Below are 123429 nucleotides of genomic sequence, written 5' to 3'. Positions count from 1 at the left end.
CTCTGCTAGTCTTGGCTGCACTCATATCCTCGCGAAATTAAAATCTGATAAGAAACTACTGCTTCCATTCAGATCTACCTCAAAGACACAAATTGAGTTTAAAAATAATTTTGATGGATGGATGCTCATGTAGAAGCTTAAGAGAACTGTAAGAGACTGAAGGCAGCAGGATTATAGATGTCCTCATTTGTCCTTTGTGCATCTGAAACCCTCAGGGAACATGACAAGCTGCCTGAAACAGCCCTGCATGCAGAGACAGATTTGTATGACTAGCTGTGCATCCTCCTTTTGCACTGGAATTTCACATGGTGGAAAGCAGGGCAGTGTCATACATTCAGCCTTAAAACTAATGTTTGCCACACGAATTTGCCTTTGAGTGATGGCAGGGCAGAAAAAGCACAGAGCTGGAGTGTGGTTTTGTAATTGGTCTGTAGAGCTATAGGTAAGAGGCATCTCTTGGTCCCTGCAAGAAGAGCTTTGCTGAAGCCTTGGACTTTGGTATTTAGTCTATAAGGTCATATAGTCAGGACATCAAGTTTTAGCCCCCAGAATTTCAGCCTAGTCTGCTACTTGAGAGCAAAGATGTGGATTCTATTAGATAACTGGGCCTAGTCCAAAGGCCATTGAAATAACTTCAGTTTTCTGTATTTTCAATGGAATAAGCCTGTTTTTAAAGTGCAGTTATTTGAATCAATAAAAAAAGAGTTACTTTGTGATGCTTCCTTGATTACCCTTCTCCCTAAAGACTTTGAATAGAGAACATTTTTATGGCACTGTACATCTCATATCTCACTTCATGGTGTCCCCATGGATGGCTGCAGATGCTATTTCTGGTTTACCTTTTTATTTGAACTGGAAACATTTCAGTGACTTTCCAAATGTTCTGAACTCTTCATTGGCAGAAACTGTTTACAGGCAATGATGATCAAATGCACATGTTACGGCTGCGCCTGGCTGGTTTAATGGATATGTTTGTCATTTTCCTTTCACCCTCAGCTTTACATCCAGGCCAGATGCCCCAAGAACCTGACCTTGCCCACTGCCAGAGCAGCATTCCCTTCTCATCCCGAGGCATGAGCGGGCGAGCCGTGTGCCAGCAGTGCCAGCCTGTTGTCATGCTCCAGCAGGATTAAATCCTCCAGTGGAATGGCAGAGCACCTGGAAACGTCATCCTGGGCCCCAGCAACTTCAACAGGTACTGCCCTGTGTTGCTGGAAAACATTCTGTTTTCCAAAGGTCTCGAGCTTTATAATTTTCCCAAAATGTTCATGATAGGTATCAGCAATTTCTGAGAGTGTGGAAGCAAGGTTTTAAAGCTTGACACTAACTGATGCAAAGACATGCTTCTGCTTTCACTCTATTCCAGCTTTTTTGATGTGCAGAGAGGTTTCTCTTTCCAGAAAGTTTTGAAATAGAATCCAAATAAGTCCTGGCCTGCTGTCCCTGAAATCCCTCCAGAAGAGCTCTGGCTCTGGTTCATTTATTTGTACTAGTCACTACTCACATAATTTATCTCCCATACATATAAAGTGCAGAAATGCATCAGAATGTGCACAAAACTTTGCATCTTCTGTAATCCAAACAGCACTGGAATTATTGTGTCATTCTAACTAAGGGTTTAAAATGTTAGGTCTCAGCACAGCAAGATTGCAGGCTGTATTTATTTCCATGTTTTCTTAGCCCTGTATAAAGACAGGGCATATCCATTTCAGATGCTGCTTTTTCCCTTGCAATCTTCTTCATTTTGCTTGATTTCATTATGGTTTTTTGTGCTGTTCTTACTTTAGTGAAATTACTTGTGCTTTTCACTGGTTCCACTGTTAGGAGAGAGTCCTGCAATCCAGTCAGCTCAGCAGGGGTGGGCATTGCCATGGTGCACAGAGGAGATGCTGCAAGGGATGAGAACCACAAGAAAGCTTGGCCATCACCTTAGCTTCTGCACTTTGTCTGAGTCCTCAGTGATTGTTAAAAACACACTGTGGTAAAAAAACAGAGGTTTGCAAGTGAAACCTGACCTGATTACACACAATAGAGGCTCAGGTTGCCAAAGCAGGTTTGAGATAGTTGGCATGAAAGAAGGCAAAGGCACTGGGGACGTGAAGCAGCATGTTCTGCTGGTAAACGTGGAGGGCTCCCAAGTCCCTCCAGTATTACCCAAACCCCACACCCATCCGCTGCTCCTCTGGCAGGGTGCCCCTGCTGTGGCTCTGGGTAGGATAGTTTTGGCCAAAGCTTGAGCTCTCTTGAGTTCCCCTGTACTTTGGAGCTGAAAAAAAATCTAAAGATCTTGTCCTTTGATGCCATTACGAAGGCCCATGGGAATGCACCTGGGAAGGGCAGAGTTTCCTCTTTATACATGCCCTTTCCAGAGTGACACACACCTGGGCCTCTTGATTTAAACATGCAGTAGCTGTAGGGCCATCACTGAGCTGCTGCATGATCAGTGTCGGGACACTCCTGTCACAGGGGAACTATCAGAATGAAATCACTTTTTTCTGTATTAATACATCTTTGTGCACTTTAAGGAAGAGGAAAACCTACTAGTTGCTCATGGACAACCTGAGTTTTCCAATTATTATCTGTCTTAAATGGTGAGCTCTCTCCTTGCTATTGCAGAGCTAAATCTTCTGCCAAGTCACTGGTGGCCAGCTCACACTTGCCAAAGCTTTGGCCCACAATCTTCAAGCATGAATTTAAATTTGAAGGCAGCACCAGGGCTTTGGTAAAGTTGAGCTTTAACTTTAGCTCTTGTTCAAGCATCCATTTAACTACATTTTACTATTGGAAACCACAATGTGGTTGTGGTTCCTTTTGTCTTGTATGAAACCAGTTATCTGAACTGGGCAAAGGTTTGTAGAGTTTTCTGATCCAGAAATTGTTGGCAAGGTAGCTGTTTTGAAGAATCATAAGCAAGAAATAAACTGTAACAAAGGAAAACCACAATTCTACTTCATTTCATTTAGAGCATCTTGCTAAGAAATGATTGGGAATGAATTGTGTGGCTGCTCTGTCTACACCTCAAGTATGCTGGATGCTCACTGGTGTGAGACTTAAGGCTGATGCAATAGTGAAATCTCCAGACTGCATGGAAAAACATGGATAAATGAGATTCCCATGGAAGGATGAAAGAATTAAGGTAGAAAAAGTGGTTTTAGGAGTTTGAAGGAAGATATGTGCCTGCCTAAGCAATTTCAAATATGACCTCTACTAGGCATTGTATTCCAATGATTTCTGGAATGAAAGAAATCTCAGATTGTGGAGTCCAGAGTAATCACAGATAGAAAACCAGACTTTTACCTGTCTCAAGTGGCTTTATGTTTTATCTGTTCTTTTAAAATTCAAAATACTGCATAATCTCAAAAAAAATGTTCTCTTAATATAGTAGCATCTGTGCCAAACATGAGATGCAAATGAAATCACATTTGGATGAACTTTAACAGCAATCTTCTAGGGTTAATAATTTCAGAAAACAGTTAAAGTGTTTGCAGTCCTGTCACTGTAAGCTGATGGATGGCTGTATCCAGGATGCTGCCTTTGCAGGCTGCCCTCACGCTTCCAGAGTGCCCTGCACGAGGCTGGCTAAAGGAAGGTCAGAGGGAAAATAAAGAATTTGACAGGGAGATGTGGACCAGGATTTGGATAGCATTAATGTTGGATACTTGCATGATTAACACTTTCCCTGCCTCTGAGGCATGGTAGAAAGACCCAGTAGATCTTGTGCCAGTCCAGACATCTGTTAGAAGGCTGGAACGCCCAGATTCCTGGGGTGGGCAGGAGCTGGTTGGGATGAATTCACATGACTCAGCTGAAATTGGCAGCGCTATGAGCTGTAAATCTTGTCCAGTGAGCTCAGAGGCACCACTCGGGTGGGTTTGCTCAAGGAGGACACCAGTTACAGCACAGCCAGCAGATCTTTATCTTTCTGATGTGTCCTTCCTTCCTTCCTTCCTTCCTTCCTTCCTTCCTTCCTTCCTTCCTTCCTTCCTTCCTTCCTTCCTTCCTTCCTTCCTTCCTTCCTTCCTTCCTTCCTTCCTTCCTTCCTTCCTTCCTTCCTTCCTTCCTTCCTTCCTTCCTTCCTTCCTTCCTTCCTTCCTTCCTTCCTTCCTTCCTTCCTTCCTTCCTTCCTTCCTTCCTTCCTTCCTTCCTTCCTTCCTTCCTTCCTTCCTTCCTTCCTTCCTTCCTTCCTTCCTTCCTTCCTTCCTTCCTTCCTTCCTTCCTTCCTTCCTTCCTTCCTTCCTTCCTTCCTTCCTTCCTTCCTTCCTTCCTTCCTTCCTTCCTTCCTTCCTTCCTTCCTTCCTTCCTTCCTTCCTTCCTTCCTTCCTTCCTTCCTTCCTTCCTTCCTTCCTTCCTTCCTTCCTTCCTTCCTTCCTTCCTTCCTTCCTTCCCTTCCCTTCCCTTCCCTTCCCTTCCTTCCCTTCCCTTCCCTTCCCTTCCCTTCCCTCCCTTCCCTCCCTTCCCTCCCTTCCCTCCCTTCCCTCCCTTCCCTCCCTTCCCTCCCTTCCCTCCCACCTTTCCTTCCTCCCTTCCCCAGTACTTTTGCCTTCCTCCCACTGATTCAAACCAAGTTTACAGTAATCATTCCATTTCTTTGCTTCCATCAAACTAGAATTCCATGTCTCCACATGCTGCCATGTGCTCCGGCGTCGCTCCCAGGGAGAGATGGACTGGTTTGTGTCTGTCGGGGGATCTGTGTCTCTCACTGACTGATGGGCAAACATGAAGCCGTGGTGGAGAGCTGCAGATTGTGTTTTCAGGCTGCTGGGGAACATTGCAGGCTCAGCAGAAATGCCTGATTAAGCTACAGATAAGAGTTGTCTGTCTCATGCCTGGGAGTTTCCGTGTGAGGATGAGCAGGATGGGTATTGACACTTCTGGAAAGGGGTAGTGCAGGGCAAGTAACTCTGAATGTTTTGGCAGGTGAACAGGAGAGCACAGGCTGGAATTTTAATGCCTAGCAATGAAGTGTGCTCCAGAATCAGTCCAGATCTGGTGAGGGTTTCTTTCAGGGCAGAAAAAGTGTATGCAAAACCTTTATGTACCCTCTGATCCCTTCTTCATGGTTTTTGTCTTTTTACTGGAGTGGTTTCCATGACTTCACCCTCTCCAAGCTGTTTGTATTTTTCCTTTTCTTTTGTTTGTTTGGTTGATTTTTTTTTTTAATTTTTTGGGGGTTGTGTTAGCTGTGAGGTTTTTGAGGTTGTGGTTTTTTTGGGGGGAGGGGGGGTGTTGGTATTTTTTCCTGCTTCACAGAAGTTTGGGAATTGTCTGTAAGATTTATTAAGGGCTTTCCTCAAAACTATTGTCCTGAAGCACAAGGGTTCATAGAGAACATCAGGCTTGTTACAAGATGGAGGAGAGGCTGGTAAGTCTGGAGGAGAGGATGGAAAACATTATTTGGTTGCAAGTAAGTGCCTTCTTTTGGGTGCTGGAGAGCAGTACAAAGATTGGCATTTCATACAGTAATCAAAGTCAGAAATTTAATCCTTCAATTTAATGACCCAGGCATTGTGCCTGTGCAAATTTTCTAAGCAAAGGCAAATACTATTATCAAAGGCACAGGGCTGTTCAGTAAGTCAGCCAGGCTTTGTGCTATCAGCACATCTAAAGATAAGAATTATATCTCCTCAAAGCACATATCTGAAGTATATTGTAATAAGTCATGTTGTTGAAGCAGCCTGAAAGCAGTGGCAGTTAGATGAAGCATTCCTTGCTTTTCATGAGAACAGGGAAATACTTTTACACGTGGTCTGCTAAGGCTCAGAGAGAAGGGTTTTCCTTGTTAGGGCTCTCTGCCGTGGTTTGACAGGGAGAATTCAGGGAAATGTGCCTGCACGTGTACAGTGAGGTGTACAGTGTTCTTTGGTGCCTTGATGAAGCAGTTGGATCCTTATGAGAGTCTCATTAAAAAAAAAAAAGGGAGTGGAGGGCCAAATTTCTTGTCAACAGCAAACAAAAGGGCAGATGCCCATGTGAGTGCTCAGGCGTGTGCTCAGCCTTTCTCCTGCTGTGGCGTTTGTGCAGGGATGGGCACGGGTTCACTGCTCAACTCCTCTCGTTCACGGGCTGAAGACCTGTGCAGAGGCTTGTTATCATGCTCACTAGTGGGCAGTCTTAATTATCTGAAAATTCAAGAGCCCAGAATGAGCTTCTATCTCAACTTTTCTTTAAAAATCCTGGACATTTTAGATCTTGGGTGACACAGAGCCTCCAGGAGGCTGCAACCCATCCAGAGATGGAGATTTCAGTGCAGGGAAACTTACACAGCCCAAGTCTGCACTCAGACTCTGGGGGACTCATTATATTTATATTTGCCAAGGCTGTAGGTAGATCTTTTCCTATGGTTATTATTCAATGCCAGTCTGATTCATACTTTCAGCTACTTGTCATTTTTGCGATTTAATTCCTTAGCGGTGATAAGGTCTGGAGAAAAACAAAGATAACAAGACAAGGCTAGAATGTGCTTGTTGCAGTCTTGCCTAGTTTAGAGATATTTCCTAAATGGTTTCATTTTCAGATTAGCTTTTCCTCTTGCTTCCCAGATTGATAAATGCTCAGGCAGGCATAATTAGTATTTCAAAGTGGAGCTCACAGTTTAAGGCTGTGAATGCTTTCTTGTTCTAGTACGTGCACGAGTTCTGACCCCTCCATCCCCTAGATCTGGATACAATACAAGGAACACCACCACTACTTCCAATAACAACAAAGTAAAGTGCTACTTGGGTTTCATAACCTGCCCCTCCTGATAACATCTGTGATTCAGAGTTAATCATCCACACAACACAGAAGTCAGCAGATCTATTTGAATTCCCTCCTGTCTATTTAAATCCCTTAAACTACCCACAGATCAACCCATGGACGAAAGCCACAAGATTTATATACATTTGTTTTTATAATTGGAAAGAAGCTGGAGCACTTGCCAGAGCACCAGGTTGCAGATTGCACCCTCAGTGCAGCTGGGTGAAGCCTGTGCTGGCACTGCCGTGCCCGAGCCATCCTAAAGCCCTGAAGTTTTCCCTCTTCGCCTGCTCCCTTGCTGGTCTCTGTCCTCTGCAGCTGGGATTAACAAGGTGACTCTGAGGAGACACATCCTTCCTGAGATGATCACATTACAGCAGGAATTAGAGCAATCTGAGCACCAGACAGTCCCAGGTGGCTGTGGCAAACCTGGCTCCTTGTCACTTTGCAGCCTGGCGTATGAAACCTGAGGGGTTTTCTTTTGCCTGCTTTCACCCTTCTCCTGGCCCAGGGAGTGGGGCTTGGGGGTCTTGAGGGAGCATCTCCTGACCTGATGTGCATCTAAGGCACAGAACAGGAAAATACAAAATACACACTAGTCTGTGATAGAGAATTTGGGAAGACATTAAAAAGATAGGAACTGAACTGGCATGTGATTCCTCCGTGAAACATGTAGGGTGGGAAAAGAGATGATAAAATGATGTACTGTGTTTAAATGCAGGAAGTTCTTATTTTTGCTTGAATATGTTTGTCTGCAAGCCAAATGCTCTCTGAGTCAGACCTTGGTTTCATGAGGATCAGCAGATCTGTACTTCAGGGCAGGATCCCTCCTGTAATTTGTTGAGCTTCACAAAACCAAAAATCATTCTTTTTGCCTAAGGAGATGTGGATAAAAAAAAATATAATTTATATTAAGATATGGTCTATGCTTTTGAATTTTTAATGGCATTTCCTAAATAGCAGTATTTAGGAAAGGCATTTAAATCCCAACACACCTGACTCTAGTTAGCTAAACACACACCTGACTTTGTTACAATCCCTGCAAAAAGCAGTTCTCCAGAAGAGGCTATCCTCAGTAGCAAGGCCCTGAGAACATTGGCTGGATGTTCACCCAATAGCCACATTTGTCATTGTGGGGATTGGGTGTGTTTACTGGGCTTGAGCTGAAGGCAGAAAACTTTAAAAAAAGCTAAAATCTAAGAAAAGAGGAGTGAGTGACAGCTGCAGGGAGCTGGTGGGGAATGGGGGTTCAAGGAAAACAGCTTGAGCTGAGAGAAAGGGGCAGAGACGTGGCCAGATCCCTCGCAGCCCTTTCTCTGCTCCTCTCAGCACCAGGGGGATGTGTGGGCATTTTTCACTCCTCTTTCCTCGCCAGTGCTGCTGACTGAAGATGAGGTGACCTGTCCTGAAAGCAGATTTTGTGCCAGAGGAGATGCAGCCAAGTGCTGGGCAAGTTGTTGGGAGAATTTTTTTTGGGAGAAAAACCAGCTGTATCCTGACTGAGAGCAAGAAGCACTGACCTCCTGTGGTTTACTCTTGGGATGGGTTGGAGGCTAAACAGGGGCTGTGCGTTTTTTATGGTCCTTTGAAGTTTAAACTTCAGTCTGTTAGAGACAAACTTACCAAAGCAGCGTGTGGGGATTTCTGCTTGGTTCCCATATTATGAACAAGAACGTTTTAAATTCCCAGTTCTCTCACTCCCTTTGAAAGTTCAGCTCACGTAGATGTTGACCAAAATGTCAGAGGGGTTGTTTTTAAATAGGAGTAAATAACAGTTGGGGGAGACTGACTCACTGGATGGAACTCTCTTGTTATTTCAAGCACAAGGAAAAATATATGTAATTTTCAGTTGTACTCTATGGCATTCCCTCATTAGTTTACCCCAGATTTTCATCAGTGAGGTCAGGATTTGGACTGTGCCCTTCCATGTTCATCTGCTATGTGACACACCATGCCAATAAACATGGTAGGGCTGTTTTCTAGAAAAACATTCATCAGCTTAGAGGTTCCCTTTACTAAAATCCAGCCAGGACTGACATCCAGGATAACCAGAAACCCCAGCACTAGATGATACCCATTTGCCCAGGACTCATACTGCACCTGACATAGCCAATACTGTGTGTTGCTCACAATATTGAACAAGTGTTATTCATCCTCTCCCAGGCAGTCAGAGCCCCAGACATGCACTTTTTGTGTCTTTATTCCAGCCAAATCTCATCTCCAAGTTACGTGACTCGCTTTACATCCCACCACTCAGGGAAGTCTCCCCTCCTTTGCCTGCTTGATCACATTTCTCTGAGTGTCTTTGCTTCTGAGAGTTCAGGGTTGAACTGGAGGAGTGTTCTGAGGTTTGTAAATGAGGTATGGATGTGTGTACGTGCAGATCTCTATCTGCCACATGCTCAAGAACAGGAAACCTCTTGCCTGCTTTTTTGCCTTTCTCTTGTCCTTTTTATGCTTTTGCCTATCCCGGGAAGCCTGCTCATTGCCAAAACTTTTTTAACACTTCGTCTGATGTTTTTGCTTTACCTGAATGAGCCAGAACTGCAAATGCCAGTATCTAGGTGAAAAAACTCCAAAAATTTCTTGGGTTTGTTTCATCCAACCATTTCCAAAAGAAAACAAGCAGGATAAACACAATGGTAAAAATGCATGAAGTGCACTGTGGGGATTGTTGAATGACAGTAACAGAGGGGAAGAAATGTTAGGTTTTATACGATCTGGTGTCAGCAGATCCTCAAAAATTTTCAAAGTAATGTTTGAAACAGCTGGGACCCACTAAACATTCACTTTTTGCGAGTGTATAGTAAGCTTTCCTCCTTCAAAGACCAAATTTTTTGGTAAAAACATGATTAGGAGCATGAATGAAAAAAAGAAAGAATGATCCTTATGCATAAAATGAAATGAACCTTTTCACTAGAAAAGGTTGTGAACACAATTACTTCGTTTTGGGGTGCAAATACCTTAAATAGCTTAAGTTAGTTTTCTACACATATTAGTATGACTTTTATTTGAACTGGAAAGTTAGACTTTCTACCTAAAAATATTTTAATTTGTTTTTCTTGCAAGAAACTCCTAAGAATGAAAGTAAAAGACACAAAAGTGGTCCTGTGTATTGCTCCACTGGCATTTTATTTATCAAGTCTGACTTCTATCCCTTGTGCTGGTTTTTAAGCAAAAGCATCTAAAGCTACATATGTTCCCCCATCCTTCAGGTAGGGCTCTAAAATCACTTTGAATTTATAGTTTGGGATCTCCCATGAATTCAGTGTTTTCATTTCTTGCCAGGGCTGAGGAAGATACACACGCATCCGTTTTACTTTGAACTCCATGCCCCGGACAACCCATGCCTGATTACAGCTCCTCTCCTGAGGCTGCATCTCTCCCTCAGTTTTGGCAGTGGCTGGAGCACAGGGGTCTCACCCAGCTGCAGGGCAGAGCTGCAGGAACCCTCCCACAGCCATGCTGACATCTCTTCCTTTGCTTCTCCTGGAGGAGCTGCAGCCCAGCTCAGCCACACACACAGGTATTTTGCAGGGTTTACAGTGGGTTTTGTACAAGCTGAAGAAACAGAACTAAATAGGAAACTGTTAAATACCACTAATTTAAAGAGAAAATAACCCCCTTATTCTTTCCAATATTTACATAGAGGATAAGTTCTAATACCTTTGCTTCTCACAACTCTTCCCAAGCCCTTTGTTGTGGGAAGGTAGTTATTTCCATCTCTTCCTCCACAACCTCCAAAGTAGGTGCTTTTCATTTGATCTTTTCAATCCTGGTGTAATTGATTTCATTGCTTCAATTCAGCCTGCTCACATGCACCCTAGACTGTAGCACTCCTATTCCCAAATGACCTGGCAACTCAAGATGGTCACAGCTGTGGTTTTTTCTTTTTTATTTTTTTTTTAATTCTTTCACCATCTAGTTTCCTTTTCTAATGCCTTCCTCATTCCTCAGGGAGGTGGCAGTCAGTGTCGTACAGCACCAAAGCTGGTTCCCAGCATCTGGGGGAGTGACAAGCTCTTTTTGTGATGGTGACTTCAGGGGATATGAAATGTGCTAATGCAATGCAAATCACCCTTATGAAACAGCCAAATGTCTTGGGACTCCATCCTAAAAATATTCCATGAATATGGCTCTGGTGCATTTCTTTCATTTCCTCTAGTCAGAGGCCAGATCATCTGAAAATATATCCGTTTTTGAGCTGTGCAGTGTTATGACACAGCTGGAGCTGGTTAAAATCTAGAGGGCAGTATCTGGCTTAAGCTGATGGGTCTTTCTGTGGCTTTGATTTATTATTTTAGAACAGCCTGTCCCCTCTTCCATCCTGCAGATAGCTTTGTTTTGTTTTGATGAAAAAACCAGAAAAAGTCCGAAATAGCTTTCCTTTATTGCTGTCTGTGTGTAAAGCAAAGGTCCAGGCATGCAGACCCCCTGATTTCACCACAATGAACTGGTTTCCCCTCATTTATCGCTCTGCAGGCAGGGATGGGTGGTGGGTCACTTCAGGGAATCCTTTGGAAAAATTTTGACTTCCTGAGCTTTGTAGAATGCAGAGAGGCAAATGATGAAGGTGGCGCTTCCTTTCTCTAAGCCAAATTTATATTTTCCATTTTTACCAGGAATGCAGGTAATTCAAAGAATACACTTAAATCCTGGAAGGTTTTGGTGACACAAGGAAAGCAAACCATGGTTCAGGCATCTTGGTGTTACATGCTGAGCCACTTAAGAGGGGAGAAAGGAGAAAAAAACCCAAAAAGCTAATTATCTTGGTGTTTAGTTTTTATTTTCAAGTGCAAACTTCATGTGGCTTTCTGCATTGCACAGCACAAGTGCCTCTCACAGACAGGAATGGGTGTTGGGGTCTTTTGTGGGAGATCCTTTCTATCAATATAAGAACTGTACTGTATCTGCAGCTTTGGGTCTGAGGCTTGTACCAAAGGTTTCTAATTTGGAGCCCTTTTTTTCTCTGAAAGAGGGTGGCAATGGGAATCACAGGATGAAGGAAAGACATAGGGGCAATTCTTTTGTAAATGTGTTAGCCGAAATTTGGGGAAACAGGAGTTAAAAGATGATTTAACTTTATCCTTAGTTATTCTAAACTGACATTGAAGAAACAGCCAGGGAGAAAATGGAAACCGTAATAATAAACCTTGCTGTAAAGTGGAGGAAGCAGGTCTCTTTAGACTGTGGCTCTGGTTCAAGTTGGAGATTACTTTCTAATTCCTGAATCTGTGCCCCCGGTGAAATGTCTGCTGGATGCTGGTTCCCTCTCCTGCAGCAGCCTCAGGAGACACGAGTGGGTATGTGACTGGTTGTACCTCAGCCTTACGGGGCAAGGAAGAGAAAATCCCTGGTTTTAAGCCATCCTGGCACCTGACTCAAAGTTCTCGGAGGTCAGCCGGGGTCCCTGGATCAGACCTCTGTAATAAGCAGCCGTTGTTTCCAGACAAAGCAAAAAAAAATATCTGATTTTCTTTGGCTTTGAGGATTTGTTGTGTTTTTTTAGAGCAGAAAGAGAACCTCAAAGGACATTTCTTTGTTTTCCCCTGAAGTCTGTACTCTTGGCTGCAGACCATCTCTCTTGTACTCAAGCCCTTGAGTGCATTTTTCCCTTTGCCCCTGCCTGCCCTTTTTGCCAACAGAGGAGACTGGCTGCGTGTCACCGTCTGCTATCCCAGGGAAGCTGTTTTCCAGGTGGTGGCAGGTGTCCTAGCAAGGGACAGGGACAGTGTCCAGCGTCCAGCACATGGAACTGGTGAGCTGTTGGATCTGTTGGATCTTCTACCCAACAGAGCCCTGGGGTGGGCCCTGCTGTGCCCTGGGTGGGCAGCAAGCCCTTGGGGTTTTTTCTTACCCCAGCACCTCCTTTCTCTTTCTCATAGTTAAAATTCAGGTCTGCCTGCCTTGCTCTCTTCCCTGATGTCAGGCCAGAAAGGTTTTCCAGGCTGGGGTAGGTCTGTGTCTGTACCCGAGCTGAGGTTTGCAGTGCTGCTCAGAAAAGGGCTGACTTCTAGGCTGGACTGGGCTCCTTGTGCATCCCTGCTGCTTAGATTGCTGCAGGTGTGGGCACAGTGTAAATATTTGTTTAAACCCATTGTACCCCAAAGGGCCATGAGAAAGACCCCTCTTGTGACCAACACTGAGACAGTTTGTAAAGCTTCAACCTCTTCATATGCCCACAAAAAGAGATGTCTGAAATAATCCCATTCTAAAAATCAGATTTTGTGAAAAAAGGTGAGCACTGAAACACATCTTTATTTTGGAGACATGAAGACTCCTAAAACTTTTGCGCTGTCTTTGTGAGACTTGAGGACACCTTTGGTTAAAAAAACATATTACGAAACTGTGTTTCTCAGTCAGCTAAAATAGTTAGGCAGGAAAAAAGTGTTTTGTGGTTTAACCATGGGTCCCATGATGCTTCACCTGACTAAGTAGCTACTTCAGGAATCAATCCACAAATGCCAGATTTGAAAAGAAGATGGGATATATTTATTCATTCAACCATAACACATGAGCAACTGAATCCCGGAATGCCTTCCCTGCTAACCAGGCTCCTTGATGATGGCCAGGTCTCTCTCATCACAGGAATTGTGAAACACCAATGTGGTAATTAATCCTCCTTTTTTTTTAAAAAAAAAAAAATGGTTGCCCAAAATCTGTAAACATGTTGTTTACTACTAAATAGCAGGAAAAATGGTCACACGTGTGGGTCTGTGGGGGAAGAGCCACAAGCTGCCAGCAGCCATCTGGACCTGGCACATGCAGACTGATGGGTCTAACCTGACTGAATTCTGGCAGTATCAGCATTTTGGTTGTCTCTTTAGTTCAGCAGTTATTTTTTTAGCCTTTCAGAGTCCAGAAGTTATGGGATTGGCTTTTTTCTTTTCCTGTTGTTGTTTTTTAGACTATTTCATAATGAGTGGGATGTTTCCCCTTCTTTTTTTAACCCCACATGCTGGATCCTTGGAAAGGAACCAAGCTTACTCATTCTCTCTTCCAGACAAATAGAAACAAATATTTAGTTTTAAAAGAGATAGAAGGAAGAATCCCTGCAAAGCTCATGTATCTTTTTGATCCTGGAGCTGAACTGAGCTGTTTATATAATTTCCTCAGCCTGAATTGCAGAATGGACAGGATTGAACACATACTTGGAACAGTTAGAAATAAAAATGAACTCCAAAGGCCAGAAGCCCTGGCTGCCTTAGAGCTTCTGTCATGCACGCTTTGGGCTGAGCTCTGCAGAGAAGTGAGCTGATGCTGGTAACTCCAAGCAAAACTGTGTTCCTCTGCACAGCAGCCTAAGCACAGCTGCTGCTCCTTCTCTATGGGATGTCACCAAGCCTGGGGGCAGCAGGGCTGCTGGGGCCAGAGTGGGGTGTGCCCCACGTGCTGCTTGCCCCCACATGGGCTGCAGGTGCTGCAGGTCTCATCACACCAGGAGGAGAGGGGAGCTGCACCTGTAATCTTGCAGGATTTGGCAATGGGTGTGCCATGTGGAACTGTTAGAGCTGGTTTGTGATGCTGGGAAATGCGAGGGGTACTGCAATTTAGTGAGTGCAGCTCCAGCCTGTACCCAGTTTATCCTCTAAGCACATGAGGCCCTGATCCCTCTGCTTGCTCCCGTTTGTAGGCACTTGTTTGTTCACCTGTGAGCCTGTGGAGCTTGGAGAGAACACAGCTCCAGCAAAGGCTGTGAATGGATTTTAATCATGGCACACCCCTGGAGCTGTGGCCCCAGCCCCTTCCCAGAGGGGCCAGCAGCTACCCAGCACCCCGTGTGCATGTCCCAGCACCCATGTCCATGTCCCAGCACCCATGTCCATGTCTCAGCACCCTGTATCCATGTCCCAGCACCCATGTCCATGTCCCAGCACCCTGTGTCCATGTCCCAGCACCCATGTCCATGTCCCAGCACCCTGTGTCCATGTCCCAGCACCCATGTCCATGTCCCAGCACTCTGTGTCCATGTCCCAGCACCCATGTCCATGTCCCAGCACCCTGTATCCATGTCCCAGCACCCATGTCCTCGTTCCAGCACCCTGTGTCCATGTCCCAGCACTCTGTGTCCATGTCCCAGCACTCTGTGTCCATGTTTCAGCACCCATGTCCATGTCCCAGCATCCATGTCCATGTCCCAGCACCCATGTGCATGTCCCAGCACCCTGTGTCCATGTCCCAGCACCCACGTCCATGTCTCAGCACCCACGTCCATGTCCCAGCACCCATGTCCATGTCCCAGCACCCATGTCCATGTCCCAGCATCCATGTCCTCATCCCAGCACCCTGTGCCCCACTGCTGGGCATGTGGGGCTCTGCAGGACTGACCCTGATGGATGCAACAGCCTCTTGTGTCACACAGTGTCCATGCAGTCATGTAAGGAGGAGCTGTAGGGGATTCCCCCACGTGGATCTGCCCAGCATCACGTAACCTGTTAGAGAGAAGGGTTTTGCTCTGATTTTCTGCAGCCTTTTGTGCTGTGCTTCAAATATTGCCTCAAAGATAATGCTCAGCTAGAAGCACGTGGGTGCACATACATGGCACCTCTCCCCCTCATTTCTTTCTTTTAAACCAGAACAAAAGGACTATTGGGAGAGCTTATTTTAGATGAGCTTTGAATTCCAAAGACATTGCTGCTGTGTTTCAAACCAGGAAGTAATTCTGCTTAACAGGAATAACTGAAAAACTAGAGCCAGCTTTTCCGCTCGTTTTCTGTAAATTCACCCCACTCTAAATCCTGCAGAACTGTCTCAGGCTCGTACAGATCTGCACTTGATTTTACAGCCAGGCAAAATATGTGAAATCCATGCTCAACTTAGTACAAGCCAGAGTGTTTATTAGAGGATCCCTCAAGCTGCATTGCAACTATCTTTTTATAAATACAGATAATGAACACTTAAATGTGAATCAGGATCACAATTTGAGTAAAGGATTCTTACTTCTGGGATCATGTATATCTGGGCATTGATAGCCAGTGTCATCTTGCTGATGAAAACCAGTTAGCAAGCCAATTTTTAAGGTTGTCTCTGGTGTAATTGCAGGTTGCTATCACCAGCACACCCTCAGTTGAGTACATAGGGATCCAGATCCGGTCTCTTGGCAGGGCAGACATTCAAAATCACTTTACATCTGCATTCATCAAAGTATTTTGTCTTTTACTGCATTTGAAATAGCAGTTAAATAGGGAAAACTTTATCTCCAAGGAAAGTTACTGCAAAATCTTGCTGAGCCTTGGCAGAAGGAAATGGAAGTTCCCTCGGAAGGGGCAAGTACATTGTTCTCCCTTACAATTAACTCAATTAAAGTCACTGGGAGTTCGTATTCTATTCAGATGAGGATTTGAGCTCTTAGGGGGAAGAAAAGGCCTTTTATCACCTCGGAAGAAGAATTAACACCACTGCTCTAATGTAGAGGAAGGAGAGGAAAGAGCAAACTAGAAGCCATTGTTTACAAAGGATGTGGGGAAAAAAACAAGTTTGTTTTTCTGATTTTCTCTGCTGGCATTGCAATAAAAGATAAAAATAACTATATTTCACTACTAAAGAGTTTTGAAACTGTCAGATTGTCCCTGCACATGCCTTATATATCTGTCTAGACAGAGAAGGGTGACTGAAATAATTCTTGCAAGGACACTGCCAAGGCTTACATGCCTGCGTGCTACTGAATTATAATTAATGCTAACAAATGCCAAGCAAAGCTGGTACAGCATCCTTAAGGAATATGAGCAGCCAAAAATTCTTGCTAGTCAAAAATTTATTCAAAGCCATTAGCAAGCAGGTGTTATGGAGGCATCATCCCCGTGGTGAAGCACAGACACCTGTGTGTGCAGCACTTGTGGGACAGGTGTGGAATCCTCAAAGCTTCTTTGTCTTTTCTAAGGCTTTAATGCAAAGTGTTGTTTTTCTAAGGAAGTTTTAATTTCAACACATGTAGCTGAGGTAAAGGCTGGTATAGGCAAATGGTAAAGGCTAGTGCCTAAAGGGGGATTCTTAGCCTAAATCTTGAAAGGCACAGAAAATTTGGAAATTGAAGAAGCACGTTTTGTTCTTGTTTTGCTGAATGAAATGCAGAAGTCAGAGATGTTTTAAATTTCTGATCCAAGCTTCCCCAAAGGCTGAGTGAGCTGGCTGTGGTGTGCCCTGTCCCACAGGGCTGTGTGCTGGCTCCTCAAGGGCTCTGCAGTGTGCAGATGGGACAGGACAGGACAGGACACATGTCACAGCTGCCCCTTGCAGTGGCTCACATGTAGGTCTGTTTGCTGCGGTGGTTGCTCTCTGCTGTGCTTGCATCCAGACTTTCACACACTTCCCACATTTAGGATGGTCAGACAGCCAGGACAGGCAGAAGATTTTGTCTGTGTTTGCTCTTTCTCACTCCCCTTTGCCTGCCCATGGCCTGGACATTCATGTTTCCCTTACCCTTGACCCCATATTGCATTCAGCATCCTCTGACATCGTGCAGAAGTCACTTTTTAACACTTGGCTCCCACATTTAGTCTGGCTTTATATTCCCTGGAGACATACATGTTTCAGATTGATGGGATGTGAACTTCCTGGTGCCTGCAGGCTTTGGAAAACTGTGTACATTGCAGTCTTGTGTATCCTGGGTTCAGTGCTCTGACAGCCTGACCTTGCTATGCTGTTGCTCTCCTTGGTGGAGGTTCTGTTCTCTTAGCATGGGCTGTCCCCAAGATGTTGGGAGGATACACCAGTGCCAGGCTGCTCAGAGAGCTTTTGGCTTTCTAAAAGTAAACACCATGGCCCATCTTGAGATGTGTAACCTGGGGAAGGAGTTCTTGCTGTAGGAAAGGAGAAGTGCAAGAGCTATTTCTGTTACAACTTCTTTGAGGCACTGGGACAGGCCTTCCAAGAAGGAATAGTTTGGTTTGGATATTTACATTTTCAGGGAAAAACAACAACAACAAAAAAAGCACATGCAATTTCTATTCCCCTGTCTGCTGTCTCAGCACCTCTCCCTTGCTCCATGGGCAAATCTGCTTTGCCCAGTGACAGTAATTTTCCCCACATGAAAGGAAACTGTATTAAGGCTGAACTAAGCATTTTGCTCTCAGGATTCTTGGCTTCCTATATGTGTCTTACTAATCCACAGAAGATGCTGATGACCTCATTGCTCATGGTTTTGTACCCCTTTGAGAAGGGGTTTTGCTTCCTCCTTCCACTGACCAACAATCAATGATGTCATTTCATCTGTACCAATGATGCATTTAAAATTATAGGTATTTTTAAAATGTAGATATTTTCCTTGCTTGTAACTCCCTTATGGAGGAGCAGGATCATAGTCTAAGGCTCCTCAGCCTGCCACCATTAACCTACCTCTGCTTATTTCATTGCAGGTAAATGGCACAGTGCTCCTGTTCACCAGCACTGGGATATTCTTCGTGCTGCAGGATGCATGTTCAGGAGCAGTCGTGGGTAGGCAGCACTTTGACACAGTTACCAGTGAAAACCCTGCCTGTGCAGTAACTGAATATGTTCAAACATCCATAAAAGAGAGGTAAAAAAACTGCTGAGATTCCACTTCGTGTAGCAACCTGTGGCTGATAGACAAAGAAAGGAAAATTATGTCATTTCATAACCAAACCTGGGCTCTGAAGAAATCTGACACAAATTAAAATGTACAAATCCTAAACATCAGCCAGATAAGAGGAACAGAATTTCTCTCCCAGGATTGTATGGATTAGAGCAGACAGAAACAGGTTTTCTAGAATACTGGCAATTTCTTCTAAATAAGCCAGTCATTTTCCAGCATGGAGGAGATAAGGTTCTTGCAATGACACTTGCAATCCTATGCACCCATCCCCATGCCCAGCCATGTCATGGCAGCCAGTGATTCAGTTTTCCATTTTGGAAACAAGTCCATTTCTGTTTATTCTTACTGATTGTTTTTGCCTCTTGTGACAGATGAAAACCATAGGTGTGCCAGATTTTCCAGTGGGACTTTTCTTGGGTGAGCCAATGACTAGTCCTGCCTGCCTGCTGGCTCTCCTGCCTTGCGTGGGTCCTGGCAATGGTCTGGACTATCTCTGTTTGTGTCTGTCCCACATTCCTTGTGGTTTTATGTGTTGCCACATAAACATGGAACAACAGAGATGGATAGATATATTCTTGGCTGCTGGTAGAAGCAGGTCAAGTAACCAGACAACAGACTTTCAGTCCAAGGCATTTCTGAGCAGTTCATGACCAAAGATTTGAACACTCCTGAGTTATTACATCTGCATTTCTGCACATGAGTGTGTACATGTATCAGATGTGCATGAAGGGACACATATCCATGCAATGTCTGTACATTCAGATTGTTTTCCTGGTAAGATTTTGCAATGAGGCATTCAGCTCACAATGTGACCACTTGTGCCTGCAACTCACTGCAGGTACAACTCACTGGGGGCTGAAAGGACATCTGTGAGGACCAGAGGCAGATTGAAGATTGATTGAGAATCAGAGCCAGGATGTAGATGGTTTCAGAGTCTCAGCACTCCCATAAGGGAGGGATGCACTCACAGTCATTTGGGCTTGTTTTGATTCCATGTGAAGCACGGGTTTAATCTCTGACCATTTAAATGGAGTTTAAACTTGGGAGAGCTTACATGGGATTGAAATTAAGGGGGTTTAGGTGTTTTTAAAGTCAAGCATGCTCCTACATACTTTTCTGTATTGGAGATTAAAAGATCTTGAAGATCCTTAATGAAGGAATATTTTGGAATCATGCAGTAATTACTTTACTTCTTTTCAGATCACTTGTCCTTGTGTGCTCTAGAAATATCACAGACATGCTGGGCATGTGTGAAATGTTAGTTTTTGTCAGGTCAGGTTCATCAAAGCCTATTATCTACATTTATCTTATCAGGTAAATGTATTTATTCTATCATGTTTCTTTGGCTTTTTATTGCTTTTCATGTTTCCTTGGCTTTTAATTAGTTGGAAAGCACAGAAGAATTACTGGTGTGTATCCCATCCAAACATGTCCACGCAGTTATACAGTGCTTATCAATATGGCCACAATATGCCAATGTAACCCAGTGAAAACCTCTTGGCTTAGGGATGGTGAGAAGTTGCTGCAAATTTTCCATCCTAAAAGGAGCTTGGTTTCCTAAAAAAAAAAAAAAAGAAAAAGAAAAAGATTCCATCTCAAAAGTTCCACTGCTTTGTGAGGAAGAACAATCATAACCTGAAAAGCTGATGAAAAAGAAAACAGTCTGCAGTAAAATAAGAGCTATGTAGTGTTTTGGATAGAAGGATGGTGAAATCAACAGTTTGGGAGAGTCCTTATTATAATTTTACCTTGCATTGCTGCAAGAAATCCACTGATATAATCGGTCCAGAGAATCCATGCTGGATTTCCTACTGGAAAACTGGAGGCTATTGAGTCCAGGTTTGGATGAATAATGTGAGTGATAAGGAAATCAAGAAAACAGCCACCTAACTTGATGCAGATTTCAGGTCCTCATGCAGAGATCAGATGGAAAATTGACTGTATTTCCACCTTCTTATTTTTTGGGATGGAGAAGGAGAGCGGGTTGCAGGAGGCTGGGGACCTTTTTCCCACTGCTTTATTGAAATTCATATAAATTTCTGGTTGAAATTTCGAAGTTCATTGCTATGGCCATTCCAGAGGAGGCAAGAGTCTTTACAGCACAGGCAGTGATTTCATTTCAGCGCATGTTTGATTCCTGAGAAGCTGCCTCTTCTTTCATCCTTTCGAAAGCAAAAGTTTGAGGTTTTCTTTTCTGTTTTTGTCCTGAAACTTTATTGTTTCATTCTTTCATCAAAGCCCTGAATACTTTTGAAAGGAATTTTTTGATTAAAAAGGAATCTTTTTTTTTTGTTTGTTTGTTTTGCCAAACTTTGTTCCCTGAACCACCTGTGCCATCCTCTTGGCTGTTTTGGGAGCTTGGTTCAGCCTCCTGCCCCGACTGCTCCAGGGGCACAAAAAGCAGCAGGCAGGGTCAGCACCATCCTGGGGACACTCTGGCTGGGGGCTTGTCCTGGCCCTGCCACGCTGGTGGGATGCTGGTGGCTGGCAGTGGGACTGAGCTGCTGCTGGCTGATCACAAGCTGCCCCTGTTTTGCCTTTCCTAAGGGCAAGGGTGTTCACCCGTGTGCCTGCCCTGATTTCCAGTCTGGGTAATCATGTTCTGCTCCATGAGCTTCCTCCTGCTGGTTCAGGTATTTGGACTATTTGACTTCACAGCTCCAGGACTGCTCCGTGCTGGGGGGGCTGCATTTCAGGGCTGGCTGGAGCATTTCTCCCAAGCACACATTGCTTCTGCCAAGGATAATGCAAAAAACACCCCAATCCTCTTGACCCCAGTGGGATCAAGATTGAGGGTCTTGTTTCCTGGTTTTTCAAAACCTTATTTAAATTAGAAGTGTTTACAGGAATAGTCTCGACCCAGCCAGCTGCAAATAGCCTTGGGAGTCTTTGCAATGAAAAGCATAATATAAACACAAGACATTATTATTAAAATGGAAGAATACATAATGCCTTTGTACTTTGGGACAGCAGAGGACCAGAGCAGAGTTGACATGAGACATAGTTAAGGCATAACAGGATGAAACAGATGTAAACTAATAAAAGAAGGATTCAAAGTGTTTAACCATTTTCAGGTAGTTAAATAAGTAGAAGTACCAGTTTTATTTAAAAATAAAGAGTAAAACAATATTCCTGCTAACTGACATCTGGGTACCTGGCTTAGCTTGTTGAAATATCAGCAGATCCATGAGGCAGCAAGTTTACAGTTTCAGTGAGGCTCATTCCCACTTCCATTCCCCTTTCTCTCTCCTCTGTTCTGTAGTTTTAATTCAAGAAATAAAAGAAGAGCTAAGAAATGTCCATGATGTGTGGAGGGATCCCAAGCTGTGCTGCTGGTAAGTGAACTGCCACACCCAGAGGGTCACTTCTCTCCTTGTGTCTGTTTTTCAGGGAGTTTTGCCAGGCTTGGCTATAAAGGACAAGCCAAACCATCCTGGATCAAAGTATTTCATCATGCTGGTTATCAGAAAGCTGTTTCTATTCAGCATTATGTTCCCTTGAAGATGAAAAAATATCAGTGTCCTGATAATACTGTTGAGCCACTAAAATTTGCTTTTTCTCAGACCTGCTTGGAGCACATCCCTGCAAAGGCTGGGGTGCCCTGGAGCACTGCTGGGGAGCACCAGCCAGGCAGAGCCCAGCACCACCCCCACCAAAACTTGCTGTTCTTACTAGATTGTACCAAACTGATAGTGTTTGCTTGTATATTGTATAACCAATAAATATATTCTCACCTTGCCCTCTGTGGTAGAGCTTTATTTTTCCATCAGTGCCTTACAGAGAAGAACAGGAGCAGTCTGTGGGCTGCCTTTCCCTGGGGAAGTGTTTCAACATATCTGTGATCTGGTATCAAAAGGTAAGTTTTAAAGGCAAGAGCTGCTCTGTGTTAATTGTGGGACTATAAATAAAATTTGGCGTGGAAATTTAGCAATTCCAGGGAGACATGAACTTAAGGGAGAATTCCCTACCTTTGCTTCATTCCTACTTTTACCCACTAATATCTGCTTTTTAAAACAGGTGTCCATCTGCTGTGGCATCTTAGGTGAACTTAGCAACCTCTGCTTGGTCAGTGTGCAGTGATCTCGTGACAACGTCTTCTACTCAAACTGAGCACAGAGCATGATGAGGAGTTATAAATGTGTTTCTGTCTGAAGCTAATGACTAGTCAAATGATGTTTGTCTAACTGATGTGAACACTTAATTAAGGACCTAGAGGAATAAAACCCAGGATGAAGTATGGGCTGCTTAGAGTAAAGTCTTGTGTTCCTTTCAGGCAATGCTCATATTGACCTTCGGCTTCCATTGAGGACTGAAATATTGTCAGTATTAGTGGCTAATTCTCTTTGCTTTCTGTTTATGCTGCAGCTGTTGAAATAAACACAAATATAGAGATTTATATGCAAAGTGAGAAAAAACTGATAGCCTCACTGACTGCAGCTAAGCACAAAGTGACCCTGAAATGATGAAAGAGTCACTTGGGTTTGAACATGATGTTTCTTGGTGGCAACAGTGAAGGCACAGGTGATTTCAGACCATCCCTGTCATTGAATAACATGGGCTGTTCAAACGGGTAGGTGAAGGTTGTGTAACTGATGTCCTGTTGTTTCTTTGGAATTCTCAGAAATGGCCAAACAAGTTGCTACAAGGAAAGGTTAGTGTTTTGTTGGCCAGACTTTAGCTCCCTGGTGAGTGAGTTGCTCTGGCATCCACGCGCCGGCCAGCTGACTTGTGCCTCTGAGTGGGGACTGAATGCCTTGGATGGGACACTTGCCTCCATCACTCCCATTCTGCCCCTGGTCCTTGTATGTGGGCTGAGAGGACACCCAGAAGGTTTACAGGCAGAAAAGGAAACTGTGGCTCCATCCCCACACCAGGTGGGAGAGGTGAGAGTTGGGTTTGGCTGGAGAAGAGGTCCTGGCTTGCCTGAAAGTGTGAAGAAATCAGTGATGCTGCCCAGTAAAGGTAAGATAAATCATGATGCATGGGACATCATGGGGATGAGAATGGTACAATAACCTGAGCAGCTGGAAATGACCCTCTAGGGAGATCCCTGAAGTCCTTTGGAACTCCTAATTGTTATGATTTCTGATGCTGTACAGGGGGAAAAAGCAAGATGTTTTTGGCTCATAAGCATAAGCCCAGCACTGGAACAAGTACTTACAGAGCAAGCTTTTAGCTTCTTGGAGATTTATTTGATAATCTGTGACATGTCCAGACCCTGGATCCCAATAAAAATTTGCAGAGCTCTAACCCCAGGCTGAGACTAAACAATTGGCAAAGGAAGAGCTGGTGAAGGAAGGAGAGGAATGTGCCTAAACCTCTGAAAAATCTCTATTCCTGCTCCCAGAAGGAGAGCAAATGGCAAATGTCCTGGAGAGGAAGGCGTGGAGTCGTGGCGAGCCAGATGCAAACAGTGAAGTACCACAAAAGCAAAAAGAAAAATATTTACATCCTGATGCAGTTATTTGGGTAGTTAAAAGCAGCAGTTTGAAGAGGATTCAGGATGCTGTGATCCTCTTCAGCCACAGCACTCACTTTCCTTACCTTGGGAGGGAAAAGAGCCCTCTAAGCAGGGACGCTCTGCAGAGGGTACTGCTCCTCCAGGGACATTCAAGGGGATGTTTCCAAAGGCTGCTGCTAACTTGGCACGCACCAGGAGCCCGTGGGAATGAAGCTGTGGGGTAAGTGCTGCATGGGTGTTGTGTTTGAAGGCAGCTGCCCTGTTCCTCCTGGGATTTCCTGAGGATATCCACCCGTGTGCTGGAGCCCTCAGGGACTGTGCGTGTCCTCGTGGACTCGCAGCTGATCCAGGCGTGCCCAGCACATCCCGTGCATTCCGGGTGTGTGGCCATTCTGCTCATCCCCAGAGCATTTCTGCCGTGGCTCTGGCATCCCTGGAAGCACGAGCTTGGCTGGCAGCAGGCAGGGCAGAGTCAGTGCACCCTGAGCCTCAGCAAACGGGGCTCAGCTTCCCACTACTTTGGTGCTTTGAAAACTTCATGTGGTGGAGGAGGGTTTAATTCAGTGAAATGCTGAGCACTTCGAAAGCATGTGAAACTGGGAGTCAGCCTCGGATGGGTGGAGTGATGGGAATTGCAAATGATTTTGTTTAAACAGAGCCAAAAATTGCTTCCTTTCCTCTTCAAAGTCCATAAGCCTCTGAAAAAAAAAAAGTAAATTCTTAAAAAAGCATTGCTTTAAAACCCCCATTTCCCCCCTTTTATTTCTGTCTCAAAATAGTTTGCCAATATTACAACAAATTAGCAAACTCCTTAGTTTTCTTTAATTTATTAATTGTAAAAATTTCCTCTAACTCCTGCTTCTCATTCAGAATCTATTTTTATAGACATCAGGAACCAAGGAATTTGCAGCGATGTTTATACAGAATATGTGAGCAGAACCTTCTTGTGGGGAAAGTTATTAGATAAATTTATAAGAAACCAAGGCTCACTGGGAAAACAGTCAGAATGTTGCTTTTGACTCCAGTATTGATTCATTGAGAATTAAAGTCTGTTCCTGAGTTTAATCCTCCTCCTCTTGCTAGTAAAAACGAGCAGCTGATGTGTGGGTGGCAAGCACAAGAAAAAGATGTGGAGCAGAGGCAGCTATGCTGCTGCCATGCTCTGGGACTGAGCAGCATTTCCATTAGCAAGCCCCAGAAATTCGTGTGTTTATTTTCTGAAGGTTTTAGCTGTGCCTGTGGCTGGGTGTGTGAAAATCCCCTCTGTATGTCACTGTAGCAAGGGCTGGCATGTTCTCGGTCAGAAAAGCAAACGTGCACCTCAAATCCATCTTCCCAGCTGGGGCTAAAATGCAAAATTCCATGAGCAGGGCGAGGGGACCTGCTGCCATGCAGTGTCAGCAAGAAGGGAGCAGAGGCGTTAATTAAACAGCTCCTCCCTCTCTCAGGATCAGCTTCCAAATCGATGTTGGCCTCCCTGCATATGCATGAGGAAAGATGCAGCAAGGCTTCAGACCAGAAACTGCTGCAACCTCAGCTCCAGCGGTGGCTGTGAGAGGGTCTGGGCTTGATGAACCACAGCCCCCTGACCCACTGACCCCTCAGGGTCTTTGAGAGCCTCTTCCTTGCAGAGAGGGCCCCTGGGGCACTTCAGTGTCTGCTGAGAGCTCACTCCCCATCAGGCTAAAGGCTCCTTTTCCCTGTGAGCTTTCCCTGTTCTCTGGGGATGGTGCTGGATCCCCGCTTTGCCCCAGTGCAGGTTGGTGGTCTCTTTCACTGGGCAGTAGCAGCAACAGAAGCCACATGGTTTGTTGCCCCTATTTGACATCTTTTTCAGGAGAGATTAGGTAGCTGCTGCTTTTTTCCCGTTCTTGCCTCATTTTTAATGGTTTATGAATGATCCCATTATGCCATACTTGACATACTGAAAGGAGCTGTCTCCAGCAGATGCTGAAGGTGCATCATCCAAAGAGTGTCACAAGCCAATCTTAAAATGCACTTCTAAACACCCAGTAGTGGGAGTAACTTTAAAAAATTTTGTTGCCAGGTTTGGGTGGCTGGTCCAGAGTTGTGCAAGGGGGGGAGTCACGGTGTGTGTTTCTGAATGACCGGTGGTGCCTCCCCAGAAAGCTCCGCTCTGACCCTTCAGATTCAGGGTGTCTGTGTGACCCCACCACGATACCTGTGAGGATCCAGCTTCTTCAGAGCATTTCTTCACCATTTTGTTCTCAGAATTGTCCTCAGTGTGTTGCCTCCAGCATTAAACCCGTGGGAAGGGCGGTGGAGAGGGATTCCTCTCTGCAGTGTGCTTTCTAGTACAGCATCGCTGCTGATACCTGCGGTAGCAGCCAGCTGAGGACTAATGGCTTCCTGCATCTACTTTTAGCATTGTCTGCTGCTATTGTTCACTTTTTGGAAAGGTTCAGCAGCTGGGAATCATTTCAGAGAGTCTGCCTTGCCAGATCCAAGGATATGAGTCCCACTTGCCATTGCCAGGCAGCTTTTAATGGCTAGATATAAAAGCTTTTCTCACCCAAGAGAGAAGTCCCAGATGGTATTTCAGAAAGGCTGGAGATGTGAGGCTTAGGCAGCCACTTGCACGGCCCTTGTGCTCTGAGAGCCCGAGTCTGCAGGGAGATTTGTTGACACTGGTGGTTACATCAGAGCTGGAGTCAGTGCGAGGCGCCTGTTCAAGGATGTGTGGCTGTATCCCCTGGGCTCCCAGTGCTGAGCCAGGGAAGTGCTGCCTGGCAGGAGATAACTGCTCCTGAGCCTGCTGCAGCACCACAGGGACCAGGAGACTCACTACCTTCCTCCTCTTATACTGAACAATCAAACCAGACATGCCACTGCTTGCACCCAGTATTTGGGGAAGATGCTGAATTGAGAGGTTTAGAAGGAAAATTCCGGAGATTATCCTCCGAGCAGCATTTTTCCAGCCCGGTGTTAGTCAGAGCTGAATCAGAGGAGTCAAATCCTCTTGGCCCTCTTGGCTCCCAGCCTTTCCAACCCAAGTGCCAGTTAATACTAACACTGCAATGAACTCGGGCTTGGTGTGAGACGAATCAAACACCCTACCTCAGTCACAAAATAAGCAGGATATTCTTTGGACTGGGGCAGATCAGACACTGTGAAAACATTGGAGCTCTGGCACACAGCTGATGCCTCTGAAAATGAAATGTCTTCCCAGTGTCTGATTGCTTGTTTGGAGCTCTGCTGATGAAGATGGATGCAATCAGGGAAACAGTCCCTGGTGAGCAATAGGAGATATAAAATCAGAAGCCATTTTGCACAAACTGATGGTAAGTACCATGCAGTTCCTGGCTCTAGAGAAAGCAAAGGCTGATAAATTTCTTGATGTAGTTTCCTACCAGTTTGCTACAGGTCTGTGTCAGGGGTAAGGTTTCAAAAAAGCTCCTTTGAGATTTTAATGGGCTAGAACAAAAACATTTCTTTGCTACCTACACAGCAATAAGAGAGTAAATGCATGCCACTGTCAAAAAAACAGTCCCTTCTTTTTATTCCTGTGAACTCTTTTATCATCTGAGTATATTTTATGACCAAAACCTCATTGGTTGGAATCTGGCTTTATGGAGCACTAACACACAGTGGTGTCCAGACTCTGAGCAATGCTGTTTATCTGCAATGACCATCCTGTGGTATTACCTCTTGTTTAGTTCTTCCTGGATCGTTACAGCACAGCCTAATGACTGGGTCTGCAGATCAGGCTGTGTAATAATCACTAATAACTCCTGGCATTTTAATGGTGACTGCTGTACTCTGGGTGTACCTCTAATAACATTTCTTTGAAAGAGCTCTGGCTTATCCAAAGTTGCTGGTTAATGCTGTTAAAATGTCAGACACGTGCAGCCTGGTTCTGGCACAAATTCCATGGCGACAGCGCTGCTCTCTGATAATGTATATCATTCAAAGTTATGGCATTGCTAAGTGCATTCCTCTCTTCCACTGCTCTGTAACAGCATTTCAGCACCTGACAGACTCCACCAAGCCCTGAGTCCATGCTGTTTCCAGAGCTCAGGGCTGTCAAATACACTATACCAAAGCAAACAAACATTTCCCTGGCAAAATATTTCCTGTAAAATCTGGTCCTAGTGCTATTTTTACTGCAATCATTGGATTACATGTGTTTTGAACTTATCATTATACTTTGAGCTGTGGCACCTTTACGAACAGTACAGATGTGCTTTACATATACACTACAAAATTTGCTCCAGAATAAATCCTGGCTTCTTCCATTCCTTTTGTTGTTGTTTTTGTTGTTGTTTAACAAGTGACATGAAAAATAACATTTGTTTTTGCCCTAAAGAAATTGGGGTACCCTGGAATTGTTTTTCAGTGGGTTTTTTTTTTGTGTTGAACTAAACTGTGTGAGGCATACATTTATCCAGTTTCATCAGTGGGATGTGACATGACAGCTACAAATAAATGTCTTTGATAGTCCCCAGACACTGGCTTATATGATAAAACCTAAAGACTCCAAGGACTACATGTGAATTTTAAACAGTGCTTTATGAATACAGAAGTGGGTGTCCTTGCCTCTCTGTGAATACACATGTCAATAAATTGTCATGAGCCCGGGGCAGAGCTGCAGAATCAATCACTGGAGACCAGAGAGAATCACATTAATTCTAACTTTGACTTTCATGACACTGCTTGTTTGTTTTTGCTGGGGGTTGGCTACGGAAGAAACAAAAACAACATTAGGTAGACTGGTTTCAAAAGCAGCTTTTGGTTTTGCAAGAAAATTCTGAGCTGGCACACTAAACAGACAATATTTTCTTAGATCTGAAATCTAAGAAACTGCATGCTTCAGGTTGGAAGTGTGAGTATTGGTTTATCTGGGGGTTACACAAAACACCATTGCTAAAAATGTCTGGGTATTTTGAGGGGAGAGAGGTGCCACTGAAAGGTTACTCCGTGGAAATCTGTCACTCTGCAAACGCCTCCTCTGTTGTGTTTCATTACTTTCTAGCACATGTGAATATGCAGCCCTAGAGAGCCCTGACACTGGATGTGTTTATGCCACATTCCTAAGGCGTTTTTGGTTACAGCTGGTGGCTGCTTTCTGAGTGTCTATTTGGATTCCCGAGTGGGTTTATCCTAAACCAAACAAAGGGTGAAGAGGTGCCCATGGCTCCTTGCTCTGTTCAGGCTGGTCCTGAATCAGTGCAAAGGTGTTTTCAGCCATGAGCTGAACAGGAGTGGTCTGGCATAAAGCTGGATTTAACCTCTCTTTTTTTTTTTTTTTTTGTACAGTGAATGAGCTGAGGAAAAAAAAAAAGTGACATTTTCTTGATATTCTTTTTTCACAGCTACCCATACAGAGAATTGAAAGTCTTGAAAAATGGCTCTACCTACCTGCAAGTATCTGGCTGGAAGTTTGGGGTTTTTTCTGTTTGTAGTCTCTTCAGTAAGCACAGGTAAGTTTTCTTGCCATGGGGAAAAAGGGTATAGTTTGTAATGCTATTTTTAATAGGTTGAAATTGACCAGCTTTTCACTCTTTGTATAAAAAAAAGTCAAGGAAAGAGTGAAAAAACTCAGGAGAAAAGCAGTTTCCTGGTGTGCCAATATACTCAGTTAAGGGCAGCTGGAGTGGCAAAGTCTGAAATTTCTGAGCAGGTGAAAGTACCCTCAGCAATGCCTCAGACTCTGCCACACATTCTTAAACCAAACACAAATCCAACAAACTGCCACAAAGAAATAGCCAAAGAAACCTCAGGTCCTAATAGCTGTGGCTGAGGGAGGTGAAGGCGAGCATATCCCTGCATTCCTCAAGCCCAGATGTGGCGAGCAAAAAGCTCTGGCCTGGGACATCCCTGTCCCTTGGGTTTTGTCTCTTCCAAGCTGTTTTTTCACTAAGCAGTTTAGGGAAGGGGGAAAGGGGAGCTTGATTTACATATTCTATATACAGCTAATTTGGAGGTTTGTATTTGTTTGGAACAAAGAGACCATATGTCTTGCCCCAAACACTGCAGCTGCATGAAGCAACCTCTCATTGTCATACTCAGGCCCTTTTGGTCAAGAAGCAAACATTCAGTTAATTCCTTGTGCTGGGTAGAATTTGCACTTTTATTTAAAAAATGACAATGAAAGCAGTAATCAAGCTGTCAAGGTAACTGGACCAGCTGGCAGGAGATGCTCAGCCTGATGGTGTCATTGGCCCAGCAGATGCTGGTGATGTGCAAAGTTCCTGGTACAAATTGATTAATGAAATTGGGAATTTGGGTCCTCTGCTTCTGGTTTGTTGTTTGTCATCCCAAAAACCAGCTTAAATTCCTCTTCATTTCCCCTTGGGCTTCCCCGTGTGCCTCTCTGTTTCAAAATACTGAATTTGGGGCATAAGTCATCTTTCGAGACTGCAGGAAGCTCCTTGCATAGTAGCATATTCAAGTAAATGGAAAAATGAACAAGATTTTTATCCTTTACATTTGACTTGATTAATTAATTTGAATTGATTCTCTTGGTTTTATATCACTTCTCACCATGAGCAAATTTTTTCTATTATCCTTATTCTCAGAGAAAGAACATCTTTTTTTTTTTTTTTTTTAAATAGTTGTCAGTGTGTATTTGAATATCTATTTACAATGCAAGCCCCATTCCCTGTCTGAAATATTTACCTTTTCTAATTTTTATTAATTCTGTGTGGCTTCTGGTAGGAACCCAGAAACACCTCTTCATTTTTCACAATTACTGTAAATCAGAGGGAGTGCTTCTGGCATTATTAATACAATTCCAGCTTCCAGCTGGCACAGTGGTATCCAAATCAGGTCCTGGATGTTTATCTGTGTCTGACTTGCTGCCTGGTAGATTATTGGCCCTTTTTGATTTACTTCATGTATATGGGAAAATTTTTCAGAGAGACAGGTCTATGCAGCCCACAGGAAACATCCCTCACTCACCTTGAAAATTGATATTTATTGGGGCTCTGGAGGCTTTAAAGCCATGGCTGGTCCAATTCTATTGTTTTCTTAAGATATGAAGCTGGTGGAGGAATGTGAGGGGAAACTGAATGCAGATGGACAGATTTTGTTTCTGTTGCAGTGGAATTACAGATGTCCTTCAAGTTCCACAGTGGCAGCACAAAACAACTGCCTGTCGACTGCACCGGTAGCAGGAAATGTTTCCTTGCTTGGATTCACATCCTTGTCCTTTCCATTACCTGGAGGCATTAGTACCTGTGGGGCAAAACCCACCCAACTTTACTGTCCCAAGTTCCAGAGACATAACCCTGCTGAGGTCAAGGTTTATCCCATGCCCATCATCATTGATTTGTTGGTCCTGTACTTTTCTCCATGGTGTTTTTGTTTTAAGGGATAAAAATTGGAAAGCTGGTGAGAACTCCCAGCCCTTTCTGAAGGCAAAGGGCTCATTGTTCAAACTTCCACTGACCTCAGCTTCCTAGGATTAGAAAGGGCTCTACCCTCAGAAAATATGCATCACACGTGAGACTCTCACTTGCAGTTTTGTTGATTACAGTAAGACATGAGGCTCACATATCAACTGAGCTTGTACCAGGGAAATATTTTATCTGAAATAAATAGTTGCAACATGAGACTCTTGCATGTGGCATGAGAGCTGTTCAGACTAACACGTCATGGCAGCCTATCATCAAATTTGTGTGTGGAGACTGCAGATGTGTGATCCCAAAGTGAATGAATCCTTATTGCTTCTGCCTGGAAAAGCTCACAAACCCAGACACACTTGTGAGGTTCCTGTTGCTCTCTGTTACTGGTAATTGCTTGGTGCTTGGTGTTTCCATATCAGTTTGATCTCTTTTTCTTTCTATATCCAGTGAAAATATATAATGCAAACATATTTTAACATTGTTATATTAAACAAAGCAGGTATTTTGGGGGCATTTTTAAAGGTAGTAGTTGTTTTATCCCTTTATCAACACCTTCCCTGGGCTTTGTGTCTAGATGGTATGAACAGAGCTAAATGTCACAGCAGGAAGGGCTCAGTAAAAGTCCTTTTTCAGCAGTTTTCTAGAAACTGCTTCCCCTGCAAGGCTCCTTTGCATTGGGTTTTTCCATTCTTCCAGAAAACAGAAAACCATACAGCTTAAGCTGTTGTTTGTTTTCTTTTGGTCGTGACCCACATGTACCCTGCTGCACTGAGGTATTGCTGTGCTCCAGGGAGTCAGCCAAGAGGCTGATGCTGAATGACGCTGTAAAGATGCCCAGGTGCAGAGCTTCCTGTCCCACTCCAAACAAACACTGATTGTTCTCACTCTCCAACTCTGCCCAGCAGAAGCAGCTGTCACATGTCCTGACAGAGAGCCTGAGTTAGAAATCTGGAACCCAGGTCACAACGAAGAAAACCGCGTTGAAATCCGCCATGGCAGGAAGCTGCTTCTCTCTTCTTCTGCGACTGTCCACTCTATCCACATCACTGATGGAGGTAAAACGTGCTGCTGGCAAGGCTGGCCGCACTCTGCTCTCCACTGGGACTGTTTAAATCATTGTGGATTGTGCTGGGAGAGCTTCTTGCTTCTTGCCTGAGAAGTGGGTGGCGACTGGGCAAACACAGCTTTTCCTCAGTACAAGGCTGGGTGGCAGCTGAGGTGCTGAGATTCTTTAGCCACTGTACCCAGCCTATTTTCTATCCTGTCTGGAGAAATTACACAAGTAGCTCAGTGTAATGATCAGTTCTACTTCTGCAATTTGCTTTAAAAACATTTTTTTTTATCAAACCACTGGCCTGATAGCATCATACTGCAGTAGTTGTGTTATCAGGGCCTCAGGACAGGGCAGATGCTTATGTCCCTCTTTGTCTCCAAGGACAGAGCCATAGTGTTGCTGGCATGAATATCTTTTATTCATCCTAACCCTAAATTTCTGTCTCAGTTTTGAATGGGTCCTCTTCCATGCAAATCTTATTTGCACTCTTCAAGAACTGGACTGAATAAAAATCAATGTTTTCAGGATTTGTATTGAGAGCTGTTTTGGGGTGTATGAGGAGAATTTTTCAAAAACTGGGATGACAGCTCAGCATTGGGTTTAGCACAATGATAGCACAACCTCACATGAGCTGCTGGGTGATAAAGTAAATGTCATTACCTTCTCTGCTTAGGCAAACTGGTCATCAAAGATGATGTGCAGCCCATCATTCTGCGTACAAGACATATACTCATTGAAAATGATGGAGAGCTACACATTGGCAGTGAGCTGTGCCCTTACCAAGGCAATGTGGTTATCATCTTATATGGGCGGTACGTATGCACAATAAAATACTCCCTTAGAACCTTCTGGCATCTCTCTTCCACGTCAGGGAATGAAAATGTTCCTTAAAATTACATGTTCTCAGGTATACTTATCATCAGTGCTCTGTGGAAAGTTCAGTAACTTTTTAAACAATTTAAATGGCCCCCAAAAATTGATGCTGGTTTGAGTTTTTTCTCTTCTGTTGGAATATGAAAACTGCCTGCATGCTAGAGAATCAGCATGCACCTTCCCACAACTCAAACTGATTTTCCAGAATAAGCTTAAAACCTGAGGAGTTATTTTTGTTTGAAAGTTCTCCTCTCTAAACCTCCTTTCTTTCTGTATGGGAGTTGTGAACTGAAGGATAATACATTTGTCTTGCAGATTGGTAGAGGATCTCTTAAAATGTCAAGTATGCTAAATTCATATTTAACAACCACTGGACCACTTATCTCCTGGTTAGGGTCTTGCCTGCCTCCAGAATTCAAAAACACAGATGTGCCATTCAGTCTGAGCTCCAGGCCTCCTCTGGCCTGGATATAATGAATATAGCATGTATAACCTATGTTCCAGATTGCTTTTGGTCTTTGGTAGCTGCTACTATTATAAAAAATAATTTATTTTCTGTACAATCTGGGCAGCTCCTGATGCTTGGAGTACCTGAAAGAAATGCACAGCAAACCATGAGACTTCTCTCCTTGAGTCTCAGCAGCACAAGGAGAGAGGTTCCTTGACTCAGATACAAACCCAAACCTGGTCCTTTTCCTCCCTTCCTGCTTCAGAGCGGATGACGGCAGCCAGCCAAATCCTTATTTTGGACAGAAGTACCTTGGAGTCAGCAAAGGTGGCACTCTTGAGATCCATGGAAAGAAAAAGCTGTCCTGGACTTTCTTAAACAAGACTCTTCATCCTGGTGGCATGGAAGAAGGTGGATATTACTTCGAAAGGAGCTGGGGCCACCGGGGTGTCATTGTCCATGTTATTGACCCAAAGACAGGGGCAGTTGTCCATTCTGATCGGTGAGTGACCTTCTGACTGCCTAGATGTGAGGGTCTTGGGGAACAGGCTGGGGCCAGCATCTCAGCAAGCTCAAACACACACATTTCAGCATCTTGTTCAAATGGGTGCAATTGCATGTCTGTACAATTCCTCCTAGACCAGCAAGCTCCAAAACCACAGAGTGAGCAGTGTTATACCTTGCAGTTTGTCAACTAGAGTTCCATCAATTTGGCTTAACAGAACCCCCTAACACACCCTGCTAGACAAGTGCTTTTGCAGCAGGGCAATATTACAGTGAACAGCACAAAAGACTACTACTTTCTTAATAGTTCTTGCTTTTCAGTACGTAAAGATGTGATGATTGCTGCAGTAAATGTTTACGGGTGTTTTTGATCATTTCAGGTTTGATACCTACAGAGCAAAAGAGGAGAGTGTCCGCCTGGCTCAGTATTTGGGTAGAGTTGCAAATGGCATGATCCTGTCAGTCGCAGTGAATGATGAAGGATCCAGAAACTTGGATGACTTGGCCAGGAAAGCAATGACCAAACTGGGCAGCAAGCATTTCCTCCACCTTGGGTTTAGGTATGTGCCAGTCCTGCCAGTTCTCCTAGCACAGAGGCTTTATTATGTTCCTGAGATGTCCAAATAGTTCCACTCTTTCAAAGTCACAAAGTTCTTTCACATGGGAAAAAAAAATAAAAAAAGAGGCAAACTTCTCAATGTGCAGTTTTAGCAGTTAATTAGATAGTTTCAGATGCACTCAGAGTCTATATTGGGTATTTTTATTAGGAGATTGAGGAATAGCATATGATTCACATTAAAAAAGATGGTTTTCCAAGATATTGTTCCCACAGGTTGCTTATTCCAATTTATTTTCAAGCCATCCCCCAAAGATTTAAGAAGCATATTTATACACACACAGAGGATTAGATGGGTTGAGCATTAAGGAAGGTACAATAATTGCTGTGTAGCCCTGGATACATACATACAGACACACATACAGCACATTCCTCAGCTTGTCCAATACAGGTCTGGGGACTTGTGCAGCACAGAAATTCAGCAAACATGGATTTATGGTGTGGACTGTAAATACTTCTGTGGCCAAAACAGTGTCTGTGTTGGCACACAGACTGTTGAGAATACTTGCTATTTACCCAACTGTAGCCATTATATTTTTTGTGTTTATCTGAATTTATGTAGGCTTTTTTTTATGAGGCATTAAGAGGCTGTCTGCAGAACACACACACACACAAAATCTGCCTTGTAGGGAGATGTGTTTCAATACAGTAGTTTGTGGAAAGAGACATCTGTCAGCTGGGCACACACAGATGGAGCAAGATCTGGGGTGGTTGATGAAGAGGTTGTGTCAAAAGTTACAGGGGCTCCTGGGCACCAGACAACACATTTCAAAGAATCAACAAGGAGGGCACAAATGGTCTCCAAAACCAGGCTGTCTTCATCAGTGCAATTCTTGATCTCAAATTTAAATCCCATATTAGAGCCCAGTAGCCTGCTGGGTGTTTTTTCAAATGCTGGAATTAGGGAAACAGAACGTGATTTTTGAACATTATACTTTTTTTCCCCCAGTGATGCTACAGGAAGCAATTGATGGTTTTTTGCATATGTTTATAAAAGTAAATTGCACTTGATTTTTTTGGGCTGCAGTGGTGTTTCAATGTGAGCTTCTCATCATTTTGCCATCAATGTTTAGAATGGAAATACTGCAGAAATTCATCCATGGAAGCGTGACTTTCAGTGTTGCTATTATTTGTGGTCAAAAGGCTAATTCTTGCCATGCTGTTATCTGAAATGCCACAAAATTGCATTCCATGAATTATAGAGACATGTGGATAAATAATGAGGTAGTAATTGGTGAACACTGTCTTCCACCAGCATGCTGGTGTGTGGAAAACTATCTGGTGTATTATTTAAAATAACATGTTTTTAGGAGTGTTCTCAGAATTTAAGTTCATCAATTCTCAAAAACCACATTGTCTGGGTGGCAGCTGGGGCCAGACTTAGAAAGGCAGTTGGATGGCACAGTGGAACAAAGGCAGCTTTAGGTGTATCCAAGCTTTTCCTCTAAAGCAAATTGAACTTCCACTTCAGTGTAACAAGATTTAGATATAGTGGTTTACATTTCAGATACATCTATAACGATGAATAAGGATGTATGCACTTGACAGGTGCTTTTGGAATTTTTTTTTTTAGTATCTCAGAAAAAAATGTTCAGAATGAGAAAATGACACACGTGTGTACACATTTTGCCCTCTGTGGCCATGGCAGGCTCTGACTGAGGAGAGCAGATGGATTTTTCTGTCACCACTCACTGCCCAGCACTGGGCTTTGCTGGCTGGTCCTGCTGAATCCTGGCTGTCAAATCTTCTCAGCTCCTGACGATGGCTGGGGCTGGCCATGGGCATCCCTGAGAGAATAAGAGTGTAATTCAGTCGTAGATTGTGTTGGTTTCTGGTGGGGGTGTTGGTGGGGGTTAATGGGCAAATTCCTGTCCATGTCCACTTGCTCAGTATTCAACCAGATTGTAAAGTTGTGCAACTCCCCCTTGCTGTAGCAGAGTTGATGCACAATGCTGATTTATTCAGAAATGTTTCTGTGCTCCTGGAATCTCTTTTAATTGCCTATTTGCTGAGTCCAGAACATTAGGAATGAAGGGAAAATCTTGCATTCCTCTCCTATTGTTTTCCTTCTGAAATGTGTGTTTATTCTTTCATTGTGAACCATTTTTTTCCCTTTTACTAATAAATGAAGAGAAAGTCTTTTTGCACTTGATGACACAGTTATTCTCTTTGGAATTCCACACAAATATCTCCTGCTTGGCTCTGGACTTCCTGGTGGCTTAATTTCATATAGCCCAAACAGATTGCATGTGTCCTTATGTGTCAGGCTTGAACAACTTTAAAACTATTTTTAGTGGTAAAATAACTGGGAGAAACAAGTATTTTAACACATGAAATTGGGCCAAACCTTGAGTTACAGAAGTGAATAACTCCTTATTATTTAAAATTTTTTGAGATTGTTTTTAAGGCATCATAATTTTTTGTCATTTGTTTCGAATTTGGTTTACCAAAATAATAATAATAATAATAATAATAATAATAATAATAATAATAATAATAATAATAATAATAATAACAAAACCAGGAAAAAAAATCTATCTTGACTGCTGAGTGATAAAGTGTCCTTCCTGCTCCCATCCCCCTTCTCTGCCTGGCTGGAGATCACAGCCCGTCAGTGCCTTCGGCACTTGGCACGCAGGCAAATTTTCCAGCAGGAGCATCTGGCTCGCTGGCAGGCTCCCGAGGCAGTGGTGCTGGCAGCTCCCACCGAGCCTGGCCAGGGCTGGGGCTGAGGACACGCTGCTGGGACCGTGTCCCCTGGAGCAGCCGTGTCCACCGGGGCCATGGCACAGCATGGGCTGCACCAGCGCTCACCCTGAGCCTGCCCCTGCTGCCCCCAGAGCAGCAAATCCCAGCAAACCCCAGCTCGTGGCACACTCGTGATTTGGGTGTGTTTTAGTGTCTCTCTGTATGTCTGTATGTGTTTTATTCCAGAGTTCCAAACCAGAGTGGTTTGGAACTTCACTTGCACCAATGTAAGGTGACCTGCAAGACTCTTGATGCAATTAAAATGATATTTATAACTATATAGACATGACTTAATCCATGGGAGTTTTTGGTAATTCAGTACAGTCTCCCTACCACCTAAAAGCGTATTTTTTATTCTCTTACTCATTAAGAGCAGATATGCTTGAACTACTTCTACTTTGAAGATATAAAACCCCTCCTGACCCCTAGTAACTGGGTTCACCCCGAAGGTTGGGAGGCACTTCAGTCCCTGTCTCCATTGCTTTCTCATCCACGTGGTCATCCTCCAAGGTGGCTGACAGCTATTGAACCTACTTGATCAATAACCATCAGATGGCAATGAACTGAATTCTGACATGGGATCAGATTTGAATAGACAATTCAAGGCCGTAAACCTTCATCCTTGTTCAATGTTCAAAGAAGGAAACTAGATATGCAGAGACTATCTAAGAATTTTTACTGTCATTTGCCAGCCAGTCTGTCTATTAGAAATTCTCATGGGTCATTCCAAAGACAATTGTCATATACAAGGTTTCAGCACGAGCTAAATTTATTTAAGCAGAAGTGGCTTCTTTTCATATTCTCCAGTGTATGCACATGTACACACACACAGAGGATTTATTTTCACGCTTCCCAAGGAGTTGCCAGTGTCTCTTGGGTCTTTCATAGACAAGATTCCTCAAACATTCATTTAAAAAACAAACACACTTGTTATAGGCATGCTTTAAGTGGGAATTTGTCTTCAAATTTGCTTCTCTTTTGATATATTTACTGAAGAAATATAGTGTGTTAAGATAATATTAATTTTAACTACACTGCCTGTGACACTAATGAGACTGTTTTGGATGTGGTGCCTCTGAGAAATTTAGGAACATGAGGCTATAAGAAATATGTATCTCATACTTGACATTACTTGATCATTTCTCACTTTCATTTTCCAGACATCCATGGAGTTTTATTACCATTAAAGGAAATCCCTCCTCTTCTGTTGAAGACCACATTGAGTATCAAGGTATTTAATGCACAAAATGCTGTCTTGATGTGATTTCTGGAAGTTACTGGAGTTATAGCTAAGATTAATTTGGTCAGTGGTGTTTTTACTTCCCACTGCATTACATTGCATTACATAAAAGCTGGTTTGACACATTTAATTGAATGCTCTCCTTATATATTGCTTCTTCCCACTAATGCATCTGAAGCAGCTGAGTGAGGGATAGTTTAGGCTATCCAAACCTTTAGATAAAAGGTGAGATCTTGCACCAGTGTAAATCCATGAAACTTCACTGAGCTCAGACACTGCCTCTCTTAAGACACAAATCTGTGGAACAGACCCAGTTCACACCAGCTGAAAATTCAATCAGTGTATCCTGAATTAGTAGCCTCAAGTCCTTCTGTGAAACCATTTTCTTGCAAGCTGAACACTGTTGAGTCTCTGTCTTCTCATGACATGAATAACACAGCTTGCTACAAAATTAAATAAAAATAGCAATATATGACAAGTAATTGTGGGCTTTATACTTTCTTGATTTTTGAAAGTTTTTCTTCCTCATTATCCATGCAAAAATGTCTGAAGCCTCATTGCAAGATTAGTAAATTTTTCTGGAAGTTGTGCAGGGCTACTTTTGAATAATATAGTCAAAGTATGCAAATACACACAGACAATTATTTTAATTTCTTACTCTTATCAACTGCATGCAATGATTTTTCCAATTGTTTTCAATGATTTTACCAATGTTTTGGCTTTTTTAACAGGTCACAAAGGGTCAGCTGTGGCCAAAGTATTCAAACTATTCAAAGCTGAGAATGGAGAACATTTTAACGTCTCTTCAACGAGCGAGTGGGTTCAAGGTGAGGGGTCTGTGGGCTATTTCACTCAGTGCTAGACAGCTGACAAATAGAGTGAATCATCCTCTTTCCTGCAATCCTTTTCCATTTGGGAAGAGTGGACTTGCTAGCTGCTATTTATGTCGTCTCTAAACCAATTAATGAACACTCGGAGATTCTTTCTCCAGTTGTCTGTAGGACCCTCTGAATAACTGGGATCCTTTTTCCTTTTCTGCACTGGGTATGAAATTCCATCTCCTATGGTCTCAGAGATCACACACAGCCTCTTCTTTTCACTGCACAGTCATCATGTCCATGTCTCAGACAACACACAGTAGCTGGTGCAACTTGATCTGAAGATCAGAGAAGGCAGCTAAGGCAGACACAGATCCAAAATCTGTATCTATGAATAATGCTTGCAGTGCACACGCCAATTATGAAGCTTTTAATAACTCTGCTCTCCCTTGGCTGGTTGCACTTCACAGCATCATTAAAAGTGGCTGACAGACTGGCAGGAAGAGGCATGAATCAGATCATCAGTGGAGAAACTTGTGAATGATACCCGAGATCATATTATGCATCGTGCATTTTCGCTGTGCTCATTAAGCTTGACTTTCAAATGACTATACTTGTTTGCACTTGTCTCCAGATGTAGAATGGACAGAGTGGTTTGAGAAGCCTGACAAAGCGAGATCTAAGGACATGGAGAAGCTGTCTGACTTCAAAGCTGCTCATCCTGACAAAATCTGCAGGCAGCCCATTGACATCCAGGTAGGCTTACCACTTGCTTTAGAGGAGCAAGTCTTCTTTGGACTGACACTGAACCCCCAAAATAATTGTGCTTATCAGTAATTTTTGTTTCTAAATAAAATACACCAATTATTTTACCACTCTAATACATAACCAAAAAGATCTTGTACAGTCTCATATTGTTCTGGGGCAAATTTGATAGAATTGAACTCCTTTCAGTAAATTCTGGCTCCTGGCATGAAAAGGTGTACAGATGGGTCATGGACAGCACAGATGCTATCATGAAATATGTGGTTCCCTGCTGGAAGATTAAAAGGAGCAAGCACATGAAAATTTCAAACGTTTTAAATGGTCCTGGAATAGACCCTACCTACACAAAATGTAATAAGATAGGGCAACTACCAGCTGTAGCAGGATGTCAAAAATATTGATGAGCTTTCAGCCATTTCTTGGAATCAATTGCTTTACCTGTGGAAAGAAATTTGAATTCTGTTTGGAACTACGCATTATAATTATGCCATCAGGCCAGCATGCTGAGGAGCACTCAGATACCTTTTCTGACACTGCAAAAAACCTCTTTAAGGACAAAAAAAGCCAGCAAAAAATGAGGGTATTTCTTTTGTATATGTTCACCATAAACTTTTTATGTCTACCTGGTAAAAATACTATAGCAGAAGCATTGCCTAGGAAAAGACAATACAATCCTTCACATCTGTGTGAGGCTGAGCCTAAGGTTTCTGTGTGCTCTGAGCCAGTGGAGTTGTTCTTATTCACAAGAATGTGGCTATTGAAGTAAATGGGAATGCTGACTGTATGAGTGAGAGTTTCCAGGGCTAGATGTTATAAAGAATCTCTCTTGAATAGAAAGGAAAAAACTGCCCTATAATTTTCTTCCAGGTCTTACCAAATTCGTATGCATTTCTGCTTCCATATATGTCTATTAGAAGTGACAAACTAGTTCAGAACAGGGGTCAGATGTTTCTTACAATACATCCCCTTCTAGAATGTGTGTTAAAACAGAAAGAAGAAAGACATTCTTCTGCTCTAGAAACAAACCTTTTTTTTCCTTTTCTGTGAAATGAGTTACTTTTTTTTTTCCCCATGTATATTAAAAGTGAGACATTTTTCAGTTTATCCTGCAGATCTTAGGGCAAATCCTTAGGTAGTGTAATCTGGTGCTGCTCATTGCTTTTATAAAGCTACACTGATTTATAGCAGCTGGCCTGCCCCAGCTCTGGAACATGGGAGAAAATTGAAGATATGATGATAATAACAGCAGAACAGCAAAGCCAGAGGCACATTCCTCCAGCTGACAGTGCTAATCCCACACACGGCAGCAGGGTGGATTCATCAATAAGGAAAGCCTGCATGAGTGAGAGAATCAGGATCAGACCCTTCATTGAAAGATGGCTTTTCTCCTGGTGCCTTGCCAAAATGCACGTGGTATTTGGATTGCCCGATGCAATGCACCACATTTTTGTGAAAGGGTCGAGAGAAATGCAAGCTCTAGAGACAGAATGTGAAATTTGACACGAGCCTGAGACGTTGCCCCAGCAGGAACACCAGAGAGGTTACATATCTCACTGCTTCTTGGCATGATACAGCCTTTTTTCTCAAGGCAGCTCTACAGGCTGGTACTTGCCTGTGAGAAAAGGCCACTTTCTCCTTGTTTCTTTTGGAACAGGCAGCAGTGTTGCAGTACACTTGGGAGTTTTTTGACAGACTGATCCATGCAATGAAGAAATAAAACCCCTAGCCCCTTTCTTCTGCAAGGTTCAGACAGAGCCTAGCCACAAGCAATGGAATGAGTGCAGTGCAGAGACTTGAAGCCATGAGTTCATCTGGGTGCAAGCATCTGTGTTCAACGTTTCCATCTGCCCTCAAACCAATGGCAAGAGAAAATCTAGGGCACCGAGGCAGCTGTTTGTGAAGCTCACAGACTCCTCCCAAAACAGCCCATGGTCTCAGCACAGACACAGGAAAAGGCGTGCACCTAAGCAGTAGCTGTGTGTGAGCCGCAGCTGGAAATGCTGGCTGGAGAGCACAGTCACAGGGGTTTGCTAGGCAGTGGTTGTGCCATCACCCAAAACAAAGCAAGGCCCCTTCTTATGGCTCAGATGTTTGGGTGAAATCCCTTCACCTCACAGCAACACCTGAGTTGTATTTCCATCCTCGTTCCAGGCAATGACGCTTGATGGAGCGGATTTAAGCACTGAGGTTTTCTACAAGAGCGGCCACGATTACCAATTTCTGTGCCATGGCAAGGACCAGACAGGCGAGGGCTGCCGCAACTACAGAGTGAGGTTCCTGTGTGGCAAATCTGGTATGTGCCCCATCAGTGAAAGCCAGAACAGAGAACAGCAGAAATCCTGTCCTCTCATGACTGGCTCCTTCTTGGTGTCAGATCAACTTCTGTAATTTTTCCAAGCTTAAGTTTTGGGCTGGGCTATGGACACAAACTCAGATAGAACGGCTGAAGATTTATCTCAGGAAAAATTCCTCAGCACTAGAAGAAGCAGCAGGGTGGTTTTTCAAATACCCAGCAAGGCTGTGAGAAATATTTGGCAAGTTCTTTCCTGTAAATTCCTTGTCTTTTGCAAAAACATTTTGGGATGACGTAGGATTAGTCAATCAGAACGTGTGAAAACAACAGGGTTTGAAACTGTCATTTTGTAGTTAATAATTCCAACACCGTTGTCCTTACCCTGGTCATTAGACAGGTCATTAGGATTTTTGGTGCTGGCAGGAAAAGAAGGGTGGCAGGCTGGTGTTTTGCTGGAAAAAACCATCATTAGGTTAAAGACCCCATGTAAACAACAGCACCCAACGCCCACAAGAGCTGCTGCTAAGTGGGTGTGGTGAGAATGAGCCACTAAGAGCTACATTTAAATTTATCCTGGGGTTAGTGGAAAATCCACCTGCCTGCAACTAAAGAAAAATACTTTCCTGTTTTCTTGCTTGCCAAGCCAAAGCCAGTAAAAAACATGTTTTTTTTTCTTTTTAACATGAGAAAATAATAATTTTTGGTGGCACTCCAAGGGGGAGGGGGGGTGACAAAAGAAGGAGCAAGCTTTTTCTGATAAGATTGACTGAATTCCCCACCCTTGCATTTTGGGTTTTCAGTGAAACCAAAGCTCACGGTAACCGTTGACACCAACGTGAACAGCACGATCCTGAATCTGGTGGATGATGTGAGCTCATGGAGACCTGGGGACAGGCTGGTGGTGGCGAGCACTGACTACTCCATGTACCAGGCAGAAGAGTTCCAAGTGCTGCCCTGCAGAACCTGCAGACCCACCCAGGTCAAGGTAGCAGGTGAGGTGATTCATCTTATCACTCTGGCGTTGCAGTTTACAAATTCTGTCATTTGCACTGAGATGACTCCAAGAAGAACTGGAAAATGTTGAAAGACACCTGAATTTGATGTCTGGTTGTTAGATGCTTTTGGGATACATAACTTTCATGCTTGAAAACAATCTAACTTGATTTTGGTTCCTTTCTGCCTTCTCTTTTCATAGCTGGCTCCATTTTTGTTCCCAAGCACACTACTGAGTGGGTGAATTTACTTAAGAGGAACAGATACAGGTTATGCATTTGAGATCTGCAATAGCTGCATTTGAAATCCCACTTCCTAGAAAGCAGATGAGCACAGCTGATGGGAAGAGTGAGCTAGGGCAGGGGCAGACTGTGAGACACTGTAAGGCTATTAAGTAATTTCCAGCTGGCTGCTTTCCTAAGTTTTATTTAACAAGAACTGTAATCTTACATTTTAGAAATACTGTTTTGTACTACTGAAGCTACTGTTTCCCATTTACTGTGTCTCCAGAGAGTATTGCTTAGAGGTGATGTATTAACCAAACATTTCTGGCAGCCAGTGAGTTGCCCTGAGCCTCTGCACTGGGGAGATGGAGTTGCAGGGTGCTGCCAGAGCCAGCTTGAGAAGGAGGAGTGGGAGCCTTTGTAGAGCCCCAGCATTTTTCTCTTGTAGGTGACCAGCTCAAATGCAAAACAAATTGCTTTTGATTAATAGATTTTGTAGTCCAATGATTGTAGAATGGCCTCTGGAAATGGAATCCAATTAAGAATCATAACCATGATGAAGCACAGACTATTATCAGCATGAGCATAAAACTGAAATCCAGAGAGGGAGATTTAATCTTCACTTGAGTCTGTGAAGTTGTCTTTCCCTTCTAGAACCTTGTTTTGGCACACTGATAAGTAGAGCATGGAAATAGCACATGAATTGCCCCTTATCTGAATAGATGAGGATTATTTTGCTTCTGTAATTTACAAAGGCAAACATTATTTTACAGTGTAAAAGTCTGTAGTAGATGAGGCTGTCTTTCAGATGCAGCATCTGCCAGGTGGTAAATCATGCATGTCATTTTATCTTTGCTTGCATGCTGGCTGTTGCTCTAGGCAGAGGTCTTGTCTGCATTTACAGTAAGACCTTTCTGAGAAACCAAGAGGGCACTTGGAACATCCAATGCACCAGGGAGTTCACTTGCTTCTCTGAAATGAACCACTTCAACATTATCTCTGATGCAACTTCTTCTGGAAGGTACCAATACACTTCCTTTGGCAGCTGCCTCCCTGCAGAGCTTTGGCCATTCATTGTTGGAGATGTGCATTAGGCCAAGAAAAATGTTATTCACAGTCTGGATGTATCATAGTCTTATGACTTCAAATGTCTAGTGCTTTCAAAGAAGATGCATTTCCAAGCTGAATATTTTTCTTGAGCAACTTTTGAGCTGTTGGATTCAGACTGGTATGATACAAGTCACATCATGAAGATGGTCTTGGAAGATCGCCAGTAAAAATAAAGATGGTGTAAGAGTCTTGGGCTTCCCATAATCTGATGGATCTGTGGAATTCATGTATTTACATTCATCTTCTGCAACAGTGACAGCTAGGTTAGTTTAAGGAAACAAATAGTGGGTTAAAAACAAAAAAGTTCATGTGAATTTCAAGTAAAGAAGCAGTGGAAACACTTGTTAAAGCAATTGTGCTCTTGGGCTCCAATTTCTCTTCAGGAGAATTAGGACATTCCTTTTATTACCACAAATGACATGAATACCAGGGCCAAAGTCTCTTCTCTCTTATATCCAGGCAACTCTATTGACGTCAATGGGATTTCACTGATTTATAAATCAAGACAAAATTTAGTCCAATTATAAAAATCACTTCCAACTTTCTTGTAACAAAAACACATTCGCACTAGAAAAAAAAAAATAATCTGCCTGAATCTAAGTTCAGTCTAGATGAAATAAAACCTGGCAAGGCTGAAATGTCCCCTGCCTTTAGGGGCCAGGAGGTCCCTGAGCTGCTCTGTGCCTGGCCATGGTGTAACTTCATCCACTGCCCTGTGCCATGACATGTAATTAGCCAGAATAAGGATCACTAATGGCCCCTGGTCTTAGCACAGGTGAGCAGCCCTGGCACAGCCTGGCCTGGTGTGCCTGGGCCAGGCTCATAATTGGGTGTAGAAGAACATTAATCATAAATGCCTTTTGCTATGAAGTTTGGGAAGATTGCTTTGCTCCTTCTGAGAAAAGCCTTCCACACATATATTTATACAGAGGATCTCAGAGGGATGCCATTTGTAATAAGTGAAAAGGCTTAATTTTCCTAAGAGGTTTAGTTTAGCATCTGAGAAATCCAAAAGTTTGCCCTTTGAAAGACAAATGATAAAACCATTCCTACCCATGATGATTTATTTCCCTTTTAATCTTTATTTTTTTTTTCCTTTCTATTTATTTTTAAAATGAAACCTAAATGTCAGATCTGAACTGCTTAAGAGTCTCTTTGTTATAAAAAAGGCAGAAAACCTCTGCTTTGTGGACAGCCAGTTTGGTGTGGCAGCCACTTGGCATACCAAGGTTTAGTATAATTTATGCTCTCATAATTTAATAGTATTTTAATAGACATGGTTTAGCATATTGTGCCAAAAAAGTCAAACTCATTAGTTAGCTCATGTCCTATTTATATTTGATACTTCCTGCTGAAACTCATACTTTCTTTGCTGGCTAGAAATGGATTGATTAGAGCTTTTCAAAAGAACTTAAGGGAGTTAATACTCAACTGCCATCAGGTTCTTGGAGGATTTAGTTATTTAACTGTGGACATCTGCAAATCTCAGTGCAGAAAGTGAAGGAGGGCACACAGGCTCTGGTCTTTTGCACTTTTTACTGGAATAACTGCCCTAATGTACAAACTGTGGCTCCCATGGGTAAGTGTGGTTTGCATGAGGACCCAGATCTGCAGGTCCTGCTCCCAGTCAAATGGTGTCTCACTTAAATGGAACTTTTCCTTCCACTTGCTTTCTTTGTTAACTCTTTTTTTTTTTTTTTTTTGCTTGTAATTTTTTGTGCCTAGATTATTTTCACTGTGGGAACAGATTAAAACTGTTTGATCTTCCAACTTCACAAGGTTTGGGGAGGAACAACAGTGCAGGGCAAAGGGAGGGAGGAGGGAGGGAGGAAGGAAGGAAGGGTTGTGTTGTTATGATAGAACTGGATAGTAAGAAAGATCAAGTATTTTGTCTAGTTTCTCTGGGAAACAAGTCTTATCTTCATCTTGGTTGCTCTGTATGAAGTTTCTACTAATGCTGATAAGTTTCACCATGGAACAGAAATGATGAAGTGCTCTTTTGTGCTCCTATATGCTCTTGATAAAGGATGAAAAAACGATTCATGCCTGGCATAATTACTCCAATTATCCCACATACTGGTGAACCTATGAATTCAAGCATACATCTCTTAAATCCTGCTTATTGGGTTGCAAATATTAGAGAGATAAGGAGTTTACTGTGATCTTGTTTATGCAGAGAACTTTGAATTAAAAGTATAAATAGGCAGTTGTCTCACAAATTCACAGCCTGTGTCAGCATTCATCTGGTGCTGTAAGGATGGGAGAATTTACTCCACTATCAAAATTCAGATATTTTTAGAGATTTAGAGTGTTCTGTTTAGAAGTTGGCATCATTTTGGATGGAACTTGCCAAAGGATCTTTTTTCAAGGCAACCATGGTGCTTAAGGGCAGGGCAGGTCTTTTCTACCAGTCTTTCGGAGCTCCTTCTACCTTGGGGCATTGCCTGGGAGCTGAGCTGGCAGAGTCTCATTCAGGTTTACACAGAAGTTCATGAGGGTAGAGTTTATACCTGGTTGCTGGATGTCTATTTGCTGAAAACTTAATTTTCCATGTGAAAGTTATGAATTGGAGGAATATTTGTTGATTAGGACATCAGGTTGCACCGTGTGACTCAAGGAGCCAGCCAGCTCACCCAAACCATGCTGAGTTACAGGACTGTGGCTTAGGGATGCAAAAGCAAACCCCAGCAAGATAATTCAGAACAATGAGCATTTGAAATATGCCAGTGTGAACATTTGTTTGTTATTAAATATAAGCAATAGGGGCATTGCCATCAGTGATGACAAGTGCTTGGCAAAAATGGCAAATCTGTCAGATCTGGGCTGGCATCTGCAGTGAGTTGAACTGACTTTAAAGATGCCATGAAGGATTCACTGTCATTGGATCATGTGGGTTGGACAAACTGTGTTTAGCAATTCCCTTAAAAGCTCGATTAGGAAACATCAAAAGACCATGAGACACTGGGTCTTATCCCTAGAGAGCTCAAAGGAGAAGAAAAGACACTTTAGAGAAAAAAAAATACTCCAGGAGAATCTCAGCTTCTCTTTATCGTCACCAAATCCAGACCTTCAAGTGCTGGATTCACTTCTCAAAGGGAGATTTATCAGTTTGGGCCATTTAGAGCCAAGGGATTTATTAATGCATGAGTGTACCTGGGAGGGTTTTCTGAGAGATCTAACTCACCAGATCTGAGCACTCTTCCACATTTGCAGCAGTTGAAATAGTTTCAAAATCCCACCCTTTCCAGGTTTGATAAGGCCCAAGACCCAGGTTTTATGGCTGGGTTCACATGTGGCAGGTTTTCCTTTGTACTGTTTGGAGAAACTCTGCTTTGAATTGCTTTGTTGACATAAGCATGCCCTTGATGAGTAGATCATCTATGTTTATTTTAATCTATATTTCCTTTTAATAATTACCTTGTCCTTACCAACAACTGACTTCAATAGTCACTGCCTTGAGTAATAAGCACGGAAATATATAATGAATAAGCTCGTATTTTGCTGAATCAAGACTTCCACCAGGCAAGCCCACATATTAAGGAAGTTTCCCCTTTAAGTTTATGTTGTGCTGACTGGAGGCACTGCTATGACACATGCAGTACCAAAGCCAGGGAGCTTTTCCTACAAGTCTGTTGTGGGGAGATGTGATCCGTGTCACTGCAAGGCTGCGTTTGGTTTAGATTACAATATGGCTCAAGGCTGACAGGGCAGTCTCCATCCATGAGGGATGCAGCAAACCCTCACCCAAAGGAGGAGAAGGTGAATCAGTGGCCTCAGGGCTTGTTAGTGGTTGGGAAATCACAGCAGTGATTTGATGCTGAAGCAGCAACACATTCCTCCCACTTTCAAAGCAGAGGGTTGCCTTTTTAGTATCAAACCACTTCAGTGCCCATTTGCAAACCCCTGGCTGGGGTTTGCCCATGGTCAGTGCTCACGGTCTCAGATATCCTGGCTGGTCTCTGGGGAGGCTCCATGTGCCAGCTGTGAGCAGCAGCCAAACTTCAAACTTGTAGCTCTGCAGAGTGAGACGCTGCCATCCTCGTGTGAACTCCCTGAACGCACCACAGAGCAGATTCTTCTGTGGGTTTTTTCCTGCCCACCACCAAACATGCCCCAGGCAGCTCCCTGGCACTGCCACGTGTCTGTAAATGCCCCTCACAGTGCTCCAGGTCCCATGGGAAGTGCCCGATGCTGTAGTGCTGGTTCCCAGCAGTCATTTACAGCATACAAGGGCTCCCATGCCAGCCTCTGTCTCCCAAAAGCTTCTTTCAGCCCTCTTGCTGCAGGGAGCTTGAATTTCTGTCTGCCTTGAGAAGTGGTTTGTTTTTCAAAACTCTATTAAAGGAGCTATTATTCAAAATCCGCTTTTACTTTGGAAGGGGATTGCTTTCCGTCTCTCCTTTTATCTCCAAACATGTCAAATCAGCAAAAGCATAGAGTGAAAAACATGCACCCAAGAAGTTATATTTAGAAACTGGTTAGTCCGTATTTAACATTCCTGTCAGTGCTTACCCTGTTTTGCATGTCTGGACTGGTGTTAAATTAAATTAAATACATGCAAGCATGACATTTATTATTCTAGAGCTCAGCACAGGAATAACAAAACTGCCTATCTAATTTCACTGCCACAAATCCTGGAGATGTGGCTTCAAATAGTATGTTCTTATGATTATCTAAAATCCTTCCTGCATTTCAGTAAATCAAGGAGAGGTCAGCTCTGGGGAAAACTGAAAAATAACAGCTTAAAAAAGGTTCCATAAGGAGAAACTGTGCTTCTTTGCAGACTGACCCAGGGCTCCAGCATGGGGTATCCTCATGTGGAGGGTACTCACTGCAGTGGCTTTTTTCATGTACATGAATAAAGGAAGCAAAGCTGCTGGTTTTTGGATGGGTTGAGTCTGGTTTTGGCCACACACCTGATGAGGCTCACTGGCTGCAGGGCAACAGGGGCGTGGGGAAGTCCAGGACTTTCTAGGGAGGGGATTGAAAAAGTGAGTGAGGTGCAAATCATGTCCCTTGCAGCCCTTCATTTCTGAGATGAGCATGCAGCTCTTTGGCCATCGCCACTCCTCCTGTTAACAGAGAGTGTTTTTCACAAGATCAGATGATTTTGAAGGCAGAGGTGCACAGACAGAAGGCACATGTTGTGGTGTGAACCCTGTCCCACAACGCAGCAGTGGGAGAGCAGGGCAGAGCACTCACCCTTCCCAAGCCCCTGTACTGCCATCAAACTGCTTCTAGCTTCAGGAGAAGAGGGAGTGAACGGTGTTTGCTTATCTTTTTTATACACTCATAGCATCATGTTTTGGTTAAAAATAATATTGTTTCAGTGTTCAAAATCCTCCCCTTGACCTGGCACTTCTGCTTAAGCATAAAGTGCTTTGCAGCAATAGCCAGGCTTCAGCTTGCCATTTGTTTCTAATTAAGGATTTGAACGATTCAATGGAAATTAAATACATGCAAGTGTAGCATTCCTTAGAGTTCAGTGTTTACTTAAAGAGTTTATTACTTATTTTTACTGGAATGATACAGAATGGAGTCAGTAAGATGAACATTTTCCCAACTGACTTTTCTCTGCAAAAACCTGCGGAAGGAAGGAGGCAGTAGGAATATGTTTGAATGAAATTACAACAAAGAGATACTTTGCTTTCCAGACATCCCCACTGCCTGGACTTCCTCCCTTTTCTGATCAGGCCAGGGAAAGTTTTCTGTGCTTTTAATCCCTCCTTGGAGGAGGGTGTGTGTGGAAGATGTTATGAGGAACTTGGCTTGGCAAAGAGAGGTGTGGCATGGGGTAGATGGAAGATCCCATTGACTCTGCACAAGGGCAGGAGGAAGCCTTGGGAGCAAGTTGGAGATGTGAGGGTAGATCTAAAATGGAGAGGTTTGGGAGGCCAGGAAGTGAGAGGTTTTACAGCCCACAAACTTGGTGAGGGGCTGTGATTGTCCCAAGCCACAATTCCTATGAGGCTTTCCCCACTCTGCTCCTTATTGCATCAACAGCCATGGTGTTAGCAGGGTCTGGCTGATGCTTGCCCAAGAGTAGTGCTGTGGGGTCTGAGCAGCACCCTGTGTCTTACTATGGGAAATGCTGTGCTAACCTTGGTGATTTAGACTTTTCAGTAGCTGCATCATCAGGGTTTTTTTTGCATTGGGTGTTCATACACAGCCGCTTGCAATCCAAAGTACGCAGTTCCTTTTCAAGGTATGAAATGTGTTTTGTCTAACAGACAAAACTCCCTGGTTTAACTCCCTGGATAAATGAAGCAACCTACGACTAAAAATCCCACTTCCTCCATTGCAAATATCTCACCAAGACCTTGGGCGTCACCTGTGCTCCAGCCTTCCCTCCTTTGAGGTGTCAGCCAGCAGTTTGTGCTGACTCGGTTGCTTTCATTAGCACGCCAACCTCACCACAGGAAGCCCACAGGAAGCCAGCAGCATTGGCAGAGTAACCCTGAAACTGGATCTGGTTCCTTTAGGGAAAGCCACATACCTGCACATCGGCGAGGTCGTCGACGGCGTCGACATGCGGGCGGAAGTGGGGCTGCTGAGCCGCAACGTCGTGGTGATGGGCGAGATGGAGCAGCAGTGCTACGAGTACAGCAGCAAGTTGTGCTCCTTCTTTGATTTCGACACCTTTGGGGGGCACATCAAGGTGAGGCTGGAGACCTTTGCTTGTCCTTTCCTCCTTCCAGCCACACCTTCACATAGCAAGGAAGCCAAGATGCAGGAAGGGAAAAATTCCTCATCAGCCATTGAGCAAACAGCCTCTCCCCACAGTACAGCAGATCCACCCAGCTGCTGCCTGTCCTTCGGCTTTGGAGTGCACGTCATGCCCCTGCAGACATTGAGGCTGGTGATCAATACACCTGAGATAAAGTTTCCACATCCCAATCCCAGTTTTCCCCAGATTTTGGCGGTGCTTAGCTCAGGAAGTTCGTTTTGAACCCAGCTGGCTGAAACCCATGGAAAATGATAAATATATATTGCTTTCCTTCTACAATAAAGTTAAATGTGTCTACGGAAGCAGTGGGGAAATCAAAGAGCAGCTCTGGTCTCCTTAGCCACCCTTTCTCTCTCACCCTGCACATTCCCCTCCACACAGCAAATCCTTCAGCAGATACAATGCAGCCCTTTCTATGCCTGTGTTCCCTCTCCTTGCCCTCAACAGACTTTTGTGTTTCTTGACTTGTTCTTTTGTTCTCCAGATTGGTCTTGATTTTAAGGCTACCCACATTGAAGGTCTGGAACTGAAATACATGGGCCAGCAGACAATGGGGCATTACCCAATTCATTTCCATATGGCTGGAGATGTGGATGAGAAAGGAGGCTACAACCCTCCAACGTATGTGAAGGACACCTCCATCCACAACACCTTCTCCCGCTGCGTCACAGTCCATGGATCCAATGGTTTACTGGTAAGAAGTTCCAGTGTCTGCCTTAGAGATGAAGACAGCAGGAAAAAAACTTCTTCATTGCATGAATACACCTTAATTGTTGTAGAATGATGTGTTGTATTGTTAAAGCCAATGCCTGACTCTTCCCACGCTGGATATACAAGGAGTATCTCAACCTGCCAGTGTGGCACTGGGGGCTGTGTGTGACTCAAAGTGGCAGAGCATTTTTCTGGGTACTGCAGTGTCTGCAGACCAGCCCATCCCTAATGACTGGTTGGATCTTTCTGTAGACACAGAGTTTGCTATTTAAAGAGGATAATCAGAAGCTTTAAGTGTGCCTCATCTTTCCTGTAATAAAGGTTTGGGCTTGCAATGCCAGTCATAACATTAAGCACTTACAGAGTTGTGATTTGCTACTCCATAGCAAGAAATCCTTTAGGATAAATCTCTAGAATGACTGATGGTTACCAGACAAGTTACAGCACACCAGAGATGTCAAGAAAATGTTCAGATTCTCCCCAGATCTAGGGGTGCCTTTGTTTTTGGGGTAAGGATGCTGGACCTGTTGTTTGTGAACAGAAAAGGACTTGTGGGTGATGTGATGGTTAGAGGCTGTCTTGGGCATAGTGATCACAAAATTATAGCAGTTTTCTATTCATGGAGAAGTAAGGAGGGGGGGTCAGCAGAACAGCTGCCCTAGATTTCCAGAGGGCAGAGTTTGGCCTGTTTGGGAACCTGGTTGACAGAGTCCCTTGAGAAGCAAGTCCTGAAGGGCAGAAGAGTCCAGGGGGACTGGATGATTTTCAAGAAGCAAATCTTAAAGGTGCAGGATTTCTCTAGGTAGAGGACTCCCACCCATTCAGTGAAATGGCAGTATATTCCAAAAGAAAAAAGTATGTCTGAGCCCCTGAAGAGAAGAATTTGTATTGTCAAGAGCACTGCTGCTAAATATAACAGAATTTTAAGTGGAAACATAATTGGCAGTTGTAACCTGGATGGTCACTGTGCATTAGGAGTTCATACCTCTAGAAGTGCCAACGTTGGAAGGGAGAGTCCCAGGCATAATTAAAATGCACAGGAGTTGAACAAAGGGCACTTAAATTGCAGTTCTAGAAGTAGAGCAGCTTTTATCTGCTATTTATGAATCTGAGGTTTTGGGTTTGACTTCTGTCCTTCTAAGTTTATAACATGATCTTGAAAACCTACCAAATGAACATGGCTTCTGAAATAAAGAGACATTTTACTGTATAAATTATATAAGTCGTTCAGGGTCATGTGGCATTTGCCCAATCTGAAGCTGCCAATAGAGGAGCTCAGTACACAATTGGTGTGCAGAGTGGCAGGGCAGCATTGCAGGTTTCATTTGTCACACTGTGATGGACTGTCACCAGTGGCACCATCAACACATCCTCTGGCTGCACAGAGGCTGCACAGCTGCTGAAGAGCTGCAGCTGCTTCTGGATCATATGTGAGATCTTCATTCCCTGTTGCCAAACCAAATACCCAGAGCCTGGCATTTTTCTTATCAGTCAGATGGATGGGTTCACGCAGAGAATTTGGAAATAGTTTTGTCTCTTGTGCTTTCTCAGGGCAACAACTGTGCCATAGGGGATCCGTGGCATAGGAATCCATGTGCTCAAGTTTTTCCAGCTGAGGTGGCAAAGAGAAATTTGGACAGGCTGACATAGCTGATGAAAGTGACTTGATTCTCTTACTATTATTGAAAACCGCAATTACCTAAATGATCATACTTTGCCTCCATGACAAGGCACCCAAGAGAAATCTTGTCATTTAGGACATTATTTAGTCAATATAATCCCTCTTGGTTTTAGTTTATCAAAATGTGTGAATATGAAACTCTACCTATACTTGTTTTGTTTTTTTTAACCTCATCATTATTGCTGATGGCTGAAAAGAAAGCCCCAGTGAACTAAAGCAATCTGATCAAGCTTGTTCAGTTGCATCACACAAAACATGCTCCAAATGTTGCATCACTTGGGTGGCTCTGATACACATCTGCAGTCAGCAGCTCCACGCCTTGATTCATCAGGTGATCCTACCACAATCTCCTCATCTGCTTTCTGACTCTTAATATCCTTCCTTTCCTCTTCCTGCTCCCCAAATATATTCAAAGACACCCACATGGGTTTCTGATGACTACAGTAGTTATTATATGCATTTCCCAGTTGCCTATTGTCTTTTTACTTGGGCAGCACCAGCTGTTTCTACATGCAAGAACCCTATTCATGCAGACAGAGATGAGCTCTGTCTTTCCCCAGGTAACATTCATTCCTTCTGAGATCAGGTAGATCCAAAGTGTACTTTGCTGAGGGAAAATTTGCCTTAATGATGTGCACAAACCAAACGTTGGAAATAGCCATAAAAATTCTAGCTGGACTATTAAACCTCAGCACAGCAGAGCACTTAATGATGTCCTTAACATTAAGCTGTTGATTTCAGAGCTGCTTCTTGCATGAGTGTTGTAGAGTACCTGTGCAAATGTAATAAATGGGAGAGGGGCATCAGTTGTTTTTTACTGTGATTAAAGCAGGCAGGTAATTTACATACAGGCTCTCCTGCTTGCTTTGCTGTCACTTTTCTCATGTCACTTCAAGGATACTCATAGGTTCTGAAAAGTCTAGGAGAAAAGAGTATGCAGTTATTTCTGATGACAGGTGTTTTTCTGTGGGTCTGCACAGTCTGTTAGAAGTAGCTGTCTCAACATTAGCTCACCTCATTGATGGGTTATTCTGCACTTGCATGTAAATTCATATTAGCTGAGAGGCACGGAGGGCCCTTCAGGAAACAAATCTGTAGAAATTAGTTTCTCACCATAATTATTGTTTTAAAATGCAATAGTTGCCCAATGTTTTCTGCAATACATTGGCCAAATCACCACCCAGTTACACCACTGCAATCCCAGGGATGGAACTTTGCTCTGATTCCCACTCTCCATTGGATCCCTGTGTGCAAGCTAAAGTAGAAGCAGCCACTGGGGAAGAAAATTAAATGGGGGTCAATAAAGTCTGGTAGGATCCAGGGGAGGCCTGTACTTCATGGAATAAGAGTTTGTGCTATCTAGCAGCTTCAGTGGTATCTGCTTTTACTAATCCAGCTATACTTCACAGCAATTGTTTTGCCAGGAAGGAAATTATCTGGCTCTAAATTGCTCATGGTTAATGTAAGACTTTGGACTATTAGCAAGGTTTTAATCAAAGAAAAAATTAAATGCATTAGAAGAGTGATTTTGGAACCAGCATCTCATTTTCTATGCAAGCATTTCAGCAGTGGGCTTGTGCATGAAAACAGGCACAGGAGCAAGTCAGAATCCTCTGAGAGATGGCTTGTGGGGAAAGAGAAGGTGACAAATATCTAAGGGACCAGATTCCTGGCTGGTAACTCCCTCTTGTTCTGTGGGCTTTCAGGGATGAGTTAGGAGAACTCTGAGCCTCTCTGCAGTGCACGGCCCTGTTTCACCCTGCTCCTGTTCTCTCTCACTGCCCTGGGAGATGGCACTCCCCTGCTTTGCCCCAGCTGAGTCTGGTCACTGCAGGTTTCCATGTCCCTGTCCTGGTGCAATATTGTGCCAGCTGAAGTGGCAAACATTTCTCTAGGGAAACTGCTTCCATCATCCAAATGTCCCAACACCATTGCTTATGTGTCTTTTTGGTGTTACTGTCCTGTGAGAGAAAGCTAATGGGATGTGGCAGTTTCTGTGGAATTCTGACATCTCTGTGGTTAAGAGATTTCTTCTACATGTTAGAAACCTTCTTCTGAATGTTGCTCACTCTCTTGAAGTGTTCTGTCCTGTAAACCTTTATCATAACAAGGCTGGGATAGTTCATTCTTCTGAGGGGGTACCATTTAGTATATACATTTTACATCTAAATAAAGAAGGCTAAACCTTGCAAAATCTGTCATTTTATTAGACATGGGAAGTTAGCAGTGAATTTCAGTGAAGTAGCTTAATGGAATGTACCATTTTGCAGGTCATTTTAGCAGTGTTTAATTTACTGCAATGATTTGTGCTCAGAGATTTGAGTATTTACACTGGAGCATGGATGCTACATAATAGAAGTCTGTGTGGTTGTAAGGCAGTAATAGATTTGGCAAGCAAAGTGTTTGTTCTCATGTGAAAACATATTTGTAATCATTTCAACATTAATACTGGGATTTTATATGAAATTGGTGCTCCTTGCTTCAGGAATGAGGCGTGAAGGTGACAAAGACATCTCGAGCCTGTTTACAAAAGCAAGTCAAGCACTTGCCTGCCCATGCACTTGGTCTCTAAGTGACACCATGATGAACAGGTCTTCTATCCAGGTTAATGCTGTCCTTTGTCCCCTGACAGTTACTGCTTCATCAGAAGCATTTAGAGGAACCCTCATGTGGCAGGTTAACCTTTGCTAGGGAGGTTTCCTGAATCCAAGGTGATTGATGAGTGGTGGCTGATGGGAAGAGCAAGGAAAGAGCCCAGGACATCCAGACCTTCCCCTGGTCAAAGGAGACCTGAAATTAATTTTCTATATCCCAGATATACCCACTGACAACTGACTTGCTGGACACACTTGCTGCATGTCCAAGGGCTGTTGCTTCCCATCTTGTCTCATCCTGAGGCTTCAAACTCACATTCCTGCTCTCAGATCTTCCAGTGGTGTGAGGGGTATTGTTCTGTCCAACCAACGGTGTCCCGATGTTACCAACATCCAAACCAAAACCAGAACAGCATTGATCAACACCAGCTGATTTGTCTCAGGGTCAAGCTAAGCTTCTGTCAACAACTTGAAGAGAAAGATCAGGTTAAACCTAAAACAAGCCAGCCTGTCTGGAAAACAAATTTCTGCCTCTCTGATAGCCTGGAAAAATATTTTTTCATCTCAGCTGCATTTTTGAGTTGCATTTTATGTAGCTGCTCATGTAACTCCACATGAAGATGAATGAGCCCAGATGTGATTTGAATGTCTAATTCCTCTCCTCATCCCCCACCCTGTGTTTTTTCCAGCCTCATGCTAAGTCAGTCTCTGATTTCTCAGGCAAACAAAAGAATGGAATGAGCATTTCCTAGGTGATGACAAATTCTAATTAAGTGTTAGAGTTATTGCTTTGACTATAAGCTCTTAAGGGCTGAGAGGAATCTTGCTTTTGGTTTTGGTTATAGATCCTGAGTTCAAAAGGGAACTGAGGCTCCTCTGTGCCATCTAATTGTGTTCTAATTGTGCAGTGGCTGAAGCGTAAAACCTTAACGCTGACCTTTGTACACGCAGGTGAAGGACGTGGTGGGTTATGATGCTCTGGGCCATTGTTTTTTTACGGAGGATGGACCAGAAGAGCGCAACACGTTTGACCACTGCCTCGGGCTGCTGGTGAAACCCAGCACTCTGCTCCCCTCCGACCGCGACAGCAGGATGTGCAAGCTGATCACAGAGGGAGCTTACCCGGGCTACATCCCTAAGCCCAGGCAGGACTGTAGGTGAGTGGGAGCCTTCCTCTTCTCTTCCTTCTTTTTGCAGGACTTAGCCATAACAGACAGCATTCTGTGTATGTGATTATGTAGATATCTGTAGGGGTCTGAGCTGTTCGCCCCAAATTTGGGAGAGGAGTTACCTTGAGGTCTTTATCCTTGTGCTATTCAGATGCCTACAGACCGAGGGTGTACTTTAAACTTTTTGTATGAAGTCCATTGAGACAGTTCCCACCTAAAATATTGTAAATCTTTCTTTGAAAGTGTGTGCCCCTGCCTTGTGCTTTGTGAGGTCTTGAACCTGATGGCTCAGCAAAAAGTTGCTTAGTTCAAAATGGGCCATGTTCTGACATTCGTGCTCATCTCAAAAGGCAGCTGATTTTGAAAAGATTTCAGTATCACCCATTTTGTCCTCAGAACAAGCTGAGGTTTTGTTCAAACAAAGGTGTTTTTAACTTTTTCGTTTGGCAAAGAAGAGAGAAGAATTCATGCAATGCTCTTTTTCACATCTGTGTTTGTTTATAAAATACACCTAACATCCCTATTCTTAAAATAAGGGTTAATTAGCCAATGTGCTCATTTTCCACTGATAATTTGTTTAATAGTCATAGGGACATATTTTGTGTGTAATTTTGAAGACTGTTGCATGAATGAGTGCTTTCTAATAGAAAAGTGTTATGGTACTTTGATCTGCCCTGTCTTCCTTTATAAAAGAATTCAAGATCTGGTCAGAAAAAACAGCTGAGCTTGTTTTGCACTGGGCTCATCCAGCCTGGAAGTGCACAAGCACACCAACACTAATCCCAGTGCAGAGACAGGGGATGAGCACCAGCTGTGGCTCCATCAGCCTGGGAGAAGCAGGCAGGGAGCTGCTGCTAGGAATTAAAACAACAGGATTGTGCCAAATGACACCGTAACCTGCCCAATCCATGTGGCTCTGAAGAACTGGATTAGGCTGAAAGACAGGTCACTGTGGAAATACACTGTCCTTGCCCTTGCCTACACAGCAGGAGGTGGGCTATAAATAATCCAAATTTGTTTATTTCTAGGCCAGTTCCATGCCCAAAATAGAAAAATTTTGCTGTTTTCATGATAAAGTCAGACAAACGGAAATGCATCAGCAAAATCAGTTAGCCTAAAGACCCTGATGGCAAGATTAAAATAGACATAAGGGTTCCACAAGTTTATATCCTGAAGAAGGGCAAATCTCACACAGCAAATTTTGGGGCCAGTCTGCTGGCTGTAAGTGCTGGATGTTTCCTGTGCCTGTTGGTTAACAAATTCTCTATCTAACAGGATGGACAGTGATGGATGGGTTGATCTGTCCTCCTTGATGGGAATCTTTCAATTAAGAGCCTTTTTATGTGCACTAGACAAATGGAATGCTTTTGTCCCAAAAGAAATGTGCAGGAGGGTGGGAGCAAATAAAGTTAATTAATGACAGCAGCTCTTGGAACAGGCAGATATGGGGGTGCACTTGGAAAGCCCTTAGTAGGCAATTCATTGGGTTCCTTGATTAAACAAGTCTCTAATGAACCCAAGGGCTTATCTGGGGCAAAGTTCTTTTCTGTGACTTGTGCAACAACGTATTTACCTTATCATAAAACATGATTGACATCTGACAGCTTCATAGCAGGCTTGGAATTGCAGTTGAAATTCCTCATTTAATATGTGGTGTTTTAAAAGATAAGGCCATGTTCTCTGACAAACCACAGAGGACACAAGGTATGAGAAGAGAAAGAAAAAAACACATTCCTCTTGCCCCTGGGCAGGACCCCTTATCTGGGGAGGTATCAGCCCTGCCTGCAGTGGGGGAGTTTATGGGCGACTCTGGTGTGTGCTCAAAGTGTAATTTTCATGTTATTCTTTGTTTTCCTGACCTGCAGTGCTGTATCCACCTTCTGGATAGCCAACCCACACAACAACCTTATAAACTGTGCAGCTGCTGGATCTGAAGTGAGTGCACAAGTTTCTTATTTGGTAACAGCTCAGACCAGTGACAGCCCTGCAAGGCTGAGGAAGGCTCTCACTGGAATAAAACCTATTTTTAAAGCTGCTTGATTGAGACACACATTAATGTGGCTGGTGCCACCAATAAAAAGAATGGTTTTGCTTTTGCTCCAAACTTCTTGTCACTTGCTGTTTCTAGAGCTGGATTTAACAAAATTTCACAGTGTGCAGCCTGAATAAATTAAATAAATGTGACTGTGGAGTCACAGAGAAGCCTTTGGCAACGATATTGTTGATTGCAGTACAGTAATGGTGCTCTGAAATTTCAGTCAGCCCTAATGCTAATTCCACAGGCATTTTTGGTCACATCAGGAGCCCTTATTGTCCTGAGAAGACATAAAAACAAGAAAACCAAGCCTAAAACTGAGAAATGTGGTCTTTCCAAAGCTTTCAAATCTTGAGTACCTATAATAGGACTCCATGATAAATTTTTAGGTAGCTGAATAAAAATGATTTGATTTTTAAGTTTGGAAAGTCTCAGTATTGATGCCAAAACTTAACCTAAGGCACCCTGAAGATCAGAAGGGTGAATGTCAATGTGCATGTGCATTAAACTCTTTGCTGCAGAGTGTTATACGGGTCAGTGGCTGTGATTTGTCCTGGAATCTTCTGTCGTGTGTCTTGTGGCTTTGCTGAGCTCTCCTGGGGCTAGTGCAAACCAGCAAAGTCTCACTTTTCTCTCACTTTTCTCTCTCAGGAAACAGGCTTTTGGTTTGTCCTGCACCACGTGCCCACAGGCCCCTCGGCTGGCATGTACTCCCCCGGCTACTCCGAGCACATGCCGATGGGGAAATTCTCCAACAACCGCGCGCATTCCAACTACCGGGTGAGTCTGCACGCAACGGGAACGGGAACGGGAACGCTGCCCTCGGAACAAACACCATCCCTCCCTCCACTCCCCGGGCCTGCAAGCTATTAGTGCCTGTGCCTCTGTTTCCCTCGGAGCCCTGCACGCTTGTTTGTGTCTCAGACAAGGCGGCTCGCGGGAGCGCTCGGAGCCAGCCGGCACCTGCTCCGCCCGGCGCTTGGGCGTCCAGAGCGGCTCTCCCCTCTGCTGCTTCCCTGCCTCTGTGCTCCTGAAATACTGCCTCCAGGAGCATCTGCTGGCAGCTTGTCTAATTGTACACCTCAGCTGCCAATGCTGGCAATTACCTGAACAGCTTCTAGAGGGATAAACACGGCCGCCCTGTCTAATCGCCGCCTCTGCTTATTTACTCCTCAGCGTGCCGCGCTGTGGGGCTGTGTGTTACTGAGGGCTTTAGACTGAAGCAGAAGGTTTAGGTGTGTGGGAATACATGCCATTATGAGAAAAGTGCAGCTTTGGAAATTTGCAGCCATTTTGGGGGGTATATGCAAGTCTGGATAGTCCTGGCAGCCCTCTGTTTCACCTGCAATTAACAGAAGATGTTCTTAGCATCATGTGGCTTAGAACAATTGGAGGAAAAGTCTGGAGATGAAAAGAGCTGTAAAATTTATAAATATACTGTGATAATTGCATTTCTGTTTTCCTTTAGGCTGGAATGATCATCGATAATGGTGTTAAAACCACCCCAGCCTCTGCCAAGGACAAAAGACCTATCCTGACACTGATTTCTGGGAGGTAAAGTGTTTTGCATAGATTGATTTGGAAAAGACTTCTCTAAAACACTGACTGAAAGCTATGAAATTGCCCCAGGGAAGCTCACAAGAATCACTGCAATGTCTTTTGGGTGGCTCTTTTTGAGGAAAGGTCTTCACTTAGATACACCTTGCCATTTCTGACTTCATTTCTCCATTCTCCTTTATAAGGGACCCTCAACACCCACACCCTTCTGGTCTCATCCTCGTTCTTTAGCTCTGAGCTGAGCTGGCGTGGATGTTAAATCTGCTGTAGGGTGTTCCATTGAGTTTCGAATTTTTTAGATAAGGAGGAAAATTCACTTCCTGGTCAAAAGTCCCTCTAGGCAGAAGTTGCTGCAAGAGTTTCTTAGGAATAAAAAATTTGAGTATTTCTTGGGAATGCTATTGATTTTGTTCATTCTTTTAGAACCTGCTTGAACAGGAAGTGTTTATGTCATGGAGCTCATGCTTTGATTTCAGATTTCAGTCTAGTTCCAAGTCTGACACTGCAGTAACAATCACAATTAAATACACAGAGTGATCCTTCATTTCTGCTGCTGTGCACAGCCTCTCAGTGGTGTAATGGAGTAATTTAGAAATAATGGAAACCTCTCTATAGACTGTATCATATCAGCAAGCCTACTGTGCTCTGGTGGCTTCTGAGAACCCACTCCTTCCCCAGAGCTGGCCCCAGAGGAGGCTGATGAAAGGGCTGCACTTGCACCCTTGTATCTCATTGTAACTCAGAGGTTGAGTCTGGCTCTTAGTTACCAACCCCCAGACATGTGAAAGGACTTAAATACTCTCAAATTTCATAGTTTCTTTCCTAACAGACCAATTGCCTCCAGCTGCACCCTAACCTACATTCCCCCACAACTGCATTTCTTGACAGAAGAAACCATGTAAGGAAGAGAAACCTGCTGAAAGCCTCTGCTCAGCAGGGGAGAATGACAACTCTATCTCCTTCTCATCTCTGGGGTGTGGGTTACCCAGACTACTGCAGTCATGCACTGGGCAAGCATTACAGGGGTGGGATCCATCTTCCTTCCCATGAGAGCCCAGCCAGCAGCTCAGATATCAGTTATCCACATCACCCCGGTGCCCTGGCTAGCAGCTGATGCTAAAAGATCATTTATTTACATTATTTAAATTTATTTACATTATTTAAATGCTCAGTTAATTGAAGCGATTAATCCAATGGTAAAAGTAGCTGCTAAAAAAATAACTTAAGAGCAGCCTGTTCTTGGGAGCCTGATGCTTCTTTTCCATGCAGCTGAACACGTGCCTTGGGGAACTGCCTGCTGCCACAGGCGCAGTTAGTGGTTAGAAAAGGCAATTTCTCCCTTGCCATACAAGGGCAGAAATGGCCCTTGGAAGCCAAACAATTCATAATGCACTCAAGCTTGTGCTCAGGGATTACCCAGCAGCATAAACTGCAGCTCAGATTATTTATTCCATTTTCCACCTTTCATGTGTCAAGATGGAACTGAATAAATGACTAAAGTTTGGCTGGCTGGAGCAAACTGTGAGCTAGGCTGGACTGTGACAGACTTGGAGAGATTATTCTGCATTCAGTAACAGCATTAAATGTCCAAGTCAAATTCTGGACCCTGTAGTGCTCCTCCAGTTATCATGGATGTGAATGAAATTGGAATGCATCTCAAAATATCTGTACTTAACAATGCCTGGGGAATTCACAAGAGCTGATACTAAATCCGTCTCTGAAAGTAAATTCACAGTGATGAAGCTGCCAAAGCAATATTCATTTATTGGAACCCTATCAGCCTGATGCTCAGTTTTAGATTGATATGATGGCTTATTAAGCAAAGCAAAGTGCTATTGAATATCTGTTCGCAATTTGACAGCTTGGCCTTGCTATCCATGGTGAGGAATGAATTTTAATCTCTGAACCATCCGTTGCTGGCACTGAGTTGGATACTCATCTGTCAGGTTTTCTAAGCTGTGTAGTGTGATGGAAGATGCTCCTCCAAGAGCAGAAAGAAGCATGGTGCCTCAGGACGGGGTACATGACAGCCAAGCTCAGCATCACCTTGCTCAGATCCTGTGGCCCAAGCTGTCAGGGAGCAGCTGAGGGCACACATTGCTGCAGTTTCTGCTTCTGTCTGCTTATTTTTCACCAAATCAGGCCAATATTTCATCATACTGAGAACTTCAGGGTTACTAAATCTTGTACGTGTGTCCTGTATATAGTGGGAGTAGTGAAGGACATACTCTCAGCCCCTCTCCAAGATTTTTAAATTCCTTTCCACAGCAAGAAAAATTTGGCAGTGGTACTCATGGCCACAGTATAGCCAGAGTTAGGAGATAAGAATGCTCAAAAGGGAAAACAAAAGGATATTTATCTAAATAACAGGAACATGCTAAAGGATAGCAGTAAGGGATTAAAAAAAAATATCTGGAACTTTTGGGAGCAATAATAAACTTTCCATGCCTTCAACAATACATCAGCAATACAATACCAGAAAGGTGAAAGGAAACTTGGAGCAGGTCTTTACAACTGCCTTGCCTGGACCTTCCTTCCTTTGGCAGCTGGGTCTGGCTGTCCCAGCTTGAGCAGACAGGCTACGTGGATGGACCGTGGTCCCAGAGCTGTTCCTGAGTTTCCACAAAGCAGATGTTCAGCAGGGCCATGCAGGCAGCAAGGGCACCTTCCCTTGCCAACCTGTCCTCTCTCCTTCTGCTTGCAGGTACAGCCCACACAAGGATGCTGATCCTTTGAAGCCCAGGGAACCTGCAATAATTGAGGGCTTTATTGCCTACAAGAATCAGGATCACGGGGCCTGGCTGCGAGGTGGAGATGTATGGCTGGACAACTGCCAGTGAGTTTTGCCTTATTTCAACTCTCAGAGTTCAGCCTGGTGTTTATGGCAAGCATAGCTGTGGTTCAGACTATTTATATCGCTTTGCACCTTTCATATGGCCAAGACTGAAATGAAGATGAAATGTTAAGCCACCACAGGCATTATTTTACACAAACAAAACCTACTTTGTCTGAGCTGAGAACCCCTCAGGTTATTTCTCTGTGTGATGCTGACCAGCATCTATACATCGTCACAATACACACACACAGACACACAGATGCAAATAACTAAAATAATTTTTTTTTTAATATGAAAAATGAGGTGATTTGAAAAGAAAACAGTGAAATGCACCACTTTTCCTGGCTCAGCCTGGTCACAGATCAGTTTTATGTGGTTCAGTGTAATGCTGAATAAGCAGGTACTGATGAAGCAGACATAAAACTATGCATCACAGCAGCAAGGGAGAGAGTCTGGGCAAGTGCATGTTGTGCTCTTTGAAGGCCATTTCCTGCCCTGGCCAGAGCTGATATTTGTTTTGCACTTGAAAACAGATTATCTGCTGCAGTTTCTGTTTCTGAGCCAGGCTCCTGATATCAATCCTAGTGAAGAGAAGAAAAAGAAAAATATCCATCCTTTAGGAGGGATATTGTGATAACCCTGGAGGGAATGGCTGCCACGCTGATATCTGGTGTGCAATTCCCAGCCAGAGCTGCCTTACCTTTGAGTGACCCAAACCTCTTAAAGCAACCAGTGGGATAAGCTGGCAGTAGTGACCTGGTGAGAATGAGGCTGTAGCAGAACACTCAGAAATGTCATATTGAGCAACACAGTTTGTGTTTCTTATGACCCACAGGAATCCATCCTGCTCCAAGGCCAGCAACTGTTGTCCTCACAGATCCCACTCAGGTCACTGGGACATTTGCATTGCTCATGGAGCAAAGGCAGGGTGCTAAAACACCAAATGCTTTATGAGTTTCCAGCGGCAAATCTCTGGGAGTGTGTGAATTGGAGGAAGCAGCCATCAAACTGTAATTGTCTTTATAGCCAGAGCCATTTCCATTTCTATGGCTAGAATCTAATTTATGTATCCCATTAACAGGGCCAGCGTTAATGCGGCCTGCAGGGAAGCAAGGAGGCGATAGGGTGGGAAGGGCTGCCACCTACAGACAGCAGCACAGTGAGGGGATCTGCTCCCAAACCACTGCCAGGATCAGTGGCAGACGTGGGAGGTGGTGCTGGTGTGAAGACACCACCAAGACTGGCTCGAACTATCAATTCATTGTAGCATTTCTCTAAGCAGCAGTCAAGGACCAACATCTGTGATTTATCTTATCCTGAAATTTCAGCAAAATAGAAAGATATTCTAATTTTTTTATTATTTTTTTTTAATAAGGAAGCTCTGATCTCTCTATTCCTGTTGAGGAAAGCGAAGCCAAGCTGCTCTTTTTTTATCACCTTGCAAAGCTCTTTTATGGAAGCAGTTTGTGAAACATGAAGACAGTGTGTAAGGCAAAGCACCATTAAATAATAAAAGCTGGTTGGAATGAGAGATTAGCATGATTCTTTTATTTACCAGAGAAAAGTGTGTGATCATTAGACAAAGGGATAAAGCTTTATCAGGCAAGTAAACTATGGCTAGAAATCACCATCTTAACCCCAGCTGGAGCAGTCAGGTGTGTGTCTGCTGCTTCATGTGATCTGCAAATTCTGCAAGATGTGCCAAAAGAGATCTTCTAAAACTGGAATGGGAACAAGTCTGGAAAAACCCGAGCTCCCCTGAGCAGTGTACAGTAATTAATCCCTGCTGTCCTCCACGAGTTGGCTTGTTATAGTTTGACGTGACAAACCAAAGCAACCCCAAATCTCTTCTGAAGCATCTCTCTCCTCTTGGCAGGTTTGCTGACAATGGCATTGGGCTGACCCTGGCGAGGTGAGTGTGGCAGGGCTGTGTGGCAGCCTGGGCACGGGGCTGGGGCTGGGTGTGAGCAGCCCTTTCACCTCCAGCCCTTTCTTCTCAGCGGAGGGACCTTCCCTCACGACGATGGCTCCAAGCAGGAAATCAAGAACAGCCTGTTTGTTGGTGAGAGTGGGAACCTGGGCACCGAGACCATGGACAATGAGATCTGGGGGCCTGGAGGTCTGGATCACCGGGGAAGGACCCTGCCCATCGGCCCGTAAGTTCAGCTCAGCACATCAAAGCACTCACGGTTCCCACTCCCAGCACAAATCCAGCCCAGTGTGGTTTCCTCTGCGCTGTTCAGTTTAATAACCATTACACAGAAAGGATTTAATTTCATGTTTCCTAATCCCAGAGTCCTCACTGTGCAGCTGCTGCTGGCAGGTACATCCTTGCAGGCTGCCAAGACAGATCAAGCTCCTCTTTCCTTCCCCCTCCCCTTTGCAAGGGGATTTGAGAAGACAGCAAGAGTCCTCCATGCTAGCAGGGCACGTCTGTACATGTGATCAGCAGTGCTGAGCAATGAGCTGAGCTCCATCAGCTGCCAGGAAGGCTCATAGAAGCCTTCCTAGGCTTGAATGTGGTCATGGGTGTGCTCAGTGCTGCTGTTACTGTTGCTCCTGCAAAGGACTTTAATGCCTTTGTTAAGCAGTTTTGAAATGGCCAGTGAACTTCATGTATGGCCTCCTCCTAGACTGAAGTCCTACAGACTGGTTTGCAAGTGCAATGCTTTTGCTTCCTAAAAACACAGTTACCCTAACAGAAGCCCCACAGTGAGCAAATAGCTCAGCTGATGCTTTTCTGCCATATTGCAGACCTCAATTTTGCTGTCAGCAGTGATGCTGGAGACTTATTATAAACTATACCAATAATGAAAACCCATTCTGCTATGACTCTCCTAATATCCTTTATACAGATAGATAGATAGATAGATAGATAGATAGACAGATAGATAGATAGATAGATAGATAGATATAGATATAGATGCAGATATAGATGTGGACATATCTCATCTTGGGTGTGGTATGCAGAAACTCAGAACAAATGCACTGGAGCAGGCAGGAATTCTCTAAGGGATCATACAAGGAAGGGATCAAATTTATTTATCATAAGTGAAATTTGAAATGTCTTCTCTTAGCCTCTTAAAGACCTTAAGCATCTTGTTCATTTAATTGGTATGAAAATGGTGTCTTCTTTACCTTGCAGCTGATATCAGAAAAGGCTGATAAAGATTAATTAATCTGCCCTGTCAACTCTTCTTAGCTCTGTAGATTGTAGGACCTTCCCTTGTTTTCAAAACTATTTTTTTATTGCAGTTGATCTGCAATGCTTCTCTCCAAATCCCTTTGAAAGATGTGGTGGGACTTCTTTTAGCCCTGCCATTACTCAGCCCAAGGAGTCTGCACAGCTCTGCTGAGTTTCAGGTTTCACTGCTGCAGAACTCATTTCTGATGGCAAACATGAATTTATTCATCCTTAGGTCAGTCCTTTGGCATTGCTGTTACTTCCTTCCCTGGAGAAGTACAGGCTAAATAAAGATGATCAGTTCAACAGGAGAGAACTTGAGCTGAACTTGCAAGGATAAGAGGACTTTACAGGGCTGAAAAGAAGGGAAATCCCTTATCTTCCAAAGCAGGAACTTAGGAGTCATCCTATGGCCTGCAAGAAATGAAAGCAGCCACGAAACAAGTGCTGTGGGACTGTGCGTGTCTAGAATACATCTCCTCCTAATGCTAACGTGCCATGACCATGTCTCTCTGTCTCCCCCGAATGTATTTTAGGGATTTTCCCATCCGAGGGATTCAGTTCTACGACGGGCCCATCAACGTCCAGAACTGCACGTTCCGCAAGTTCGCGGCGCTGGACGGGCGGCACACGAGTGCCCTCGCCTTCCGCCTCAACAACGCCTGGCAGAGCTGCCCCAACAACAACGTCACCGCCATCCGCTTCGAAGATGTGCCCGTGAGTCACCCTTCCCAGACAGCCCTCCGTGCCTTGGAAACGGGGGTGTGGGCAAAAAAGGAGAGAATCTTGCCGATTGTCTTTGCCAGAAGTCTAGCAATGAAAAGAAAGAGGAAATGTGATGGGGGCAATAACAAGAAGATCCAATTGTCTGTCAGGTTTGCAGCAAAACAGATGTAGGGATCGGTTAAAAAAAAAAAAATAGCTGCATTGAAGTGAAAATAATTTCCATTTCTGTACGACTCAGAAACTGAAGAATCAGCCCCCCTTTATTTTCAACAGTGGTATAATATTAAAGCAACAGAAGGAAGTCTGTTCTGAAAGCCCTGCCTGACCTAGAAGCAGAAAATACTGATTTTGGGGAACAGCCAGTGAAACTGAGCTGATGCAGGATAATTCTGTAGCCCTGCACACCAGGGTAATTCCAGACTCCAGTTCTGCAGACATAAATGAGAGCAGAGTCCAGCCAAAAGGGGTTTGCCAAATTTTGAATTACAGTATGAACCTCTGGGTGCTGGTCTGAACCCGTCCTGGGGCCTGTTCTTTTGAGTTATTTTTGTATTTGCCTGCACAAATACGTGCTAACTGTTTCACTGAGGTTCACCTTTAGCAGCTGTTAAATCCAGCTGCCAAATATTACAAACAAATAAATAAATAAAGTGGTTGAGCTGAAATGATTTGTTTTGCCTAATTTTCAAAAAATTAGCAGGCTTGCTCACAGGTCAGGAAAAGTGCTGACCAGTGCCAAGTATGATGGGAAAGGCAAAATTCCCCTAAAAGTGTTGGTTGGTCACTCTCACATTGCACAAGGCAGGCTGGTGACATGACATTTATTTATGCTGGATAAAAATATCAGTCAGAAGTTGCCTGAGCAGCCGTTTCCCAGGGCTGACTGTTTCCCACATTGGTATGACTTCATGTGGCTTTGAAACTGTGTTAGCAAACAATGAGTGAAGCGGCTCTCGTTAAATTGCCCCGTCTCCTGAACCTTCCTCCAGAATTTTCAAACAAATCTTCCCACTGATGAGGCTGAAATTGTGGGGTTTTTTTAACCTTTCCCCCATGGTCAGCAGGGAAATGTGTGTCTGCTCTGCCGGACAAGTCAAACACACCTTTTAAGTCAGAAAATGGGTAATTTGAGCCACTGTAGTGACCAAGGGCATCCTTTTCTTGTACTCTAAGTGATGAGTTCCTTTCTGGAGATGTAAATTTGTTCCACTGTTTTATTTAGATTACTTCAAGAGTCTTCTTTGGAGAACCTGGCCCGTGGTTCAATGATCTGGATATGGATGGTGACAAAACATCAGTTTTTCATGATGTGGATGGTTCTGTGTCAGAATATCCAGGCTCATACCTGATCAAAGAAGATAACTGGTTGATCAAGCACCCTGACTGCATTGATGTACCCGACTGGAGAGGCTCCATCTGCAGCGGGCACTTTGCACAGGTAAGGCTGCTTACCTTGCAGTATCATTATCACTTTGGTTTGTTTCAAATTTCTTGGCACTTTAAAGCTTGACCTGTAGAAATGGTCTTTCTTCAGAGTGCTCAGTGTTTATTTATCAGCATGTCTGCACAGGTGGCTTTGAACATGAGGAATACTGTGGTGTATTTTCTGAAACCTTGGCCTTGGCTGCTGACAACTCCAACTTCTGCCTGAAGCCTCCTGGGAGCTCCATGGGCACTCACAGATTAATATTCATAAATCCATGGGCTGTCAGCTAGTTATTTTTCCCTGATTTATGGAGGGAAGTGTTGCCCACAGTGTTATGGGAAATGTGCTGATGAGTTGAAATTAGACTTCAGCTTCCATGGTCTTTCATCCCGTGTGTGACCACCAAACCATTCTTCCCACCACAGGAGCCCTGAGTGCTGCTGCCATGAGAGTCCTCACTTTCCTCTGCTGAGAGGGCCTGGTTTTGTCTTGTGTGTTGCAACAGTTGGGGTTATTAGTGTATAGTGCCACTAGAGCCAATTTCTAACCACTGACCTGGGTTTCAGGCTCCTGAAATCCAGACAGAAGGATCCTTCATCAGCACAAGTCAGATGTCTGAGGTAGATACTGTCCTGCTGCTGCAGGATGCTGTGGAATAATTCAGCCCTGCTGCAGCCTCTAGCACGTGCACTTGAACTCAGTGGATGAGGAAATGAGCTTTTTCTTTTTTTCTGAAAACAGTTTGCTTCGTTGAAATAGAAATCTAAGAAATTGAACATAAGTGCACAGCCCACAGGTTCCTGCCCAGAACACAGGACTTGCTTCAGCTCACACCTATTGAGTATCTGAACCTTTCAATGTAGTTCATTAAACCCTTGGTGATCTTTTTCTTTGGTTTTTTTTTTGTTTTTTTTTTTCCCATCTAGATATACATCCAAGCCTACAAGCCAGCCAACCTGAAAATGAAAATAATAAAAAATGACTACCACAATCACCCACTCTACTTGGAAGGGGCTTTGAGCAAAAGCACTCATTACCAGCAGTATCAGCCAGTTATAACTCTGAGGAAAGGCTACACCATCCACTGGGACAAGACAGCCCCTGAAGAGCTGGCCATATGGCTCATCAACTTCAACAAGTGAGTGAACTGAATCCCAGCATTCCAGTACAATCATGTAACTGCACATTTTTAATGGGTGAGGTCATCACCTCATGAGCTCTTCCAGAATGAACATGCCTGTTACAGGAAGTCCATTGAGTTCATCTTTTCATGAGCCATCTCAGGTTCTTGTTTCCTCCCCCAGGAAGCTCTCTAAGATAACACAGTTCATTTTTGGAAGTTCAGAGCTAATTCATTCCTGGTGCATGGAAGTCACAGGTGTAGAAGTCAGGAGCAGATCTGCCCTACTTTGCTTAACTAACCCATGGTTGTTGTGTCTAATTTATGTTGCATTAATCTGATCTAAACCATGAAAATTTTAACTGGACAGGAAAAAAACTTATTGTAAATTATTTAGTTTGGCTTCTAGCATGCCCAGGAAAATAATAGTTATAACTTGTTACAATGTGGGTCTTTGCTATTTTTAGGAATGACTGGATCCAAGTAGGGTTTTGCTATCCTAAGGGGACAACATTTTCCATTCTCTCAGACATCCACAACCGTCTCTTGAAGAAAACATACAAAACTGGAACCTTCTACAGAACCTCCCAAATGGAGAAACTGGAGCACAGATACCCTACCAAAGGGTACTACTACTGGGATGAGGACACTGGGTAAGGTAGCAGGCCTTGCTGGTTTGGACATTGCTTTGGGAATGCTGCTGGAGCTGTGAGCCGTTTGCCTAATGCCACTAGCGGGGATTGCAACCAAACCAGAAAGGTTTTCTGAGAATGTGACCAGTATTTAATTTTCCTGGGATTCCCTGGCCTGTCAGTCATTCACAGCCTCTGCTGCACTGCCAATTACACTGGGAAATACTTTTCCAAGTGAATACAAATTAGAAAAGGAAAAAAAAGACAAAAGAAAAGCAAAGTGCCGACCACAAAACTTAACTGAAGACATGCACAGCCCTGATTGTTTTGAGCAACAGCTATTTATAAACCATGGCAGGGATGCACAGGAACTAAGTGCAAAGCCTGTTATTTTAAAGGATTAAAATAATGGGAAAGAAAAGAAAGACAGACCTAAAATACAAAGCCTGTATTTTCTACATATAGGTATCACTATAGAATAGAGCTCAGAAGGTGTTCAGGTGCTATCTGATTTCTCTGTTTTACTTTCCATGAGCTCCCTAAACCATTTCTGAGATGAGTTCTCCCTTTGATTTGCATGTGGGATGTTGGGCACTATAAAACACGGTGCCAAGGGCTGCAGTGAAAATTATTGCAAAGCATAGGAAGGAATCCACCAAAACAGTATGTTTTTCCACAAAAAGTTTGAAGGATGCTGTTTGGTTTTGTTTTTCCTGCCTGCAGGCTGCTGTTTCTGAAACTCAAAGCCCAAAATGAAAAGGAGAGGTTTGCTTTCTGCTCTGTAAAGGGCTGTGAGCGAATAAGAATCAAAGCTGTGATCCCAAAGACAGCTGGTGTCAGCGACTGTGAAGCCACAGCCTACCCCAAGTACATTGAGACACCAATAGTGGAAGTGCCAATGCCAAAGAAACTCTCCAGTGCACAACTGGTAAAGCAGCTGATTTCTTATCACAGAATCATTGCTCATGTAAATCTGGCACATATTGTGCCCACAGATGTAGAAAAACTTTGTGCCAGGGTTAGTATACACTGTGCCTGATTTTCTGAAATGGTTCAGGCAGGTGAAATAATGTGAAACAGATTCTTGCAATGTGTGGAGAGCCATTGCAAGCTGCATACTTGTTCTTTTGGGACTCTGATGTGACATGCTGTTCCTGAAAGCACAGGGTGAAAACTGATGAGCTGGAAGACAGGTTGGACCACTGAATGGGATTCTGGAGCCTCCAGCTCCTCCAGGCTGTGAGAACAGCAGTGACAGACAGGGGATTGAATAGTAGAGCTGAATTATTCTTGTTTATATAATGTATAACACAATCTCCAGTATCCTGTCTGGTTCTGGGGGAGGAAGTGGGGTATTTATCTGTTATTTGGGTTTTTTCACTCATCGTCCTTGAAACAGGAATACATAGCAAAGCCTTGGAGAATTATGTGTCAGTTGTGCAAAGTAAGAATCACTCTGCCATTCAGTGAAACAGCCTAACTGGTGACAGGATGAGCAGAGAGGTTACCATTGTGCCCAATTCCATTAGCAAATTTAATTTGGCAAGTCAGTGCTTATTATGTATCTTCCTTGTTGATTGAATTTCAGGGTTTGAGATGTTTTCATTGGAAATGCAGCATTCATGTAATGGACATTCTCACTAGAAAATCTGTTTTTTTCGTTTTGCAAGCAGAAGACCAAGGATCACCTAATTGAAGTGAAAATAGAAACTTACAAGAAACAGTACTTCCACCTGAAGGATGACTTTGCATACATTGAGGTGAGTAAATCCTCTCAAATAACTTAATGGGGTGCAATTCCACACCGCTTGCTTTATCTTAATGGAAAACTTGCTTACAAAGTTACCATGGAGAATTAAATTTGAGTCATTTCTTCTTTGTATGTGGGAAAAAAAAAAAAAAAGAAAAAAAAAGGCTGTATCTTCTCCTGATAGGCAGGATAGCAGGACCTCAGAGACCTGGAATTCTGCCCTTTGAAGCAAACAGCAGTCCTGTGACTCAAGACTATCAGTGCTTCTTACAGGTGGTTATTTGCAATTGTGTTCCTATGAGAGATGAAGAATGTTTTTCTCCCTGCCCAGGTTGATGGTGTCAGGTTTTTCCTCACTGAAGAGGGTATCCAACTGGTTGTGATTGATGGACACCATGGAAAAGTTGTTGATAGAGTAACATTCAAAAACTCTATTCTACAAGGAATCCCAGCACAGATAGAGAATTATGTCAACAACATCAAAGATCAGTGAGTAAATAATCTGCACACAGCTTGTGTTTTGTTACTGCATGTATGTTTTCTCAGATTGCAGAAAATTCCACTAAAAAATACATTCCTTTGCACATTCCCCTGCCCAGACCAAAAGGCTGGATTATTTTTTATTTTAAGTATTGGCAGCCAGGAATGCAGAGTTTTGGAAATAAGTATAAGTAGCCAAAAGACATTCCTGCATCTTGGAGGACAGTGGCTTCTTCTGCTGGATGGAGAATTGGAGCCACATCAGAAACCCCATTAAGCAAAGGGGATGTTCCCACATTAGCTTGTGGAGTGCTCATGGGAAGTGAATATATTTAATTGTTATTAAATCTGTTTGGATTTGAAATCTGATGTGTAACATTTAAAACAAATATGAGGGCTTTGTTGACAAATCATCTGAAATAGCTGTGGGCAGATCAACAGGATATTGTTCTCGCATTTACTCTAGAGACCTGGGGGAAGCTTAAGCAGAGTGCCATGCATGTGAAGGCAGATGTGTTTCTATTGTCTTAAATAATTCTAGAGGTTTCAAAAATCACATCACATACTTACTTCAGGGAAGCATGGTAACTTCTCACTTTTCTTTCATATAAAAAAATTAGTAGTCTTTTCAGAGAGGCCATCATCCTGCTTTTACAAAAATCTCAATCCTGGCTAAATCCAGTTCCTGATCAGGAATAGTAGTAATAACATTAACACACTTTTTAAAGAGAAGCACACTGAAAGGAACAAAAAAGTCAGGCCAACAAAAATCTCAGAGAAGTGAATTTATTCAGGTTTAATCTGCTAATGAAAGAACAAGAAATTACTTGAGAATTGCTAAGGGCATCCCAGGGAGAGGATGACTCTCTCTGAGCAAAGCAGGATGGAACTGCAGGTTGGAAACATTTAAGTCATCCTAGAAAGCCATGTTGAAAAATTTAAAAAATATGGTTTTTGTCTGCTTTCTAATGGGTTTTGCATGACTGGAAAAATAATCTATGACCAAACTGTTGGAAAGCATTGAAAAGCATTAAAGCTGAAGCCACTGTAGTTCGTGGGTGTGTGAACACACAGGCAGGAGTTACCAGTGCTCAGGACAAACAAGCAAGGAATGTGTTCTGACTCTTCACCCATTTACACACCTCTTTATTTGCTTCAGCTCCATAGTGCTGCTGACATCTAAAGGAAGATTCATTTCAAGAGGACCATGGACTAAAGTACTGGAGAAACTTGGAGCAGGAGAGGGTTTTAGGTTAAAAGGTAACCAGTTTTTAAAACCTCATTTCTAATCTCCCATTATTCCAGTAAAGGGACCATTTTTCTGCTTCTAAACTTTGCCTCACTCATTTTTATCAGCATGTGCTCAAACATCCTGGAACCAGTAATTTATTTATTCAGAAAGGTTGTATCCACTGCAGCTTTGGGTAACATGCTCCGTTTAAAACTGTAAATAGAAAAAACATGCTGGCAGTTTTTCTTAGAGGTAAATAATTCAGGGGATTTGATTTTGCAGATTAAATTTAGATGAAAAGACATTTTAATATTAGAAATATTGAGCCTTTTCACCCACTAAATGCCCCAAACCGGGATTTTTTACTTGTCTGAACTTGTTTTTATCTGGTTTTCTCTTGAAACATTCTGACTTGATGGCACAAAGCATATTGATTTCAGAGCATCACATATTGCATTACGATACAGCTCCATGTGCACATTGCTGCAATCAGCTCTATGAGCTTTTGGCATGATTCCATCTGTGTGTGTGTGTGTTACACACATGGCTCCTGTGCACCTGCACCCCTCCAGCCACGGGATGTAGCCGTGCACACAGGTGGGTTTCTGGTGCAGTCCTGGCACACTCCAAATATATTTGCTCTGATTTGCAGAAAAAGTGGCTTTTGTCGGCTTCAAAGGCAGCTTCCGCCCCGTCTGGGTGAAGCTGGTCACTAACGAGGACTCAGCTAAAATCTACCAAGCACTGCCAATTCCTGTGCTGAAGAAAATGAAGTTGTGAGGACACCCTGCTGCGCCTGCTGGCCACCAGCACTGCCCCGTGGGATGGATGGATGGATGGATGGATGGACGGACGGACGGACGGACTACTGACCGCTCTGAGCAGGCCTCGCCTGCCTGCACCACCAGTGCAGCATTTTGTTGTTGTTGTTGCTGTTCAAAAAGAAGTCTCACTGTAAGCAGCTCGAGTGGCCACACGTGAGAGCAGAGCCCTCCTCTGTGAGCAGCGTGTCTGGGCCGCCAGCCCGCGCTGGCTCAGGCGCTGAGGCCGCCCCTGGCGGGACTGAGCAAGGCCTGAGCTGTTTCTCCAGGCGCTGCTTTTGTCAGCGCTCCTGGGACAGACTGATGTTAGTGCTGCCTCCTGAAGGGGAGTTCTTGGTCTGAAGACCATCAAGGACTGTTGCTTCCATCATCCTCGAAGTTGACTTTTCCTTTTCCATAGTGTAACTAGCTGCTCACGTAGACATGGAATGCCAGTTCAAAGACTGGTTGACAGTCTGGTGTAGAAAGAGTGGATTTGAGTGATTACCTGGATGTTGGGAAGTGTAACTGGACAGTAAGCATTTCCCCTAAAGCTTCTGTGAGGTTTGATCAAGCTCTTTGGGGTGTGTGTTGTACATGCAGCCCACGGCACATAGTTGGGGAAGAAATAACAGACGGAGTGGACAAAACATGCCAGCAGAGACTGATGGAACCACCTATTTCTGCTTCCTCAGAAAACTGTGTTTTTCCTATGGATCAAGGAGTTTTAATAGTGGCTGTGCAAATAGGAAATTTTCCTTCAACAAGCAGCTGCAGGCTAGAAGGAGAGCAATGTCAATTAGCACATGTATTTTCTCAGCCTTTCCCATTCAGCCTTTCCCTCTGTATAACAACCTGCAGGATCAGTTTCTGGTTGCCAGCTAATGCCATCCCAATTCAAAGCTTCCAATTTTTGACTAGGAATACTGGGACTTACCTTATTCAGCATCAAATAGGGTGAGCTGCCCTTGCCTTTCCCAGGACATCAGAGGGAATAGGATGAGACAGCTCTGCTGTGTGTTGCTTTCTGATCCTGTCTTCAGGCTTAAGATATTATGTCTTGGTCCTCCTGTAAGAGTTACATGAGACCTGGATGAGGTCTTTCCAGGTAGCTGAAGAATTAAAGTGAGAATCCCAATGCACTAGTTGGATGTCTTGTACCTCCTTTCCCCCTGCTTCAGACAAAGACCTGGGTGATGACGGCAGATCAGAGTGAATCAGGACTTTACTGGGGCATCTCTTGAGGCTGGGATGTTAACATTATCTTGTAAAACACTGAAAGCACTTCTAGTGTTCAGTGATATTTCTGTCAGTTGCTCCAAAATACCACACAGGCGTTTCTGGAGGCTGTGGCTGTTCTAAGAAATCTAAGGGCAGGGGGGAAGTGTGAAAGACATCATGACAAGCTTTTAAAGAATGTCAGTCTTGCCAGTAAGACTTGGGTTTATTTCCCCACTTTATCTCTGCCTGTCCCCACTGCCACATAAATTATTTCAATTGCTGATGGCTACTTTGTTTATGTAATTAAGTTTTTTTTTTTCCCAACAGTATCAAAAATGTTACCTTGAAGTTAGACTGAAAAGCAAGGATCTTGTTTGCCATTCCAAAGGCTGTGCAGATACTGGTTTAGATCAGTTGCTCTGAATGTCAAAGCAAGCATGAACAAAATTTAGATATACTGTAGGTTACATTCCACTCAAGCCTCTCCTGGGTTTTGAAACTGGAAATGTTCTTTTCAGACTTACTAAAAACTTGTTTTGAATTCACTGAATGTCATGTGTATTGTATTTAACAAAAAAAGAAAAAAAAAAAAAAAAGAGTCAAGCCTTCCCTCCCAGCTTCCCAATAAGAGTCTGGTAATGAATGCTCCTTAGGCATTTGTGCCATTTGCAGAGTGAATGGGCAACATTTGTAAAAGGCAAATAAGATGGGTTGTTTATTCCCCAAAATTGTTATGATAGTTTGGAGATTTCGCAAATTATTCCATGAAAGAGTCAGTCTCACTGGTGTTTCAACCATGATCATCCAAAAGGTTTATCTGATGTCCTATGATGGCCAAAACAGTGCCAGATGCATGAAGTCAAGGGAAGAGACTAACAGGAATTTCCCTGGGTGTGTCACTTTGGGTTGTTTAAACCTCTTCCCTGCCCTGAGCCAGTGCTGTTGATTGCAGCAGTTTTGGTGGAACACATTTGCTTCCAGGAGATGGACCAAAGCAGGAGTACTTCCTTCATGAGCACTTAGCAGATGGTGGGCAGGAAGGCCAGGCTTGAGATGTGCCTGGAGTGGGATTTGGCTTTGTACAAGCCTCAGTGCCAGGGTTGCCCTCTGCAGTGCTCCACTGGCCACAGCCATTTCCCCTCTCCTGCTCCCTCTAAGTGTGCAAACACCCAGGAGCATCCCACCAGGTGGGTCTGTCCTCTAGACTGCTTTGTTCAGCTTCTAGGAGCATGTTGCCTTTATGCTGAAGTGTAGCTTCTGATTTTACTGTTTTGGGAATTCTCAGGGTGAAAGCATAAGACTTGGCTCTAGGAAAAAAACGTTTTTCTTTTCCTTTCCTAAAAGATCTCACCTTATTAAGAGAGAAAATTTAAGCAGCTTGTCCTGTGATGCTGAGCCTGGCACGTGGGGCCTGTTTTGGAGCTGGGGAGGGTCTCCTGCTGTGAATACCTGCAGGGAATCACTGCAGGCTGCCAGCCCGAGGGACAGCAGAGCTTTGTGACCGTGTGCAGGGAAATGCCCAGGGCTCCTGCTGACCTGCACGGCCTGGAGCCATCCGTGTGTCCTCCGAGGCACAATGGAGCCTGCTGCCATGGCCAGGCAGCAAGAGCTCTGCGCCAAGTGATTCCTGTTCAGTCTCTGACTGTTCTAGAAACTGCACACTCTGACCAGGGAATTCCCGGCTCTCGTCCTCTGCCCACCCTGCACAGCCCCTGTACAGCTGCAGTGACCCTCTCTGTAAGGTTTTATTAGTGCAGATGTTTCCATGTTTGCCTACACAGTTGCCATTGGTGGAGTGGGGTTTTTTTGGTTGCATTTTGTTTGTTTGTCTCTTTGTTTGTTCGGATGTTTGGGTTTTATTGCCTCTGTTCAATTGCTTGTTTTACCTGTCGCCGAAACAGCTGGTCCTTTTTCGGAGTTAGATGTTTGTACATTTTCTTAGAGACGTTCCAATGAAAAGAAAAAAAGATATATTTTCTATTAATTTATTACAGTGGCACTAAGACAACTAAATTGCAGACATATGAAGCATTTTTACTGGAGTTGAGCATTGTCCAGTTCGTTAAGGAGGTTGGCAATGTGTCTTTTCTGATAATCTGCTTTGCACTTGAAAGCTCTCTATGTCCACAGACCATGGTGGTGCATTGACTGTCGGGTTTATGATGACAAGAGCTCTTGGGATATTGTTTCCAAAAGATTGTGGCTTACAACTGAAATAACACGTAGTTGTTTGGAGTACACAATGTTTATCAGAATAAATATTCAGTGCAAATTTCTTATTTTATTTTTGTCTCCCTACTTTTTTTCAAAAGACAAACGCAAAGGGCCAAGCAGCCCCTGTCTGAATTTGTTGGCCAGTCCACACAGACCAGAGCACCTTTCACTGCCTGGTCACAGCTGCAGGATCTGAGAGATGGGATGGGAAGGAGATGGGAATAGGAAGGGGGATACTGCAGCCATGGGAAAGGCCTGTATTTAGGGCAGGTGGGGCACTATGGGGTGACAGGCCAGAAAAATGGAAATGCACCCAACCCGAGGGGCTCAAAGGGAGATGTGAAGAGGGCTCTCCCCACCTCAACTCCTGCCAGCATGCAGGCAGACATCACTGCTCTGTGTCTGTGTGCGTGTGTATCTGTGTATCTGGGACTAGGGATGGCTGAGTGGATCTGTTACCTAAGACTGAAAAGCATAAAAATATAACATAATTCAGTATGTGTCATAAAATATAACTTTTTTAATATTTGGATTATATATTATCAAGATAATATAAATTATTAAAAGAGTATTATAGACTAGAAGAGAATTGAATAGTTTCTCTTGGAAAAGACCTCTAAGGTCACTGAATCCAACAGTCATAAGTAAGCATTTCAAAGTCCACTGTCCAGAAATGCCACATTATAATATATTATATTATAATTTTTATATGTATGACATGATAATAATATAATATAATATAATATAATATAATATAATATAATATAATATAATATCAACATATCATATATCATCATAATATATAATAATATATGATACATTATAATATAATATAAATAATATAATTTATAATATATTATATAATGAATTATATAATAATATATATTAATTTCTATATATTATATTATATTATATTATATTATATTATATTATATTATATTATATTATATTATATTATATTATATTATATTATATTATATTATATTATATTATATTATATTATATTATATTATATTATTATATTATATTATATTAATATTTATTATAAATTAACTTTTAGCCGGAGCAGGCCGTTGGCTGTCCGCGCGCGCCCTCTCGTGGCCGCGGCCGGGCTCGGCTCCCGCGCTGCCCGTGCCGGCCGAGCCGCGATGTTCCTCCGAGTCTCTGCCGAGCATCGAGGGCCCAGCGGAGCTGTCGCAGCTCCTGCTGCCCGCCGCGAGGTGTGGGGATGCTTCCTCCGCTGCTTCACAGAGCTCTGATTCTCCCCAGCCCCGTGGAGCACAGGAGTCTCTGTTTGTGCGTGTCCCCAAACTGAGCGCTTTTCCCGCAGCCCTTGCGGCCTTTGGGAGCAGCCGGCCCAGCACCTCCGCCGGACGCCGAAGCCGCTGTGGTGAGCCCCGGCTTTCGCAGCCTGGAAGGGCGATCCCGCAGCCGTCTCAGGGGCTGCTCTGCCACCCCCCTTCTGACCTAAGGATTGTGTACAAGCCACCCTTCCTTCTTCACAGAACACCTTCCGGAGCTCCTGCCTGAGGTGCTCCCTCAGCCGCGGAGCTGAGCCCAGCCCGTACACTCACTGAATAACCGGGACGACAAAAGCCAGCGAGAGCTCCAGCACTCTGCAAACGGATCTATTTGCAGTTTCAGAGTGTAAGGCTCAGCTGGAGTGTCTCAGCACTATCAGGACATGGTAAGGGGCCTGTGATAAGGGAACAGTGACAGGATTCAACAGGAAATTGCTCAGGAGGAATCCCCCTACAAATAATTCTCTCTCTTTCTCTTCAGAGGGTGTAATGTGAGATCACAATGAAATTACCAGCCCCACTATAAGCCCATCTCCTCTCCTACTGTGAGAGTAGTACAGGATAATGTTTCTTAAAGCACAGATACCTCACCTGAAAGCAAAAGGCCTGCCTGTTGATAGCAACACCTAAGGAAATGAATGCAGCTCATTTATTTCTGCTTTCCTGTAGAAAGCTCCAGTATTCAAGTGCCACAGCTCTGTCTCTTGGACTGCTCTGATTACAAATCTAAAGTTGATTTTCTCATCCCAGAAAGTGAGACTGTCCTGGTTTATCAGTACTGCCAGAAATAGCAACATGGCTGAAATAATTTCAGGCCTTAGTTGGGTTATCTGAGCACTGAGCAATATGGCTTAAATGGTGATGTTATGTGGGAACAGAGGCTGAGAGGAGTGGTGATAAAAAGGAAAGTGCTCTTGCTCTCATTAGGTTACACAGCTCATTAGTTCACAACAAACTACCTGCTACCCACATGAAATGCAAGACAGTTGTTTCAAGATCTTGTGCTCAACTGCTGTCTTAAATGCCAAAGCATTTGCATGTCTGTGCTTTGGCAACTGCATCCTATTATAAGTGCAATTATCTAAAGTCCGCACAGTGATTAACATGCTGTGCAGCACCTGAAAGACAGCAGCTGACTATCAAGGGTTGGCAAGGCACAGGGTATGCCTGTGGATACAACTGGCAGGATGAATAATACAATACTCTTATATAAAAGTCTCACGTAATTTCAAATATATACTATTTTGGGTACTTCTGAAATATCATTTTAGATGAGGGGATGAAAACTGACTGATTTCTAATTTTTTTTTTTTTTTTTGCAAAAAGAAGTTGAATGAAATGGAAGGACAAGTTTAAAAAAATCCCAAATATACAGGATGGCCTGCAGGCATGAATCTCAGAAATAATAGGAATGGTCACATAAATACACCTATTAAACCTTTTTGCTTATTTTTATATTGACTCAACAAGTGCTCAGCCATGATCTTGCTTTCAGTACACCCTTGCACTACATTTATTCCTGTATAATTCAGTCTTCCTCACTACAGAGAAAACTTTATATAAGTTACAGCAAGATCCAGGTCACTTCATGGTGCTGTTCAATCCTTGCACCTTGCAAGCAAATTCCAGGGCCTTGCTGTTCACCTCTCTCCAATGCACACAGAGCCCTGATGACATGTTACCCTGCACCATTAAGGCAGCCGAGCTGATTTAAATATTCATGATTTAATGAGTGCTCAGTGCTCTGGTCAGTGCCTCCCACAGAACTGGTGGGCAGGATGCCAACAGCAAAGTCCAGCCTCTGTTCAGACACAACTGATAATTACCTTTAAAAGCAGCAGATGTTACAGGCAGTAAAGATGGGCCCACAGGTTTTTTTTGAGGTACCAATAAATTATCTAAGGAAAAACAGTGGGTTATAAACTCCATGAATTAGAGCATTGCAGTCGCTGTTCTGTGAAAAACAAGGGTGTTTTCTGTCCCACTGCAACAGAGACACAACAATTCTGGAGTAAGAAAGAAAAAAAGGTTCTGGTTCTGAGAAGTTGTAGCCTTTGTCCAATAAGATGGGGAAAAGACTGAAGCTCCTTTAACTGTCCCATTATCCCCTCCCAAAATACCTATGTAATAATATTAATAATAATAACATATAACACCAATTTAAAAATAATTATTACCATTATTGCTGTTAATAATGGTTAATAGATCTGGTTTTGGTATCACAGAGACACAATTGATATAATGCCACTGATAACCCAGCCAGTATCAACACTGGTCTGCTAAGTAGCATCACACCAAAAAGGAAAAAAGCATTTCCCATCTGTCCCTGGCTAAAGCCTGGCACTGTGCAATGCCTGATTGTTGTGTGTTACAGCAGCTTTTTAAATGCTAATCAAAAACTGCTCTGCACAGAGCTCTCCTGCTCTGGAGCCAGTGTCCAACCCCCTCCACCACCTGAGTACTGCGGGAGAAAAAATACCATCACAAAAAAATCCAAGTGGAGTGATTTTCCTCCTCCTTTTCCTTCCCGGCAATATGATACTACCCGAATTCAGTGGGATTTGTCTGATAAAAGGGCACAGTATAAAAGATAAAAAATAGTGATATTCAAAAATAGTTCATTTTATCCCAGAGTAAGAATTATGAAATAGCAGGGTATCAATGGACCTAGTAGGATGGCAGTCTTAATAATGAAAAACATGACAGTACCAACGAATTAGGCATTTTAAAACCAGAGGCATCCCCTCTATTCAGGCACAGGCTCTTTGAATTTCTGTAGGTATCTGATGCAATTAAAACAAAAAACCTCTGGAAAAAGCAGTGTTACTCCCTGATTAAAAAGGGAAATGAGCCACAGATGAAAGAATGGAAATAATTTATAAGCCTTACCAGAAACCCGTTGAGAACAGTAGCCAAATATCAGATAAAAGTAAGTTGTTCCATATCTTTACAAAATGGTGTTTTATGATTTCCTTTTTGGGATAAAATTGCAAGAGTCCAGGAACAGTGACAGAAAAATAGATTCTCTTGGAAGTCAAGGCTGACCTGACTGTTCAGAGAAATGCTTTGACCACTCTAAGTTAAGATCAGAAAACCTGTTGAAGTTTGTGTCAGAACAGTTTAAAGAAAAACCCCGAATCAACAAAACTCAGAGTATTTTTTCCAGTATTTTATTACATAAAAAGTTGATTGTCCATTGGAAATTTTTCACAAAGTGCAACCACATCCTGTGTAGCATCACTGACAAACTGTTTTTTCTGAGTAGGACAGCTGGGTTAAAAATTTAACAGTAGCTCAGAAGAGTTAGTTATAGCACTAGAACAGAGAAGCCACTATGCTGGGAGGAGAAAGGCAGCAGATGTTTCGCTGTCATGGAAATAGATGATTTTCCATGTACCTCTGTATAGAACTGAAAAAAAAAAAAAAGGAAATAATAAGAGCTATAATTACTACCCTACTGGTTGAAATTAGTTTTAAAGGAGGTATCTCAATGTCCTGTATGTGGAACCAAAAAATCTGTTATTGAAAGCCTGATAAGCCTCCAAAGGAGACTCCATCTTTCTTCTGAGGTACTCATAGAACATTCCTGGTCTTACATAACTTTTTGAGGCTATATATATATATATATATATATATATATATATTCATGTGTGTGATAGGGTTTGGGCTTCTTAAATCATCACCAAACATTTAGCCATATAACTTGTCCTGTCCCAGGACAAGTGTAACTGCCTCAAAGACTTTACCAGTTTTAAAAGGCAATTCAGGTTATTCGTGAGTAATGAACTGTCATAGCTAAGATTGGCTGGGGTAAAGTAGCTCCTGCCAGACTGCCATATTACACTTACTGGTATATTTCAGTATTTGTTTAGTGTAAAGCATGAAAAAGGGAGAAGAAAAATGGAAGCGTAAAATAAACTTATTTTGTGAAGGCAGCATTTTGTGTTTTATATCAAAAAGCAACTGTCAAGTCATCAAATTAAAAACCTAAAAAAAAACCAAACAAACCAAAAAAACCCCCCAAACACTTTGAAATTTGATTAAGCTATGTGGCACAAGACTCACCTGCATTAGGCATGGGCAACTGACCCAGAAACAACCAACCAACCAACAAAAAAAAGTCAATTGGCTAGTTCAGTTTCAACAAAGCTCCTTTTAACAACAAAGACCCAATCTACTGTAAATGTAGATTTTTGAATGACTGAAGTATCTAGACTCAAAAAGCTGGCTATAGCTATAGTGTAGTAATTGTTTCTCCAACAGTCTCAAACCCAACCTGATCAAAAAGGAAATAACATTAGGAGGAATACAAAATTGCACTTCCATGTCTTTCTGATCAAAATCTGAATTGTCACCTCTATACCTTAACTTTGAAAAGAAAAAACTCATTAATATTTCATTTTTATAGTTTCATCTGACCTCTGTGGTTCCCTTGAGAAGCAGTATTGTTTACAAAAGGTGGTGCTAACCCAGAATATGTGACCAAATGATAAATTAGTTATGCACAAAAATTGGACTGCAGATCTCAACTATCCAAGTATCTACTGAGACTCTTCTCAACTCCACTGCACATCTGCATTAGTAGTAGAATATAAAAAGTAATAGTTAATCCTGGAGAAACAAATTTTAATTTTCCACTCAAACAGGTACAGGCCTGTTTAATGAAGTGTAGCTGCAAAGGTTTCTTTACTCTAAATTCATACAAATATAAGTAAAATTAAATACAATTAATCAACTGGAACCTTCATCAACATCATTTAGTCCTGACATACAGAAACCAAAGATGAGTTAGTCTGCCTCTTGAACACATAATCAAATGCAGATATATATTTAAAAGGTTTTACTACTCTTCAAAACAGTAAGTTTGGTGACATCTTTTATTTTAGAACAAGGACTCAGTTACAGTTTCATACTTTTGATACCGAAGTATTCCACAAAATCAACCATTATGGTTCAATTAGGACCTTTTATCCAAAACACTTGGATTTTAGCACCTTAAAGAAAAAGTAACACCACACCAGTATTGAATGAAGACAGTTGATACTGTGCTCATCCTCTGCAAAATGATGTGGACCAGACTACTCGGTGCCTTTTGTCCCTAACTGGTAGTAAGGCAGAAGGGAAACAATTCTAAGCAAAGCATTTGACTCAATACAATCTGAGTAATAATAAAACCTCCCCAATTATACAAAGTATTGGCTCCCCTATGTCCAACTTCATAGTATTCGAATCAAATGGTAATTTACAATCAGCCAAGTCAGGAATCTGTACCGAGGAAAAAACCCACCAAAATCTAACCTCATCAGCATCAGTAAGTGATATGTCTAACTCAAAGTTTAACTCTGTGCTGTAACTAGTGCTTTTTCAAATATTTAAACAAACCATTAAATCAGTAAACCAAATTAACTTCAGAGTTAAAAGCTTTTTCTTCCAGCTCACTGCCTGAGTAATGGGGCACAAGGAACAGGTGCTTCCACAGGCACAGTCCTTTAGCAGCAGGAGCAACCTGAATGCCCTGGATTTGTCTTCAGTTTTCACCCTGACACTGCTCGTGCAGGTACTCCAATCCATTCACTTCTGAAGGGCACAGAGTGTCCCTCCTGTACAGATCTGGCGTGCATGAGCAGAGCTCCTACCTAGTGTCCATCACACTCCTAAGCACAGATTTCCTGGGACACAACGGGTTGAGTTTATTTTAAAGAAACAGGCAGTCTAACCAAACATGTCCTAAACTCTGTAATTTCAGGCATCTTTGGCCACTATTCTTTGCTACTTTGGGCAGTTTTGTGCCAACTATGGCTATCAAACCATCTTCCAAGAGAAACTTTTCACACTGCACTTGCCTCTCAGCAGCTGTGAATCCATGATTTGCACACCTAAGATGGACACAGCTACTACAGATGAACATCAGTGTATTCTGAGACCATAATTCTTCTTCTCCACTTAAATTAATTTTGTGATGTTAGACACACAGATTTGTATGCTAGTTTTAAACAACAACAAAAGCATAAAAAATTACAAACTAAAGCAGTCAATTGCTGCCATGAAGCATTACCTTTCCTGTAACTAAACAAATGGCCAACAGCAATGAGTAAACTTGTGAATTTCAACATAAATTTAAGCTTCAGTAGTCTCTGCTTCCTTCCTCCCCAAAACCCAGGACTCATCAGCAGGTTCCCTTCAAGGAGCAGCAGAGCAGGATTCAGTCTGGGTACTGTGGCTGTCATAGCTCCTCTCTCTGGTTGGTTGCTCGGTTGTCCTCTTTGACGCCGTTGGATTTCTTCTCTTTTTTCTTCTTTGCCTTTTCAGGTTTTGTTTTGTTTTTCACTTTCTCATTTCCATCTGCCCCTTTGCCAGGATAAACCTGACCTTCCAAAGTAACATCTGCACACCTTTCCTGATTTATCAGGAAGTCTTTGATCTCCCAGGCATAGCCACCATCCCGCAGCATGAAGATAGCCCGATTGGAGCCAACAATAAACCTAGAGGAAAAATCCATATTTTTTTCAGTTAACTCTGTGCTTTTCAAACACTCCAGCATTTGCTCAGAGAATCTCTATGACTGAGGCACATGTTTAAGAGCAAGAAGCTGGTCTAGATGTTGCCTGGGGGTGGGGACAAGAGAACAATCTTCTATGACATTTAAGAATAAAACATATTAAGTATATTAGTAAGTAATCAAGGAAGTAAGAATTAGGTAACACATTTAGAACTAATTTGGCACTATGTAAAATCCACTACTAGCATTAAATTTGCTTTATACACTTATTGCAACCCTTCTCAGCCTCAATAAAGAGCACAACATTCTTCTGTTTCAAAATGATGCTCTCTCAGAGAGAAAAGGAGTCACATTTTTTAACAGGGGAACAAAAAGCCTTTTGTGGTGACAAGTCTTCAGAGTGTGAGGTTTTCCATCAAGCACACAGAAGCAAACTACTGCAGCTAGAACTGATAAACAGCTGAACCATAGTGAGATAAAAAGAATCAGGGCTATACACACACAGTGCACAAGCATTGAAGAGGTTTCTGCACCACACCACAAGTTTTGTCACAACTGACAAAGAAGCAGAAATAGTAATGGATGATGGAGAACAGCAAAAGATGAACAGTTGAAAAGGTTTTCAGGCAGAAAGAAAGGGTTCTGCAAAGGCAAGAACTTTATCCTTGTGCACAACACCTCACCTTTGCACGTCGTAGTTTGCGTTGAAGAGACTGCCTTGCCACAAGCTGGTGATCTCTTCTGTCTCCTTTTCTGTTGGGTTTCCTGACACTGTGACAAACATCATCAAAGTCTTCCCCTTCTTTGTCAGCTTCAGGATGCTTTCAGGCTTGCCTGGATCTATTTTTGAGAAATCTATTGGTGCTGGAGGCCTCTTGTGTTCAGGGAGATCTCCCTCTTCAATGTCATCATCTTTCTGTTTTGAAAACAACAAGGAAGCTTTAAACTCAACTGTTCCACAAATATATTTTGAGTCCTTTTTTTTTTATATAAATTTCTCTTTGTTTAGAGAATAACTGTGCTTTGATAAAATATCTTTTAGCTGAATGATGGAGATTGTGAAACCAAAAGGAATAGTGACTGTTGTTTCAAGATACTTCACCAAGAGTGCTCTTTCCATTTATAACCCTCCCCTGAAAATGATGCACATTTTCATACTGACAGGTGGAATCTCATTTTATCACATACTAAGAAATATTTCAGCCTTAAGGCTAATTCAATACAATTCCACCTATGAAACTCATAAAATGGTATTTTTTTTCTGTCACAGTTTCACAAATACTTATTATGCATGCAAGATGAAATGGGAAAGTTGCAATAAAAAGCCTCATACACACATATATGAAAAAACATTCATCTGATACTGCCTTCAGAGGTATCTTCTGGGAATCATGGGATGGCTTGAGTATTTAAGTTCCCTTACTTTGTGTCTTGAAACAATTAAACCCACAAGAATTCAGACCTTCTGTGTGCTTATGCCACAGGACTTTGATTAAAGGTTTCATGACTTTTCTAATGCACAGATGCAGCTCACAGCCTGACAACATCACCCAGAGTAAATCACTCCCACAAAAAAGACAAAAATTAACCTCTTGATGCCTCTGCTGAGGCTGACAGCCATTTAAATATTTGGAATGGCACAATCAAACTTCTGCCCCTTAAAACAGCTCACAACTATGAGCTGAATAAGGTGACAACTTACATTAAGTCAGAACTTGATTTCTGTAACAGTAAACTTTAACATTTATGGACTACAGAACAGAAGCTGTAGAAGCCTTAGATTTTATCCTTTCTTTCCTTATTATGTCTCTGTTTCAATTTGCAAGTCTGAAATGCACTTTCAAGTAGTTCACACGCCTTGAAATTTCTCAAATGAGTGAACTGGGAGGAAAGGAGAGCCCAAGAAAGTCCCTGCCACCACTAAGTAGGAAACTTATCTTACAGGAGGCCAGAGAATGGTCAAATTGGTAAAGTACAGTAAAAATACAAAATCTCATGTGATTGACTAAAAAACATTCTCCACAATTAAAAGAAGCTTAAGTCTGGTTTGACTAGAGCAAAGCCAGCTTCAGTTTTGAAATAAAAAGGCAGAAAGAAACATTTCCAAATACTCTGTATGAAATACAGAAACTGACTTGGGATTTAGTGACAACATAAGCTATGTATTACCTATTTTTTTCCTAACTATTCAAGTAAATGCTCCTGAAGTTGTATTCTTTCACTGTGAATGGGAGTATTATCAGAAGCTTTTATGCCAAAAGCTCCCCTAGATGGCATTTATTTTATTTCCTGTACAAAATGTCATGCAGCTGTGCTTAAAGCTATCTAAAAGGAAAAAAGTGAAGGAAAAGTGTAAGCTTTTGCTTTGAAAAGTCTAGCAGACTGTCCTGGTTTGTGGCAGATTTGGGAGGAAAATTCCAAAGGGGTCCCTCTAGAAAGCAGATTCAAGTGGCCCCTCTCTCTACTGGTTTGGGAAAAGATTCCCTTGGAGAAAAGTGCAAAAAAACCTGTTTATTTAAGATGCAAAGTACTCACAAACATAAAAAATGAAAAATATTAAACAATAAAACCTCTCGCTGTTCTGAAGAGATGGCAAGTTCAGAAGGTCCCTTTTGTGGGGTGTAGCTCAGCTCACCCAGTCTCTTACCAGTCCCTCCTGCACTGGAAAGCCGTGTCCCAGGCCCTGGTGGGCCACAGGCTTGAGCTCCTGTGTTTTCCTGGGTTTTTGGTCCACAGCAGGGCCAATCAGTTTGAATAAAAAGAAAAGCCACAGTCCAAGGAACTTCTCTGCCTCAGCTAAAAACTAACTAAAAGCAAAGGAGAGCTCTCTCCTGCTGTCTATGAGAAGGAAGGCTAAAGCTCCTATCTCTATGTTTTTGACTACAGCTGCCTCAGACATTCCACCGCTTCTCCTTCTCCTCCCCCTTCACTCTCAGACCTAGTTTTAAGGGTGCAAAACTTATTTCTGGGCTAAACAGACAAATGTGGATACAACTCAGCATCATAAAGTCACCCCATGACACAAACTCACTCACTTAAACAGTAACATGAGGTCCCAGAGGAAAAGCATTACATAGACACAGGAAAAACTGCATATTCCTTCACTTGCTCCTCCCCTCGGCTCCCATTTTCAGGAATTTCTCATGAACACCTGCATTTTGATTTTTAAAAACATTAGTAACATATGCCACTTAATTGCTTTGCCTATTCAATGATCAGAGTCAAGCCTGAGAAACCCTGAGCTTGTTACAGTAATGAACTATTTAAAGCACTTGACACTTCAATAACTAAGAGACCTCCAACCCAGATTCTCAGTTCTGCGTCCAGCTCCCCAGGACTCCAAGCTTCAGGAGAGTCCCTTTCCATGAGGAAAATCCCTCAGTGGCTTCCTCCAAGCTCTAGTTGTGCAGCTGAGCTGCTGAAGCACCTCTGCCTCTTTGCCCTGTTGCCCATCCCTGTTTTCCACCAGATCACCCTCCTGGATCACCAGGCAGTCATGCACATGGTGCAAGGGGCAGCACGAGACCCTGGGCAGAGAGGTGGCTGCTCTGCTGGGAAAGCTGCTGGAGCCACACACACAGGCTTGTGACAGAACCCAAGCATGTCATAACCACCATCCTCCAATGGGTTTAGACTAACTGCCAGGGAAATAAAAAATCTTTGGAGTAATTACATTCAGTTGAAAGTAATGACATTTGATTCTGTACAGATCTATACCCTGTGCCCCTCATTCCCAAGCATAGTTCCTGCTCTTACCCGAATTCAGTGGCCCCTCTGTTCCTCATCCCACTCCACCAAGTGCACTCATGCCCTTTGTTCTCCTCCACCCCCCTCAAGCCTTTCATGTTCCCTATGTGTCCTGACTCCCACCAGGCAAAATGCCCTGCAGCTGACCATCCCAGGAGACCAAACAGCCCCTAACTGTTGAGCCCTGCCTCGGTCCCTGCTTTGCTCTGTGTGCCTCTCCCCAGGGACACCCCCAGCCCCAGCAGTGACTCCCCAGCTGCTCTGCCACATCTGCATTTGTGCAGCACACCGTGACCTGGATCAGGGACCTGCTCCAGCTGAAAAGGAAAAACCCTCCAGAGCCTCCTGACCTGCCCACTAGGGCTGGAGCAGAATATACAGTCAAAAGTTACAACAGCATTAACCCGAGTCTCCCTTTCAGCCATCTCATTAAAAAGAGATGCTCACCTTTTAAGGTTTTTTTTTCCTATAAGGCCAAATTTGGTTCAAGCTGGGCAATATTAAGCCTTGAGTTTTGGAAGCTGGGCCTGCTGGTCTTGGATGATACCACTAACAGAGAAGTGAACTTTGAGCCTTTTATTAATTTTATTTAAAATTTTAACTCAATTTTCTAAGAACCTCTCTTCCTAAAGGGACATATGGAGTAACGATCCATAACCTGCCAACCAGGACCAAGGTAGGCACCCATACTTCCAGTTATTTTATCTATAATTCACATATAAAACACACCTCTCCACCTTGACTTACAGCTGCAACTGGTGTTCCATAAAACACAAATTTTCTCTCTATGATTTCTTTCAGGGTTTTTTGCAAAATATTCCAGGGAAAAACCTCACAGGAAAGAATAAATGATAGTGAAGAGTGCTCTAGCATTTATCAGAAGATGACGGAACATAACACAGTGAAAAGAACCTAACAGTGGCATGACAACCACATGGAGAAGAGAGTGATGGGAAACCGCCAAGGAAAGTTATAAGGCAGCAGGCTGATAAGGATGAAGGTGATGAGAGAGAGCTGGAAATAGAAGTTGTTACAATGAGGAAAGATAGGAAAGAAATACCAAACCAAAACAACGTATCTACCATGTAAACGCGAAATTAATATTCCTTCTGGTATCCACCCCTCGGTCACATAATGTGTATCGCTCAATACTTCGAAAAAACCGGACTTTTCAGCCAGACAAGGCTGGCAGGCACCGAGCAGCGGGTGAGTGCTGGGGCTCTGGGAAGGCGGGACAGGGCCAGCCGGGCAGGGCAGACTGAGGGCCGCTCGCTCCGACTTTGAAACCCCCACACAATGACCCGGAGCCTCGGAGGAAGGAACACGGCACCGGCCACCCTCCACCAGGCTCGGGGCTCCCTCCCGCCCGGTCCCGACCAGGCCCGGGGACTCCCCCCTGCCCGGGACCGGGCGGAGCGGCCGCTGCCCCGCGGAGCTGCCCCGGCTCGGCCCGGCCCGGCCCCGCCGCCCCCCGGCAGCCGCAGCGTTCCCTCCGCGTGGTGCGGGCCTCCCGCACCTCCCACTGCTCCAGCAGCCGAGCCATGTCCGCGTCGTTGTAGTCCCGAATGTCCTTCTTCTTGGGCGGCCCTTCCCGCCGCTTCCCCTCGGAGCCGCCGGTCGCGGCCGCCGCGCTCACACACAGCGCCAGGGCCAGCAGCGCCCAGCCCGCGGCCGCCGCCATCTTCTGCCGCCCTCGGGAAGGCGGCCCCGGCCGCCTCATGGGCGGGGGCAGCGCCAGGGCCGGGAGGAGGAGCTGGAAGGGCCGCGGGGCGGGATGGATCGGGCCGGGAGGAGGAGATGGAAGGGCCGCGGGGCGGGATGGATCGGGCCGGGAGGAGGAGATGGAAGGGCCGCGGGGCGGGATGGATCGGGCCGGGAGGAGGAGCTGGACGGGCGGATCGGGCCGGGTCCCCGGAGCGGCCGGGGCTGACGGGCGCTGCCGGCTCCCCCCGCCGCCTCCCCGGGTGCCGCTGTCCCCGCACCAAGCCCCGCTCCGGGCGGTGCAGCTCCCGGTGCGGTCCTGCAGGGCCCGAGCAGGGGGTGAACGCTGGGCATTGAGAGGATAAAACGAGTAAATAAATGATGGGCCCAGCGCCTGGCATCTAAACTATGTGGTTGCTTCGTGTTGTTTTTAAAAAAACAGTATGAAAAGTATCTGGGTTTGCTGATCTGTGTGATGGGAACTGGGCCCATTGCACGAGTATTCTGATTTTGACTACTGTCTTAGCAATATTAGGTTTCTAAAGGAAAACTATTAAAATTAATGCTGTTTGATACTAAAATACAACTCCAGAACATCTGACCACACAAATAATAATAATTAAAAAAAGAGATAATGGGTTTTTCTTTGTACAGGCTGTTTTTCCATTATCTAAACCAAATTACATGCATGGATGTCTGCACAGCCTTATTTCACGCCAATCTTCATTTTTTCCTCATGGTAGCATTTTAATTACAAATAGCACAATCTTCTCTTCTACCTTTCACCGTGGATTCCAGCAAGTATAAACTCGGGAATTCAAGGAAGCATCGTTGTTACTGCTACTGGTAGATATTAATTGCAGTCAGGCTGATTAGTGAACAGAGTGCTTTTCCACTTCAGCATTGAAGGCAGACCAGGTTCAGAGCAGAGGAACTAATTCTGTTGAGAGAACTCTTGAACCCCAATTCTGTTACCATATCATAGAATGCTGTAATCATAGAATGGTTTGGGTTGGAAGGGACTTTAAAGATCATTAGTTTCAACCCGAGATGACCTAGTTCTGGCCCCATACTGAACCAGGAACCCACTGCCTTTATGGGCAAGGTGTGCAAACAGAAATCAAAAGCAGTCAGGAGGCAGGGGTGTGGGTTTGGGGAGGCTCTCCAAAGCCTGGGCTGACTCTTGAAGCGAGCAGACACTGCAGGGCCACGCAGCTGGTGAGCAGCAGGGAGACACGGCACCTGAAGGAGCAGCTTGCCAAGCACACTTACCGTGAGAAACAGCAGAGGAGGATGTGGGATCCAAGATTTCAGCACCCCCATACACAACCAGCCTGGGCTGCAGCCTCCAAGCGTTTTATAACATTTCAGACAAGCTGCCAGTGCCTGAGGAACAGGAAGCAGCCCAGAGCTATTCGTGGAGCTTGTTAAATGTACATAACTGAAACAGGGTTTAGACAAGTACTTCTCACAGAGCTGTCCAATACCAGAGCCACTAATGAGCACATTTGTTCAGTGATCTCTCATTAAATATAATGAACATCAGGTATACTATATCAGATTGCCATGATTAATGAGGTTTTACTAAAATAGGTTTCTGCTAACTTTTGTTATTATTGGATCATGCATACATTCACTGGAAAAAAAAATAAAGATTCTATCTTAGAATGCTGGACTTGCAGTGTAAAGTATTTTCATTTAATTTCTACTAGGAAATATTTTCTTGAATTCTGTTTTTTCTTGTTAGAACAAACCAAGCCAACTTACTTTCTTTAATGTCTGACACTACGTTCAGATATGGATCTCAAAAGTAACTTGATTCCCTTTGGTAGGTGAACAAGTTTTTCACCTATACTGAACTGTTCAGTATACCCAGGACTGCACCAACAACAATACACATTTCCTTGTTGTGCCAATAAAAGCTTTAATTTGAAAAGGAGGTCATTTTCATGCTTGGCTCTGACTTTGCAACTACCTCTCTGTTCAGGCAAAATTCTGTGTCTGGGAAGACTCGTTCAAGTCTGCTGCTTGTGGGGTCAGCTGCAGGACAAGCACCTGTTCAGCCCCTGTTCTCTGCTCTTCCTCTTCCCCATGCAAGAAACAAATGCAAGGCAGCACATACCACCGACAGGAGCAAATTAAATTGCATTCTCTTTTTATTGAAGCACATTGTGTTTTGATCAGAGCATCTACTGAATCGTGCCGATACACTTTTTATAGCTTAAGTGTTTTCACATTTCTTAACAGTTTTTATAGTCCTAGCAGCTAACACTATTAGGATTGCAGTACAGAATGTATCAGATAATACATGGCTATTTTTGTTGTAGATTGCAAGAGTAAGGTGGCAAATGCTTTACCTTGTAGCTGAAAGTCCCATCTAGTCGTGCCAGGGAAGGTCTCAAGTGGTGACTGTCATTTTTGCTTCTGCAGCACTCAAGTTTTATAATAAAAGTTTTGATTATAAAATTATTTCTTATCAGAAAGGCGAATCTATCTTCCCTTGTAAACTGTTTTCATTATTGAGCAGGGCTGGGTTAAGCTGTAATATGGGAGGATTCAGGATGTTCTAAATTTCTGTTAATGAAGTTTGAGATTCTCTCTTTTTTTCCCATTTTTGGAACTATATTTGTGCAAAATGTATTTTCCATACCATTCTTTCTTATGAGTTGGGAGAAGAATGTGAATTTTTAACTGCCAAAAGCTCTCTCAAGTCTTAGCTGGTGGTGGAGTTTTATATGCAATTTTCTATTTTAAAGTGGATTCCTGTTTGTCATATTTTACTTTTCTTTGCACATATAGTACAGTAGAATCTTAAAGTTTGTTCCTTGACAATCCTTGGAATTAAACCTTAGAAAGAACAGAGAACTTGACTTCATTAAGGAAAAGGCAGTGCCTGCCTTCTTGGAAGGGCATACAGACAATTAAGACATAAACATGCAGAAAGGAGAATGAACATGCCAGGGCTGCCTACTATCAACATTTGCTGTGTCTGGAAGAATAAATTCATTTCAAGAAGACTACTGACACAAAAAGATGTTTAATAGAAGCCCACATGAATTAAGTGTTGTGCAAGGCAGCCTTGTAGTGGTAATTCTGGATATCCAAAATGATTGAGATCTGACTCTTATACAACCTCACAGACTTTTGCACCTACTGGTTTAGGGCAGGACCAGGGCAATATTGTCTTAACCAACACAGAAGACTTGCTGAGTAAGAGACCCAGAAAACTTAAGGCAAGTTTTGAGATGTCCCAGCATTCAGCATATTCTTCCCTGTTTGAAAACGCTATCATGCATTTTACACAATGTCAGGATATTATGAGTTACTTGCAGTAAAACATTCAAAATTATTGTTTTCATAGGTCAAATTATCTCAAGTACCTTAAATGTTCCCCTGCAGAGAGAATCTAATGCCCGAGCTCTCATGCACAGATAGTGCATGTGTTACTCCAACCCTCTGAATTTACTCACAGGCAGAATTAAACTTGAAGAATCAGACCTGAACATGTTATCTTTAAAAACAACAAAATGTCTAAGAAAAAAAGCAGCACAGCAAGCAGAATATGCTGTCATCTAGAGCATGAACATTTGAATGATTCAGAATAATTTCAGTCCTCAATTCAATTTCATGCATAAGATAAGCACACTTACTTGCCATCTATTAAGAGAACACAAATTTTTGTTCCACAGCTAGTCAGATCTTGAATTCCTGGATCCAATTTGAAAAACTAAGTCTTTTATTCAAAATTTTCCCAGATCAGGGATCAACTATGGAGATTCGGATATGAAATTCTAATTCAGGTACTAACCTTGAAATTCAGATTCTGACTTGAGTTTTGAACATAAAATAAATCTTTACCCTGAATTTGTGTTATCCTGTGCACATGCATTTTATAAATTAAAATTCATTGATGAGACGGAGATGTTTGACAAATGACACCACAGCTTTGTGTCATTACCTACCTGCTCAGGGCTGGGGAGGGGGTATGGTGCCTGACTCTCTAGTCAACTGCATTAGAGCTATACAGTGTGATCCTTAAATTCAGACACACCACAGAATGTTCCTCTTAGTACTCATCTTATTGCAAGATTTGCTACAAATCTGTGCTGGTTAAAGCTATGTACTGGTTACACAATTTAAAGTTACCCTATTAAAAAAAAAGAATTACATTAAATCAATGTCAAAGAAGATTTACACAGATCCCACAGGAATTCCATTTATAGCTTAATTTTCACAACCTAAATGAAATTAATTTTGTAGTCCCAATTTCATTTTAGGTTTACAGGTCAGTTTTGGCACCTACATCTAATGTAAGTAATACATTGCATGAACTTCAGATGAATTAGAGGTGCTAGGCTTAAATTGTTAATGATCAGCAGCCCTGCTCACAGAACACAGAGGCACAGTGTAGGATCAGCGACTCCTGTGAAAACATCTATTAAATTTCTCTCACGATACATTGAAAGAGGGCAGGGAGGGGAGAAACCCAAACCCTTCTGTGGACTATTACAGCTGCAGGACAGAACATACAACCAGAAGTGCAATTCAGGAAGGGTGGGCCCTTGCACATTTTGCCCAAAATACCATGTTCTCCTTTGATCTCAAAAAAACCCAGACGTAAGAGTCTAAGGGAGGGTCTTGGATTCCTGTTTATGCTGGACCACTCTAACCAATAGCATTTGCCATTCTTCCATTGAGTGCTCCTGAGTTTTAAGGCTACAAACCTGCCTCTGGCCCTTCTCACCTGCTGCAGAGAGGGAGAATGGACACAAGGAGCTACACGGCACCTCTTGGGCAGCCTCGAGACACACGAGGTGCAGGAGGGATGTGTGTGTGTGTGTAGAAGGCAGGCAAGAACAAGAAGCAAAAAGCCATTATTGGCTGTATCATGTGAAATATGGCACAGCTGTCCATTCAGTTGAAGAGGAGTTTTGTAGCTGCATTTTCCTTTTCATAAAAATGTGTCTCTTTCCCATGTTGATGTATTAAATATCCATGGTAACACCAGGGGACAACCAATTGATTATATACAGCAAGTGGTGACAACAGTGCAATAAATAATGAATAAAAGGACAACAAAAGAAAAACCTCTTTTGCTGTATTACCTTTCAGTTGAGAAACAGGAACTGACCAGGATCCCACTACTGGGATATTTACACTAATGTTGTCTACATAATAAATTTGTTCTTACCTTTGATACTGTGTTTTTGACTATACCATATTAAAAAAAAGAACAAACACAAACCACCACATCAGGACACCAAGGTTAATTTTAAATTTGTATGTGAATTTTAAACCTGTATGTGAAAGACCACCCACTGTCTTAAAACCTATTTATTTATGGACAAAAGAAACAAAACTTGTGACTGTGTTTGCACTTTGCTGTCTCAAGTGCCTAGTTAACTGTTCCTCCAGATCTGTGTTTTTGGCTACAAGCAAGACCAGTTCTCAGGTTGCATCCCAGTGCATTGACCATGGCTACCTCTGTGGACCTGAGACAGACCCAGACCTCACAGTTTTAAGTCTCTCATGAAGTAATGGCTGTAAGTACTGACCACAAAACACTTACTCAGCACCAAAGCATTTAAGACAAAATAGATCTTAAGAACAATAAGCTGGTCTTTCTTGGAAACTTGCCATTCCTTCTGTGTACTTACACTGCTGCAGAGAGGAAGGCCCATCTTCATCCACCCTCTTCTGCAAAGTCTGCCTTGCTGTTGAAATATTTCTTCCATCAGTCTCTGCCAACTTTATCCTCCTATGATTTTTAGTTTACAGCCTGATCCAGCTGCATCCCTCAGAACTGGAGCTATCATTCCTCTAATTACCACCTCATGGGTTTAGTCACATACAGCTGACACAGGGGAACCACTGAATTGCCTTTTATTCCTTCATCAGCTAGCTCCCTATTAGGTTAGATCAATACATCTATACAGGAAAGTAATATAAAGAAGTACAACCCAACCATAGAGTAACTTCCTCTCACCCACCTGGCCACATACAGTGCTCATGAAATTATTAAACTTGGTATTCTTCAGCTATTACTCAACAGTGGCTACACTGGCAAAAATCAATTCCTCCTTCACAATAAAATATTTCACTAAGCAATAAAATGGCCAAGTTCTTTCAGATATTCAGGAAAGAAGACTTCAGCCTCCAGTTTCTGTTGTACTAAGCACAATGCAAAATAAAGATCAATGTGACAAAAGAAGAGCTCATACAAGTAAGCCAATCTTCTGTACACTACTAAGCCACATTAAAAAGCCTTTTAATCCCTTGTATCTGACAATGCCTGCTGGTTTGAACCCCAGACAGTTAATTCATTCAGACTCTGTCAGTGAAATCTTTTTAAAGCCAAGCATGGCCACCTGAATTTCACATCGTCCGAGTTTTTATACCAATTCAGTGAGCTGCCCAAGTCCTGTGGATCACCTCAGCAGCCATGAAGTAAGTGGGTGTGAACACATTCTCCTTGAAAGAGATGTGCAGAAGACTTAGGAAGGAAACACCCACCCCAAACATCACTGGGTACAAGTCTCCTCCTCAGTCCCAGAGATGTGATTGGTACTGGCACTTCAAAGCACGTACCTTGCTCAGGTTACCAGCCCAAGAGAATCCACCTCCAAGGCTGCCTTTTAGAATGAGACTGCATGTTCATGGGAAACACAGACTAGGAGGGAATTCAGCTAGGCCAGGAGTACCTAGGCAGCAACCCTACCGTCTCTAGGATGGATCTAACAGGGACCTGCTCCAGGAAAAACCACTTGCATGGTAAAAATGACTAATGAAGGTGGTATTTTCTACATTATTTTTTCAAGAAGCAAAAGCCAAGTCACTCTTCCCCAAACATTTAATATGCAGAAAAGCTAAACACCCAGGGCTACTATGGGAAGAGAATGGCATTTGGCAAGACTTTCTTGGACACTGTCCACATGCAACACCTACTACAGGACAAAAATTACCAGCTTTCCCCCTACCAAGGCAGATGAGGACTGGATCAGTCTTGTGGATGGGTTGTAAGAGCTAGAAAAATATTTACTTTATATTGTAGCATTTACTAAGAACTTTGGTCAGGAACTGCCATGGTTAAGGCCCAGCTGGGTTTCTGTGGAGGGAGACTGGTGGAGGAGGCACTGCAGGACCTGTCCAAACCAGGGATCTCTCCCCTTTGTCCTTGGGGAATAGCACAAATCACATAGAGCATCATGGCAGGCAGCAGCATCTAAAAATGGAAAAGATTATTAGGTCATGTAACACCTCTTCCAGCCAGGGATGAGACCTATGTTTTCTAAAATGAAATCTTTCAAACCCTAATTAAATGTAGTCAATCCTCATTAAAGATAAACTAGGTTAATATTTATGAGAGACATTCCTTGTGCTGCATACTATCTCACCTCATTTAAGGACGTATCTGGAAATACTTTGAAATACAGTTCAGCCGGCTTCTTCTGCCCATTGATTTTTATTTTTCAGAGTACTCTGAAATCATTCCTATTTATACTTTTGAAAACAAGTTGCTGGCAGTAAGCCAGAATTGTTTAGGCCCAAATCATGACCTTCCTTGAAACTGCAATAATCTGACTCAAGTAAACAGAATTTCCCTCACACTGTTTTTGTGAGGAGGGATGGGTGGAGAACTGCCCTATTTCTGACACACCCATAGACCAGTATCTACCCCCTTCCTCAAGCCTGGCTTTATGGCAAGGGCTTCCCCTGCCCTCAGATATGTACATCCTGTTAACCCCTGCTTTCACCTCTGTGTTCATCCTGCTCACATCCTGCTCTACAAGGAGAAGGCCAAAGGATCTTCTGGCTAATGGCTAAGAATATGTGCACATAAAGTTGTCTGAAGCTCTTTAAATGTATGGAATCCATTTGGTAGGCTCTATTTGTGCCAGGATATCATTGGATCTGACCTGCAACTGCAAGTGAGGAATCTGGTCCAATTTCCATTTATTTCAAGGTCACTTATACCCATGAAGCAGTAGGAATGTAGCAGGATGTAAACTGTGGATTGGGACAAATGTACTTCTGGAGTTCTGTAACCTGCTAAGTGCATTGGAAATGCCTAGAATTAGGCAGCTGACTTAAAAAGAGAATTCTGATTGAAAGGAGCAAAATAATGCTATTATTTAGCTGCAGCTTAAGCTACAGCAAAATACGTAACAAATGTAAGATGTGGTTTCAACAAGGGTTTTGATTAATCAGAATTATATTCATGCAGGTACTGTGCAACAGGACAGAATCTGATGTGTGCCTCAGGTTTACTGAGCGTAACATCTTGCTTCGACAAGAATCATCTCAAAAAGTTCTTGGTGTGCTGCAGAATGGAAACAGATCAGAGGAATCTTTGTAGAGCTTTCAGTACACAGCAGTGTCAGTAGGTTTACATTTTCCCTGCTAAAGTCTAATAAACAGTAACCAGTGCTCAAAAACAGCGACAGAAACGGGAGACCAACAGACCAAATTCGTCTTCATTGGTTTAAAATCTGGGTCAAGGCCTGTGCTGAGAGCACTATTTCTGTGTAAAGAAAGCCGCAGCAATCCCCCATCCCGCGTTTTCAGCACTCCCGAGGGCCAGCCCGGGCCGGGTACCCGGAGCAGCCGGAGCCCCGCGGGATGAGGAGCGGCGGGCCCGCGCTCCGAGCCGCGCTCACTCGGGCTCTGTCACTCGGTGCCGGCTGGCAGGGTTCTGCCACCCGGAGCGGGACAGCCCGGCACGGGCGCTGCCCTGCGGGCCGGGAGCTCCGAGCGGAACGCCGCACTCACCTGGCGGGCTGCCGGGGCAGGGGCCGGCCGGGGAGCGGCAGCCGGGCCGCCTCTGCCCCGGCGCTGGGGCGGCGGCGGCTCCTCGCTCCCCGGTATCCGACTGCTCCATGCGCCGCCGCGCACCCGGGCCGCGCTCTCCCGGCGGCCGCTGTCCGGCTGCCTCTCGCCTTCCTCCCAGCGGCCTCTTCCTCCGGCATCCCCCGCTGTCTGTTTATCCGCGGAGCCCCTCCGGAGCCCCTCCGGCGCGGCGGGGACGGGGCAGCGGCGGCGGCGGGCGGTGCCGGCGCTGCTGCCCCCTCCGCCTGGGAGGAGCGAGCGGCGGCGGGCGCGGAGCGGCGGCGGGGGGAGGGCAGGATTTAAACGAAGGGCGGTGACACCGCACAAAAGATTTCGATAGGCTCAAGTGAGGTTACAGCAAAGGCAGCGGGGCGGGGGAGCTCCCCCGGAGCCGTGCAGCGTCTGGCTGGCAGCGCCGTCGCAGCCGCCGCTTCCCAGTAGTTTGTCTGAAAGCCTGAGAAAGGGAATTTAAACGAAGGTTTCCTAGCCCTCTTTTTTTTTTCCTCTTTTTCCTTTTTTTTTTTTTTTTTTTTTCCTTGGGAGTTGGCCGCTCAGCCAGGGAAGATGGCAGGAGGAGCGCAAGGCCGGGCGGGTCGCAGCATCCGAGGCTGCAGCCCGCGGCCACCACCCTTGTTTGCGGGAAGAGCCTAAGTTGGTGCGGCGGCGGCCACCGCGGGAGCCGGCGAGGAGGGCCCGGGGCGCAGGGGATGGACGGCGGCGGCGGGGAGCGAGCGCGCAGCGGCCGCGTGAATGATCGCGGCAGGAAGGAGTGAGGCAGCGGCAAAGGAAGGGGAACGGATCCGCCCGCCCGCCCCAGCACCCGGATCCGGTGCAGCTCTTTTTTTTTTTTTTTTTTTTTTTTTTTACCCCCCTCCTTTCTTTCTTCTTTTTTTTTTTTTTTTCCTTCCCCCGGCGGTCCCCCGCGTCCCGGCTCCCCGCCGTGCCCCTCTCCCCTCCCGGGCCGGCTCCCCGCGGGTGCGCGGCGGGGCGGGCGGGCCACACCCTCCGCGGCGCTTCCTGCGAGCCGGGGCCGCGGCGGGCGCCGGGGGCGGCACATGGTGCGCAGCCGCCGCCCCTCCGGCCCCTGCGAGCTGCGCCCGGCGGGCGCTCCCCGACCGGAGGCGCCGGGGGCGCGGTAGCAACTCGGAGGGCTGCGCCCCTGCCACAACTCCGCGCGGCGGCGGAGCGTCCCTGAGGTACTGCGTCTGGTAAAGGGAACTTCGCGCAGGATCCCGCAGCCGGGGAGCCGGACGAGACGGTGGAAGGAAGGCGAGCCAGCGTGCGAGAAGGAAAGGAAAAAAAAAAAATTACGTATTTTTAGCTAAAGGATGCCAGACCGGGGCCCGGGGGCGCCCGGCGAGCGCCGCCCCGCCGCGGGAGCGCCGTAGGAGCGGAGGCTGGCGCCGGAGCGGGGCGGGCGCCCCGGCCGAGCTCGCTCCCCGAGCGGCGGCAGCCCCGGCGCCCAGAGCCTTTTCTTGCCTCCCGGCGATTAATGGAATGATGTTGCGGAAAAGGCAGAGCGATCCTGCCGGGCTCAGTCGGGACTGCTCGGGCGGCGGCGGAGGCGGCAGCAGCGGGGTAGCGAGCGGCATGCGAGTGCCCCCCCGGCGCTATGGCTAGCGGTGGCTCCGGCAAGTCCAGCAGCGAGGTCTCCGGCGGCGGCATCCCCAGCAGCAGCTCCCTGCAGAGGAAGAAGCTCATCTCTATCTGCGACCACTGCAAGATCAAGATGCAACTGGTGGCCGATCTGCTTCTGCTGTCGAGCGAGACCAGGCCGGTGAACACCGAGAGTCTGTCTGTCTTCGGTGAGTCCTTTGAGAAGTGCAGGGACACGATCATTGCCAGGACCAAAGGACTCTCCATCCTGACCCATGACGTCCAGAGCCAGCTCAACATGGGACGCTTCGGGGAGGTGGGAGAAAGCCTGATGGAGATGGGGGAGCTGGTGGTCTCCCTGACCGAGTGCTCTGCCCACGCTGCCTACCTGGCTGCAGTGGAGACTCCAGGGGCCCAGCCTGCCATGCCTGGCTTGGTGGATCGCTACAAGGTGACCCGGTGTAGGCATGAGGTGGAGCACGGCTGCGGGGTCTTGAAGACCACCCCTTTGGCAGATATGAGCCCTCAGCTCCTGCTGGAGGTTTCTCAGAACATGTCCAAGAACTTGAAATTCCTGACAGACGCCTGCGTGCTGGCCAGTGAGAAATCCAAGGATAAATTTGCTAAGGAGCAGTTCAAACTCAGTGTCAAATGTATGAGCACCAGCGCCTCTGCCCTCTTGGCCTGTGTCAAGGAGGTCAAGACCTCGCCCAGCGAGCTGACCAGGAACCGGTGCGTCTTGTTCAGTGGACCTTTGGTGCAGTCTGTCTATGCTCTGGTGGGCTTTGCCACTGAGCCCCAGTTTTTGGGTAAAGCTGCCACCATTAATCCAGAGGGCAAAGCTGTGCAAACTGCCATCCTAGGAGGAGCCATGAGTGTGGTATCTGCTTGTGTGCTCCTGACCCAATGCCTCAGGGATATAGCCCAACACCCCGAAAGTAGCACCAAAATGAGCGATTACAGGGAACGGTTGAGGAACTCAGCTTGCGCCGTCTCGGATGGTTGCAACCTGCTATCTCAGGCACTAAGAGAAAGATCTTCACCCAGGACTTTACCGCCAGTGAACTCCAATTCTGTGAATTAACCCCCACATCTTCTGTTTAGATCCCAGTCATTGCTAAAGGAAAATAATATCCCACCTCCTCACCCCTTTTTTGTATACCAAAGAATTTGCTTGGATGAGCCCAATCCTTTGATTTCATGTGGTGAAGAAGCAGAACATATTCAAAATATATGTACTAATAAAGGTAGCCAGTTTTGGCTTCTTTTTATTTTACTTTAAAGTTAAGCAAGTATCTGCAGATAAATTTTCCTTTATTCAACAAGGTCTTCACACAAGTGGTAAAACTGTTTCAAAGTTTTTTTATATTTGGGGAGGTGGGGGTATCTTAGAAAAAGGAGAAAAAAAAGAGCTTTAATCGCGCTGGGTGCGGTTTTTAAAGTTTGTCTTGTCTTGTCTTCCGAAATTTCCCTTCTAAATTTTGCTGTTCGGTTGTGCAGGAAAAAGGTTACCTCAGTTCTTACTCATTTAAAAAAATGAAAAAAACCCAACAACACATAGATGATGGATGTAGCTACTATTTTGTTTGTTTCTGTTTTGTATGACTTTTTTTATTTTGCATCAAGTGTTAGGTTAGAAGTGCATTTGGTGTGTAGGAGTGGAAGGACTGGAGGTTGTGATTATGTTTTCCATGTGTTGATTTCCAAACTGGGGGAAAAGCTACTGTGAGTGTTTAAACAAACAAACAAAATTACACTATAACAAAAGTGATTTTTAATTTTTTTCCAATGTCAGTTTTTATCTTGCATGTACTGGAGTATTTATTTCATCTATTAAAATGTTATGTTTCTCAGATGCTTTTCTGTGAATCTTTTAATACTTGAATAATTGAACAACTAGGCCTGTTTGTATTGTATGTCATTTCCCCCAGGGAATGGGTGGTACAAATGTAACTGTAAGTTCTAGACAGCAGCATACAGGCTTCAATTCAGTTCTTTTATTTTCATAAATACTGTCCCTCTCCCAGTACTACCCCTAGCACACAGAGCTACTCCAGTTGTATCTGTGGGCAGCTGGGCAGTGCTGCATGCACTGGGACTGTGCACTGGGACTGCTCTGCAGAGCGCTGCTGATTGCTGCAGCAGGGCACAGCCTGGCTTTGTTTGTCTGTATCAGCATTCGGTGTTACCTTTAGAGAAGGTTTTGTGTTTTAATTCTTGCAGGTGTTGTGGGCCATCTGTCTGTTAAATCTATGAGTTTCAGTATGATTTCTTAGAAAACTTCGCTGGTTTGCCTGGCGTGTGCCATATGTCTTCTTGGGATTGTGAAGGTTTGTTGGAGTGGTGCTTTAATTCCTCAGAGGTTTGTGTTGGAGCTCCTCAGAGGAGATTTGTATCACAGCAGTTTGAGTTTGATGTTCTAGATTACAGGAGACCATGGGTAACTTTTGAGGTGCTGACCTCCAGTTGAATTCCTTGGGAGGTGTGAGTGGAGCTTAGTGCATACTGCAGTAGTTCCCAGAGCTGCAATGCTGAATGTTGTCAGCCTGGCCCTGTGAGATCTGTTGCCTTCTAGATGTTCTGGTAAATAGAAGAGCAAGTCTTCTGGAAAGGAGGTTTTCTTTCTCTGTCCTGCTCCATCACATAATTGTGTGGTTTTTTTATAGGTCTGCAGATCGAACCATGTTGAAATCTATTGGAGGAGGCACCTTAAAAATGTTGTTACTATGGCTTAAACCTTAACAAATACTGTCCTGTTTATTCCATTGAAGAAGGAAACCTTTGGGCTTTGGGTATGGAATGGACCTGGAGTAGTGAAAGGTCTTTGTTTACAGCTTTATTGCTTCTCTTGCATGTGATGCTTTTACTTAAGTGGAGTGAAACATTACTGGGTGGTGGACATCTGTTCGAGGAGATACAAGCTATATCCACGTCTTCAGGGTTAGAGAGAAATAATTCCTTAAGTACAATGGACCACTGTGTTAGGTTTTGCTTATATTTAAATGGAAGTTTTCTGACTTCAGGGAATTGTATGAACAATTCTTTGCCATAATCAGCCAGGCTGCACTCCTGCAGAGTGTGATGTTCTCGCCATGCGGTGCGTGCTGCAGAGGCACGGGTGCCCACGGCTATGTGCTGAAGTATAGAAGTCCTCTCACTGTTCTTTAATAAATAAATCTGTACACACAGTGTTCTAACTTTGAGATGCCTCCACAGGTATTTCCTAAGAGGCTCTGAGGTGTGCACACACAAACGTTTTCCATTTGTATGGCAGGAGCAGCTGTAGGAGTCCGGAGGGACTCGCGGGAGGCCAAGGCCATCTCCAGGGAGGTGCTGTGGCTCTGTGCTGGGTGCAGTATCTGCTCAGCTGTCCTTTGTATCTCCCTCCCTTGCCGTGTCTCCGTGGGAGCTGAGGCACCTCCCAAGTGGCTGTTCCTCCTTTTCTTTTCCGCCGAGGCTCTGGGGGAAGGAGGCAAAGGGGCGTTCAGGATGTTCTATCTCCTGCCGCAGACAGGAGGTGAGGAACCCGCCCCGCCCTTCCTTTGCACAGCTCCTGATGGGGCAGGATTCGTGCGGGACGTGCAGGGATGGTGCTGGGGAGCTGCAGGCCACAGGTACAGCGAGCATCCTTTGGCTCCAGGTCTTTTCAGGTGCTGTGACCTCCACTGGTGAGGCTTTCCTCCTGCCAGATATGAACCAGAGAGTTCTGAAGGGCAGCTCTGCAGCACGTCTGACAAAAAAAAGTAATGTCCCACTGGCTCTTTTGATGTTTCTACTTACTAGTTTTTGGTGCTGCTGAACTAATTAGATCCTTTCTGATTCATTTATACATTATTGAGGTTATATGGATCACAGCACAGCCTCCTTATTACCTCTGCATATGAAAGCCACTGTATTAACAATGGTAATGCTGATTTTTGTTGTGGTAAGATCTTGTTTGAAGTGGTTTAGTGCAATTTTTGTTTTAACAAGGTTACTATAGATTCTTCCTCCCCTATCTTAATATTTTTAAGTGAGGTACATGCATACGTGTATATAAATAAGTACATATCTTCTTTTTTTAATATTGAAAGAAACCAGACTGCCTTAGTTGCATTTGAGCTATGTGAGTTCAGGAAGAATTCAGTTTTATAAATAAAGTGGGAAATGTAGCCAGGCCATGATTTTTTAACAGGCTGATAAAAAAAAATACATATACACAAATAGTAAATTCAACAAAGTAACTTCCTGTAACATTTTAAAACAATAGTAATTTTAACAGTTCAAAATATTCAATCGTTTCTTTTGAGAGTACAGCTCGCACAAAGGGAGGCACACACTGCACCCTGGCCTCAGATCAACACTGTATCTGTCAAAATCTGTGCTACTCGTGTAATTAGCACAGCAAAGTTGAAAGAAAAAGAGTTTTGATGCCAACAAGCATAACTTGCACATTGTGGCATTTTTCTGACCTGAAAACAGCGGAGTCCCACTACTGAGTGTGAATATGTGTATCTATTTTAAATGCTATAATGCCACATTTATAAAGACTTAATGTATATTGTGATAATTTATTTGGAATTTATTCCTATAGAATATTAATTCTGACACAAGACATTAGTTCAGTAGGTATATTCATATTGTTTGCTTACTTTGTGCTCTCTGGGCCAGAAAAAATACAAAATGGACGAGTTTTCAGGGTGCACTTGCAGGGCCCATTGAGGTCAGTGATTATCACTTGGCACTGTACTTATGCCCCTGTTCCCAAATATTCCACAGCATTTAAGTTAGCAGGTACTGTGACTATTGCATCATGGGCTTACACAAGCATGAGATGTTTTCTGATCTGGAGTCTTGAGGAGAAAAAAAGTTTTAGGGTGCTTATATCACATATGTCGTAGACTACTCTAATAGTGCATTTAATAAAATGGTTAACTTATTTCTAAAGACATTATGCAATGCACATTTGTAGCCAAAAACAACACTATCCCCACCACAAGAGAAGTAAGCTTGTTTTTTAAATGCAATAATTTTTTAACAGGGAAGAAGCTGCCACCTTTGTATTGTCTGTAAATTTGATACTATCTTGTGGTTGCTGCTTCAGCATAGGGAAGGTCATTATTGATGTAATAATACAGCAGCTGAATTTGAGTTTGAGACCAGAGCAGTGTGTTTTCTGATTCTAAAAAAAGTAAGTTCTGTAAGGCAACCAGTAAACCAGCAGCAAAATGGTATTGGAAAGCAAGTACACTATTTAAGGGAACTTGCAAATGTAAAGCCATGTTATTTTTCAAAACTAAGAAAGAAAAAAAAAAAAAAGACCCTGGGTCAGATAATTCCCTTCACTTTTTACCACAGGAAATGATCAAAGTAGCAGAAAATCTGCTCTTTTTGGCCAAACTTCTGTCAGAGACAGAAGGGGTCCAGCCAACACATGGTGTATGCAGTCTTGCAGTAACAGGGGATGTGGCTGATGGGAAAGGAGGTGGGACCAGAGAAAATCTGTAGGGCAATACCTCTTATTAAACCCACAGGAATTTTCCTATTCTAGATAAAACAGTGGCTGATCCAATAAAGCAAATCTCAGACAGCACAGCCTTTCTTTCGGGGCCGTCAGAAGGCTGGGAGCGAGGACGTGGGGCTGGGAGTGTTTGGGATGCTCTGTGCTCAGCAGCTGTGTTGCTGTAGGGAACCAGAGGTCTCTGGGGTGGCCCTAAGAGATGTAAGAAGTACAGGCACAACGTGTACCTGCCAGAACAGTTTGGTGGGAAACGAAGGGGTTGGGTTTTATCGTTCTTTGCTTTCTTCCCTATCGGGCTCTCTCCAGACTTCACAAGCAGAAGCAGATGGTAGGGGCCAGTACATTTTACTTCTTTGTTCTTACTGCCTGTAAAAGGTGCCAGATGGGCAATGATAAAGATAGAAATTCTCTTCCTGTAGCCCAGGGATAGCGGAAAAAGCAGAGCTTCAAGGCTGCCCTATCCTCACAGGATAACCATAACATGTTTTTTTGGGCCCACTGTTTCACTCTTTGATTTTTTGCCAAGAAACTGACAGAAAATCCCAATGGCAACCTGACAGGGGCATTGAGGACCAGTTAAATATTTCCCATATGACACCAAACCACCACCAGGTTTGGATCATTCACAAATCATCCAAAAAGTGGATGGGCTAGGTATGAAGTGCAAGGCCAGATCCTACATATGAACAACTCAGAAAATGAAATACTGTATACTCTGAGGTGTTTACTTACTTGGGAATTAGAATTATCATATTTTCTATATGTAAGACTAGTTCAAAAGTGAATTTAATTTACATAATTAGCAGCAGTACTTAGAACCATCTTCTTAATGAAGACAGACATCTATGGACATGAAGGGCCTTTTCCATGACTTTAATTAAATACTGCTGTTTTCCAAACTATGTTCAAATGTTAAGGGTTGTTTTTTGTGTGGCAAAGTAAGGAATTACATATTGATTTTCATTAATCTGAATATTTTCCTAGAGCTGGTTTTATTGTGCTTGAGTCCTTTGAACCTAAGAGGGTTTTTTATTTTGTTTTTTTAAAACCATGCAGAGTATGATGCTATATTCCAACAAGTCAAAAGCAGCATTTCAAGATTAATGCAGAGATTCCTGGGGTCTTTTGTCAGCTTGCCAGGCTCTTGTTCCTGTTCTAACGTAATTCTTTATAATTTCCTTTTATGTTAATAAAGACTTCTTGTGGCTGTAAAAGTTGAAGTTGTCTCACTCCATAGACAGCCTGGTTCTTATGTAGATACTATTTAGATTATTTAGAAATCCTGCTGGTTGCCAGATGGGGCTCTTCTGTTTTTTATGTTAAATACTTGGAAAGCTAAATAGCTTGATTTTCCTCTCCTCCCTCCCTCAATAAAATAAATACTTGAAAAGTGATTACTAACAACTTGCTTAAATTCAATTTTAAAATCAAATTATTTTCAGCTGAAGTGACTGCAAGTACGAGATGGCTCAGAGTAGTTGGGTTTTGGTCTGACTTACCTACCAAAATCTTAAACCAGCAGTTTTTCTCCAGTTTTGTTTGGGCAGCAGGAACCTGAACTTTAGTCCGGGGATAGAGAACACAGCCCTGAATCCAGCTGGGCACTGGCACTGATGAACTTCTGTTTCCCACTGAATGCACACCAGGTGTTCCCCAGGTCACGCAGAAGGTGCTTGTCAATGTCCCACTAACCATAATTCTCTTGTTGTCAACTTACAAAATGTCAAGAGAGCAATTCTGGCCCTCAGGGTTATGGTTTTAAGTACAGAGTAAGAAATTGCCTTTTCCTAGTCAATTTTTTTTTTCAGTATGTATTGATTCTGTCTGGTTCACATTGCATGTAGGAAGTCTCTCAATTGGCTGTTCAGGTGCACTTTGGCCCCTGTTTGCATTCTGACCATGCACACAATGGAAAAAAGTGAGAAAAGTCATCTTGATCTATATGTGCAGAGTGACAAATTATAGGCCCTGCAGCACTTCTGAATTGGTGTGCAGTTAATGCTCTGGTCTTATTTAAATGCCTCAAATTTAGTCAATGCTTAAAAAATTACTTTCTGTTTAAAAATTTACTATGAAATCTGTTCTGGCTATATTAGATTCATAGTTCAAAAACTTTATCCTCTTTCATCATCTTAAAGTAGTCATTGGTCTAAAACTTCAGTTTCTGGGTCTGGCTTAAAAAAACAAAAAGAAACTGAGCCCTGTATTTCAGTTTTAGTATTTTTGAAAGCTTTAAAGCTAATGAGTTGACCTATTTTTAAATTACAGAGCATGGAAAAACAATGGTGTATTCTTTTTCATGCTGAAGTGAGCTATTGTTTCTCTGCTCATAATTAAAAACTCACTTTTTAGAAATTCAGATAGGTCCTAGGCATTGCAAGAAAGTCTGTAAGTGAAACTGCCTGCATGAAATTTCCCTAATACTGAGCTTAGAAATGGATTCATTCAGGATCTGTAATCTTGTCTTGTCTTGTGACTGGCATTAGAGGGGTTTGTCCCAGCAGCCTGTAAATGGAGCTGGTAACATGTGAGTGGGCTGAAGAGCAGTTGTTGAAGTGAGTACTACATGCTCCAGAGACACCAGCACTATCTCTGAAACTCCAGATAGGTGCTGCTGCCTGGGCACTGCAGGTTGTGATGCTCTCAAGAAATTACAGTGAAATATAGGACCGAAAAAAGCTATGAGCAAGAGAGGCTCAAAGGGAGGACATAACTGAGGAAAAAAAAAAAGAAAATACTTGGTCAGAACTATTGGAGTATTTAGGGGCTTAACTCCCACTGATTTGCAGTGGGAGGTGTATGTCTGGATGTTCTGTGGGCCTGGTCATTTCTAATGAGCTTTGAATACCTGTGGGTTTAAAATTAATTTAGCATGTTGGGTAGACTCTTACTGAAACTCTAGGAAGCTAGGGAATTTGCAGTTGAAGTACCAGCATGGGCCATAATTGTGTTCTGCCATCCTGACCCTTCTGCATGGGTTAGAAGCTCTTGCTATCCTTGCAGGCGCCCTGCAAGGCAACAGCCCAGAGGCCCAGCTCTACCTCATGTGTCTTTATGGCTGCCAGATGCCAGCATTGTGCATCTTACTTTCACACCAGAATCACAGATTTCATCTCTGTCCCTCCACCCTCTGCTCCTGGTGCAACACCGAGGCGTGGAAAAGAGATCTCTTTGTGCACATTATCCCTGCAGAGGCCACGTGTATGAGGATAGATCCTGGTACCCAAGGGCCAGATGGCTTTAGAAACATACCTGTTCTCTCTGGGTGCAAATTCCAACCACCTCCATGCCACGTTCATCCTTTCAACACGTCTTGAAGAGTTGCCCCAGATCTGTGTTCCCTGGATCTGCATTTCACACATCTTGTCAGAGCTCTAATGCCCCTCAGAAGGAAGGGTAATCTGCTTTAGGTATTTAGGAGGTGATTTGAGTTGGGGGGGAGGCAGGGGAGCTGGATAGGTTAATGGCCAGATTAAACTTATAGCCCTTAAGGTGTCCTTTTGGGCTTTTGTATGTCATTTTCTGCTTCTATTTTACCTAATTCTGCTGTTAGCTAACCTTGTGTATTGAGTTGATTTGAATTCAGCAAGACGGGAGACATCTGAATTTACACTGCTCTGTAATATCTATTTATTGACGAATCTCCTATAACTTTCTGATATTGGACCCTGAAGCTTCTTTTCTTATCTTGCCATGAGTGTTTTGTTTATGAAAATTACCTTAGGTTTCTCTCCAGCTGAAGAAAATAACTCCAAAGGAAACCCTATTTGGTATATTTATCCAATTCCTTACCTATCTTCCTTTTATGGACAGTTTCAAGATAATTAGATGAAAATTACTTTCTTTGAGAAAGTAATTTTACTCGTAAATATCAAAGTCATAGCCTGAAACTTGTGAGCATTTTCTTTTGTATGTGATTAAACCCACATCTGTTCGTGGAGTAGAACAGAGGAAGAGCCATGCTTTTCTGTCTTGGTATGTAAGACAACAAAAGACCAAATGTTCTTCTTTGGTTCACTTTCATGACTGTGCTGTAATACACAGAAATGTCTGGCTGCATCAGCAGTGCTGGTTTGGACACTGAGTGTCCTTTGATTACAGGCCCAGCACTTTGCACACACTTGTAGTGGGGGAAAAAGAAAAATATGGTAAAGGACTGTGTTAGTACATTATATTGTTCTGTATTAGGTTTGGTTTTGTTTAAAACAAGAAAGCTCAAATCAGAATTATGTGCCAATTCTTTATAAGATCCCACTCATTTGGCAAAGGAATTGCATTAATTACCTCTTGTTTTCTGTACTGTGTCATTACAGAAGAGAGAGCACATGCTGCACTTGTGAATGAAATAATTCACTCACATCTTTGAAGCCTTTGCTGTATTTTTCCCTTTTCCTTTGAAAATAATGGTGGTTTGTAGAAGACTTTCCCTGGATGATAAATATACTTAGCAAATGCACAGTAGTGATCAGGAAGAAACTTGAGTAAAACAGACTTCTAAAATCTAGTAAACCTATCTGATAGAAACATTATTAAAAAAGAGTCAAAGTACTTTTAAAAAGCTTTTCCCAAAGGTGTATTACCTTAGCCATAGTTTTTCCTGCATTGTTGTTACAGTCGTTTACTGTTACTGTGGACATCTCTTCCCCGTGAGATGATTTTAGAAGATGGACAGGTTTCACTTATGGAAGATGCAGTTGCTCACTGGGTTTGGATCCTTTTAAAGACTGTGATCCCTGACATCTTGCAGGTTCTTCCATGTGAGACTGCATTTTACTGAAGTGATCTGGACTTTCCATTAATTACTGATGTCCAAGGACAATCACTCCTGTCAAGAGAACAGAGCATAAAGAATGTAGGAAAATGCTGTAAGATGGACACTTCTCTTTCAATAACTCTGAACTAGCCCTTCTACCTCAGGACTATTAATTCCAAAATTTAAAGAATTTCAGCTGCCAAAAAAATTTATAACCTACATGATTCACGAAATCCTTCCTTCATATTTTGTTCTTTTCAAAGTCTACTTATCAAAAATAACAGGTTAAATGTTGGGGGGTTTATGCCAAAAATATCAGGTTCTTTCTATCAATGGGGAAAAAGCAAATGCTTTAGTTTACAGAAGTGGGCTGCAAAACAGTATTTCTTTTACTTATTCAGATGCTCTGTAACTAAGTTATTCTACTTCTCACATCGTTCTAAAATAGATTTTTACTGTTGATTTGCATTGACGTCCTACAGTTTTATTTTAGAAAAGTGCTCAACTTATGTGCTTCAGTCATAGCGACTATATACATTTGTCCTCAGAACCAAAAAATCCTGGTTAGTGACAGAGTGAAATGATGTTAAATTTATTTCTAAGGGAAAAAGCTAGGACTGTGTCGAAGTCAGATTAATGATAATTTCAACCTAGTAATTTTAAATGCTGCTGTATCTGTAGTAGTGTTTGAGGACTCCTGTAAGCCTAAAGCACATTATTTTAAAACTGCTTAATTCCACCACTCCAGAAAGTACAGAATTCTCAGACCATTTTTTTGGGAGGGGAATTATAGCCCTTTAGAATGTGCTTAGCAAAATGTTCCTAGTGAGGTCTAGTTTGCAGAGTGAGTTCTACCTGCCAATATGGAACTGGGATGTACAGGTTTAACATGTTCTGAGAGAGGTTGTTGTAATGTTAGTGAAGAACTGCACTACCTGAGGTTTGGGTATTTTGACTTTTCAAAGAAACACAAATGTTTTTATTATTTACAAGCAACCTTTTAAATTAATTTTTTGAGATGAAAGCCCTAGAAGTGTTTTACTAAATGTCCTACCCCTCTGTAGTTCTTGTCAAATAGTTCCATTGCTTATCTATTTATTTAATTATTTTTTAAATACACAGCACAGTACCCTGTGCAAATATGAAGCATTGATGTTGGCAGCAAATCAGCTTCTGTTTTCAGTGAGGACAGAGTTTATATCATGATTCTCTTCACTGGATAAATCCTCTGTGTCTAACATCTCCAGCTAGACAGCAGATCTACCAAATTACTACTAAATACCCATTAAATAATAAGTAATTATTAAATTGCTAACAATCTGCATCAGAACTAGCAGCTAGTTGAGGGACTATATAAGCAGGGGCCTATATGGAAATATAGGTAAATATTACCTATATGGTAATTAGGTAAATGCTTGTCATCATTGTGCCCTGCCAGTGATTTTGGGTGTCTGCATGTTAGGACTGGGAAAGAAGGTGGAAACTTGTTTGGTCAAACAGTACAGCTCATTTCTCAGGGAATAAAAAAGCCCTTGCAGAGTTGGCTTGGATGAGCTGATAAATAGGGAGCTGTAGCTTGCTGATAACTGAGGGATTTGTAGAGCACATGGAGTCACAGAACTTTTAAGGGCAGTTGGGCCAAGTCTGCTCACAGAGAACCTTTCTTCTTCATCAGAACAAAAGCTCTGTTGTCTATCCCAGGCTGTCGTGTATCTTCACCTTTGAGGACTGTGCCTTTTGTAGAAGCACAGATAAAAAACAATGCACGTGTTTCCCATGAGATATGTCCCAACTGTCATCACTTTTTTGTGGCTGTCTCGGTCCTGAGCATGGCACTGTGTAATACTGTCCAGTGATGCTTTTTTTCCCCCTTGCTTTTTACAATGTCACTCATGTATTCCTTAGTGCACATCATCAGACTAGAAGCCATAATTCATCTCTGTTTCTATTTCTTCTCTAACACTTCCAAAGATCTCTTGTACTGACTTATAAAACCAGCTGGAGCTGCAACATCACTCCATTTTAAGCTCTGAATTGTGTTAGCCATTACACTGGTTCCACACGCTGCTTGGGTGGAGACATCAGTTAAAATTCCCAACACGGCCAGCAATTCCAGCTTTGTGTAAGTGGTGGTGACTTTCTAATTTTTAACTACATTACACTAAAAAAGAAGATTTTTCCTAGAGCAATTTACCAAGAGGGGAAAAATGGAAATACTGTTTGAGGATGACCTTCCACCCCGGTGATCTGGGGGTGACGTTGGCTGACGTCTGTTATTGCTCAGCTTTCCTGCAGTAGTTGAGTGCTTTGTCACTGCTACTGAACAGAAAACTCCTGAGCTCACTGAACAGTTTGTGAGGGGTTTGGGAAATGGCAGAAGGAATTACGAATGCAACTGCAGAACAAAGTATTCCTCAAGTTTACCTGAAACAAACGTGGCTCCTTTCTGAGCAGATTAGAATGCGCTGGTTCTAACAATTTCTTCAATGTGAAGTGCTATTCCTGACCCCACGATCCTGAGAAAGAGAAAAGGAGAGATAAAAAAAGAAGGCAATTACTTTGCAGCACTCCAGCATGGGAGCAGAAAAAGTGTTGTTTTGATTGTCTCCAAAAGAGAGGCAGTGCTGTAATTCTGTTTCGTTTTCGTCCACAGAACTTGGAAAGATTTTTCCTAGAAATGTGTAATGGGACTGTCAGAAAACAGACCCCTCCCCTTCCCAGTAGTTTCCTGCTGAAGTCATTTAAGGCCTCTCACAGCTTTCATCTGTGTAGGCACTGAGAGCTCATGGGCCAAGATTTTTATTTTTTTCTCAAAGGGAATAATAGCAAAACTGAAGCACTTTTTGAAAAGTCGTTAGGAACAAAAGTTGGAAGTTTCTCTGCATGTGAAGCTGGCTCTCCACTTAATCAGTTTCTCATTTCCGTTCTGTTTCCGCCAGCCCCAGTGAAGTGGCTGTAGGTGTTTTTCTTGTTTTAGGTACTGCTAAAAGCATGTATGAGAGCTGCCCAAAGGGGCGGAGGGGGAAGTTGTTCCTTACTTCACTACTGGGACTGTCTGTTCAGGGCTTTACACAGGAGGTGACTTGGAAAGCCTTGTGAATTCCATTTACTGTGCCCTCAGACCTGATGATCGCAGTAGGCTGAGCACACAAAACCTGCTCTGCAGGCAACAGCCCTTGTGCAGTAGCTATTTAGGAAAAAAAAATCCCTTTGTGGAACTGGCAGATAGCCTGCATTTGCAAAGATGGGAATTTTTGTTGGTTATATATACAGTGTTTAACACAATGATCAAGGCAATGTGCTCTTAGAAGAAACCATTACTACTCTGAATAAATGGATGCTACTCAGCATGCATTTTCTGGTTGGACTGAATTCAAGCCTCCCATTCTGAAATGGATAGCTTTTTTGGATCACATTCACTTGTCTCTCAGACAAATCTGTAGTGTGGATTTGTTCCTTAGATGAATGATACACATTTCATCCGGTTTCTTTCAAGCTGAACTCTGCCTGGCACAAGAATGATAAATGTTTTTTTTCTTTTTCCTTCTGTTTAGAAGACCATGTTGTATTGTGAAAGATGAACTTCATTCCCAAGAGAGATGAACTGCATTCAGAGGTGGATTTACTGGTACATGTTTGTAATGCTACAGCAGTGCCATAGGCACCTCATCAGACATACACTGGGGTAGTCTTGAGCCTTAGTCATCCTGCAGGCATCAGCACTTTTTAAAGCTTTAATTGGAAGTTATGTGTCTTTAAAGCCTAGAGGAGTCTTCTCTCTAGGGAGTGAATTCCCCTATCTTGTTTTATTATTAGTCTTTGGGGGTAATACAGTATACAAGTATAATATACAAGTATTTCAGCCTTGGAGCATGAAGAGCTTCCTAATGTTAACTGGCTATTATAAATTACACATGCACTGAAGAGAAGAAAATGCTAGTATTAAGTAGGCCGCCAGCATGCTGTGAATGCAATCCACTGCATTCATATGACATTTAAAGTGTGAATTTGCATTTGCTATGAAACTGTGCATACCTAATGTGTAATTTTTGGGGCTTTCCTTGATCCAGTGGATAAAGAAGCTCTGTGAGTTGAGTACAGCCTAAAGAACAAATTTACTGGTTTGAATTAAAGTCTTGATCAGGTCCCAGGATCATATTTAGGACTGCTGAACTAATCAGTACACTTGGAGAAAAACTGAAGTTCGCTCCCAGCATCTGACCCTTATCCTGCAGTGCTAGCAAGCCCTGAGCATTACCTGTCCTGGTCACCTCCCCACATCCCATCTGTCCTTGTGATGAGACCATAAGTTTGAGGCCAGCCAGACAACATGTTCTGTGGCCTTTTTGATAAGGGCTGATGAGGCCTGAAGTGAGAAAATGGCACTTTTAGATATTCTGGATTCAGGTTTCCTTCAAGGACACCTGGAAAGGAGAAATTAGGTTGTGCCTCAAGACCGGTTTCTAGGAGTGGCCTTCTCAGGTACAATTTAAGCAAATCTGCTTAATTTGCTATGGTTCTATTTGTGCTGAAAGCTTATCCAGCCTTTCCCAAGGCTTTAGATCTTTACCTGCTTGCTAAGGTATTCTTGTTTGTCTGTCTTATTACTGGAATCATTCTTGTTGTTTAATTACAGTGTTAGCAAAAGCTCTTGTCATACTGAAAACAAGATTTGAACTGAATCCAAAGACTGTGGAGTTGGTGCAGCTGTATGATGGGCAGGAACTGGCACATGCTTTCTAAGATTTGAAACTATTAACCATATATTCAAGGAAATTGCATTTGAAATGTCCTTACTTCGGGTGGTAACTGATAATTTTAAACAAGTGCAGCTTTTGATTTTTATTATAACTTCTTTTGCAAGAGCCTGAGACTAGCCAACCCGAGCCAACTAGCCAGCTCATTTGTGAGTTAGCAATGGTAATTAGAGATGCTTGGTCTACTTTACTGTGATAGGTACATACACTGGTAAAGATTGATAATAGGAAAGTTGTCACTCAGAAGCCATTCTGCCAAAATGTCTGTCTGCTCTTTGGCCCCTTGTGTAACAAATGGCACCAGTCACCACAAGTCACTGGGGGTGACCTAATGACCAGTCACCACTAGTCACCACCTAGTCTTAGGGCAGCAGCATTTTTATACAGAATTCCTTTCTGTGAAAGCCCTTCTAAGAACCAGCAGAACAGCTGGCTCAGTAACTGAGGCGTACAATGCACAGGGGTGACAAAAAACTGTACAAAGCAATGTAAGCCTTCCTTGTAAAGAATTGAACAGTCAGAGTTGCTGGCAGAAAGTGCTAAGAGTGTCAGTGGCTGCCTAGGTTAGGAGAGGATTGGGTGTGTTCAGTGAGGGGGATAGTGTTTGTTTAGGTTTTTCCTCCTGGGACTACTTTAATATTTCAAGCACGTTTGGGAACTTTCTTTTCCCCCAGTGGTCTGAGATGTGAACTGGACAGTGTGTACGGATCTGAGAGAATAAGACTTAGCAATGCTTCAGAAAAAGCAGTTGCATATCCTATAATGACAGCTTTGTTTCTGTGTGCCTGTATAGACTCAGTTTTTGTTTGCTGACTTTTCTTTCAGCGTAAAATACACAAGAAGATGCCTGTCGGGGCTGAAAAACCCTGAAGATAGACAAACTGTAGAGTAAAATGGAGCTGAATCCAGCCTTGTCTGGGGAGTTCCTATGTGTGCTGTATCACAGGGAGCAGCTGGGGTCTGCTACTGACACCATTATGAAAGTCACATTACTTTCCACCTGACTGTATGCTTAGTGTGTATGCCCTGTCCAGCAAAATGGAGAGCTGATGCTTGTTTCCTTTTTACTCAGTGTCTGTGGGATGGTCATTTAGAGCAGCATTTCCCTGAGTCACTTTGTCACAAGCCTATTCAAAAGGCATTTGCTGTATGTAAACTGCTCTAAGATGAGGAGTAGACACAAAGGGACATACTTGTACAAGTTACTATTCAGAGATCTTGAAACATAAAAACACATAGCTTTGAAGGAAAAGGCCAAGACCCTGATAATAACTGGCCAGGGTAATGGAAATTGTTAAAATAATGATTGGGAGCAGCCACAACCATTTCCAAAATCATTACATTCATCAAGCTGAAAAATGAGCCTGGTGGTAGCAGTACATCCAAATGGCCAAGGACTCCAAAGAATATTGGTAATCCATCCATGTGCCTGGTTGGAATCTTGTTCACGCACCAGCTCAGGGGGACACTCCAGAGGGGCTCCCCGAGGCAGTCATTCACTATAGGCACTGAGCCTATAGGTTCAGGCACTGAGCTGCAGGGGACTTGGGCTCCCCAGCAGTCTGACAGTCGCTGAGGAAGCCGCAGGTGCAGGGGAGCTCCGTATGCAGACCTGGGGTGGTGATGCTGACTTGGCTTGTCCAACCCTGCATTCCAGTGCCTGTGTGTGCTGCCAGCGTGGCTGGGTGTGTGCCAGCAATTAGGGACCCCAGGAGGTTTCTGGAAACTGATGTACAGGCTTGTGCAGCTCTCCTTGCAACACAACTTTCCCCAGCAGAGTATGATGGCTGTAACATGGGAGGGAGCTTTGTTCTATGCATGCTAAGCACCTTTATCTCTCAAGTGGCCTAACTAATATAATTAGATTAAACTAAGAGGAATTGGGCCTAATCTCGGGCCTAATATCGTCTCTGCCTTAGATTCTGCACTCCTTTTCAGACCCAGAGAAATTACTTTTAAGTCCAAAAGCCTTCCTGTTCTTTCCAATTATATTAACTGGCCTAAAAAAAGATTCTTTTGTTTATGTTCTTTTTCTACAAACTCTGTTTCACTCTTGCTACAATACAGTTGTTAGTTCTATCCTGTAATGATTGGCATGTATGTAAATTGGAATAAAAGGCTCTGATCTGAACTGTTAACTAAGTTAAAAAAAAAAAAAAAGCAAAGCTATGTATTAGTGTAAGAAAGCTGTCATTAATGAGGCAGTGTTTTTTAATACAATTAAAAGTCAAATATTATGGTTACCATAATATTAAGTAATTCTCCCCACAATTCACCTGTCCCTTTAATTAGGACAAAACTTTCTCCATAAAGCATCTACTTTATTCTTAGACAAAACTGTCACTATTTAATGCCTAGCTCTTTTTAAAAGCTACTAGCAAGGTAGAGCAAACAGACAGTGGCATTACAACAAAACCCACTCTTTGTTTTTTTTTTTTGTTTTTAACCTTTTCTATGATACTTATGTTATGATTTCTTTTTTACACTGACCAACATCCTCATATACAACTGCAAAGACTTGATGTGGTAACAGTGAGCACTAGAATAATTGAAAGTATCCTAAATGTCCCCATGCAATACATCAGCACTATGAAGTGAGGTGTGTGTCACCTGCGTTAGCAAAGTAAAGGTGCCAGGGACAGGGACAACCTCTCTCTTCTCCTATTGAAGTAAACATTTAAAAGACAAAAAAACCTCCTCTCCAGTATGGAACTGAAATGTGTTACAGAGTGATTCACATCAAATAAATAAATGCTTTGCAGTTGCAATCATTCCCTATTGAGTTGAAGTGGCATTATGCTGTTTTAATCTCATCAGTTCCAGAAAGCACGCACAAATGAAAAGAAGTGATTTTGACACTGTAGGAGGGGGAATAGCAGCTTGTGCAGAGCATCCAGCCAAAGGAAGAGGAATAATTTTACAATGACTGACCTCAATTCTATCCCAGTTTACAAATTCCACTACAATTAATTTCATTATTAATTTCTCCACTTCCTGAAAAATTAACCCTGCATGGTAATTCATAATTCGTTAAGCTATCCACAGTTTCCACACTTTTTGCCACAGAATTTAAAACACTTATAACCCTTTCCTAGTTTCATCTGATTGCCACTCCTACTCACCTTCACAGGGAAATTCAACTTCTGCTGCCATCTGCAACAACAATCAACTCTAGAGGGTATCAATGAACATAGGCAGCAACCTTTTGAAATGGTCCTTTTGGGCTGAAATGCACACACAGGAACACTCCCTGCCTAATGCTGAAACACAACCACCTCTTTGGTGAGCAGCATAAGCAATATGACAGCTTGTAGCAACACTAAATGATCATCTACTTAGCCTAGAGCAAAAATTGAAGCAGTGGGAATGTATAACATTTGAATCAGCATTTGCTGGGGAAACATTTCTCTTGTGACACAGAAACCTCATTGACTGCAAACATCCAGAAATTTCATAGTGCAATACCTAAAGCTGGTAAAGTCAGCAAAAGTTACTTCAGTAGTCTTGTATTTTGTTGATAGTACCTGTGCACCTTTGGAAAGATTTCTTCTTACAAACACCAGACTTCTTTGGGAAAATTTTTCATTTGTACAACAGGAAGCTCCAGTCCTGCAAAATGATAATATTCTGATGAGATTATAGCCAGAGATGGTGCAATCAATAGTCATGACACTGATTTGTCATGTACAGCTAAATGTTCTGCTTGAATGAATCCCTCCCTCTCTAGACTCAGCTCTGTACTGCAAACACTTGGTTTGAGGACTGAATTTGTTCTTTCCTTTAGTACTTCAATATTCCCAGAGAGCTGAGGTCTGATGCTCCTCTTCACATGGAATAGTATCTAATTTCCCAAGGTGTCCATTGATTTGAACAGGATCATTTGGTATTAGACATACCATGGAGATGTTACAGATAGCATTTCTGAGGTTTGTCTATGCTGAAAAACAGTTCTGCCAAAGACTTTGCTCATTAAAAGAGCAGTGAAAAGCAAAATCTGGTGACACCTGAGTACATTTAAATTAGTATGCTTAATAAGTATACTTAAACAACAGCAAAAAATATGTAGGTGATTTTCTTATGCTATTGGTAATAACACAAAGGTGTATTTCTAGCTTCATTTAAAGTTCAGTTTTTGACTGGTTTTGGAATATCCTTAATACAGAAAAACAAAAAAAAAAAAAAAATCTCTATTATCCCAGTGGTGCTCATTATGGATGCAGACTTGTCAAATTGCCACTACACTGCAGAAAGGTACACAAATCAAAAGCCTTCATATGCTGGAAATTTTAATAATTTGGCAGGCAGAATATACAATTCATATACTTAAGAATAGAGAGTAGGCACCAAAAGAATGGAAATCTTGTTGGTTTGAGGGCTTGTTATTACAAGAACATTGTCTTGAAACATTATTCATAGATACTGCTAGGTTAGCTGCCTTCTTCTTGGAAAAAAAACATCCTAAGCCATTGCAATTAACTAAAATTTTTATTGTTCATTTTAAAACTGCACAGAACTAATTGCAATTGTAAAATTTCAGATCAAACTGTTTAATTCTATAACAACAACAACAAATATAATTAGCAGTGTTGAAAAGTCTAACCAGATCCATTTTGATAGTAGCCAACTGCTCACTAGTAAATATGCTCCACCTCTCTACTAGGAAGCAGCAGATGAATTCTTGCAATTCTCTTTGTAACTCTGATCCAAGTCCTTCTGAAGCCAGTGGAATGATTTATATTAAAACAGCTTATTAGAACTGCATTTTACGTGTTTATCTCACTGAGATGAGTGCTTATTTCATCTTGATATTTCAGAGCTTCCAAACTCAACTCTACAGTTTGTCAAGAGCTGGTTTGTCTCTTGAAACTGACATAGTATATTAAAAAGAGCACTATTGGATAGCAACAGACATTTGTTACTGGTCCATGGCAAGATACCAAATGGTATCAATGATAAGAATATAATTTAAATAAATTTTGAGAGAAAAAGTCATACTGACTGCACAAAATGTCCTTAAGTGACACCCATAATGAAGAAGTCACTTTTGATAGGCAGTTCTTGCTCTTGCAGGTGTACTCTCATAAGGCTGGGAAAGTCTTTATTTTTGGGGGTTTCCATGGTAATGCTGGCAGTCCTAAATGGAAACAAAAATATTTAAAAGGGATGTTAAAAAACAGCATTATTCCAATGTGACTGAAGTTTGCATTTTTCTAAGAGTAGGAAGCGAAATGCTGTATATGGGTTTAAAAATGCTATATAAATTAAATCCCCAAACAAATTCAGACACATTTTTACAAACTCTTTTGGGTTTGGCATCATGAAAGACTGTTTAGAGGCAGCCTTTTAAGAATCTGCAAAAACAGAGTAATTATTTTCATGTTTTTTCTGAACCAGGCAGCCATTTTCTACAACCTGAATTTCCATACAATCAAAATAATCTTTGCAAGGGTGCAAATGCTTGCTCCAAAAGTACATAACACAAAAGTCCAAGCAGATTTCATTGATTTTTAGAAATGGCCTTTAGGCACTTTGAATGCTTGAAGTGAAACTTAGGCTGCCACCTTAAAAAGAAGCCTGCAACACTGGAGAGATTTTTAGATTTACTTTTTGCTGCTGCCAGTGAAGCCTTGTGAGTGCTCCCTGCCATGCCCTCCATCCTCCAGCCCCTGGGAGGTTGCAGGAGGGAGGCTCTGGAGCTGTGACCAGTTTGGCACTGTCCCCTCCAGAGAAGAGCTGGAGTGATGATGCTCCAGGAGGAGAGCTCTGGAGCTGTGACCAGTTCTGCAGTGTCCCCTCCAGAGGACAGCCAACAGCACACCTGGGAGGGCAGTCCTGGCACGGCCTCAGCAAGGCTG

General features: G+C 43.2%; 3 protein-coding genes across 3 annotated transcripts; 2 read left to right on the top strand and 1 right to left on the bottom strand.

Moving 5' to 3' along the window:
- Positions 1–29112: 29112 nt before the first annotated feature.
- On the top strand, positions 29113–78964 carry CEMIP (cell migration inducing hyaluronidase 1). The gene is made up of 28 exons (XM_053955188.1): positions 29113–29188; positions 32017–32169; positions 32842–32980; positions 33755–33991; positions 34374–34553; positions 38518–38588; positions 39329–39424; positions 40050–40171; positions 42332–42473; positions 43274–43465; positions 51283–51458; positions 52012–52221; positions 57465–57670; positions 59548–59617; positions 60369–60497; positions 61186–61271; positions 63979–64110; positions 65987–66022; positions 66111–66266; positions 67831–68011; positions 69243–69458; positions 70373–70584; positions 71034–71219; positions 71922–72126; positions 72872–72958; positions 73280–73437; positions 74588–74688; positions 75312–78964. The coding sequence occupies exons 1-28, from the start codon at positions 29113–29115 to the stop codon at positions 75437–75439; spliced, it is 4083 nt and encodes a 1360-aa protein (XP_053811163.1). The 3' UTR covers positions 75440–78964.
- A 4385-nt stretch (positions 78965–83349) lies between these two features.
- MESD (mesoderm development LRP chaperone) lies at positions 83350–92277 on the bottom strand. Its single transcript, XM_053954961.1, is given in 5 exon segments — positions 83350–83604; positions 86251–86445; positions 86448–86677; positions 87378–87610; positions 91958–92277. Coding segments are annotated over 5 exon segments (939 nt in total). The 5' UTR covers positions 92162–92277; the 3' UTR covers positions 83350–83527.
- A 9042-nt stretch (positions 92278–101319) lies between these two features.
- On the top strand, positions 101320–104417 carry TLNRD1 (talin rod domain containing 1). The gene has a single exon (XM_053954865.1). It carries the CDS (start codon positions 102581–102583, stop codon positions 103646–103648), a length of 1068 nt encoding a protein of 355 aa, XP_053810840.1. The 5' UTR covers positions 101320–102580; the 3' UTR covers positions 103649–104417.
- The last annotated feature ends 19012 nt before the right edge of the window (positions 104418–123429 follow it).

Source organism: Vidua chalybeata, chromosome 13 (genome assembly GCF_026979565.1).
Source record: "Vidua chalybeata isolate OUT-0048 chromosome 13, bVidCha1 merged haplotype, whole genome shotgun sequence".
Lineage (NCBI taxonomy): Eukaryota > Metazoa > Chordata > Aves > Passeriformes > Viduidae > Vidua > Vidua chalybeata.
The sequence above is the reverse complement of the archived record's forward strand: the minus strand, read 5'-3'. Positions and strand labels throughout refer to the sequence as shown.

Excerpts from the sequence above, each read along its gene's own strand:
- TLNRD1 (XM_053954865.1), top strand. The coding sequence starts at position 102,581 with ATGGCTAGCGGTGGCTCCGGCAAGTCCAGCAGCGAGGTCTCCGGCGGC.
- CEMIP (XM_053955188.1), top strand. The coding sequence starts at position 29,113 with ATGGCTCTACCTACCTGCAAGTATCTGGCTGGAAGTTTGGGGTTTTTT. Across the intron at positions 64,111-65,986 it reads GTATGGCTGGACAACTGCCA|GTTTGCTGACAATGGCATTG; the intron begins GTGAGTTTTGCC and ends TCCTCTTGGCAG. Across the intron at positions 66,267-67,830 it reads AGGACCCTGCCCATCGGCCC|GGATTTTCCCATCCGAGGGA; the intron begins GTAAGTTCAGCT and ends AATGTATTTTAG.